Here is a 144,179-nt window from a genome sequence, read left to right as displayed (position 1 = left end):
GTAGCGACCCCCGTCCCCAGCGATGTCGCTGGTGAGATCTGCCTGTGTGACAGCTCACTAGCGACCACTTAGCGATGTACCAGCGATCCTGACCGCGTCATATCGCTGGTCGGGATCGCTGGTACATCGCTAAGTGTGACAGTACCTTTAGACCTTTCTCAGACTGGAGGTATGGGAGAATAGAAGGCAATAGATCCAGTTTTGTATATTCTCTTGGAAAGTGACAAAACACAAATTACCATAAGATAACCAGAGTGGGAAGTGTGAAAAGTCCCTTATAGAAAATGTCCAGCGTCTAGAATGGGCAGAGAACGCCTCGGGCATAGTGCCCAGTTTAATTGCAACAAACTTAGTGTTAAACAACTTAGGATGAATCATAAACCGGGAAAAATCAGATCTTGTGCCATTGTAAGGGAGGTCCAGGGCCATAATCATTGCCGAGAACTCTAGTGTATCTTTCACCAGCATACCTGTGTCTTCTCTCACTGCACCATCAGGGATACAACTGAGGTACTGAAACCTTTCTGCAATTGGTTTAGCAAGAATTGAGACACAGTCCGGTTCAAATGCAACAAGTGAAACTTTACTTGAACAACTTGGCAGCACATTCTTGTCAGTTACAACATCAACAGCAAGTTCCATGCAGTTCTCATTCTGTTCTTTCACTGTACTCAGTTCCACGTCCTCCAGTACATTATGGGGTAATAGCACCTTAGGCGGTACCATGGCTTTCTCCCTATTCAGACTTCCTGTGCTTGGGGATTCTCTGGCCTTTTCACCCTGGTCCTGAGAGCATCGGCCCATGCAACTATCTGCCACATGTTGAACAATCTGCGCCCTGTACTTTCCCGGACCGCTTCCTTTCTCCAGCTATGAACTGCTGCAATCCTGCTGCTTGACACCATACTTCTGTCCTATAGACTCTGAATGGCTAAGCTTCTCTTCTTTAACATTACGTGACTGCTGTGGTGTCCTTGGCCTAGAGCCCATCTGGACTATTTGGGTGCCCGAGCCCTTCTGACTACCAAAAGGAATATTCCTAGCTTATCACACAGCAGCCCCTCCTATTGTTAACCCTTATCTTTCCTATTCTCTAGCTGAAAGCTCTGTACACTTTAATGCCCCCATCTAGTGGCTAATCCAGTAACTACATTTACCCTATACATTATATATAGCAGCACTACAACAATATACACATATATATACAGTTAACAAGGAATGGTAATACACTTTGCAGTGTAGCAGTACCATTATATAGACATGGTAATACACTTAATTGTGTAGCAATATCATTATGTATTAACAAATATACATACACTGATAATATACGGCATTTGGACAAAAGAGAAAGGCAAGGGTATTACCGTAATATATCATACCCCCTACACCAGGAAGACAGAAGATCTTCCTAGAAATTCTCTGGGACGCCGAACAGTAGATGTCCTTCTTGCCAGAAAAGAGACAGAAAGAACTCAGAAACAGAGTAATGGTCTTCAAAGGGAAATCACAGGTTTCCATGAGAGAGGAGGATTCTGGGACTGATGATTGCTTCTATACCAGAGATTCAATGGAGTCAATTCAACTTGAAGCAATTACAACATCAGGTACTGACAGCCTGGAACAGGAGAAGAGATGGGCTAGACAAGAAAATAATATTGTCAGCAATTACAAAGAAGTCATTAGCCTGGTGGACTTTCATAACCAACCAACCTGAAGGAGGATTATGTGTAAATTGTCCCCGTTTATATCAGTCACCACAGATGCAAGCAGCAGTGGCTGGGGGACTCAGGTATAAGATCAGTACATGCAAGGTCCACAGCAAAAGCCATATCCTCCCAGGTCGTCCAACGTCAGTGAGCTTCAGGCAGTCTGGGAAACGCTAAAGAGATGTGGGTCAAGTCTAAGAAACCAACACATCAGAGTCCTGTTAGATAATATAACGCCCACGGCATTCCTCAGACATCAAGGGGGACCAAGACACCACTTTCTACAGGCTATAGCATGGAAGATCGTCCTATGGGCAGAGGAGATGGTGCTATCAGTGGTGCCCCCCAGGTGGATCTGTTCGCTAACAGAAGAAATGCAAATACAGAAAAATTATTTTACCTCAATCAGGAAGACAGGCCGACAGGAATATACGCCTTATCTCAGAAATGGGATATGGACTTGGTGTATGCATTCCTCCCTTTGCCTCTAATTCCAGCAGTGCTAACTAATTATGAAGATACAGGAGGATCAAGCCAAGGTCATCATAATATTACCACTTTGGCCCAGGTTCCCCTTGCTGGAAAGGATGTCCATAGAAGATCCCATCATCCTTCCAGAGAGGCATGATCTACTGGTTCAGGGGCAAATACACCATCCCAATGTGAAGCTCCTACAATTGTCTGCCTGTATCCTGAGCAGCAGATTTTGAGGTCTAAAGGTCTCTCTGACTCTGTCATAACAACTATACAAAAAGATAGGAAACCAGTAACATCGGCAATATACACAAAAATATGGAGAAAATCCTGTGCACAATATCCAGAGGCGACGATATAATTCTCTATGCCTAAAATCTCCAAAATTTTACAGTTCCTCCAAGCAGGATTTGATAAAGGCCTAAGACCCAGCACTTTGAAAGTGCAGATCTCGGCTGAGTGTTTTCATAGACTATCCACTAGCAGGGCATCCATGGTTTGAAAGATTTATTAAAGCCACAGGCAGAATAAGACCCACAGTTAGCGCCTACTTTCCACCATGGGATTTAAATATAGTCCTAAATGGGTTGTGTATACCACCATATGAACCCCTTGAAGATTCAGATATAAAATCTCTCTCTCTTAACACTGCATTTCTGGTTGCCATAACAACAGCCATATGGATTGGGGAAATACAGGTGTTTTCCATCAAAAAAATATTCTCAGGTTAGATCCTGTGTTCCTACCAAAAGTAGTAACATCCATTCATATGAGCCAAGAGGTGGTCTTGCCTTTCTTCTGCCAGGACCATAAAAATAGTCAAGAACAGACATTTCATTCCCTAGACATCAAAAGAGTAGTCCTCCAGTACTTGGAATCCACAAAAGACTGGCAAATAGATCCCAATCTGTTTGTACAGTTTGGGGGAAAAAGATGTTAAAAGTGATGTTTGCAAGATATAGATATGATCAAGCCTGACCTACTTATTAGAAAGAAAGTCTCCTCCAGTCAACATCAGAGTCCATTCTACAAGAGCAGTAGCCACATCTTGGGCAGATCAAGCAGGGGCCTTGATGGACCAAATCTACAGTGCTGCAACATCCAATACAGAAAAACACAGTAAAACAAACGTATAAAAATACTCTTCTGTACAAAAGTAAAGGGCCTGTCACAGTAAGCGATATCGCTAGCAATATCACTATAACGTCACTGATTTTGTGATGTTATAGCGATATCGCTATGTCTGATACTTACCTCCGACCGTCTCCCCCGCTGATTATCACTGATCGCGCGAGAACGTCCTGGGCCGTTTCTTGTCGGGCGCTTCCTGATGGGCTTCCTGTGGCGCCGACGAGCGACGCGTGGACGCGGGCAGGAGGACATCAGGATTGCCTTATCTGACAGGTAAGTAGCGACCCCCGACCCCTGTGATGTCGCTGGTGAGATCTGCCTGTGTGGCAGCTCACTAGGGACCACTTAGCGATGCACCAGCGATCCTGACCGAGTCATATCGCTGGTCGGGATCGCTGGTGACAGTACCTTTACAGTAAACAGCAAGTGCTAGTAAAAAGATAGCAAAACAGGGTATTTGGTTGATACGTTTTTGCAAAAAATGTATACTAAGCCGCTCTACCAAATGTTAAGGTAACCCCATCAGAGCAGTTCCTAACTGATGTATTTACAAACATGAACATGTGTATAGTACCTATATGAGCAGGATTCAGAAAGGTAATGTCCGATGTGGACAAGCTGTAGAAGATGGCTTTTATGTGCATGGCCCACAAAGGAGGGGTGGAAATCTCCCTAATCTTGCAGAAACAAGAAACCAATTGAATACAAACACATGGGCCATGCACACAGTGAACAAGTCTGTAGGACAGTGTTCACACCATCAGAAGACTGCAACACAGAAAAACACAGGACAACAAACATCTAAAAATACTCTGCTGTACAAAAGTAACAGTAAACAGCAAGTGCTAGTAAAAAGATAACAAAACAGGGTATTTGGTTGATACGTTTTTGCAAAAAATGTATACTAAGCCTCTCTACCAAACGTCAAGGTAACTCCATCAGAGCAGTCCCACATTGGACATTACCTGTCTGAATCCTGCTCATATAGGCACTATACACATGTTCAGGTTTTTAAATAATCAGTTAGGGACTGCTCTGATATGGGTTACCTTGACGTTTGGTAGAGCGGCTTAGAATACATTTTTTGCAAAAACCAAATACCCTGTTTTGTTATCTTTTACTAGCACTTGCTGTTTACTGTTACTTTTGTACAGCAGAGTATCAGTATTTTTATGTTAGGTTTACTGTGTTTTTCTGTGTTGCAGTCTTCTGGTGGTGTGAACACTGTCCTACAGACTTGTTCACTGTGTGCATGGCCCATGTGTTTGCATTCAAGTGCTGCAACATGGACAAACCTTTTGGAGACTCTTTATACTGGACATTTTATCTGGCAACAAAATGGCCTTTGAAAGAAAAGTCCTACAAGCAGTAGTTCTGCCCTGAATGTATCCTCTGGTATTCTCCTGATGGTGCTGTCAGGAGGGATGTCCTGAAATGTAGGCATAAGTCCTACCAGTAATAGGTTTTAGAGGCGTCCATCATGACAGCTCCTATTACATTCCCTCCCTTAAATTCCTATCTGATATGTGATGGTAATGCATGTAGAAGGAAAGTAAATAAAATAGAGTTGCATCCATCCTGGTGTTGTACATGAAAAAATCAATGAGGGGAGGTGGAGGGAGGGGCCTTTTAACCTCTTGTGTGTTACTGTCCCTATCAAAGATATGAAGGACGACCTCCTGATGGTGCTGTCATGATATGTTCCTGGAATTCCTATTACCGGTGGGACTAATTCCTACTTTTCCCTTTTTTTTCCCTTCCACTTTGTAGGGGTGAGAGGGTGGCCAACATCTAAATAAAATACATCTAATTCACTTGTAACTGTAACTGGGGCTGGCATATTATCCCCAGTAACAAAGCAAATTTTGCATCAGGCTGCACTATTAGCTAGTCAGGGTCTGTTATGACACAGCAGATCCTTTTTCCTCTCCCCAAGTCCACAGCTGTACAATATCATTCAGCTGCTTAATGAAATGATGTTTTAGAATGTTATTGCTCATATGACTTTAAGTAGACAGCAATTGCTTAAAGGGTAGCTACATTTTTTATTTCAAACAGTAATTATGTTTCTATAGCTCTAACATATTACACAGAAGTATACGAATCAGAGGGGTCACGGACGAACTATAGAAGATCATACACAACAATACATTATTCAACTAATCAAATAATAGGAAGGCCCTGCTTACTATCTGAGGAAATAGAGGGAAAACAAAATAAGCTTTTATCCATCCATTATTTAACACATGGGCAAACATATTTTTAGGTATTGTCTCTCCTCAGTGCAAAGCATGTGATTTCACTTGGCTACATGAGAAGTCTCTGAATGGTCTAAGGGGTAACTTCTCTTTGTGAAGAGTGACATGCAGTGTAAGGAGACTTTTAGGCCATGCAGTTCTCGCATGAAACCCTGAAAAATTCTGGTTTGGCTTCTATCCAAACTCATGAGAAGGCTCGTAAAGGGTCAATGTTGCATATTTAATTAACCAAACGAGCATTACATGCCATATAAGTCTCCTTACACTGGCATGTCTCTCTACACCTTGAGAAATATTACCCAATAGAATCCAGAGGCTTCTTGTGCAGTCAAAATAGATCTCATGCTTTGCACTTATGAGGGGCAACATCCTGAAACATTTGTCTGCAAATTGAGATTCTGGTTTGGTATTTTAAAAGTTTGGTTTTTCTGTGAAACATTGCAATATCTTCAGGGTCAAACATACATGGCTTAGATTATGACCGTGTTTAGACAGCATGTATCAACTGTAAGGTTTCCTTCAAAGATTTTCTTTTGGGTTCAGGTCTGGAGACTGGCTAGGCCACTCCAGGACCTTGAAATGCTTATTATGGAGTCACTCCTTAGTTACCCTGGCTGTGGGTTTCAGGTCACCGTCATGCTGGAAAACCCAGCCACAACTCATCTTCAATGCTCTTACTGAGGGAAGGAGGTTTTTGGCCAAAATCGCGATACATGACCTCATCCATCCTCCCTTCAATACGGTGCAGTCGTCCTGGCCCCTTTGCAGAAAATCACCCCCAAAGTATGATGTTTCCCCCAACATGTTTCACAGTTGGGATGGTGTTCTTAGGATTGTACTCATCTTTCTCTTTCCTAAAAATACAGCAAGTGGAGTTGATACCAAGAAATTCTATTTTGGTCTCATCTGACCACATGACTTTCTCCCATGCCTCCTCTGGATCATCCAGATGGTCATTGACGAACTTCAAATGGGCCTGGACATGTGCTGGCGTGACCAGGGTGACTTTGCATGCCCTGCATGATTTTAATACGTGACAGCATAGTGTGTTACTAGTGGAAATGTTTGAGACTCTCTTCAGGTCATTGTCCAGGCCCTCCCATGTAGTTATTTGCTGGTTCGTGACCTTTCTCAGAATTATCCTTACCCCACAAGGCAAGATCTTGTATGGAGCCCCAGACCAAGGAAGATTGACAGTCATCTTGTGGTTCTTCCATTTTCTAATAATTGTACCAACAGTTGTTGCCTTCTCACCAAGCTGCTTACCTATTTCCTGTAGCCCATCCCAGCCTTGTGCAGGTCTACAATTTTATCCCTGGTGTCCAAACCCGAACAGTAATATGAACTTGCAGGAGAAGTCCGTTTTTGGGGCCTTGTACGGACACTAGGTTTCCGTTTGAATTCACCCATCTCTAGTGCCGAGTAACCATTTCTCATGTTTTATTGCAACTAACTATCATACATTATAATGTGGTAATACATGAAGTAGGCTCTCAGTAGACACTCTGTATTTTAGACAGACTTTATTTTCTTTACTTAATTGTGCCATTCAATAGCAATGTGCTAAGCACAGTCAGCACTTTAAAACATTTTGTGCTATCATTACATTTTGACAGCTGGGTGTTCAATACCTAGATAAGTCAGACAGGTGGGGTCTATGTCATACTCTAACTTGTAAAATCACATCCCCACATATGTTTATTGCCCTAAATATTCTGCATTGTGTCTTAAACTGACATTCCATGGCTTCTTTACATTGCAAACATCATTGCGGACTCAAATCCTTACTTTCAGATATATTCTATATATGTTCTCTATTATGATCTTTATATTATTATTCTAGTACAGATATAGCATCTAATAATTATAATATAACATAAATTGAAAAAAGGATATTGATGTTAATAGTATCATGTATAATCTGGTACATTTAAAGTGGTTTTCCAGGCTTAACATACATTTCTACACTGCCTCTCTCATTGTAGACTTCCAAATAATACATATGATCAGCATTCCCCTTTGTTGCCATATGAAGCAGTCACCAAATGAAATACCATAATTTTTGCCACAAGATAAGCATAAAGCTTTTCCTCGCACTCTTGGTCTTGTTAACAAAAAGAATTGGTGCAGCATTTGTACTTTTTGAATATGTCCATTATTATCGCTCACCTGGTCAAGTGGATTCTGCATACCAGGGGTCTCAAACATGTGGCTCTTGGGCCCCGTACAACCCCTGAAGTTGGATCCTGCGGCTCACGAGCATCGGAGCTCCAGAAACAATTGTCCCGTCTGGGGACCGCCGATGCCAGCGCTTCTTTACAGTTGAATGTCTGTCCTCTGACTTACTTTCACTTGAAGTGTATTGCAGTGCTGTAACCGGCTCTGTGTGCTGAAACCGGAACCGCAATGTCAATATCATTCACCGATCAATCAGACGCTAGCAGCTGCTGTTGGCATGCCCGACGCTGGTGACATATGATGTCACTGACATGCGCTGCCCCGGCTGTGGAGGGGAAGAAGATGCCATTGTTGGAGGGAGCTAGGATAGGTGAGTAGAATCTTCCTTTTTTAATGTGTATTTGAAGAGCTTCAGAATGGGATTCATTACTGCAAGATAGGGACCAGGATGGGGGACTTGACTACAAAATAGGAACCAGTATGGGGGAACTTAACAAGATGAGGACCTGGATGAGGGACATTATTACAAGATGGAGTTCAGGATGGGGTACATTACTACAAAATGGAGACCAGGTTGGGAACATTACTGCAAGATGAGTACCAAGATGGGGACATTATTATAAGATGAGGACCAGGATAGGGGACATTACTGCGAGATAGAGACCAGGATGGTGAACATTAATTCAAGATGGTGACCAAGATCGGGGACATTACCACAAGATGAGTACCAAGATGGGGGACATTACTACAAGATGGGAACCAGGATGAAGGACATTACCACAAGATGGGGGCCAGGATGGTGAACATTATTTCAAGATTGGGACCAGAATTATTTTATGGAGCTAATTGTAAGACAATATTACATATGGGGCCAACTGGGTGACAAACTAGGAAAAAAAGTCAAGTCAAGATAAAGTATGGAAAACTGCTATTACTTGTGACAAACTCACTGGCAAAGTACTGGAGGGGGAGATATGTTTCACTGAGACTATTAGCTTCAGTAATTTGAAACCCAGAAGTTTGCTCCAGCACAATATGTGTTCAGAGGGGTTAATCAGCCATTTTAAAGACTGGGTTTTTGTGGATAACCATAGAGCTGGTGTGAGATTGTGCACCTTATCTTCCCCCCATTGTGTGGCCTGGGGTTTAAATAGCAGGCCTTCTGAGGCATTCAGTGTTCCCGTGGGCCTGGAGAGTGGAACTCCAGTGCTATGTGTCCCGAAATGGAATCTGAACCACTATATTTCAATTTCATGAATGGGCGAATCACTGCAACCACATGGATTGTGCTGTATGTTGTGTTTTTCTTTAGCCCAGAAAGGCCTTGTTTATTTTTGCCTACTTTACACTGGCTTATGCTGCACCCTCAATAAACCAGTGAGAGTCTTAAAGAGACAGTGTACCTGCTTCTACCTCCGTATGCAGCCGACTGAGCCAATTTACCACACAGTGAAAATGTTATCTCGTCCTGCAAAGAAAATTCTTTTTTTTTATGTGTGGCCCATAGACACAGCCAAGTTTTTTTCTTAAATGTTAGCAGTTGTAGGGGCATCACACTTTTGCTTGTGGCACTGTTTGAGGGTGGCTGTTGGGTCAAATTATGGTGGAGGGAATTCATTGTGATCATACCATACTCTTATATGTATTGATGTGGTTACTTTTGGAAGCATCATACTCTATAATGGCCATAAAAGGGGTATTGTGGGTGAAAACAATAAATGTCTTCAAGAAAGATTACTATGTATAGTGGCATGTAAAAGCTTGTACACTCCTGGTCAAAATTACTGTTATTGTGAACAGTTAAGCAAGTTGAAAATTAAATTACCTCTAAAAGGCCTTAAGGTAAACATGACATATTTCCTTTGTATTTTAAAAATATTATTAGGATTTTTCGGATTATAAGACGCACTTTTGTTTCCCCAAATTTTAGGGGAAAGTGGGGTTATGCATCTTATAATCCAAATCTGTGAGCTGCTGTGCTACAGAGTAGGGAATGGGCGCTCTGGTGTGGTGTCAGGGGGCTGGGGTGGGCTGGCTGCGGGCTGCAGAGACAGCGGGTGGTCACGTGCTCCCGCTCATTAGACTCATGTAATATTCACTGCACCCGCTGTCCATCACCTCGGTGCTGAAGCCGCGCCGAGTTGGTAGACAGGGGAGCGGTGCATATTACATGAGCCTTCACTCTCCCCCCCTGCCCCGTCACTATATTCACCTTCCTATGATGGCTCCTGCTTCCAGCATCCCCGTCGCTCTTCCTGTGTCTGTGCTGACATCCTCCTTCTGCGAGGGCGCGCGGCAGCAGCTGCTCATTCAGGCAGTTCATTGTAGCTTCAGGACCTTCCGTCACGTGACCAATAGGACCTGCGGTCACGTGACTCCCAGCTATCATCGGAAGGTGAGTTAAGTGTTTGTTATTTTATAAGGACGGGGGGCCCGTGTGCATGCCAACAGGGGGAATATAGGGATGGGGGGCCATGTGCATGCCAGCACGGGGGCATATCGAGAGAGGGCGGGCCATGTGTGCCAGTAGGGGGGTATATAGAGAGAGGGGGGCCATGTGAGTGCCAGCAGGGGGGTATATAGTGACAGGAAGGGCCATATCCAGGATGGGATGGGGGGCTTTGTGCCAGCACAAGGGGGCAATGCGCCAAGATGGTGGTTATATAGACACCAGGATGAGGGACATATATATGATTTGAAAGACGGACACTGGCATTATAAGACACACCTCCATTTAACATTAAAAAAAATTCTCTTTTTCTTCACCAAATTTGGGGGTGCGTCTTCTAATCAGGTGCGTCTTATAAAGCGGTATTGAAATATTGTAACCGTAAATTACAAAAAGCAAAATGGGCCAAGGAAAAAGTTTGCAAGAACGTCAGATGGGACGGTCTGTAGGAGCGCCATCTATGCGTGGGTATCAATATGCAGATGGGGATCCGATGCTGCTCCAGCCGGGTGCCTTAAAAGAGGAACAATTATAGGAAAGTTGCTGAAAGACCCGGTCTGCAGGGCGCAAAGGACAAGATTCTATTGATGCAAAAAATTCTTTATTTATTAAAGAAAAAATTGAAATTTAAAAGAGTTCACAACGCGTTTCAACAGAATAGATCTGTCTTCCTCAGGTGGCATTTTTTGCATAAATAGAATCTTGTCCTTAAGGCAAAAGTTTGGGCACCCTTGCAGATTTGTGTGTTCAAATGCTATTGTTTGACTAAGGTTTCAGACCTTAGCCTGAGGTTTATGCTTTGTTCACTATCATCGTTAAGAAAGGCCAGATGATGGAATTTTTTCTGATTTATAAAAACCCAGCCTCCTCTAACCTTGTGCCAAAAACAGCAGCCATGGATTCTTCTAAGCATCTGCCTAGCATTCTGAAAAATAAAAATGGTGCAGGCTATAAAAGGATAGAGTTTTCAAGTTGCCCTTTCCTCTGTTCAAAATGTAATTAAGAACTGGCAGTTAACTTGAACTGAATTGCTAGAGAGGCAAATCAGAACCCCCGCTTGACTGCAAAAGACCTTCAGAAAGATTTAGCAGACTTTGGAGTTCTGGTACATTGTTCTACTGTTCAGAGATACCAGATCAAATACGGCCTTCATGGAAGAGTCATCATAAGAAAACTCCTCCTGTGTCCTCACCATAAAATTCAGCATCAGAAGTGTGAAAAGAACATCTAAACAGTCCTGATGCATTTTAGAAATAAGTCCTGTAGTCAATGAGGTCAAAATCAAACTTTTTGGCCACAATAATCAAATATCAAAAGGGCACAGTTTCAGGAAAACAAACATCTCGCCAACCAATAAGCATTGGGGTGGATCAATCATGCTCTTGGGTTGTGTCTCAGCCAATGGCACAGGGAAAATTTCAATGGTATAGGAAGAATGGATTGAATGAAATGACAATACATTCTTGATGCAAACATAACACCATCTGTAAATAAGCTGAAGTTGAAAAAAGGATGGCTATTACAAACGGATAATTATCCTAAACACATGTCAAAATCCACAATAGACTACCTCAAAAGGCGCAAGCTGAAGCTTTTACAATGGCCCTCAAAGTCCTTAATCTGAACATCATTGAAAATCTGTGGCTAGACCTCAATATAGGAGTGCATGCAAGACGACCGAGGAATCTCACACCACTGGAAGAATTTTCCAAGGAACAACGGATGAAAATCCTTCAAACAAGAATTGAAAGGCTCTTATCTGGCTACAAAAAGCATTTACAAGCTGTGATACTTTCAAAAGGGGGTGCTACTAGATACCAACCATGCAGGGTGCCCAAACTTTTGCATCGGCTCATTTCCCTTTTGTAATTTTTAAAACTTGCATAACTGTTAATAATAATAGTAATTTTGACCAGGGGTGCCAAAACGTTTACAAGCCACTGTACATATCCAAATTACAAACAAAGCTAAAAAACCTATCTAGTTCATAAACTGTGGACTTGCTTGTACAGTGCTGCCCCACAGAGGTTGTAGGGAGGTCATTTTTCATTTTTCTTCTTTTATTTATTTCAATATTATGGTAGAATGCATGAATTGCCCAGCAATAATTACACTTAGATACAAGAAACATATAGCATCATTACTTTAATAGCATTCATAATTACTTACAATCTGACTGTGGGAAACACGGCAGCCTCTAGAACATAGTTTGCCATATTTGGGACACAAAACTGTGGCACAAACAGGGGCCATATCAAAGGTTTTGCAGCCACAATTATGGATAGCCAATATGATCGCAATGTATGCATGCAGCTTTATGAACCTGAAGTCAATTAAATTTAAAGTGACAAGCAAGGTTAGAAAGGTCTAGCCTAGCACTTAACAGACATTAACTTTCTCATCCTTCCTATTGCATATTCTTAAAATCATAGTATATAATCTAGGTTATTCTAATCATGATGATGACAATCAGTTCCTAATTTATAAATATGCTTAGCAGATAGTTTCAAAATTTTCACATGAATGACTTCCATAGGTATGTGAATGAATGAATGAATGACTCTCACGTAAGGGAATGAAGAAACTTGATCCCTTTGAATCTACCTGAATTCATAACAAACTGGAAGTAAGATAAAATCAGCTGAAGACAGCGTTTCATCATTTCATGACAAATTATGGTACTGAATAAGGGTACAGTTACACTTAGCGATGCACCAGCGATCCCGACAACGATATGGATCGCTGGTGCATCGCTAAGTGGTCGCTAGTGAGCTGCCACACAGGCAGATCTCACCAGAGACATAGCAGGGGTCCGGGGTCGCTACTTACCTGTCAGACGCGGAGATCCTGACGTCCTCCCGCCCGCGTCCACACGTCGCTCGTCGGCGCCACAGGAAGCCCAGCAGGAAGCTGATGACGAGAAACGGTCCAGGACGTTCTCGCGCGACCAGCGATGACCAGCGGGGGAGCCGGTCGGAGGTAAGTATCAGGCATAGCGATATCGCTAGCAATATTGCTGCTACGTCACAAAATCGGTGACGTTATAGCGATATTGCTAGCGATATTGCTATGTGTAACGGGGGCTTAAGAAAATGTTATTTTCAGGAAGTTATTTTACACTTTAAACTAGTTTGTCTGTGTAGGACATGCAAAACTGAATGACAGCATTGAATGGTTTCTGCTTTATGTAAACTTCTGCTAGGAAAAACAGACCTAACTTTAGAAATTCTTCAGAATAGGGAAAGTCAGAAAGCACGAGCCTATGTTTGAGCCTGATGGAAGGTTGACTGATAGAAGAAGATTCAGAGTCACTAGTTTTCTGGAGAAATTGCATTAAAAAGTACATTTTCCATACATATATTTATTAGGCAACCCACCACTTATTCAAGCCCATAATTACAAGTGTAAGGCTGGTTTCACACTTGCGTTTTTTGCACTGTGTTTTTGCGCAAAAAAAGCATGCATTTTTTTTCCCTATACTTTACATGGGTGCACATACACGCACATATACGCACTTTGTATGCGTTTGTATGCGCATGCGTTTTTTGTAGTGTGCGCGCGGGCGCACAAAATGCATCCTGTTGCATTTTTTTGTGCGTCTGACTTGTCCCAAAAAAACACATGCGTTTTTTTAAAAAAACCATGAGCAAAACCGCAAAAAAACGCATGATGCGTTTTTTATGTGCGTTTGCACTGCGCACGGTGCGCAGCGCAAAAAAACGCAAGTGTGAAAGTAGCCTAAGAGTGCTGTTGCATTTTGAAGCTACTCCGAATTCTCCAACAGAGGAGTCCTGTCTTGTGTAATGTAAGTCACCCACCTGCTAATCTGTACCTACTGTATATACTGGTAGATTGTGTCCCAGATGGTGAATGTGTCCAAGTGGGATCGCTGCCTATTGTGTTGAATGACACACAACAAGTTATCCAACCGAATCTGCAGAATACACTGTGGTGTGGAAGTAGTGTTACAAGGTCAGTGTATACAGGATATAGCATAAGTATATTGTGCACTAAGTTATTTCCGCCATACACGCTATTTGCTATTTTTGCTTTGTTGTGACCTAACAGATATCATATGATCGAATACCATTCTTTTCTTTGTCTCTGGGACTTTTATGTCTACACATTATATTATTAACGTGAAGTGATCAATCACAACCCTCCTGACACAATTGTAGCGCAGAAATTTTCAAATTCGTGTATTTCCCCACTTCTAAATAATTTTTGTAAATACATATTTTTCATCAAAGGGTCTTATCGTGGTGTGATGTCAGAGCTTTGCTGTGCTCTCTGACCAATCCTACTAAAACTACAGAGGGGGCTAGCCTAGTACTGAGACACATAGTACATAACATTCACCAACGTTTTTCTGACTTAAGAACTGTAATGTATTAAACGGTTTCTGACATTAAAATCAGCGGAAAAACTGTGTACCGGTTTCCATGGCCGAGCAGCTGCTTGCAATCCTTGCATCACCAAGCACAATGCCAGGAGTTGGATGGAGTGGTGTGAAGAACTTGCCTTTGAAGCAGTAGAAATGGGTTCTGTGGAGCAACTAATCACACTTCTCTTTCTGCCAGTCTGATGGGCTAGTCTGGCTTTGGTAAATGCCAATTACAGTAGTGTAACTACCCACCCAGAGCGATTGCCACCTTAAACAATATCAAAATACACACCATGTGGTTACAGTTAAATTTGTGGTAGAGCAGGGAGTCATGATCTCCCTGCCTTACCGCTCTCCGTTCTTTAGGCCTTCATTCTATAGAATGGTAGAACCACGCACATATTTGAGAGTGTGAGTGGTGTGATGACCTCAGCACGTCACTCCACCTGTGCCGAGACACTGACTGTGCCGCAGAGCTCATCCGGATCTGGAGTTAGGTAAGTATAAAGCATTTATGCACAACATAAAGAAGGATTTTTCCAGCGTCTCCAGGAGATAAAATAATAATTGCTTTATTGAGAATATAAAATCTTCATACCATCAGGTAAAAACGACATAAAGAGGCGTATGGAGGGGAGCAATTTCCTACGCGTTTCACCCTGAAAGGGCTTAATCATGATTAAGCCCTTTCAGGGTGAAACGCGTAGGAAATTGCTCCCCTCCATACGCCTCTTTATGTCGTTTTTACCTGATGGTATGAAGATTTTATATTCTCAATAAAGCAATTATTATTTTATCTCCTGGAGACGCTGGAAAAATCCTTCTTTATGTTGTGCATGCACTATACACCCGGGTCAGGGTGTTTCCGTGCGTCAGAGGTGTGATCAGGAGTGAAGAGGGGTGAGCTGAATACTTCTTGTTTGTGTATAAAGCATTTATATTTTTATTTTATGAGTCATTATTTCTAGGGGGAGGTGCGGGCATTAAAGTATGTGGGGAGCAACATCATACTGCGTGGAGAATTGAACTGAGGGATTCATCATATTGTGAGGGGGCTGTGAAGGAACCATACTGTGTTAGGCTACTGTGTGTGAAATAATGCTGTGTGGAAACCTGTGGGGCCATCAGAAGTTATTATTACTTTTTAGGTGCACTTAAGGGACAATGTTAACTAGACATTTAAGAGGCATTATAACATTATAGGGACACACTGGAGGGAAAATACTTTATAAGGGTCAATATGTGAAAACTGTTACTTTTTTAGGGCACTTACAGAGGACATTAATATTTTATAGGGAAGAATTTTACCATGCAGTGGGCATAGTGGGGGCATTTTACTTTGTAAAGGGCAATAAGAGGACCTCTATTACCATGCCACACAGCCGATCCAGTAATATGAACAAATGTGGCAGCAGCAGGGTCAGCATTAATGTATCAGTATGATGGGGAATGTATGCAGGTTTGCTAATAGATATGAATATTGATGGATATGTGAGAAGCCAAATGAGTCTATATTGTAAATTCTGCAGATGAGTCGTGTCTGGAAGTATCATGGCGATCTGGGCCACATCAGTAAGACAGGAGCAATGAACGACTCCATTGGAAAGAACAGCAGCTGTATGTCACTGTCTGTAACTATAATCTCTTAATATGATCTACAGAATTGATATCTGTCACTAAGCGGTCACTGTTTGGTGGTAATATAAGTCTTTTGTCTTTGTATAGTGTGTTTTTTTTTCAATTACAGCATGTTCATCTGCTGAGATTGCCCTTTACACGCTATACTGTAGCAAGGGTGCCCAGCACATGGTACCTAGGTTAGGGGCCCACTCAGAAGTGTTTTGACCTCCCACATGCCCCCATGCTGAAACCTTAGCTCTGCCTTTAACCAACTGTAAATGTTGTTGAATTGGGGATAATGATGTGGGGTTGTTTTTCAAGGTATTTACCTTGTGTGTGGGGTAATTACTGTGTGGGGGGAAGATTTACTGTAACAAGACTAGGGGATATTTACTGCGTGGGGGAGATATTTAATGTGAGGGGGGTGTATTTAATGTGTGGTCACACTGCTGACATCACTCACCATCACAAAGAACATTGGTGGTAAGTGCTCCACATTAAATCTGAAGACACAGAAAATGGGGGGAGGATTTACTGTAATAGGGCTGATGGGCATTTACTGCATAGAAGGATAATTGCTGTGTGTGGGGTGGGGTGATTCACAGGCTTTCTGCTGTAAACACAAGGCACTCCAGCGGGTTTAATAATGCTCTGTCCGCATCATGGGGGACACATATCGACCCTCACATATGATCCCCCTCACTGTCTCACAGCAGTGAATGCACTATGAAAATGCAGATGTCTGCAGCCACCTATAGTGACTGCAGACTTTCAGCTTAAACGTGGACGCCCCCTTTAATTAAATGAAGCCCTGCAGCCAATCCTAACAGCATGTAATATACTCACTGTCAGGATTCAGCTCTGCTTGCTGGTTCCAGCAGTCATCACATGGCCACTTCAGTCATACCTATAGTCACATTACAACAAGCTTCTCTTCCTCCTCTCAGTTTTTCACTGAACATTTAATTAGGGAGAGCAGCTCGTCAGCAAGTGACAAAGTGTGCAAATCGCATTTGTGCTTTGGTGGTAGGGAAGGGTCGCCTCCTCTGAATTCTTACCCCAGGTGCCAGAAAACCTAGATACACCTCTGCATTCATATGTACAGGTGCTTCTCACAAAATTAGAATATCATCAAAAAGTTAATTTATTTCAGTTCTTCAATACAGAAAGTGAAACTCATTTATTATATAGAGTCATTACAAACAGAGTGGTCTATTTCAAGTGTTTATTTCTGTTAATGTTGATGTCGATTATGGCTTACAGCCAATGAAGACCGCAAAGTCATTATCTCAGTAAATCAGAATACTTTATAACACCAGCTTGAAAAATTATTTTAAAATCTGAAATATTGGCCTACTGAAATTTATGTTCAGTAAATGCACTCAATACTTGTTCGAGGCTCCATTTACATCAGTTACAGCATCAATGTGGCGTGGCATGGAGGCGATCAGCATGTGGCACTGCTTAGGTGTTATGGAAGCCCAGGATACTTTGATAGCAGCCTTCAGCTCATCTGTATTATAGGGTCTGGTGTCTCTCATCTACCTCTTGACAATGTTAAAGTCAGGCGAGTTTGCTGGCCAATCAAGCACAGTGATACTGTTATTTTTAAACCAGGTATTGGTACTTTTGACAGTGTGGACAGGTGCCAAGTTCCTCTGGAAAATGAAGTTTCCATCTCCAAAAAGCTTGTCGGCAGAGGGAAGCATGAAGTGCTCTAAAATTTCCTGGTAGACAGCTGTTCTGACTTTGGTCTTGATAACACACAGTGGACCTACACCAGCAGATGACATGGCTCCCCAAACCATCACTGTTTGTTGAAACTTCACACTAGACCTATAATAATAATCTTTATTTTTTTATTTATTTATTTTTTATATAGCACTAACATGTTCCGCAGCGCTTTACAGTTTGCACATATTATCATCCTCAAGAAGACCTCAAGCAGCTTGGATTGTGTGCCTCTCCACTCTTCCTCCAGACTCTGGAACCTTGATTTCCAAATGAAACGCAAAATGTACTTTCATCTGAAAACAACACCTTAGAGCACTGAGCAACAGTCCAGTTCTTTTTCTTCTTGGCTTCTAGCGCTGTCTATTGGTGGCTTGACAGAAGTAATGCGACACTTGTAGCCCATGTCCTGGATACATCTGTGTGTGGTGGCTTTTAAAGCAATGACTCCAGCAGCAGTCCACTCCTTGTGAATCTCCCCCAAATTTTTGAATGGCCTTTTCGTAACAATCCTGTCAAGGCTGTGGTTATCCTAGTTGCTTGTGCACCTTTTTCTACCACACTTTTTCCTTCCACTCAACTTTCCATTAATATGCTTGGATGCAGCACTCTGTGACCAGCCATCTTATTTAGCAATTACCTTTTGTGGCTTACCCTCCTTGTGGAGTGTGTCAATGACTGCCTTCTGGACATCTGTCAAGTCAGCAGTCTTCCCCATGATTGTGGAGCCTACTGAAACAGACTAAGGGACATTTTTAAATGCTTAGGAAGCCTTTGACAGTGTTTTTTGTTAGTTATTCTCATTTACTGAGATAATGACTTTTGGGTTTTCATTGGCTGTAAGCCATAATCATCAACATTACCAGAAATAAACACTTGAAATACATCACTCTGTTTGTAATGACTCTATATACATGAATTTCACTTTTTGTAATGAAGAACTTAAATAAATTAACTTTTTGATGATATTCTAATTTTGTGAGAACTACCTGTACTTGAAGATGACGGATCCAACAATAAGATCCGTGAAACTCAGAGCACGGCCTATTCTGATCTGATGTCAAGGATCAGAATAAGATGGCTGTCCGATACCAAATCTTCTGCATAGGAAATACTGTATACTCTGGAATATTTTGTAAATATTTAGCAAATATTTTTGTCTTGCATTTTTGCTTCCCTGACAATAGTCAGGTATTTCTGGTACGTCTAATCCTAATAATTGGAAGCCATTTGGTTTCTTTTGAATGCATTACATATTGAATACAACTGAGTTGTTAGGTTGCGTATGGAAAGCAATTAAAATGTTATATGATATTGTTGTCCGTTGTTATGGAAGGGGGAATACCTTCAACCTTAGAATGTTCTGATTCATTTTCCTATTCAATGGATGCTAAGGTGTGCTCACGGCTTAAAGAGATTCCAATGTGCATTAATGAAATTGGAGATATAGAACAGATCTAAAGGTACAGCAGTGAAAACACATGGGAAACACAATACCAATTCAGAATGTGTTCGTTCACGCCTTTAAATGAAAAATAAAAAAAACATTCAAAGAATTTATGATTTTGGCTGTGAGACATTTAAAGAAACAAATCTGAAAATGATGAATATATCATAAATGCTATCGTAGTGCTAGTACTCATTTGCTACAAACACAGTTTTCATAAAGAATGTCACAACTGCTTTCAGATGAGTGATAAAGAATTTTCAATTGGTGTATTGCTACCACTATCCAGAAAGGCATATATTGCAGGTCACTGACCCGCCTGCAGGATAAAAAGATTAGGAGATCATTCAGCTCATCAACCTTACCATTTTCCTGCATTCTGTTTTTTTCACATCTTCTCTTCTGTATTCCTCTGACTCTGATAACCTTGAAGGTCAGCACGTTGACAAGCATTGCTTATGGGCTCGAATGCATTTAAATTAGGGCAACTTTGTATTTAGTCTGAAAGTGTTCTATCTTTTTGTGCCTTCAGTTCTTATTATAATTATTATTATTTATTTATATAGCGCCATTAATTCCATGGTGCTGTACATGAGAAGGGGGGTTACATACAAAGTTATAGATATCGTTAACAGTAAACACGATTCCACAATAAATTTACAATGACAAACTGGTACAGAGGGGAGTGGACCCTGTCCTTGCGGACTTACATGCTACGGGATAGCGGGGGAAAGACAGAAGGTCGGGGGTGCAGCAGCTCTGGTGGTGATGAGGCGTCAGCTCAGGCAGTGGTGAGGCGGCAGAATGGTTATTGCAGTCTGTAAGCTTTCCTGAAAAGATGGGTTTTCAGGTTCCGTTTGAAGGATCCGAGGGTGGTGGATAATCGGACGTGTTGAGGCATGGCATTCCAGAGGATAGGGGATATTCGGGAGAAATCTTGGAGTCGGTTGTGTGAGGAGAGAATAAGTGTGGAGGAGAGTAGGAGGTCTTGGGAGGATTGAAGAGTACGTGAGGGAAGATATTGGGAGATTAGTTCAGAGATATAGGGAGGGGAAAGGTTGTGGATGGCTTTGTAGGTCAGTGTTAGTAGTTTGAACTGGATTCGTTGGGGAATTGGGAGCCAATGGAGGGATTTGCAGAAGGGAGAGACAGGGGAGTAGTGAGGAGAGAGGTGGATTAGTCGGGCAGCAGAATTGAGGACAGACTGGAGTGGTGCAAGAGAGTTTGCAGGGAGGCCACAGAGGAGGGTGTTGCAGTAGTCAAGGCGGAAGATGATGAGAATAAAAAAAGAGAAGAGCCAGCACTGCCAGTGGTCAGAACGCATAACATGAGGTGCATATGCACATATCTTACTGCATTCAAAATGAGACATTTATCAAAGTATTGATCAATATATTGAGCCACCCCGCCACGCCAAGGCAATCTCATATGGGGGGTCCTACTTCCTACTCTACATTTTTATTTATTCACTGTGCCATTGCGGCCTCCTAAATGTTTTAAAAGCAAGACCATATCAAATGCAATCCATACCTGAAGCATATCTGCATCACTCCCGTGCAGCCAGATGGAGCAGGTGCAGATGAAGGCCAACCAGGTCTGTACACAGACATCTCAGGTTTGACCTCCACACACTGCCTGACCAGCAAACACAGATGAAGGGCAATGCAGGCTCAGACATGGATGCAAAAATAAATAAAGCCTGGGGCAGGGCGGGGCTGCCGTGAGTGTGCACAGCAGCCTAGATCAATCACAATAAACACAGAAAAGATGGCGAACATGACCCAGCGTGCACGGCAACAGTGGTGGTCAGCCACAAAACCAATTTGCAATAAAAAAAGAGAAGAGCCAGCACTGCCAGTGGTCAGAACGCATAACATGAGGTGCATATGCACATATCTTACTGCATTCAAAATGAGACATTTAGCAAAATATTGATCAATATATTGAGCCACCCCGCCACGCCAAGGCAATCTCATATGGGGGGTCCTACTTCCTACTCTACATTTTTATTTATTCACTGTGCCATTGCGGCCTCCTAAATGTTTTAAAAGCAAGACCATATCAAATGCAATCCATACCTGAAGCATATCTGCATCACTCCCGTGCAGCCAGATGTATCCGGGCCAATATCGCCCTTCATCTATGTTTGCTGGTTGGGCAATGTGTGGAGGTCAATCCTGATATGTCTGTGTTCAGACCTGGGTGGCCTTCATCTGCACTTGCTTCATCTGGCTTCATGGGAGCGATCCAGCAATGTTCAGGTACAGATTGCACTTGATGTGGTCATGCTCTTAGGAGGCCGTAATGGCACAGTATTTATTATAAATGTAGAGTAGAACCCCCCACATGAGATTGCCTTGGCGCGGCGGGGTGGCTCAATTGAATTGATCAATTTTTTTGCCAAATATCTCATTTTTGAATACAGCTGGAAATTATGTGCATATGCACTTCAATTTATGCGTTCTAACCTTAAGCAGTGCTGGCTTCCCCCCCTATTTTCTTGTTGTTGGTTTGTGGCTCACCACCACTGCTGCCGTGCACGCTTGGCTATGTCCGCTATAAATTTTTCTGTGTTCATTATGATGGATCTAGGCTGCTGTGCACACACACGGCAGCCCCGCCCTGCCCCAAGCTTTATCTAATTGTGCACCTGTATCCGGGCCAATATCGCCCTTCATCTATGTTTGCTGGTTGGGCAATGTGTGGAGGTCAATCCTAATATGTCTGTGTTCAGACCTGGTTGGCCTTCATCTGCACTTGCTTCATCTGGCTTCATGGGAGCGATCCAGCAATGTTCAGGTACAGATTGCACTTGATGTGGTCATGCTCTTAGGAGGCCGTAATGGCACAGTATTTATTATAAATGTAGAGTAGGACCCCCCACATGAGATTGCCTTGGCGCGGCGGGGTGGCTCAATTGAATTGATCAATTTTTTTGCCAAATATCTCATTTTTGAATACAGCTGGATATTATGTGCATATGCACTTCAATTTATGCGTTCTAACCTTAAGCAGTGCTGGCTTCCCCCCCTATTTTCTGGAAGATGATGAGGGCATGTACAAGAGTTTTAGTAGATTGAGGACTGAGGAAGGGACGGATTCTGGAAATATTTTTGAGTTGGTGGCGACAGGAGGTGGCAAGAGATTGGACGTGCAGTTTGAAGGACAGGGCAGAGTCGAGAGTTACTCCAAGGCAGCGGATTTCAGGTGCGGGAGAGAGCATGATGCCATTTACCATAATAGATAGATCGGGTAGGGAAGATACGTGAGATGCAGGAAAGATAATGAGTTCAGTTTTGTCTACGTTGAGTTTTAGGAAGCGAGAGGTGAAAAAGGAGGATATGGCTGATAGACACTCTGGGATTCTGGACAGCAGAGAGGTGACATCTGGGCCAGAGAGGTAGATCTCAGTGTCATCTGCATACAGGTGGTATTGGAAGCCATGGGACTTTATGCGTTGTCCTAGGCCAAGAGTATAGATGGAAAAAAGTAGGGGCCCCAGGACAGAGCCTTGGGGGACTCCAACAGAGAGGGGGCGGGATGAGGAGGTAGTGTGGGAGTGGGAGACGCTGAATGTGCGGTCAGAAAGGTATGAGGAAATCCAGGATAGGGCAAGGTCTTTGATGCCAAGGGAAGAAAGAATCTGTAGCAGTAGGCAGTGGTCAACTGTGTCAAAGGCAGAGGACAGGTCAAGAAGGAGGAGGATGGAGAATTGTCTGTTAGCCTTGGCTGTGGGTAAGTCATTAGTAATTTTGGTCAGGGCAGTTTCAGCACTATGTATCTCCATGGTAATGTGAGGAGACTGCCAGCACGTAGGATGCAGTAACGGACTGTACACAGATCCAGGAAGATAGGGGTTTATTTTACAACAGAAAACTCCATGCAGGGAGAAAAAGGAGGGATATTATTCTCTAATACAGCGAATGACTATTGGGGATAACTTAAGGCGCAAGAATAAGTAAGGCAGACAGTACAATTAAATACTACTTATTCAGATTGTTTTGCAGTATTATAATGTCAAGGTCAGATTTTAATATCCTACATAGTTTGATGTTGTCAGCAAAGACTGACACTTTACTCTCAATCCCATCCACAAGGTCATTAATAAAGAGGTTAAAAAGAATCACTCCTAGCACAGATCCCTGCGGTACCCGACTGCTGATTATATCCAGTTTAGAGAACGTGCAATTTATGGCTACTCTGTTTCCTGTCATTTAGCCAATTCCTTACCCATCTACATATAGTTAGCCCTAGTCCCTACTTATGGAGCTACAGTGCTATGCGAGCTCCAGCACCAGAGACCATCGGAGAAACAGGCACTGCAGAAGACTGCACCAGGAGGGGGTGAGTATGATGGGGGATGGTGAGCCATGCGAAATTCACCTGTCCCTGTTCCACCGTCGCGCGCCTCTCTGTCTTCCGCATCCTCTGGCTGTGACATTCAGGTCAGAGGGCACGATGGCGTGGTTAGTGCGCACCCTCTGCCTGAACAGTCACTGCGGAGAGCCGGAAGACAGAGTGGTGTGTGGCGGTGGAACGGGGACAGGTGAATATCGCAGATGCCGGGACCCTGAGCCAGCGGTGACACCTGCACCTGGCTCACATAGCACACCGGTGTCCCCGTCTGCTCAGGACACCGGCACCTGACCCCAAGCGACAAGAGGTGAGCATGTCATTTTTTTTTAATCACAGCAGCTGCATCCTATGGGGCCATCAACCTTTATGCAGCGTTACATGGGGTACATATACCTATGGGGCATCTTATGGGGCCATCAACTGTTGTGAACACTTTGGACCTGACTTCTGAGTTTGGGCTCCCTCTGGTGGTTGCTGAAGCTGGTCGGGTGGACAGAAGTCAATCACCTGAAGAGGATGATTGGAGGTCAGGTGTTACAGACGAGGAGAATTTAAGTGAGCAAGTTTCCCTCAGTTGTTGCTGGTGATTTGGTTTATTTGGTTTTCTTCCTGTGGATTTTGAAGTCCGCTTGCCCCTTGCTTGGTCCTGCATCGTTCAGATAAGTTATTTGTTTGCTGGAATCTTTTTGCATTTGATCCAGTTTTTGCCTTTCTCTCCTTTCTGCTTTGCTGTGTGGGTTCAGCATTGTTCCCTGCTAGGAACGGTGCTGGACCCCGTTCCATATGCCACAGCTTATGTCAGTCTGTTCAGTATTGCTAATCCCCTGTTACATTAGCATATTTTGTTTGGCTTCCAGTTCACATCAGAATTCTGATCTAGTGGGGGAGAGGTCATGTGGCCTCAGTATTTTTGCATATCAGACGTGTCGGATTTTTCTTAGGGTTTTTTGCGTGATTGCAAACAGTATCCTTTCCTGTCCTGTTCTATCTAGACAGTTTGGGCCACATTATTTGCTTACTCTATTTTTTGCTTGTATTTGTGCCTCATCTTGTCTCACCGGAAATATATGTTTGGGGGCTATCTATTCCTTTGGCGTGCTACTCCGGGGAAGTTTAGCTTTCCCCTTTCTTGCTTTAGGCTTAGTTAATTCTTTGGCTGTGCCGAGGCATCTAGGGCATCATAGGTACTTCCTATGGCTAATTCTAATTGTGTTGTTAGTTTTAGGGGACTGCAATCAGCTTAGTTACCAACCTTTCTGGTTATCTGGTTGCCTAGCTTATTCCCCGGCTATCCTCCTCGGTGACCTAATCATAACAGAATCACCAGCCTAAACTGTAGATTCTAGGGTACTCTAAAGAAGGAAAAAATTATAAAAAAAAAAAAAAAAAAGTGTCAGTATTTTTTATATATTTTTTTCCTCTTTTTCTCTGGGGGCCGTAGGAGGATTTTTTCTTTAATGGAGACTAAGCAATTGTCCGATAGTGTTGAGCAGCTCACTGCTGAAGTTTGGGGAATTTCTGCCTATCTTGCTCAATCGTCTGCTGTAGAACCAAAAGTCCCTATTCCTGATGTATTTTCTGGGGATCGGTCTAAATTTTTGAACTTTAAGAATAATTGTAAACTGTTTTTTGCCTTGAAACCTAATTCCTCGGGGAACTCGGTGCATCAGGTTAAAATTGCCATCTCCTTGTTGCATGGCGACCCTCAGGACTGGGCTTTTTCTCTGATACATGGTTGATCCTGCCTTTAGCATATGCTTGTCTCAAAGATTAAGCCATGCACGTGTAAGTACACACGGACTGTACAGTGAAACTGCGAATGGCTCATTAAATCAGTTATGGTTCCTTTGATCGCTCTTTTAATTTTGTGGTCTCCTTTCTTCCGGGCACTAAGAATATTAAGGCGGATGCCCTCTCTAGGAGTTTCTTTGTGGATTCTCTTGATGTGACCAAGCCTACTACCATTCTAAATGAGGGTGTGGTTCTTTCCGCTATTTCACCTGATTTGAGACTTGCCCTGGAGGAATTTCAGGAGGACAAACCTGAATGATGCCCTATGGGGAAATTGTATGTCCCTGACCAGTGGAGGAGAAAAGTAATGTCTGAAATTCATTGCTCCGCGTTAGCTGGTCATCCTGGTATTTTTGGTACCAGAGATTTGGTGAGTCGGTCTTTTTGGTGGCCTGCTTTATCTCGTGATGTCAGGAATTTTGTGCAGTCCTGTGGGACTTGTTCTTGGTCCAAACCCTGTTCTCATTCTAGTGGTTTGTTGGTGCTCCTGCCGGCGCCCATGGGGCCATGGACCCATATCTCAATGGATTTTATTTCTGACCTCCCTGTCTCTCAGAGAATGACGGTTATCTGGGTGATCTGTGATAGATTTTCTAAGATGGGCCATCTTGTACCACTCCCGAAGGTGTCATCTTCTTCTGAGTTGGTGCCCTTGTTTTTACAACAGGTGGTTCTTTTGCACAGTATTCCTGAGAACATTGTATCTGACAGAGTAGTCCAGTTTGTTTCCAGATTTTGGAGAGCTTTTTGTTCTAAACTGGAAATTCAGTTGTCTTTCTCCTCTGCGTTTCACCCTCAGACCAATAGGCAGACTGAGAGAACAAATCAGACTTTGGAAACCTATTTGAGATTTTTTATATCTGCTGATCAAGATGATTGGGTCTCATTTTTGCCCTTGGCTGAATTTGCTCTAAATAATAGGGCTAGTTCTGCCACTTTGATGTCTCCTTTTTTCTGCATCTTTGGGTTTCATCCTTTATTTTCTTCAGGGCAGGTGGAGGCTTCGACCTGCCAGGTGTGGATTCTGTGGTAGAGAGAATGCAGCAGATTTGGGATCAAGTAGTGGATAAGTTATCTCACTTTCAGGAGAAGGCCCAACAGTTTGCCAACTGGCATAGGACCATTGGTCCCCGTTTTAAAGTGGGTGACATGGTTTGGTTGTCCTCAAAAAATATTCCTATGAAACTTGCGTCTCCAAAATTCAAGCCAAGGTTCATTGGACCTTATATGATTTTGGAAATCCTTAATCCCGTTTCTTTCCGTTTGGCTCTTCCAGGAACGTTTAAGATTCACAACGTTTTTCATAAATCCTTGTTGAAAAGGTTTGTGGAGCCAGTAGTTCCCATGGCTGCACCCCCTGATCCTTTTTTTGTTAAGGGTAATCTGGAGTATGAGGTAGAGAAGGTATTGGATTCTCGTCTGGCTAGACGGAGACTCCGGTACTTGGTCAAGTGGAAAAGTTATGATCAGGGGGATAATTCTTGGGTGTTTGCTTCTGACATTCATGCCGAGAGTTTGGTTCGTGCCTTCCACCGCGCCCATCCTGATCGGCCTGGTGGCTTGGATGAGGGATCGGTGACCCCTCCTCAAGGGGGGGTAATGTTGTGAACACTTTGGACCTGACTTCTGAGTTTGGGCTCCCTCTGGTGGTTGCTGCGGGTAATGGAGCTGGTCAGGTTGACAGAAGTCAATCACCTGAAGAGGATGATTGGAGGTTAGGTGTTACAGACTGGGATGATTTAAGTGAGCAAGTTCACTTAAGTTGTTGCTGGTGATTTGTTTTTCTTCCTGTGCATTTTGAAGTCCACTTGCCCCTTGCTTGGTCCTGCATCGTTCAGATAAGTTATTTGTTTGCTGGAATCTTTTTGCATTTGATCCAGTTTTTGCCTTTCTCTGCTTTCTGCTTTGCTGTGTGGGCTCAGCATTGCTCCCTGCTAGGACTGGTGCTGGACCCTGTTCCATTTGCCAGAGCTTATGTCAGTCTGGTCAGTATTGCTAATCCCCTGTTATATTAGTATATTTTGTTTTGCTTCCAGTTCACACCAGAATTCTGATCTAGTGGGGGAGAGGTCGTGTGGCCTCAGTGTTTTTGCATATCAGACGTGTTGGATTTTTCTTAGGGTTTTTTGCGTGATTGAGACAGTATCTTTACTGTCCTGTTCTATCTAGACAGTTTGGGCCCCATTATTTGCTTACTCTATTTTCTGCCTGTGTTTGTGCCTCATCTTGTCTCACTCGCAATATATGTTTGGGGGCTATCTATTCCTTTGGGGTTCTACTCCAGGGCAGTTAAGCTTTCCCCTTTCTTGCTTTAGGCTTAGTTAATTCTTTGGCTGTGCCGAGGCGTCTAGGGCATCGTAGGTACGTCCCATGGCTAATTTCAGTTGTGTTGTTAGTTTTAGGGGTCTGCAATCCGCTTAGTTACCAACCTTTCTGGTTATCTGGTTGCCTAGCTTATTCCCCGGCTATCCTCCTCGGTGACCTAATCATAACAATCAACCTTTATGGAGCATCATATGGGGCATATTATTCTATGGAGCATCTTATGGGGCCATCAACCTTTATGGAGCAGCATATGGGGCATATTATTCTATGGAGCATCTCATGGGGCCATCATTAACCTTTGTGCAGCTTTATATGGGGCATATTTTTTGTATGGAGCATCTTATGGGGCCCACCATGAACTTTATGGAGCATTATATGGGGCATATTTTTTATGGAGCATCTTATGGGGCCCATCATGAACTGTATGGAGCATTGTGTGTGGCTCCTGATTCAATATGGATATTCAAAAACATTTAACCTACTGATATCTCAATTAATTTTACTTTTATTGGTATCTATTCTTATTTTTGAAATTTACCAGTAGCTGCTGCATTTCCCACCCTAGGCTTATACTCGAGTCAATAAGTTTTCCCAGTTTTTTGTGGCAAAATTAGGGGCCTCGGCTTGTAATCTGGTCAGCTTATACTCGAGTATACACTGTATGTCAATGCAAGAAAGCGGGCGGCACCGCTATTACCGTACTGAGATCCGTGGCTGGCAGCAGGTGGAGAGCTCACATCCAGGATTCCCGGGTGCTTGACCTCATAGCAAAACGATAGTGGTATCCAAGAGAAAAAGGTCGCACTCTGCGGGATAATGATGAATGTTTATTGACACTGAATTACATGTCACGTCGGGGATGTGAAGGAGAGTGTGTCAAATGGCTGACCATGTCAGCCATTTGACACACTCTCCTTCACATCCCCGACGTGACATGTAATTCAGTATATACTGTATGTATTTATATTGCATTGATAGAGGAAAAGCCGGTAATTCATCTGATGTGTTCTGTAAAATCACTGCAGGAGCTGACAGGATAGAAGAAATGGATTATATACAGTAAATACATATAGAATAGGTAGATATATAGATGTCAGTGACAAATACAATTAGTACAGTGTGTGCAAATTACTGTACAAGTATTTAATTTATTTTTTAATAACCTAAAGAAGACTCCAGAGTGTAGGAGTTGAAGCGCGTTGTCCTGTCATTTTTTATTACCTCAATAAAGCAGATATTTATATACAAGATCTATGAGAATCTCTATATGAGAGCGCCGGCTACATAGTGGGATTTTCCTACCTATATAGTATTTAATTAATAAAAGATTATTTTTCTGAAAAAAATGGTGTAGGTTACCGTGCAATTTTCATAACCAGCAGAGGGAAAGACGTTTTCTGGGGGCAGATGTTTATAGCCTGGGAAGGGAATAATACCCATGGAGCTTCCCAGGCTATTAAAATCAGCTCACAGCTGTATAATTAGCCTTTACTGGCTATTAGAATGGGGGACCCTAATAAAAAATGATGTAGGGTCCCGCTATAATTAATAATCAGCAAAGGCTATGCAGAAAGCTGCAGGCAGATATTAATAGCCTAGGAAGGGGCCATGGATACTGCCCCCCACAGGCTAAAAACATCAGCTCTCAGCCATCCCAGAAAAGGCACATCTCTAAGATGCGCCAATTCTGGCACTTAGCCTCGCTCTTCCCACTTGCTCTGTAGCGGTGGCAAGTGGGGTGATAATTGAGGGGTTGATGTCACATTTGTATTGTCAGGTGACATCAAGCCCTGAGGTTAGTAATGGAGAGGCATCAATAAGATGCCCCCATTACTAACCCCACAGTCACATTGTAAAAAACACAGACACCCAGAAAAAAGTCCTTTAATTGAAAGATTGACACAGACTCCTTTAATATTCTTAATTAAACCATAATTACGACCTCACCCATTCACCTGATGCCCTTGTCATCTGCAAAAGAGGTAAACAAAACAAACAACAGTATTGCTCACCTTTCCGCAGAGATGCTTTTAATCCATTTGTCCCACGACGGTTCCAGCTCTGCTACATCTAGATGGCAGGCTGCATGGATGCATGATGCGTCCATGCAGCCTGTCATCCAGTCAACACACTGAGCATCGTATGCTCAGTGTCTCCCTGTGAATTGCTATTCCCTGTCTGAGGGCAGCGTGAGCGTGAGAAAGTTCTCCAGCTCACGGTGCCATCAGACAGGTCCCAGGAGTTCACAGCCAGTGAACTCACTTCACCTTTCTGATGTCAGTATGAGCACTCTGGGAATCTTCCCCACCTCCACCCTCCTCTATATCACTGGCTCCAGCTAAAGCATGTTCAGTAAGCTTTAAACTCTTCCCCAGATTTGCAATGATCATAAGTGTTGCAAGCTGCACATTTAGATCCATTACCTGGGCTTCCAACATGTAACATGTTGAGATTGATCGCAGACATATTTACCTTCAAACAGCTGTTGAAGGCCTGCATACATCTCACAAGATGCACACCTGGTAGTATTGTCCATGTAGCACATACTAAATGGGGATGATCAATACAGATAAAAGCATAAAAAACAATGGAAAGTTAGTAAGCAGTGATGATCGAAAAGTGAAATATTCAGATTCTGGAAAATAAGCACAAATAACTTCTAATATCCTTGTATTTGTACCAAATAATGAATCCAATGCAAGTCAATGGGAAAGCCGAATATTTTTCTCCTGGACCCAACAAACACGTCTGGGGGCATGGGATAAAAGCTGTAATTCATGGGAAAGAGCTAAAACTAAATGGGAACAGCATGGAGAAGATGTCTGCTTGCCTTTCTGACTCACATATGGTATCTGGGAATAATGTTGTCAGACTATTGCGCCAGTTTTACAGATTTTTAATAAGACCTACCAAACCAAAAATGCTAAGAAATATTATTTCCTTCATAATTACATGTATATAATGCAAAATAAAAATGAAAAAAAGAGACACCTCCCCTTTAGCGTTTTGGCTTTATTTTTTACTTTAACGTTTGTGAGGGCTCTCACTCCTACATTTGGGAGGACCCTCCCTCATGCCAAATAGTTAGCAAAATAGTGGAATACATATTCCGCATCTTGTTACAATGCCAGCTAAAACATGCCCATTTGAATTTTGGGCTTTGCCTGCCACCACCACCATGTCCACTGCCATGTTATTATGCAGCCCTCACTATCAATTAGCAGAGAGCCAGCAGGTGCCGTGAAACCTGAGTTTCGTAAGGGCCCTCAGGTGGCCCTGTATCATACATTTGGGAGAGCTCTCACTCCTATTTTCACGAAGTCCCTCCCTCATGCCAAATAGATAGCCAGATAGTGGAAAACATATTCCCCATCACTTTACAATGCCAGCTAAAACATGACCATTTGCATTTTGGGCTTTGCCTGCCGCCACCACCTCCATGTCCACCGCCAGGTTATTATGCGGCCCTCACTGACAATTAACAGAGGGACAGCAGATGCTGTGAAACCAGGTTTTGTAAGCTCCACAGTTCATTTTTGTCACTGAATCCCAATGGAACAACTGTCATATTGGGTGAAGCCGCTGTAAGGTGAATATAATACAGGAGATGGGGGAGCTGTATGATCAATGTCAGTAAATTGGATTCTGTCACGGTGGGATGTTGGCTAGCTTAGTTAGCTTACACTCTCACGCCACCTGACCATGATGATGTGGGGCATGCATCCCAGGTGGTAATGGAATATGGACACACTGGACCACAGAGGGGGACCTGGGCCTACCCGGACTAGGAAAGGGCAGCGACTGGGGTCTGTGGCAGCTAAGCATGTGGGCAAGGTGGTGACATGCAGTACTAGATGACACTGCACAACTTCAGGTATGAAGAAACATAAAGTTTACTACATAAAATCATCATACAGAACACAAGACATAACAATGCCAGGCTCCCGATTGCAGGAGGTCATCACAGGTTGATGCAGTACATGGTCATCTGGCATGAGCATATCAGAAGAACCTCTCTCTCAGGCCTCAGGCATAGGGCAGGCACAGCAGGAGAACATCTGACACCGACCTCGGACAGATGTCTTTACAGGATGGCCCCAGGGAAGAGGCAGGACATCAGGACACAGGCTAATCATGAACAGCACGGACCCAGGAACACCAACATGGAAGCTCAAGACATCAGCTGGTCAGATCCAGGACACACAGACAGAGCCAACACCACAAAACAAGACTGGAGACTCCCCAGGAACACAGATGAGAAGCCCATCCAGGAACACGAGTGGGACCAACTCTAAAACACCAGCTGGATGACCAGGACCACGGACTGGATATCTGGACACAGGCTGGACATCTAGGACGAAGACAGGACATCTGGACTCTGAACAACTGACACGGCTCCAGGCAGAGAACATCAGGATCCAGGCAGGATATCAGAGACATTGGCATAACATCGAGCAGCGGTCATCAGGCTCCAGGCACCAGACAGTGGTCATCAGGCTCCAGGCACCAGACAGCGGTCGTCAGACTCCGGACATCGGACACGACCTCCGGGCACCAGACAGCGGTCATCAGGCTCCAGACAATGATCGCCAGCCTCCGGACATCAGACACGACCTAGAAAGGAACTCAAGCGGTATGGTGCAAGCACCGCAGGATTGTACCAGAGCTGGATGGAACTAGCACTGCATAATAGGCTGAGCACAGCAGTAGATTCTCAGCAGGAACACCGGACTCCATCTTCAGAAGACAAACACACATTTATTTTCAAGACACAGGTTACAGGAAACTCACAATCCTGGGTACATGGTTCAAGACACAAAAGAACTTCTGGAAAATCACACAGCAGGCATCCACATTTAAGGGCAAGGACTATGGTACCAACACACAGACAGGACAGGTCCAGGGAAAAAGACATCAGCTTTCCTAGAACTGATAACAGGTAGAACAGGAGCTGAAGACCAGGCAGACCAGGAGCAACATGGACCAAACACACATGGCTAGGTTCAGAAACCTAATGAGAAGCTCTGGCCATACTCAACAGAGAAGAGGAACTTTACATAGGAGCTGCTCCTCAGCAACAGGCTGGGGACAAAAATTCAAGCGCACACACTGCCCTTAATAAAAGCAGGGAAGGTGTGGCCGTATGCACCCTAAGCACAGACAGAAACCAGAACAGCATAGCCAGCACAGAAACTGAGACCTAAGGCATCTGGCAGCGGCTGCAAGCTTGGACACATGTGGAAAGTCATGCACCAGCTGCAGAAGACCTCACAACTGGCGGATATCTTCCACAGCGGCAGCCAGGGGCCGCACACGTGGATGGTTATGCAGCGGAGCAAAGACTCTACAACACATGTACAGCTATACAGCAGAGCAGGGAACTGAGCAGCATCCATACAGGTAACAGTCAACAGTATCCCAGCTGGTTAGGGAGAAAGGAGCAAAGGGTAAGAACACAGACATGCAGAGTAATGCCGGGGAAACAAGGCACAAACACACCAGCGCTGCAGATTCTACCAGACACCAAAAGCATTAGAATTAAATTTCAAATACAGTGTATGCAAGCGAGGGCCTGTATTGTTGCCATTCTGTCAGGCCTGAAACCCATGTCAGGCGCATGTATAAGCCTCATTTTACTTGGAAGCAGCCTCCTCAAGGGAAAGAGACAGTAGTGCCATTGACCAATCTGCACAAGTCTATGCATTTTATATTGGTTTAATAAATAGCATATCTTTATCTAGCAGTTGTGTGGCTGGCGCAAAGCCTGCAGAGATACGCAAACATGACTATTTATCTCTAATTTTCATGAGTCTGCTGTTGCTGTGTGTAATAAAGCTGATATCTTAAAAAGATATATTGAATTTGTATATAACAGGGTACTTGTCACAAATAAAGCCAGGAAATATTTTTTTTCATAAGCATAAAGCATTCATTATGAGAAAGGGTGACATTAAGAGACGTGAATGTGGTGGTGTCTACCAAGGCTGTGTTACAGATCAGAAAGTGAATGGATCTTTTTCTAGCTTCCTGTCAAAATGTGGTCAGCATGGTACACCACTGACGAATCCAGACAATTGCCAGGATGTTATGGGTTGGATGGCAGACAAAGGTTCCAGTGTGTTTACAAGCAGCTCCACAAAGTCTTCCACACAGTCAATTCTCAGTAGCTAAGAGTCTGTGCCACTGAATCTTCAACCTGGTCCTCCTTCCTCCCACTATCAATAGTCCCAGAAGCCATATGACCCCAATGCTAGCCTCTCTGAGGAACTGTTTATGTTCCCTTGTAATTTGTCAGACCTCTCAACGTGCATCATTAAAGAGGGTCATGAGGAGGTGGAGTGTAATTATGCCCAAACATCTGAGCACCCACAGCCAGGAGAAGGCATGTTGGGGAGGGTCAGTTCATGTCTGAAGAGGTAGAGGAAAAGCATGACGCACAGTTGCCATCAGGTCAACCTAAAATTGCAACTCAGAAGGAGGATCAGATTGAGGAATTGGAAGATGCCGTGGTCGAAGATGAGGCCACTGATCCAACTTGGCACAGTGGCACACCTAGTGTGCACAGTAGTGCAGACAGTGATTGGTCCATAGCACAAAAACAGGCATTAAGAGGTAGTGATTTGACCAGAGGGAGAACCTCGGTCAACTATTCCACAGAGCCCCCCGCACTCGGCTAGATAATAGGCCAAGGGTGCGTTGTTTCCCTGTATGGCAGTTATTTCTGAAATTCCTTCAGTCAAAACAACAGTAATTTGCATCATCTGCCAAACCAAGCTACGAAGAGGTGAGAACACTGACAACCTGAGCAAAACCAGCATGCAAATGCACATGGCAGCCAAGCACCTCAGTAGCTGGGCAGAATGCCTGGGTACAAAATCTTTGTCTGATGGTTAAACTACTGCCCCTTCCCAATCTGCTGTCCATGAAGCAGATGCTGATGCCTCCTGCCCACAACCTGCAGTTGCACAGACACAAGTCAGCAACCATGACCAGTTCGTTGTCCCAGTGAAGCGTTCACTTGTCCCTGCCACAGACATTTAACAGAAAGCAGAAATATCAACCCACCCACAGGCCAAAACACTAAACACACACATAGCCATATTGGTAGCCCTGGTAATGTTGCTGTTTCGACTTGTGGGAACTGAGTCATTCCGTGACCTCTTGGCGGTGGCAGCCCCACGGTATTCGACTACCATCCGAAACTATTTTTCCCGGTGTGCCGTCAACGCATTACATAAGCAGTCGTGTTACATAATATCAGACTTGCTCTGGCCAATGCAGTCACAGAGAAGGTCTACTTTACCACAGACACGTGGACAAGTTCTTGTGGACAGGGACGCTACATTTACCTTATGGCACACTGGTTGAACCTGGTGGAGTCTGGGACAGAGTCAGAGGTTGGGACATCACACATTTTACCTACACCAAGAATAGCGGTCCCAATTTCCATCAGTGTTTCAGTCTCTTCGTATTACAATTTCTGTCTCTCCTCCTCACTGAAAGCAGCCTCCCCATCACTCCCCAGCTGAGAGGTCTGCAGCACTGCCTTGGCAAAGTGACAGCACACTCTTCTGAAGCTCATCTGTTTAGTTGATAAAGCTCACTATGCAGCAGAGCTGTTGAAGGTGAAAAAGGAACAGACCGATCAGTGGCTCTCCCTACTGAACCTCCAGCCATGCCTGGTTGTGTGCGATAATGGGTGTAACTTGGTTGCGACTTTAAAGTTCGGCAAGCTGGTATACATGTTCCATGCATGGCCCATGTGCTGAACTTGGCTGTACAGCATTTTTTAAAAACATACCCTGACTTGCTGGACCTACTTGCCATGGTACGGCGTGTCAGCGCACCTTTCCAAAGATCATCTCAGGCTTTTCACGGATTAGCTTTGCTGCAGCAGTTCTTTAATTTGCCTTGTCACCAACTGATTTGTGACCTGCCCACGCGCTATAGTTCAATCTTTAATAATAATAATAATAATAATAACAATGATAACTATTATTATTTTATCTCTATAGCATTTTATAGTTTAGAGGGGACTTGTACAGACAAGAAAAGACATTGCAGAATAGCAATAATCACATAAACAACAGATACCAAGAGGAATGAGGGCCCTGCTCGCAATCTTACAATCTATGAGAAAATAGGGGAGACACGAAAGATGGATGGTGACAACTGCTTTCATTGTTCTGACCAGCCATAATGTAAGAAATCGGGTGTTCATGTAAGGCTGCATGAACCGGTTACCAACCAGTATGTGTAAAAGTACATCCACAGAGGGCTATTAAACATGGATCTTGGTTATGAAGAAAATTTTGAATGGACAACACAGGGATAATTAGATAAATGTGTTGAGGAGGTAGGCGGTTCATATGTTGGCAAGGCTTAGTGAGCAGTAGGGAGCAGTGTCTGAATTCCAGCTTCTCAATGACTGTCAGAGTAGCATTCAGCCCCCACACATAATAACTGCCGAGTGGGTTTGGGATTTTTTGAAGTTCTTCAAAATTTTGAGTACTGCACCAAGATGGTGAGCGCTGATGACGTTATTGTCAGCGTAAGCATCCTGCTACTCTACCTATTAAACCATTCGCTTTAGAATCTCAAAGAGGAAGCTTTAAATGCTGAGCAGGTGGCTGTGGAGCAAGATTTTACAGTGGCTGATACCATACAACCCAGGATCACACAATATTCTCAAGACACATTGGGTGATGACGAGGAACAGGAGGAGAAGGATGAAGCGGAACAGGATTTTTTGGTCTGCGCTACAGAAGGGACTCCCAATCCCAGCTTCATCCCTGTCCCGCATGGATGGCCTGAAAAGGAGGAGGAGGTTATGCATTGGGAGAAGGAGAGGATGGTTAGTGTTCTTCCTGGTGAGGACACTGAACTTTTGACCCTTCGTAGTCTGCCACACATGGCAGAGTTCATGTCCAGATGCCTTTCCCAAGACCCTTCCATGAAACACATTTTGTCCAACATGAAATACTGGCTATGCCCCTTTCTTGACCCACAGTAAAAGGAGAAATTTTCTTCTCTCATGTCAGAGGCAGACGTGCCACTTTCAGTGCATGTATGCCAGAGGGCCGTTGTGGAACACTTGTTAAAAAGATTACCCTCAGACAATGCTGCTGGCAGAGGTACTGGCTTTTTTCACCATAAGGATTACAGGGAAGGCCATGCACACCAGGTGCAACTCAGGGGACGTGGAACGTCCACCAACTGACACATTTTCATGAGACCGTTACATCAGCAAGGGCTATTTGTGGGTGTAACTATGACGAGAAGGGAGAAGTTGACAAAGATGCTGAAGGACTACTTAAGTGGCAAAATCAGCATCCTTCCTTATTCTTCAGTGCCCTATAACTATTGGTTGTCCAAGCTACACATTTGGCACGACCTCTACTTCTACACCTTGGATGTGCTGCCATGCCCTGCTGCAAGTATACTGTCTGAGCAGATTTTTAGTTTGGCTGGTACAATCATAACGGATTAGCGCACACGCCTGTCAATGGAAAATGCAGGCAGGCTGACTCTTCTAAAATTGAACAAGAGCTGGATTTCCGGCGACTTTATTAGCCCTACGGGTTAGAGCAACATAATGTAAAAGCAGCCCAAATGTTTTGTTTGACAAGTTGTTTTAACATCCATCCCTTACCATCCAAACCCATTTTGTTCATGAAATCACCTCCCCTTCCTGCTTCTGCAACAAGTACTTAGTGGTCAAGTATGCATACCCCACGTAGCTTATGTTTTGTACTTTGTGAAAACTTGGCACATTGTGCAAAGGTGAAACTTGTACTCCTTTATCGATTCCCTTGCTGACACACTCCAACAGTGGAGTAATGAAAATTATTACCCCTGCAAAATTGTCACATAAGATTATCTGTACCCGGATTGCACCAGTCGCACAACTGCTAGATAAAGGTACGCTATTTTTTTAGAACTATAGAAAATTATGATTTTTTTTTCAATCGTCTTGCTGACACACTCCAAATGTGGAGTAATGAAGATGATTGCCCCTGCTGAATTGTCATGTAAGATTATCTGTACCTGGATTCCGCCAGTCGCACAACTGCTAGATAAAGGTGCGCTATTTTTTTAGAACTATAGAAAATTATGATCTTTTTTTTCAGTCGGCTTGCTGACACACTCCAAATGCAGAGTAATGAAGATGATTGCCCCTGCAAAATTTTCACGTACGATTATCTGTTCCGGTATTGCACCAGTCGCACAACTGCTAGACAAATATTAGGTATTTTAAGTGGAAAATAGCAGAGAGCTGCAGCATGTATTTCCAGTGGTGAGAACACCCAGTTGCCTGTCTTTCACCCACCCTCCCTCCCTCTCTGCTATTAAATCTCTCCCTACTAAATTCCCACCTAACAAATAAAGACAAGTAATCTTGACAGTCTTCATCTCTTAAAAGAGCTTTTTGGAATAAATAACGCTCACTATAGCTTTCTATCACTGCCCATACGCTCCTTTCACTCCTCCTATGCTCAAACTTCGCTCTTCCTACCCTGTTTCTGGCTGCAATGTGCACAACATGGCGCTGGAACCCTTTAAATAGTCCCTATGACGCTGGAAGGCCAGCCAATCAGTTATGCCATACAAATGATGGCGCCGGCATGACTGTGATTTGCAATCCAGCCCAGCATGTTCATTGGCTGCAAATAAAGTGCCAAACATGCTGGGCGGGTCACTCGAATATACCGAGGCGAATACCTAATTACTCGCCAAGTAACAAATAGCCCGAATACCGTACTATTCGTGCAAGTAATGAATAGTGCCTAATGTATTCACTCATCACTACTACTGTTGTAGCTGTTTTCGATCGGACCCAAAGTCAGATATGCCGGATCACCAGTGAGGCTGAATTAAGAGATTAGGCCCTCAAATAACGAGTGCTCCAAGAAAAGCATGCAAACTGGTTGTGAGCAAGTCACTTTTCTGTTTATTCACCCAAGAATGCAGTATTTTGTACCATTTACAGCAATGTAACTCAATGTAACTCATGTATCCCCCATATTACCCAGGTCATGATTACTTTATTTACATGTACCCAAAACATGTTTTTGCAGACTCTTGAAAACATTGCATATGAGATATGAAGTATAACATCCTTGAATCGGAGACTATAAGGCTACAATAATATAAAAACAAATTCTAGCAAAAGAAGGAAAACATTAACCCTTCTAAATCAATTTCCCCTTTTGTAAATGGTATAACCTTTTGCCATAGGGTTAGTTGGTGTCCACAAAGGAGCTGCTGTCTCATAAGTCTAGTGCCCATAAGGGGGCTTCCTACTTTCTTTGCCCATCCACCCTCAGTGTGGACACCCACTTCCCCGTCAACAGTGGTTATCTTGGATCTAAGAAACACTATGGAAGGTTCAGCTAGATTCTTTTTTTACACATATACTATTCAATTGCTTAGGTAATACATATATCAGCACTTTTTACAGCTATATAAAGCAATAAACAAAACAATAAAATCTGCATGCAAGTCTGTACTATATCAGAAATCCATCCCGCTAGGCCACTAAACCAGTTGGCTGGATTTAAAGATGAGAATGTGTTACCCCACCAGAAGTCTCTGTTTTCACTGTGTTGCTTTAACCATTGGTCTCTAACTTCACTTATTTTATCTATACTGGCCCTAACCTGGAGATTGCCAGTGGGGTCAATATAATTGCAACAGGTAGGGCCAATTATTTGACACATTCCTCCTTTTTGTGCTGTCAGGTAAACTAGTACTGTATGTTGGTTAGTAACTATGAATTAATTGTCTCTGTTTTGTGTTAGTCTCATTAAGAACCTCAAAAACCTGGAAAATCTAATCATTCAGGTAGTCGGTAGTTTCCACTAACTTATCCCACATTTGTGTTATGAAGGGGTATATTAACAAACTACTGAATATTTTATTTGTTATCCCCATTTCTACTAAATGTGGTCTACCATTTGGATGGGACTTATTGTCCACAGCCCTTCTATACAAGGTGTGAATTGGGATGGCTGCTGTGTCCATTTTACTATGAGGAACTATGAAAGTAGCTGGTGTTAGTTTGGCAAGAGTGCAAACCCCTCTTATGTCTTGGCTCAACCACCTGTAGGCACGATGTCCACAAACTAAGAATACTCCTTCTGGGAGAACACAAATGTGACCAGGAGTCTGTATACATTGGTATAAATTCAAAAGTCCCAACATACTGTAGTTTTATGGGCGCACCAAGTATTACTCATTTGTAGAGTTGAGCGAAACGAGTCGAAAAAATTCAAAAGTCGCCGACTTTTGGCAAAGTCGGGTTTCATGAAACGAAACCCGACCCTAGGATGAGGTCGGCCACGAGGTCGGCGACTTACGCGCCAAAGTCGCGTTTCAAAAGTTTGTTTTGCGCTCTTTTTCAGCCAATCAGGATCCACGGACACTGTGGGCAACGTGATGACATAGGCACGGGTCACCACCATCTTTCAGAAGGGCATGCAAGTGATTGGCTTGCTTTGGTGGGTGTCACAGGGGGTATAAAAGGGCGTGCACGCCGACCGCCATCTTACTTCTGCCGATCTTAGTATAGGGAGAGGTTGCTGCTGATTCTGTAGGGAGAGCGTTAGGCAGGGAAGAAGACAAAAAAACTGCTTCTGCTGCTAGCGATTTGGCCTGCACAACACACCAGTCACTGTGTGTGCAGTGCAAGGGGAGGCTATATAGTGGTGTATCAGTGGTGTTGGTTGTTGGGCTGCCTTCTAAGGCTTCTTGACATTCCTGCATTGCTGCTTACCCACTGCTCCACAAACTGCTTTTTTAAAAGCAATCCAATCTCCCTTATCCTCTAGTCACTTTTGTCACAGCTGTGCCATCGAGCCTGTCACATAGCGCTCAGATATTCATTGGGCCTCACACAATCCAAAAGTGTCCACTGTCCAAAAGTGTGTAGAGATTCAAAATCTCCCTTATCCTCTAGTCACTTTGGTAACAGCTGTGCCATCGAGCCTGTCACATAGCGCTCAGATATCAGTGGGCCTCACACAATCCAAAAGTGTCCATCCAGTGTCCAAAAGTGTGTGCAGAGATTCAAAATCTCCCTTATCCTCTAGTCACTTTGGTCACAGCTGTGCCATCGAGCCTGTCACATAGCGCTCAGATATCAGTGGGCCTCACACAATCCAAAAGTGTCCATCCAGTGTCCAAAAGTGTGTGCAGAGATTCAAAATCTCCCTTATCCTCTAGTCACTTTGGTCACAGCTGTGCCATCGAGCCTGTCACATAGCGCTCAGATATCAGTGGGCCTCACACAATCCAAAATTGTCCATTGTCCAAAAGTGTGTGCAGAGATTCAAAATCTCCCTTATCCTCTAGTCACTTTGGTCACAGCTGTGCCATCGAGCCTGTCACATAGCTCAGATATCAGTGGGCCTCACAATCCAAAAGTGTCCATCCAGTGTCCAAAAGTGTGTGCAGAGATTCAAAATCTCCCTTATCCTCTAGTCACTTTGGTCACAGCTGTGCCATCGAGCCTGTCACATAGCGCTCAGATATCAGTGGGCCTCACACAATCCAAAAGTGTCCATCCAGTGTCCAAAAGTGTGTGCAGAGATTCAAAATCTCCCTTATCCTCTAGTCACTTTTCTCACAGCTGTGCCATCGAGCCTGTCACATAGCGCTCAGATATTCATTGGGCCTCACACAATCCAAAAGTGTCCAGTGTCCAAAAGTGTGTGCAGAGATTCAAAATCTCCCTTATCCTCTAGTCACTTTGGTCACAGCTGTGCCATCGAGCCTGTCACATAGCGCTCAGATATCAGTGGGCCTCACACAATCCAAAAGTGTCCATCCAGTGTCCAAAAGTGTGTGCAGAGATTCAAAATCTCCCTTATCCTCTAGTCACTTTGGTCACAGCTGTGCCATCGAGCCTGTCACATAGCGCTCAGATATCAGTGGGCCTCACACAATACAAAAGTGTCCATCCAGTGTCCAAAAGTGTGTGCAGAGATTCAAAATCTCCCTTATCCTCTAGTCACTTTGGTCACAGCTGTGCCATCGAGCCTGTCACATAGCGCTCAGATATCAGTGGGCCTCACACAATCCAAAAGTGTCCATCCAGTGTCCAAAAGTGTGTGCAGAGATTCAAAATCTCCCTTATCCTCTAGTCACTTTGGTCACAGCTGTGCCATCGAGCCTGTCACATAGCGCTCAGATATCAGTGGGCCTCACACAATCCAAAAGTGTCCATCCAGTGTCCAAAAGTGTGTGCAGAGATTCAAAATCTCCCTTATCCTCTAGTCACTTTGGTCACAGCTGTGCCATCGAGCCTGTCACATAGCGCTCAGATATCAGTGGGCCTCACACAATCCAAAAGTGTCCAGTGTCCACAAGTGTCTGCAGAAATTCAAAATCTCCCCTGTCCTATAGACACCTTGTACCTTGTTTTACATTACTATATAGTTTGTTGGATTTTGTCTACATTTCTACCAAAAATGAGGAAGGCTAGTGGAAGAGGCCGTGGAATTGGGCGGGGGTTGGCAGCTGGTAATGATGGTGTTGGTGGTGGATCTGATGATAGTGGCAAGAGCAAAATAGGACCGAATGCAGGAGGTGCTGACCCTGCGTCATCGTCTGGCTACATAAGGCCTCGAACGCTTAGTTTTCTAGGAGTTGGCAAACCGCTTTTAAAGCCAGAGCATCAGGAAAAAGTTTTGTCTTACATTGCTGACTCAGCCTCCAGCTCTATCGCCTCCTCTTCTTCAGTTGTAAAAAGTAAAAGCACTGAGTCGTCATTGGAGGCTCATGTTCATGAACCACACCTTTCCTTGTGTCCTTCACCCCAACCAAGATTGAAGGATGACGCAGGCCATACTACTGATTACTCCATGGAGCTGTTTTCACATACCATGCCTGGATTATCAAGTGAAATGGTGAATTACCCAGGCCAAGATGAATCTGACATGGAGTGCACTGATGCACAGCCGCTGATGGATGATTCTGCTGGTACATTCACTCAGAGCACTACATTGTCCTCGCAGTGTACAGAGCCAGATTCTGACCCTGATGAGACTCAGGTGCCCCTTCCCGCACACTATACCACCATACACGGTGACACAGAGGAAGGTGCACATGACATAGAAGAGGAGGTGATGGATGACCCAGTTGTTGACCCAGATTGGCATCCATTGGGGGAAGAGGGTGCTGCTTCCAATAGCTCAGATGAGGAGCATCCACAGCAGACATCGACATCGCAACAGCTGTTATCTGGCAGGCCCGGAGCACTCCAAAGACAGGTTCCAAACATCAAAAGAGTTGCTGGACAGCTTGTCCAGAGGGTCAAAAGATCACAGCGTGCTAGGCCGCAAAATGTCTGCCAAAGTAGGAAGAGTGCAGTGTGGCACTTTTTTGAACAAAATCCTCATGATCAGGCCAAGGTTATCTGTAAGAAGTGTGCAAAGACCTTTAGCCGAGGGAAAAATCTGAAAAATTTGAATACCAGTTGCATGCTTAGACATTTAACCAGCATGCACTTGCAAGCGTGGACACAACACCAAACCTCAAGTGCCACATGTGCAACTGATCACAACGAAGGTAGTCAGCAACGCTACATTGTTTCCCCCACTGTAAGCCCACCGGTTAGCACAGCAGCAAATGTTGAGGTGTCGTTGCAAGACCACAGCAGTCAGGGAATCCCACTGTTATATCAACGAAAGACTGATTCTAGGCCATCAGAAAGAACACCAACTCCATCACCATCATCAACCCTCTCTCAGTCCGCCCTGTCCACCACTACTTCCACCATATGCAGCTCTCAAGTCCAGCTCACCCTCCCAGACACTATGAGTAGGTCAAGAAAGTACTCAGTCTCTCATCCGCGTACACTGGGTTTGAACGCCCACATTGCCAAACTAATCTCGTTTGAGATGATGCCCTTTCGGTTGGTGGAAAGCACAGCTTTCCGCGAACTCATGGCCTATGCAGTACCACGCTATGACCTACCCAGTCACCACTTCTTCTCTCACAAAGCCATCCCAGCCCTCCACCATCATGTGAAAGACTGCATTGTCCATGCACTCAAGCAGTCAGTGAGCGGAAAGGTGCACCTCACAACTGATGCATGGTCCAGTCGGCATGGCCAGGGCCGTTACGTGTCCATCACTGCGCACTGGGTTAATGTGTTGGATGCAGGGTCCACAGGGGACAGCGGTGGTGGGACAGTGCTGCCTAGCCCACGGTATAGGAAACAGTTGGCTGTAGGCGTTCGACCCTCCTCCTCCTCCTCCAGAAGCGAAAGCTCGTCCACAGAGCGCAGTCGTACGAGCACTCCATCTGCAGCTGCCACTGTTGCACATGATGTGTCCCCCTATCGAGCAGCTAGTGGAAAGCGTCAGCAGGCTGTGTTGCAGATGATGTGTTTGGGCGACAGACACACCGCCGAGGTGCTGGCCGAGTACTTGAAGCGACAAACTGAGTCATGGCTGGGCAGTGTACATCTTGAGGCAGGCAAGGTAGTTAGTGATAACGGCCGTAATTTTGTGGCAGCCATAGCCCTTTCAAAACTCAGCCACATAGCTTGCTTGGCTCACACCTTGAACCTGGTGGTGCAGTGCTTCCTCAAAAATTATCCGGAGTTAACAGCCCTGCTCCAGAAGGTGCGAAGACTGTGCGCGCACATCCGCCGGTCGCCTGTACACTCCGTTCGTATGCAGAAGCTGCAGCGATTGCTCCACCTTCCCAACCACCGCCTCATTATCGACATTGCAACAAGGTGGAACTCCACCCTGCACATGGTGGAGCGGCTGTGCGAGCAGAGGCAGGCCATAATGCATTTGTGGGAGGATACACGGCCAGGCACTTTGAGAGCAGACATGGAGTTGACAGGTGTGCAGTGGTCGAAGCTGAAAGACCTTTGTAAAGTCCTTCAGTGTTTTGAGGAATGCACACGGCTGGTAAGCGCAGACGACGCCATCCTAAGCATGAGCATCCCACTTATGCGTCTGCTCATGCAAACTTTGACGCACTTTAAGGAGCAGGCGTCTGCAGCCAATGTTGATGAGGAGGAAGAGGAGGAGGGAATCCTTGATGACATTCAGCCATTGTCTGCTCAGGGACCTCTCCTGGACGAGGTGGAGGAAGAAGAGGAGGAGGAGGATGATGATGGGGATGATTACTTAGGGGAGGAGGATGCATCTCGTGGGGCAAGTGAAAATGTTGGCGTGGCAAGGTCTGGTACAGGGTTTGTGCGTGACTGGAGGGATGTGGATTTGCCAGAAAGTGCTCCTCCACCCAGCACTCGCAGTGCATCATTGACACCGGGAACATTGGCCCACATGTCAGATTATGCCTTGCGGATCCTAAAAAGGGACCCCCGCATTGCCAAAATGATGAACGATGACGACTACTGGTTGGCCAGCATCCTGGATCCACGCTATAAAGGCAAATTACAAAACATCATGCCACAGGAGAACCTTAACCTAATATTGGCTAATAAACAAGCAACTCTGGTAAATCGGTTGCTTGAGGCATTCCCAGCACACAGCAGCGGTGATGGTTCTCACACGAGCCGTACGGGCCGGGGGCAGCTTGGCAGAGGTGTTCGTGGTGGACACAGCAGAAGTGGCGTTGGATACAGGGGTTTCATGACAATGTTGTGGACTGATTTTTCAAATACCGCTCACACAACTGGTAATACTGCATCGATGGAAAGTGACAGGAGACAGCAGTTGTCAACTATGGTTACAAACTACTTTTCCTCCCATATCGATGTTCTCCCACACAGGTCATTCCCCTTTGACTATTGGGCCGCTAAACTGGACACCTGGCCTGAGTTGGCCCAATATGCCTTACAGGAGCTCGCTTGCCCAGCTGCAAGTGTGCTATCGGAAAGAGTCTTCAGTGCAGCTGGATCAATCCTGACAGAAAAAAGGACCCGTCTGTCAACCCAAAATGTGGATGATCTAACCTTCATTAAAATGAACCACGCATGGGTTTCCAAGGATTTTGTCCCACCTTCCCCTGATGACACATAGGGTGACAGAAAAATGGCTTGCTTTGGTCCACCTCTTCCTGGTACTTCACCTATTTCGCCTTTTGCATCAGCTGAATGTCCAACATCAACATATGCCACTTTCTAAAACTCCCTAACTGTGCTGCCTTCCCCCCCATGGCCGGGGTCACCACCTAGCGCACGACACCGTGCGAGTGCCGTTGCCCTGGACAGGTGGGTAGGCCGACTCTTGGGCGCGGGCACTGGCACAGGGTCCCTCATAGTGCAATCAAGTGTCTCTGATGGTGGTGGTGCACACCCGCCGTCAGACACACCGCTGTACTATGAGGGGTCCAGTGCCAGTACCGACGCCCACGAGTGGGCCCCCCTTACTTGGGCAGGGCCCCAGCATTTGCAATCTTTACCTCTCCCTGCTCCTCCGCTGTGTAATCTGGGCCGTCAAATCCATACTGTGCCTGACACCGTCTGAGCCTGCCTCCTGATGTATAGACATATATTTTGAATGTGTACGCTATCCATACATGTTATCCGGGGATACGGTACCCTTTCTAACCTTTGTGCAATCATGTGCAATCCATACTGGGCCTAACACCGTCTGAGCCTGCCTCCTGAGACATATATTTTGAATGTGTACGCTATCCATACATGTTATCCGGGGATACGGTACCCTTTCTAACCTTTGTGCAATCACGTGCAATCCATACTGGGCCTAACACCGTCTGAGCCTGCCTCCTGATGTATAGACATATATTTTGAATGTGTACGCTATCCATACATGTTATCTGGGGATACGGTACCCTTTCTAACCTTTGTGCAATCACGTGCAATCCATACTGGGCCTAACACCGTCTGAGAATGATAGATGGGGCCCACCATACACTGGAACATTCCAAAGGTGGACATCAGACACTGGAGCAGCATTTACAGGGCCCATTATACACTAGAGCATTAGAAATGGGGCCCATTATGTTTGGAGCATTATTTGGACCCATAAGACAGTAGAGCTTCATCCATGGGGACCAACATATACTGTAGCATTATGTGGAGCTCATCATATACTGTTTCAAACATTATATGGGACCAATGATTCTGTATGGAGAAATAGATGGGCCTCGTCATGAGATGTAAAAAGTGAGGTATTTTTCATTGTACTATACCGCTATTTCTCTGCCGTATCGGAGCATGATGAGTTGTGGTATGTGTTAAAGGGGCGCTCTTTCGCCCAGGGCACATGAAAACCTGGAGCCAGCCCTCCCCCCCCACAGTCTGTAGCCAAATAACCCCCATTTTTCAGTGCGTAACTTGTATTATGAAGTTAATTAAGGTTGACAAGCTTAAGTAAGAAGAATTGATGCTTTTGGCATTCAAATGGGCACTGTTGGTGTGTTTCCTGTCCTCCTCTCACTGCCGACTTTTATTCCCCATTGACTTACATTGGGTTTCGTGTTTCGGGACCACCCCGACTTTTCCCTATAATCGGACGATCTTGCTCGACCCGACTTTTGGAAAAGTCGGGTTTCACGAAACGAAACGCGACCCTAAAAAACCAAAAGTCGCTCAACTCTACTCATTTGTTTTCTGTTTCTACCAAATGTACATTTACCCATTTGTTTCCTTACTATTTTATTGATAGCTATTTTACAACCTTTAACACCATCTTAGTACACTGTCTCATTAACCTGGGTTCGATCATGAGTGTATATACAGAAGCAATTTTTGTCCTCACCACAGGTATTTGCTCCAGTGTGTTGAAGACTGAGCCATAGTCCATCATTGGGAACGGGGTCTGAATGAAGGATCTCAATCCTCCTCTTTGTGACCACATTTCCAACTTCTGAATCATACTCTCGCCACCACATTTGTACCTTAGGTCACATTATATTAAACTGGAACCAGGGATTAGTGACCTATCCGACTACAGCCAAAGAGGCAGATACATCATGGGGAACATCTTTTCCCCAAAACTTAGATTGAGTCCAGGTTTCTTTGTGTTTTCAGTATGGTGTTAATACCTTCCATGGCCCCAGAGGTAAGGCTAAGTATGGCATAGTCCTTGCAGATTCTGGGCTGTCTCTACAGATCCAACAGTCCTTTTGTTTTTCTCTTTCTTGTCCTTGATAGAAAAGCATGATAATTAGTTTGTTGTTCCAGTCTATATTTAAAAGTTTATCCAGTGTCTCTGTTGTGCACAATGATCCTGCTACTCCCAGCAAGGTGATTAGTAGAAGACTCAGACCTCACGGTTTCAAAAAGGCAGATTTTAAGGGTCTCAGAAAGAGAATCAGAAGGATCCAAAAATGTCCAGGAAGGATGGGAAATCTTGAAAAATGAGATTCTCAAAGCACAATCATTAACAATTCCAAAAAGAGGGAAGAATACTGTAGCACCTCCATCCCATTCCCGGTCTGCTTCCCGGCCCTCACCTGATGCCTTGAGGCTGCCGCTTCAGCGTGGTGCCCGGTGGGGATGCCGGTCTCCTGGAGCTTCCATCGTGCCTGCTCCGGCTGCTGCTTCCTGGACGCTGCACGTGGCCCGCAGATCTCCAGGCACACCACTAAGGGCGTGCGCACTCCTGGTCTCTTAAAAGGACATCGCTCCATTTTCAAAATAGGTCACTAAGGATATCAGCTTCTTCTCTTCTCTGTCTTCACCAGGAGGATTTCACAGTGGTCCAGTACGCTCTTCGATTTCGTACCCTTTCCTCTGTGTTGTCCTGGAATGACGAGGCATTGGTGGCCGCCTTCTGCGAGGGTCTGTCTGGTAGGATCAAGGACGAACGGGCAGGCCTAGACATTCCTACCTCCTTGGATTATCTGATATCTGATTGATCTCCGGGGAGGCTAGGCGGGAGAGGAGATTTTATCACCTGGCTCCTAGTGCCCAGAGGTCGGTTGTTTCTCAGAACTCTGCTTCTTCCCCATAGCCTATGCAGGTAGACAGAGTGAGCTTGGCCAAGCAGTGCAAGGAGGAGCGCCACTCAGAGGGAAGATGTTTCTACTGTGGCAGTTCTGAGAATTTGATCCACTTTTGTCCAGAGAGGCCGGAAAACTCCAGAGCCTAGGGTCGGTAGCAGAGGCTTCTCTAGGCACTGTTGAGTCAGGTTACCTGGACTCCAGGTCCGCCGGGAATTTCATTCAACAAGCCGTGGTGGATCATTACCGGATTCCTGTCTGACGCCTGTACGGGTGACCTCCGTGAATGGCAAAGCCCTGACCAAACCCTTTCATTTCCAGACTGTACCAGTGGAACTTCGGGTAGGTTTGATACACTCTGAGAGAATCTGTTTTCATGTATTGCCTGGTTTGTCTCATCCCTTGCTCTTAGGTTTTCCCTGGCTTCAAACACACATTCCCGTGTTGAATTGGAGGACCGTCGAGATTCTGCTCTGGGGAGATTCCTGTTATAACAGATGTCTTACTCCAGTCCGTCCAGTCCGCTGTCCTGTGGAACCATCTAGCCTGCGGGGTTTACCATCTTCCTACTGGTCTTTTTCTGATGTCTTCGAAAAAAAGGAAGCAAAAACTTGGCAACCCTTCAGGCCGTATGACTGGTCCATTGATCTGCTCCCTGGGACAACATATCCTCAGGGTCAAATCTATCCTTTATCCCAGGTGGAGACCCAAGCTAAGTCAGAGTACATCAAGGAGGACCTGGCTAGAGGATTCATTCAGAAGTTGTCTTCTCTGGTGGGAGCAGGTTTCTTCTTCATCAAGAAGAAGGAAGGATCTCTACCGCCCTGTATTGATATTAGAGGTTTAAACCAGATCACGGTAAAGAACTGATACCCGTTGACTCTTATTTCAGAGCTATTTGATCGTCTCTGAGGCGCCAAGATCTTCACCAAATTTGATTTCAGAGGTGCCTACAACATGATTCGCACACGCCAGGGAGACGAGTGGAAGACAGCCTTCTACACTCGAGATGGGCACTATGAGTACCGGGTTAATTCCGTTCAGGCTCAGCAACGCTCCTACTGTTTTTCAAAAGTTCGTGAGTGATATTTTTCAGGATTTTCTGTATTCTTGTGTTGAGGACCTGGATGACACCTTGATCTTCTCTCCAGACTTGGCCACACATCGGAGACACGTCCGCCAGGTTCTGCAGAGACTCCGGGAAAACAGGATGTACACCAAGTTTGAGAAGTGTGTCTTCGTGCAACCCTCTCTGTAATTCCTTGGTTACATTATCTCATCCAGTGGTCTGAAGATGGATCCTGAGAAGTTAGCCTCTATCCTCAAAAGTCCTCGCTCGACCAGGCTTAAAGCGATACAACGGTTCCTGGGTGTTTGCTAACTATTATCGTCAATTTATTTCAAATTTCGCATCTCGGGTGGCCCCCATCTCTGCTCTGACCCAAAAAGGCACCAATTCCAAGGATTGGTCTCCTGAAGCGGAGTAGGTGTTAGCATCTCTGAAAAAAGCCTTACCTTCTGTGCCCGTGCTCCATCAGCCAATTGCAGATAAACAGTTCTTCCTCGAAGTGGATACCTCTTCCATAGGCGCAGGAGCGGTTCTTACCCAGAAGACTTCCTCCAGGTGAATGATCACTTGTGGTTTCTTCTCAAAGGTTTTTTTCCACTTCCAAAAGAAATTATTCCATTGGTAGTTACTGGCCATCAAGCTGGCTCTGCAAGAGTGGCGTCAGCTTCTCGAGGTAACAGTTCACCAGGTCGTTATTTTTACTGACCATAAGAATCTCACCTACCTCCAGTCTGCCCAGAGGCTGAACCCTCGCCAGGCCAGGTGGTCTCTGTTCTTTGCTTGATTTAATTTTGTTCTTCATTTTCGCCCTGCTAGCAAGAACATCAAGGCCGACGCTCTCTCTAAGTCTTTTCTGCCTCCCGACTTGGTATAGGAACATCAACATATTATCGAGCCCCCCGAATGGTGTCAGTGGCCTTCATCAATTTGTCTCAGATTCCTCCCGGTAACACAATGGTAGGTAACTCAGATAGGACAGGAGACGAGTTGTTCAGTGGGGCCACTCTTCTAAGTTATCCGGTCACGTCGGGCAAAGGAAGACTATGCAACTCATTTCCCGTTATTACTGGTGGCCTACCATGCGTAAGGATATCTTGGAATATGTCTTGGCTTGCCCCTCCTGTGCCCAAAACAAAACTGTGAAGCATCTTACATACGGACATCTTTTGACGCTTCCCATTCCTTCAGTTCCCTGGCAGCACATAGCTATAGACTTTATTACGGATCTTCCCATTTCTTCTGGCTGCTCCGTTATATGGGTTGTGGTGGACCATTTTTCTAAAATGGCTCACTTCACCCCTCTGTCAGGTCTTCCATCTGCTCCGGAGCTTGCCAACTACTTCATTCAGCATATTTTTCACTTCCATGGGTTTCCTCTCCACATTGTGTCCAACAGGGGTGTCCAGTTCACTTCGAAGTTTTGGAGGGCGATCTGTAAAATTATGAAGGAGGAGCTGGATTTCTCTTCTGCTTATCATCCTCAGTCCAATGGTCAAGTGGAGAGGATCAATCAAATTGTTTCCAGGTTCCTGCATCACTTCATCAACGTGCATCACAATGACTAGTTCTCCTATAACAAACATGTAATTGAGTCTTCTACTAAGTCTCCTTTCCAGATTGTGTTTGGACTCCAACCCGGTATCCCACTTCCTATCTCTGTGTCTTCGGGCATTCCAGCTGCTGACACCTTTACAGAGAATTTTTCTAAAGTGTGGAGAGACACCAAGACCCCTTTAGAGAGAACATCACAGCGAATGAAGAGGCATGCTGATAAGAAGCGCCTAGATGCTCCGACCCTTCAGCCTGGGGATAAAGTGTGGCTCTCCTCTAAGTACATCCACTTGAAGATGCCTTCCTACAAATTGGGTCCTTGCTTCATCGGTCCCTTTGAGGTCTTAAAACAAATTAATGCTGTCTCTTATAAGCTAAAATTGCCTGCTTCTTTATGTGTACCTAACTCATTTCATGTTTCCCTCCTCAAACCAGTTATCTTGAGCTTATTTTAAGGACCCGGGTACCACTCCTGATCCCGTCAGCGAGGAGGATGTCTGTGAGGTAAAAGTTTTTTAAAAAATTTGCAAAAATTTCTACATTTCTGTTTTTTTTCAGTCAAGGCGGGGTGCAGAGTGTACATTAATGAGAAAAAAGATGAACTTTTTTGAATTTACCAAATAACTGCAATGAAACAAAGAGTGAAAAATTTAAAGGGGTCTGAATACTTTCTGTACCCACTGTAATACAGATAACACATGTTATCTTATTACTCTATTATTCAACTCTCATACAGACATAAACAGACATAAAATCACAAAACTCACTGGTGATGTCGGTTCTTGAACAGTGTTTGCAGCCTTTTACCCAGAGATATGAAGAGATCCAGAGAGATTGCAAGCACAAAACAAAAATGTAAGAATAAGGCTCTTTACCTTGCTGTAGCTGGAAATTGTTTTTCCAATCTCTCAGGAAACTTCCACATATAGATTCCGAATAGGCTGGTTACCACGGCCTCATGTTAGGGTGCAAAAACTGTTATAGCTGTTTTCATTCTGACTCAAAATCAGATATGCCGGATCACCAGTGAGGCCGAATTAAGAGATTAGGCCCTCAAATGACGAGCGCTCGGAGAAAAGCATGCACACTGGTTGTGAGCAAGTCACTTTTCTGTTTATTCACCCAAGAAGCAGTATTTTATACCATTTACAGCAATGTAGCTCTGTCACAAAGTCACTGGCCCTGTGTGACACGACCCAACAATCAGTCAGTCACTAAATTGTAAAACAAACAAGGGAACACCGGGGACACAATTACAACAGTGGGCCCTGCGATAGGGAACAGGGAAATAGACACCTCCTGCACTCTGCTGAGGATGTGCCCTGCTCTTAATAGTGTCCCTATACAGGTTCTTTCAACCTGTCGCCAAGCAGGATACCTTAGCCCTCACTTGCCCTGCACTTATCTCTAAGTGTTAGGGGCAGCGGAACGCACCAAATATAAATAATAGGAGGTGCGTTCGCCGCCCGGGGTCCACCGTGTGGTAGATAGGAAGACCACTGCTGACTAATGGCAGACTCGCCAGAAGGCGGAGTACTGCGCTCGGGTTAGCGTCACCCGAGGCACTTAAGACAGGCTTCTGTTAAAGGCACAGAGAAGCCCTAATATAAATTAGGAGTACACGCTGGGCCTATTGACTTCACAGGGCCAGCCAGCGTGTGGCGTCGCAGCCGCGAACGCCAAGAGGTGCTGCTGAGCGCAGAGCGGCAGTAACTGCAGCCGCTTAACGACAGTGCCAGGGGACCGGACACCATCGGAAACTAGTGATAGGCGCGGTAAGCACAGTGGCGCAAAGCTTGCCATGACCTGGTGCTGACTAATACCAACACTCTGTCACCATTCGTAATATCAGAGGGAAGCGGGTTTCAAATAAGTCAATCACCAGACACATGCATCCATCACCTTTCACACACAGCATAATAGTCTACACTAGCGCATGGCCGAGCCTTTTATAGCCATGCGCTTCTGGGACCTTCCAGTACTCTGGGAAGGACCAATCAGATCTGACACAGGACCTGAGCATGTGACCCCTGCTCTCCACTGAGAGGTCATCTTGCGGGCATGCCCAGCAGCACGGCGAGAGGACTTAGCCTCTGGAGCGGTTCCCTGCAGAGCAGGTTGCGCTACCATTGCTGCACCAGAGGTGGCAGCAACATCCAGGCTCACAGAGCGAGTCTGAGCAGGATGCCTGGAACGCCGGAATTGCTGAGCAGGTCCTTGAGCGGTCGGAGGGGAATGGGAGACCGCTGGATGTACGGCTCTGGATTCCTGTTGTGCAGTCCCAGGAATCCGACGCCTAACACTAAGTAGCAAATTGGCATGTGAAGACACTGGTCCCGCTGCTGCACTAATACAACACAAGGTAAGGATAGACAGACAGCAAAAGGAACAGGGTAACACAAACCATACTTAGCTTTCTCTGCTGCAATGCTCTGCACAGCAGAGTAAAGCACCAGACAACAGCATTCAACTGAAGCACCAGCAACCTCCTGTCTTCAGCACGGTTGGTATCCAAAAGGACCTATATAACCAACAGTCGGCTGATGCATCAGGTGACCTTTTAAAAGAAGGTGGGAGTGGTCAGCAATATCAGCAGCAATGTAATTACACCAGCAGCCCCGGTGGGGGGAAACTAATATTAACCCCCAATGGCCTGAAAGGAAAAAAGTTTTAATGTGAGAATCCAATCTGCCACGGATCCAAAAATGGATCGTGACAAGCTCAGTGTAACTCATGAAGCCCCCCCATTTTACCCAGGTCATGATGATTTTATTTACCAAGGAAAACATCAAACTATGCTCGTGTGTCAAACTATGATATTGCGTTTAACTATGCACTTTTCTGCCGCCTCTGCATTTTAATATCGCCTCCGCATGGTTCTGCAGCTTCTCTTAGGCTACTTTCACACATCAGGTTTTCGGCATCAGGCGCGATCCGGCGTTGTGCCGGAGCGCCGGATCCGGCAAATATTTTATAAAACCGGATGTGACGGATCCGTTTTTCTGCCGGATCCATCTTGTTCTTGACAGACAAAACAGGATCCGTCTCATCCGGTTCATCCGTTTTTCGATCCGTTTTTCGACGGATTACGCCGGATCCGGTTTTTAAAAACACCCCTTGTGGCCTTCCGAACGGGATTGGCTACTGGAAAACTATATATAGCGTGTTCCTACAGCCCTTCTTTGACAGGTTGTAGAGGAGAAAGTGCAGGTTGGAGAGAAGAGCAAGTTACTGGCGAAGATGGATGTTGTCATTGGAAATATTTTGAAGAATTTGGCGGATTTTACAGCGGAGGCGAATCGTTTGAGGGTGATTGTTCTGGAGAAGGAGAGAGCGAGACAGCAGCGCATCAGGCATCGTAGACGACGTTTGTGGATCCACCCCATCACAGCCAAGAGAATGACGCGTGGGGTCTATTCTACACTCTGCATGGACCTTCGACGAAACCCGGATACATTTTTTGGATATGTTCGGATGAAAATGGAGAATTTTGATTACTTGGTGGAGCGCATTGCACACCTCATAAGAAAAGCAGACACCTATTGCCGCTTCTCTGTTTCACCCACAGAGCGTCTGATGGTGACTTTAAGGTAAGCCACATTTATTGGATATGCTCGCATCAGAGCACACTTTCACTGCAATCTTGTTGGTGGTAGTTTGTATCTCCAAGTGTTATAGCTGAGTTTTGGTATGTAATGCTGTGATTTAAAACTAATTGATTGTTTTTTAATTCCCCACAGATTTCTTGCAACTGGAGAATCCCTTTCGTCACTGCATTTCCAGTACAGACTCGGGATTTCCACCATATCTGGAATAGTGAAGTACACATGCCATGCACTGTGGGACTCCTTAGCTGAAGAGTTTTTACCAGAGCCCACAACAGAGAGGTGGATTGAAATTGCTGACAAGTTTCAACAGATATGTCAGTTTCCCAACTGCTTGGACGCTGTGGACGGGAAACATATCCGCATTGTAAAGCCAGCCGGATCGGGATCGGAATATTTCAATTACAAGAAATATTTTTCAATTGTCCTCATGGCCATCGCTGACGCGGAATACAAATTTATTGCTGTTGATATTGGGGCCTATGGCCGCTCCAATGACTCTCAAGTTTTCAAACTGTCTGCCATGGGGCGTAAACTGTATGGAAACACCTTCCAGTTCCCACCCCCTAGACAGCTGCCGCAAACATCTGGTCCACCTATGCCATTTGTCTGTGTAGGGGATGAAGCCTTCCAGCTGTCAGAACACCTTTTGAAACCGTACGGTAGCAGAGGATTGTCAAGAACAAAACGCATTTTTAATTACCGCCTCACAAGAGCAAGAAGAATGGTTGAATGTACCTTTGGTATTCTGACAGCCAAATGGCGGGTCCTATTGACTGCGATCAACCTCAAGACAGAAACTGTGGACGAGGTGATCAAAGCTTGCGTGGTACTCCACAATTTTGTTATCTGCAAGGAACCCATTTCCATTGAGGACACCTCTGAAGAAACCACCTTGCAAGATTACCATGACATTACCACTAGAAGTTCTGTGACGGTTTCAGTAATGAGGGACAATTTTGCACTATACTTTATGTCACCTCAAGGCAGAGTACACTGGCAGGATGACAGAGTGTGAAAGATTTGTGCCCTTAACCAAAATTGTGTACCTTCTGTACCAACAGTATATACCTTTGCCAACCAAAGTTGGCTATCTTGTCATGGTCTTACTATTTTTAGCTTTAGGCCACAGGTGTGTACCTGGTTGTGTTTTATGCAAAGTATTTCACCTTTTAACAAAAGTTGTGTACATTGTTAGGAAATCACCAACAATAAACACAACTTTTTAGGTGAAATACTTTGCTTCAAACACAAACAGGAACACAACTGTGGCAAAAAGCTAAAATTTACCCACAGTTATATACCTAGTTTTGAATACCATTTTACCTTTTAAATACCCTGTATTTAACCTTTTTGGCCACAGAAAGAAATGACAGACAACCAGTGTAAAATAATTTAACTTTTATTGAAAAATGTTTTTTTTTTGTAAACTGTTTTTAAATTTTAATAAACTTTTTTAATAAAGCTTTGAAACCATAAAACTGGTCATTTTTATTAAAATACACACATATTATAAATCTGTGTAGTGTGGGGTGGAAATACTGCTGGAGGGGCTGCGGGACACTTCGACACTGGGAGTGTGGAGAGAGGACTGGGATCGTGGTGGGGAAGGAACAGTTAGAGGTGAAGGTGTGGAAAAAGCTACAGAATGGGTGGACATGTGGGAGGCAGAAGAGGTGGTGGGCGGTGGAGTGGAGGGTTGGGCAGGAACTGTAGGAGCAGATGATGTTGATGGCAAGTTGTATGGGGAAGGAGTTTGATATGGGGAAGGTTGCTGGAAGTGGGGAGATGTCTGGTACTGGGGAGGTTGCTGGTACTGGGGAGGTTGCTGGTACTGGGGGGTGGATGGTATGTAATAGGAGGGGGAGGATGGAAAGTGGCTGGAGGGGGTGCAGGTGGAGGAACTACTGTGGTGGGAGGAGGAGGTTGGGAGGTAACGTGCTGGAGAGCACCGTGGCATGAATGCATTACATGCATCTGCTGGGTAGGAGATAGCGTTTCCATGCGCTCCACAACAGACCTGAAAAAGGTGTGGTTTGGCGAAGATCTTGCTTCTGAATGCATGATTTGCAGAAGTGTCTTCACCTCCAGAATGCTGGAGTTGATCTGCTGAAAGCCTGCGGAGATTTGCTCTGACAAGACTTTTAGACAGTTCTGGAAAGATGCATTCAGATGCAAGAACTCTGGCGCATAAGTCTTTTCCTGACCCCTCTGCCGCTGCCGCCCAGTACCCGCAGGTGTACTAGAGGTGGCAGGGGCAGAAGGGTGGGGTAAAGGGAAAGCGATCTCCTCACCAGCAGCTTCATGTAATGTAGGCGGCCACGATGCTCCTGTGCTGGTGGATGGGACAGAGGGGTCGAATGTGTGGGAAGGCTGTGAAGGTGCAGATGTACCGGGGCGGTCGAAGTGTCCCTCGGTGCAGGTCTCCTCAGGGACCGCCTCAGAAGGGTCCAACCGTGCAGGCTCCCGAGTGCTGCTCACCGTGCTGTGGAATAAAGAGAAAAAAAAACAATTAAAATAGTGACATGGTATGGCCCTGGCTGAAAAAAAAAAGTTACATCTAAACATTTTTTTTCACATGTGGTGTGTAATATTTACCTTCTGGTGACCATTGTTTCCCGGAGGAACGACAGGGCTTGTGCGTACTTGTACTTGCTCCTGCGTCCTCCAGATCCACTCGGGGCCCGCATCTCTTTATTGAACTCCTTTTTGAAACGATCCCTCACAGACCGCCACCGCTTCACAATTCTGTCCCCTGAAACGAGAAAGGAGTGGTTAGTATACAACATCAGTGTTTCCCAAACTCCAGTCCTCATGGTCCCCAGGGGTCATGTTTTCAGGATTTCCATAGTAAATGGAAATCCTGAACACATGATCCGTGGGGACCACGAGGACTGGAGTTCGGGAAACACTGGTTTACATCAAGCAACCGGTACTGTATATACTTACGCTCTTTAATCTGGGCCCGAGCATCGAGGTCCTCCCAGCGGTCCACAAGGAGCGAACAGATTTCCTCCCAGAGTCGTCGGGTAACGATCAGGTCAGCGTGGCGGCGGTCAGCCATATTCCAGAGCGGCTCCCTTTCTCTGACGAGATCGATGAGGTGGTCCACATCGATTCCTCCATCCTCACCGTCAGAGTTGGGAGCACGCTGTGAAGGCTGTTAAAGAAAAAGACAAAAATAACATAATTAGGCTCCACAAAAGAAATGAAATAAAAAGTGCAAAAAACCAAAGCAAAAATATTTATACTTACACGCTGGTGACCGCCGCGTTGCTGTCGCCGACGACCCTGGGAGGCACTGCGAGGACCTCTTGGCCAAGCACCAGATTGGGAAGACTAGAGAAGAAAACAAAAAATGTTATGTGTTTGGATGTAGGCATTTGTTTGCTGTGTGTGGTCTGCAGAACATTGTTTTCTATGTGTTGTGTGTAGTGTGATGTTGTGTTTCTGCGTTTGATGCCAAAAACTTACCAATTGTGAGCCCACTCCAGGTGTCTGTCCACCCCTTCCTTCTTCTTCTGGGAGCTCCTCTTCATCTTGTGATTCCTGTTTTGAAATAAAAGGCAATGAATACACATATATTACAGAGATGATGGATTTTGGAAATAAAAACTTACCGTCAAACGCTGACGATGCGAGGGAGGGCTCCCAGAAGAAGATGTGCTGTCCTGTTGATGGCCAGACTCCATGGCTGTGGGTATTGCTGCTGCTGCTGTTGTTGCTGCCAGTGATGCCATTTCTGCTGCTGCTGCTGCATCTCTTGGGCGGCTGTTGAATAAAGAGAAACAAAGGGCCAATGAATATCTTGATATTCCATGGCCCTAGTTTGGAGGAATGGGGGATTTGATAATTACCGTCTCTCATCTGCTGCTGGACTCCCCTCCCGTTGTTCAGCATGCTGCTCCATTTGGGGTGGTGGTGGTGCTGATGGTGATGCTGCAGTGGTCTCCTGCCTTCTCCTGCGCCTGGTTGCTGTCTTGGGTGGCATGTTGGGTGTGGCTGAGGGTCCCACTGTCTTGCTTTTATATATGTGTCTTGTGGGCAGAGCTACTGAGCATGCTCAGACCAAAAAAAACGGATCCAGCCACTTGATCCGGCTTTCGCCGGATCAGGCGCATTGCGGCGCTCATAGGCTTTCATTGTGTGAAAAAGCCGGACGCGCCGGATCCGGCGTGTCTGGCTTTTTCGCCGGAGACAAAAAACGTTACAGTAGCCGTTTTTTCCAGACGCCGGATTGAGACACATTGCCGGATCCGGCGAAAACCGGATGAAACGCATGGCCATCCGGCGCGATCCGGCGCAAATGCAAGTCAATGGGGGGGGAAACCGGATCCGGCATTGCATTTCGCCGGATCCGGTTTTTGTCAAAAGCGCCGGATCGCGCCTGACGGCGAAAACCTGATGTGTGAAAGAGGCCTTAGACTCACTGGAATTTGTAGTACTCCAGATAGCACAGCACAGTAAGTTTTTATTTCCCTGTGTTCATATTTTTCCTTGTGTTGGAATGAGGATCTTTATTTTCGGCTAGGAATAACTAGAATAAAAAAAGAGAAAAATTAACAACTTGTGTTCACTGTAATTTTAAAACCTTGCATATGCAGTATATGAATTAATGCTCATACAGTACACTACCTGATGCATCACTGGTTAAATTTGTACTTACTTGCTTAGGTCACTTCATACAAATGGTTGTCGTTTTACAATCAAAGTTTCTGAGCTCTAAAGTGACACCCTTTCAAAAAGTAAATATAGGGATATGTCTAAAATATTTCAAGTATGTTGGATTCAATTCCAGGTGTGGTGAACTGAGCCTACATAATACAAATGAGGAAGTTGTGCAACATCAAATTCTTTCAACACTAGGACCTCAAAATGTAACTGTACTCAAAGGAAAGCATTTGATGAAGGGAGTGTCAAATATCACAACATTTACGCTGATGATGCAACCCCTCTCACAAGTCAAAATAAAAATTATCAGCTTTAGATTAAAATCAGGCTATTTTGGCCTTAAAGGGTTTAATAGGGTAAAACAAGTTATCACTTATTCACTACATATGTCATAGCTCATTGACAGGTGAGGGTCTATACGCTGGGACCCACACCAATCAGCAGACCAGGAAAATTTTATCATCTTTAGCCAAACCACCACTCCATTCATTCTCTATAACCCCATAGGTAATTAATGGAGCCATGGTTGAGCATGTGCACTCAAAAGCATATTTAGATTGCTTTGGGCCATGGGGAAAATTTGGACTTGGTTCCCCAGCCGGCATATTGATCAGATGCAGGGGCTCCTGTAGCATTGCTAGGTGCTATAATGTATTTCCAAATGTAAAAAAATACAAAAAAAAATACATAAATCTCATAGATAGAGATGAGCGACTTTCCCTTTTTTAGGGTCGAGCCGGGTTCGGACCACCCGACTTTCACAAAAGTCGAGTCGAACGCAATTATCATGAAAAGTCGAAGGCCGACTGAAACACGAAACCCAATGCAAGTCAATGGGGAAGAAAAGTCGGCAGTGAGTCCACGACAGGAAACACACCTACAGTGCCCATTTTAATGCCAAAAATATCAATTCTTATTACTTAAGCTTGTCAACCTTAATTTACTTTATAATAATAGTTAGGCATTGAAAACTGGGGGTTATTTGGCTAAAGTTGTGGGGGGAGGGTAGGGCTGTCTCCAGATTTTCGTGGGTCCAGGGCCAAAGAGTGTCACTGGGCTCCTTTAACACAAGCCACAATTCATGATCCTCTGATACGGCAGAGAAATAGTGGTATAGTACAATGAAAAATACTTCACTTCTTACATCACATGTCTGATATCCATTTTAAATTCTCCAATAGCTCCAAAAACTGACAGTATATTACTCCATACAGTATTATGGCCACCGCACAGTGCGCCATACAGAGTAATGAGGCCCATATATTTCTCCATACAGAATCATTGGTCCCATATAATGTTCGATACAGTATATGATGAGCGCCACATAATGCTACAGTATATGTTGGTCCCCATGGATGAAGCTCCACTGTCTTATGGGCCCAAATAATGCTCCATATATAATGGGCCCCATTTCTAATGCTCCAGTGTATAATGGGCCCTGTTAATGCTGCTCCAGTGTCTGATGTCCACCTTTGGAATGCTCCAGTGTATGGTGGGCCCCATATATCATTCTCCAGAGTATAGTGCTCCCCAAAAATTGCTCCCAACCTTTAAAACAATTAAATAAGTCTCCTCGCTAGGGAATCCCTGTACTCTGGACTCCTCGTCATCCCCATCTTCCATCTCTCTGCACTTGGACTGTTTAGGCAGAGGGCGTACAGACGGGATGTCATCGCGCTCTCTGACCAGAATGTCACTGTCAGGAAATGCGGAAGACATCACAGCGGTGGAGCAGGGAGAGGTAAGTATTTCAAATTTGCAAGTGCTGTGATCCTGAGCAAGCAGGGGGGGCCCACTCGTTGGTGATGGCACTGGCACAGGGCCCCTCATAGTACGGCTGTGGGTCTGATGGCGGGGTCTGATGGCGGGAGGGGGGTCTGATGGTGGGAGGGCCCTCCCACCGGCCGGGACACTTTTGCGTACTATCAGGGGCCCTGTGCCAGTGCCGTCACCCATGAGTATGCCCCCCCACCTGCTCAAGGAACCTGCACTTTCATCTGCACCTTCCTCTTTGTCACCATGTAAGGTGGTATAGTATGCGGGAAGGGGAACCTGAGTTTCATCAGGGTCAGATTCTGGCTGTGTAGAGTGCGAGGGGAATATAGTGGTCTGGGTCAATGTACCAGCAGAATCATCTAGCAGTGGCTGGGCATCAGTGCACTTGTGATGCCCCCAGGAGTACGGTCACCACAGTGGCATTACCTTCCTCCTAGGGAGTGTGATGTCATGCTTGGGAGCAACGAAGGATCTCTCTAGAAGTTAAACCAACACACAACACTGTTCCTGTCATGATTCCAGTGCAGGTTTTTGAGCTGCACACCGGGGGTTAATGTCTGGAGCTCTGTGCAGGTTTTGACCTGCACACTTGGGGTTAATGATTGTGGCCTCTTTCTGGTTCTGGGAGAGCTTCATAAACCTCTGGGTAGCTTCAATCCCTGCCAGTTATACTTTTGCCTTTGGCCTAGTGTGCTGACCCCCGTGTGCTTTTATATTGCTATAGCTTGTTTATATGGTTCTGACCCGATTCTGTTTCCCGTTGTGAGTTTGCCTGTTGATTTTGTACTGCGTTATTATCTGTGTATGACTCATTGCCTGTGATCTGACTACTCTCTGCTCGCCCCTCTTGTACCCTGCAGCTATCTCTGTGTATGACTCATTGGCTACGTCCTGACTATTCTCCCTGTCTATGCCCCTTGGTAACTTTGTCTCGCAGTTACTCTGCTAGGAATTGTCTTGCAGCTCCTAGCTCTGTGGAGTTTAGGCCACGCCTCTAGCAGTCACGTGCTTCAGGTCCTGCGGGTCTGAAGTACACATCTATTCGGTTGCTGCCCGCTCCACAGGTATCTTTGAGCACGCTTTTGCTTTACTCAGGGCACGCGCACTGGCTCAGTGAGCAAGTTCAGTGCGGTGTTTCTGACATCATAACTGGCCTACAGTTTTTTTGTTTTTTTTTCCTCACTTCTGCAGCATGGACCCAATGTGTGCTTTATCTGAGCAGGTGAAAAGCTTCACTCAGTCACTGCAGAAGCTTAGTTTGGAACACCAAGCTCTGGCCCAGTCCCAACGGCGGGTTGAGGACTCAGTTCAGGGGGTACTTTCCGCTGGCTTCCAGCAGGTGGGGAATAGAGATGTCATTTTAGTCCCACCTGAATCCCCGGTTAAATTACCAGATTTGTTTTCTGGTAACAAGGATGATTTCAGGGCATTTAAGGAGGGCTGTAAGCTTTTTTTTTTCTCTGAGACCCCGCTCCTCTGGGGATGAGAAACAGAGGGTGGGGGTGGTGATGTCCCTGCTTAGGGGGTCCCCACAAGCCTGGGCATTCTCACTTTCCTCTTCTGCCCCTGAGAGAATGTCTGTGGATGCATTTTTTGAAGCCTTAGGGCTTATTTATGATGAGCCTGATAGAGTGCGGTTGGCTGAGGACAAAGTAATGAGTGTCTGTCAGGGGGAGCACTCGGCCGAATGGTTCTGTACTGAATTCAGACGTTGGGCAGTGGAGATTTCCTGGAGTGACGCCGCCCTGCGGGGGCTGTTCCACAGAGGCCTGTGTGAACGTCTGAAGGATGCTTTGGCACTTCATCCTCCGCCTGACTCCCTGGAGGATGCCATGGTCCAAGCGGTTCGCATGGATCGCAGGCTGCAGGCTAGAGGCATTATGCAACGGGAAACGCCCTTATTCTTCAGTGGAGATGAGACCCAGACTCTTCCTATGGCTATGGAAGTGAACGCTGTCACCTGTGAGGGAAAGGAAAGAAGACGCCGCCGGGAAAAGCAGTTGTGCTTCTATTGTGGGAAATCTGGACATTGGAAGAAGGACTGCCCCTCCTGTCCATCATCCTCCAAGATGGCGGGAAACGACTAGGTCTGGGTAGTAATCGAGGAGGCTACCCAGACCTTCAGGTACAATTTTCCTCATGTGCAAAAATGGTGCTGCAGGTGGAACTGGAACTTGGTTATGGTCCTGTTCAGACTACTGCTTTGATTGACTGCGGTTCGGCTGTGAACCTGATTGATACCAAGGTTATGACTCTTTATAAGATAGGGACAGTCAGGCGTCACGATCCTGTTAAACTTGTGGCAATTGACTCATCTCCTCTTACCCAAGATGGTATCTGTTGCAGGTCTGAACTTTTTTCTATAAAAGTGGGTTCCACTCATGTGGAGATACTAAGTTGTCTGGTGGTAGATAACTTGCCTGCAGGACTGGTACTGGGGATGCCTTGGCTTCAACGCCATAATCCTACCATTGATTGGGTTACAGGGGAAATCACTCAATGGGGATGCAATAGTAAATGTGGTAACCGGGGACATCTTGTTAACGCTGTTAAATCAGTGTCTGTGTCGTCTGTCGATCTGGAAGGTATTCCGGAGTACCTGAAAGATTTCGAAGACGTTTTTTCCAAAAGTGAGGCTGAGGCGCTGCCCCCACATAGACCCTATGATTGTGCCATTGATTTAGTACCCGGAGCCAAGTTACCTAAGGCTCGATTGTTCAATTTGTCTGGGCCTGAGCGCCAAGCCATGAAGGAGTACATAGCTGAGAGTCTCCGCAAAGGGCATATCAGGCCTTCTGTGTCACCTGTGGCAGCAGGGTTCTTCTTTGTGAAGAAAAAAGATGGTGGTTTGCGGCCGTGCCTCGACTTTCGGGAACTGAACAAGATAACGGTTAGGAACTCTTACCCGCTTCCCCTCATCCCAGACTTATGTAACCAGTTAGCTGGGGCCCAATGGTTCTCCAAGTTGGATCTGCGGGGGGCCTACAATCTGATAAGGGTTCGGGAAGGGGACGAGTGGAAAACGGCATTCCTCACATCAGAAGGACTCTTCGAGAACCTGGTAATGCCATTTGAGTTAACTAATGCACCCGCTATTTTCCAAAATTTCATCAATGTTGTGTTTTCTGATCTGATAGGCCGTTTTGTTATTATTTATTTGGATGATATTTTGGTGTATTCCCCGGACAGTCAATCTCACTTGCAATATCTAAAGACAGTTCTCCAGAGACTCAGGGAGAACCAATTGTTCGCCAAATTGGAAAAATGTTCATTTTTTGTACAGGAGCTGTCTTTTTTGGGGTTGATTGTGTCCTGTGAGGGGTTTCGTACGGATCCTAAGAAGGTGCTGGCGATCGCTGACTGGGTTCAGCCTCGAGATCTCAAGGGGCTCCAGCGCTTCTTAGGATTTGCGAACTATTACCGGAGATTCATTAAAGGTTTCTCACAAGTGGTTAAACCACTCACGGATCTTACCCAGAAGGGAGCTGATGTAAAAAATTGGTCTGTACTCGCTAAGGAATCCTTCTCAGCTATTAAGAAATGTTTTATGTCTGCCCCGGTGTTGGTGCAACCTGACCCGTCCAAACCATTCATTGTGGAGGTGGATGCTTCTGAAGTGGGGGTGGGGGCTGTGCTGTCCCAGGGTCCGGCCACCTTTACCAATCTCAAACCCTGTGCCTTCTTCTCCAAGAAGTTCTCTTCAGCTGAGAAAAACTATGATGTAGGCAATAGAGAACTTCTTGCGGTCAAGCTGGCATTTGAGGAATGGAGGCACTTTTTGGAAGGGGCGACTCACCCTATCACGGTTGTCACAGATCACAAAAATTTGGCATACCTTGAATCTGCTAAGAGGCTTACTCCTAGACAGGCCCGTTGGTCACTTTTTTTTCACGATTTCAGTTCTCAATTACTTTTCGACCGGGATCCAAAAATGTTAAAGCGGATGCCCTGTCCAGAAGTTTTGATCCAGTGTCTCCCCCTGAGCCGCCGTTCTCCATTCTTCCCCCAGGGGTGGTAGTGGCGGGGGTCTCAACTGAGTTGGAGCAAGAAATCCTAAGGGCTCAGGCCCTAGCTCCGGCAACCAGGCCAAGCGATAAACTGTTTGTTCCAGATTCATTGCGGTCTAGACTTCTGCAGGAGTTTCATGATTCTAGGCTGAGTGCTCATCCAGGTATCACGGCCACTAGAGAGGCAGTAACCAGGGGTTTTTGGTGACCTTCATTAAGGTCCGATGTCAAGGAATTTATTTCTGCTTGTGGCATGTGTGCCCGTTCCAAAAGCTCGCATAACCGACCGGCTGGGGAACTCATACCTCTACCGGTTCCTGATAGGCCATGGACTCATCTTTCCATGGATTTTATTACCGGTCTTCCACCTTCCAGGGGCAATACCGTAATCTGGGGGGTGGTGGACAGGTTTTCTAAACAGGCCCATTTCATTCCCTTGGCAGCATTACCTTCAGCAGAAACATTGTCAAGGTTATTTGTGCAGCATGTGGTCCGATTGCATGGGGTACCCCTGAATGTTGTGTCTGACAGAGGTGTGCAGTTTGTGGCCAAATTTTGGAGGGCGTTCTGTATGAAATTGGGCATCTCACTCTCCTTCTCGTCGGCATATCACCCGGAGAGCAATGGTCAGACCGAACGCACCAATCAATCCCTGGAACAAATTCTCAGGTGTCTGACCTCCGCCAGACAGGAGGATTGGTGTGATGCGTTACCGTTGGCTGAATTCGCTTTTAACAACCGGGTGAGTCAGTCCACCAACATGTCCCCATTCCTGATTAACTACGGCTTTAATCCGCATTTTGGGGAGTTTTCTCGGGTGGATTCCGGTTGTCCAGGAGCAGAGGGGTCCGTTCAGCGGTTAAAAAACCTCTGGGCTGAAGTCCGGCGTAATATCTCTCGGGCCCAGGGGAGATACAAATATTTTGCGGACAAAAAGAGAGCCTCGGGAGACATGTTTCAGGTGGGAGAGAAGGTTTGGCTCTCCACACGTAACATCAACTTAAAGGTACCATCAGTGAAGTTGGGACCAAAGTTCATTGGTCCGTACGAGATTATGGAGATAGTCAACCCTGTGGCATATAGGTTGCGTCTCCCCGCCTCCTTAAAAATATCTAATGTGTTCCATAAGTCTCTGTTGAAACCAGCAGGATCTGTCAAAGAGAACTCTGAGACTGTTGTTCCTCCAGTGCTGGTGGAGGGTCAATTGGAGTATGAGGTCGGACATATTGTGGACTCTCGGCGGGTGCGCCGCTCTTTGCAGTACCTGGTCCACTGGAAGGGATATGGACCAGAAGAGCGCTCATGGGTCCCTGCTCGTTCAGTACATGCAGATCGCCTGGTTCAGGCGTTCCATGCCAAGCACCCGGGGAAGCCTGGGGGTCCAGAGGCCCCCCGTTGAGAGGGGGGTACTGTCATGATTCCAGTGCAGGTTTTTGAGCTGCACACCGGGGGTTAATGTCTGGAGCTCTGTGCAGGTTTTGACCTGCACACTTGGGGTTAATGATTGTGGCCTCTTTCTGGTTCTGGGAGAGCTTCATAAACCTCTGGGTAGCTTCAATCCCTGCCAGTTATACTTTTGCCTTTGGCCTAGTGTGCTGACCCCCGTGTGCTTGTATATTGCTATAGCTTGTTTATATGGTTCTGACCCGATTCTGTTTCCCGTTGTGAGTTTGCCTGTTGATTTTGTACTGCGTTATTATCTGTGTATGACTCATTGCCTGTGATCTGACTACTCTCTGCTCGCCCCTCTTGTACCCTGCAGCTATCTCTGTGTATGACTCATTGGCTACGTCCTGACTATTCTCCCTGTCTATGCCCCTTGGTAACTTTGTCTCGCAGTTACTCTGCTAGGAATTGTCTTGCAGCTCCTAGCTCTGTGGAGTTTAGGCCACGCCTCTAGCAGTCACGTGCTTCAGGTCCTGCGGGTCTGAAGTACACATCTATTCGGTTGCTGCCCGCTCCACAGGTATCTTTGAGCACGCTTTCGCTTTACTCAGGGCACGCGCACTGGCTCAGTGAGCAAGTTCAGTGCGGTGTTTCTGACAGTTCCCACTCCAGGCCAGCAGGGAGAGCTCTGAACCTGACTGCTGAGGAGCTGCTCTCTGTGGTCGGGAGGAGGGAAGTTAGGGCAGTCTGTGAAGGGAAGGGGAAGTGTGTGGACGTGAGAAGGGGAGCTGGAGGATGAGCAGAGTTAAGGCTCACTCCTAGCTGGAGCGCATGGTCTGGATTCCGGTCTCCGTGTTTGTAGGGACACTGACGGTCCTGCAGCAGAAACCGGAGGAAGTAGTAGCTGTAAATGCTCTGTTCCCAACTAAGGCTCAGAGGCCCCAGCAGCGACATGTGTGAGCCAGAAGGAAAAGGCTACGGCTGCCTGCCATACGAGAAAGTTCCAAAAGAGAGTCAACAGGGGGAACTTCAGTGAACTCAGTACTGCCAGTACCTCAGATAAGCGCTAGAACGGAGGCCACACTACCTATCTGCAGAGAGATAATTACTAATTTGCTTCCAGGCTGACCAACTCCTTCTCTATCTGTACTCTGGGTCCTGGACGGCACTTACCAAGTACAGGTAAAGGAACTGCACGACTATGTCTGTCATCTTTCTCCTGCGCCTGGCGCACGGCTCTGCTACATCCTGCACTGCACACCATCTACCAACTCTTTCATCTGCCCTGCGACTACGGCCCTACCTGTGCAGGGCTTCTACATCTTAGCTGCACCACAACATCTGTCCCAGAGAAGCGACACTGCAGCGCTGGTCAATCTGATCAGAAACCACAGGTGGGGTCAGGTATCATTCACCTATAAACGTTATTCACCCCTTTGCATGGACCCCCAGGGCCACGGACCGGGTCACCACCACCGAGACACATCCCTCTGAGACACTGGCCCGGTACCGATTAACCCCACTGCCCTGGCTGGCGACCCACACTCCATGTCAGATTCATCTTGAACTGGGGAATTCACGATTTGACTTGATAACCCAGGCATGGTATGTGAGAAAGAGCTACATGGCCTAATGTGAAGTGTGGCCTGCTGCATCATTCAGTTTTGGTGGGGGTGAAGGACACAAGGAAAGGGGTTCTTCCTGACCAGGAGCCAGCACTTGACGACTCAGTGCTTGCATTTTTTGAAACTTCAGAAGAGGAGGGCATATTAGCTGGAGTCTGTTTCGGCAATGTAAGCCAAAACCAGTTCCTGATAATCTGGCTTTAAAAGCGGTTAACCTACTCCCAGAAAAGGTAGCCTTCCAGGCCTTCCGGAGCCAGACCATGACGCAGGCTCAACACCTCCTGCCTTAGCTGCTATTGTGCTTTTGCCACTACCAGCAGATGCACCACCACCATCAGCACCAGCTGGCCCCCCTACATCCGCGGCCTCTTCCACCATACTTCCTCATTTTTTGCAAAATGTACCCAAAATACCACAAGCTATATGGTACGGTAAAACAAGGTACAAGGTGTATATAGCATTGGGGAGAATTTGAATCTCCATAGAGATTTTAGGAGGCTGAACAATTATCTCAGGCCCACTATAGATTACACCTCAATTTAACAGGCTGAAATAGGCTGGTGTATGACAAGGTACAAGGTGTATATAGTATTGGGGAGAATTTGAATCTCCCTAGTGATTTCAGGAGGCTGAACAATTATCTCAGGCCCACTATAGATTACACCTCAATTTAACAGGCTGAAATAGGCTGGTGTATGACAAGGTACAAGGTGTATATAGCATTGGGGAGAATTTGAATCTCCATAGAGATTTTAGGAGGCTGAACAATTATCTCAGGCCCACTATAGATTACACCTTAATTTAACAGGCTGAAATAGGCTGGTGTATGACAAGGTACAAGGTGTATATAGTATTGGGGAGAATTTGAATCTCCCTAGAGATTTCATGAGGCTGAACTATTATCTCAGGCCCACTATAGATTACGCCTCAATTTAACAACAGGCTGAAATTGGCTGGTGTATGACAAGGTACAAGGTGTATATAGTATTGGGGAGAATTTGATTCTCCCTAGAGATTTCATGAGGCTGAACTATTATCTCAGGCCCACTATAGATTACACCTCAATTTAACAGGCTGAAATAGGCTGGTGTATGACAAGGTACAAGGTGTATATAGTATTGGGGAGAATTTGAATCTCCCTGGAGATTTTAGGAGGCTGAACTATTATCTCAGGCCCACTATAGATTACACCTCAATTTAACAGGCTGAAATTGGCTGGTGTATGACAAGGTACAAGGTGTATATAGTATTGGGGAAAATTTGAATCTCCCTAGAGATTTTAGGAGGATGACAATGATGCTCTCAGTCCAAGTATGGCAGCAGGCAGCCTAATAAGCAGGACTGCTGCACACAAAAGTGTGAAAAATGAACACTTGGTAACTGTGCAGAAAAGAGGAAGAAAAGTATTTTTGCTTTTAAAAAAGCAGTTTGCACAGCAGTGTGCAAACAGCAATGCAGCTATCAGGGAGCCTTATAAGGCAGCCTAATAACCAACAGAGCTGATGCACACAAATATAGCCTCCCCTGTCACTGCACACAAAGTGTTGTGTTGTACAGTGAAAATCGCTACCAGCATAAACAGTTTTTTTTTCTTCTTCCCTGCCTAACGCTCTCCCTTATTCAGAATCAGCAGCAGCAACCTCTCCCTCCCTATGCTAAGATCGGCAGAAGTAAGATGTCGGTCGGCGTGCACGCCCTTTTATAGCCCCTGTGACGCCACACAAACAAGCCAATCACTTGCATGCCCTTCTTAAAGATGGTGGTGACCGCTGCCCATGTCATTGCGTTGCCCACAGTGTGCGTCCTCCATCATTGGCTGAAAAAGGGCGCTGGAAGCATCATTTGAAACGCGACTTTGGCGCTCTGGTCGCCGACCTCATGGCCGACCTCACGCTATGGTCGGGTTTCGTTTCATGAAACCCGACTTTAGCGAAAGTCAGCGACTTATGAATTTGACCGACCCGTTTCGCTCAACTCTGCTCATAGATAATGCAGCAATACTGGAAATCAGTCGCCAGAATTTTGCTGCCTCATGATTTAGGCAAAGAGACCCTGAATCCAACAATGTATTACTTAGTTTACTGAGTGCAGCAGTTGTGACAGTTGTGACACAATCAAAGTTCATTGATGTACAATGCACCAGAGCTTAGAAAGCTAACCCTTCCCACATCGGACTATATACAGTGGGAACAGACCCCTTAAAATTTTTCACTCTTTGTTTCATTGCAGCCATTTGGTAAATTCAAAAAAGTTCATTTTTTATCATTAATGTGCACTCTGCACCCCATCTGCCATTCTTCCTTGCAGATCCTCTCCAGTTCCATCAGGTTGGATGGTGAACGTTGGTGGACAGCCATTTTCAGGTCTTTCCAAGGATGCTCAATTGGGTTTAGGTCAGGGCTCTGGCTGGGCAAGTCAAGAATGGCCACAGAGTTGTTCTGAAGCCACTCCTTTTTTATTTTAGGGTGCTTAGGGTCATTGACTTGTTGGAAAGTGAACCTTCGGCCAAGTCTGAGGTCCAGAGCACTCTGGAAGAGGTTTTCATCCAGGATATCTCTGTATTTGGCCACATTCATATTGATTGTGGGCATCCGCTGTATACACAGGGACGTTAAGGACTACCCTGTCACTCGAATAACCATAGAAATGAACTTAGGTTTTGCATGGTTTTAATATGGCTTGAGTGCCGAATAAAGTTTTTTTATCTTCATTTTGGTGTGCCACATCCTCCTTTTTGCTCCTATGCAATGCTGTGCTTTCCAGCCTTTGTGTGCACCCACCTGCTCTGTTGGTTTGGCTCAAACCTATGTGGTTTCATTCTGGATCCCGTGGAAGCTCCTACACTCCTCTCTCCTGCACATAGAAATTAACTGTGGCACTGAGTCCCATGCCATGTGTAGCTAAAATGCTCATCTGCTATAGCACACTATTGACTCATTGCTATTTTGCAATGACAACCACATGGTTCTCCTGCAGACCCCGAGTTGTCATGCCAACCCATCGGCGACCCATGGTTATGTGACATGGGTGCCGATGGGTGGAGATTGTGACTCGCTTATGGCGTGATCACGTTAAATGCCGTTGTCAACGATTGACAGTAGCGTTAACATTTAACTTGTAAAGCAAGCAGTGGATAGAGTACTCCTTAACATGGGCTATCTCTCACCATATTAAGTCCTATTACCTGATTTCTGGTTCAGTATTATGGAACCTGATAGTAACTCCCAAAAATAATATTGATGCTCTCCTCATGAGTCTACCCACATTGGTAGATGAAACGTGTTGGTAGGGAGCTATATAACAATAGCGAAGCCAGGACCACAATTGGTTACTGTCCTTGTTAGGACGGGAGACTTGCATGGGACACGACAGGGTTAACTACAAGCATAGGAACCCCCCCCATTCTGTTTCCCCGCATTCTACTTCATTTAATGGACATGGAACGACTTATACAGGACATCTATGTGTGAGATCGTCCCATTTAATTAATGTGCACTGGTTTGCTGAGCATGTTTTTGGTTTGTACGTATGTGTGGTTAAATATTTGTTGATTGGTGTTATACTCGTTTTTACTAGGTTCATATTAGAAGCTACAGTATGCTTTAATAATTAGATCTATCCTTGCTGCTATTACATATATTTATTGATAGGATTCCATTGCTGCCTTTTTATTCACTTTCACATTTGATAAAACTGGCTACCTTTTTTGCCAATTGGTGTGGATGTGTTGAACTGAATTGGCCTATCTCACTCATTCCTGATGCTTTGAGGGAATCACTTAAATATGTCAAAATATTTACAGCATCTCACTGCAGAGTAATGTTCATATTTACCTACCTGGTTCTCTAATACAGGTGTATTTATATGTTTGTGTGTCATGGTTTTTTATACATTTTATGGTATATTTAATTGATTTAATTAAAAGTTATGCTTTAAATTCCCACGCTTTGCTATATCTACAGTATATCTTGACCAATTGGGAAGTATACTTTTTTCAGCTTTCAATTTGAAAATTGATAATGCTAGACCAACTTTCATGGAATCATAGAATGTTAAAATTGGAAGGGACCTCCAAGGTCATTATGTCAAAATCCCAACCAGATGTTTGGCCAGCTTCCGTTTGAAGACTTTCATTGAAGGAGAACTCACTAATTCTCATGGCAGCCTGCTACACTCATTGATCACACTCACTGTCAAAAAAGTTTTTTCTAATATCTAATCTGTATCTTCTCCCTTTTAGTTTCATTCCATTGCTTCTCATGTTTCCATGTGCAAATGAGAATAAGGATGATCCCTCCACACTGTGATCCCTTCAGATACTTGCTGATAGCTATTAAGTTTCCTCTTAGCCTAACTTAACATTCCCAGATCCCTTGACCATTCCTTATAGGGCATAGTTTGCAGTCTACTCACTATCCTGGTCGCTATTATCTGAACTTGCTCCAATTTTTCAATATCTTTTTTTAAATGTGGTGCCAAGAACTGGACACCATATTCCAGATGAGGTCTGACCAAGGAGGAGCAGAGGGGGATAATTAATTCACATGACTTGGATTCTAAGCTTCCCTTAATACATCCTGGAACTGTTTTTTACTTTTTTGCAGCTGCATCACACTGGTGACTCATGTGCAGTCTGTGATCTATTAGTATACCCAAGTCAAGTGCTGTTGCTTAGTTTTGTTCCTCCCATTCTATAGATGTAAATTTCATTTTTCTTGACCAGATGTAGAATATTGCATTTTTCCCTGTTAAATACCATTCTATTAGTCGCTGCCCAATGTTTCCTATCCCCCCTAGCTTTGCATTGTCTGCAAATTTGATTAGTTTACCTTCTGTTCCTTATTACCAACAGTCAGCAGATGGGTCCTTTGACTTTTTAATTGGTGATGGGAATGGTCACCACCCGAATATACTGACCAGCAGCAAAGCAGCTTCCAGCAAGGAAACTGACATTAACCCTTGCTGGCTCAAAAGGATAAAAGCAAAAAGGTACATTTAAATTATAGCAGAACCAGAGCTGCCATGCATCCAAAAATGATTTGTGACATCATCTTTTTTCATTCTCTGGAAATCAACCCTCTCAAGATGAGTTTCCTGTAGTAGTACTAAGTCAGGTTTAAGTTGTTTTAAGTGGCGTAGAATCATCACACGCTTTTATGGGGGGTGTAGCCTCTTAACACTCCAAGTGATTACTCGTATATTTGTCTCCCACTTGTGCACTATTCTATTACCTTTAGCTTCCTGATCAAAATGTCTCTTTACATTCATTTGCGCCCCCATATATCTAATGAACTGCGTAGAGCTATTTATTTCAAACCTTGAACATATCTGCTTATGAACTAAATAAAAATAACATTTAACACCAACTAACATCAACTTTAAAGGATAGTCAGTGACTTCATGTATTTGCCACCTTTCAAGGTTAAATTTCATAGAGACAGTTACTGTAGATCAATTGACAGAAAAAAAGGCTGCGGTCGGAGTTTTTATTTTTGATACGGTGTGCAACAAGTATTGTTCCATAAATATGGAATGGGTGAACTGGGGGCTGCATGTCCGCTTCTGTCCAATTCTGATGTTCCAGGTGATTGTGCCGCTCTGGTGATGTGAACAGGTCTGCGGGAATATCGGGAGCTCAGAGAGATGCATCTTTAAATGATCAGTGCCAGAACCAGAAGTCTCAATTTTAGATTTAACATTTCGGTCAAACAAGACTAATGCTAGAAAGGGACAGAAAAATATACATAAAAATACACATATGTGTATTTGTCACATAGACCGTCATACAGACATTATATTAATAGAAAGATACAGGAAATATGTAACATACAGGTGCCACTCTGGATGTCATATCTAAATATAAACAATAAATCTAAGTTATATACGTAGAGAAAATAGGTCATAAGAATAAAAAAAAGAGGAGGGGGGTACAAAAATACAGTAGAACCAAGTACTGGGAAAGCAAAGGAGAGAAATAGATGAGACAAACTGACAAAATGCAACACTATATCTGTATAAGAACAAGAAACATAGGTGATATACTGTACATAAAGAAAATACACCATAAAAAAACCTAAATAAAGCGTGAAAAACCTATAGGAAAACCAGGACTTGAGAGAGGAAAAGTAAGCAATCGAGGTAACAGACTTACATACTCAGTGTATCAGTGTACATTTATTAATAGCTAACCTTTTTTTTTTCAACACCTGGCTTCCCCCATTGTCTTTTCCTTCTTCTTTTCATGACCTATTCTCTTTCTGTATATCACCCACTGCCCTTGTTCATGTATAGTGTAAACATGGTGTTGCATTTTGCCAGTCTGTTTCATCTATTTCTTACTTTTGCTCTTGTATAGCTTCGGACCATCTGATTTCATGCTTCCCTTCTTCACTCATTCTTGATTAGGATTTGTGGCTGTACTTATGGCACATACAGTATTCAGTTTCTCACACTTTTCTCTGATTAGAGTTTTTCACTCTCCTTTTCCTCTCCATCCAAACCAGATCTTTATATCCACTTATTCTGACGACTGCTGAATTTGCATTGTAGACATCTATGGCCCTTCTTTTCTACAGGCTGTTTAGCAATATGAACCTCCTTAGTCTTTAAAGCTGCTGTCCTGCAGGTACCATCACTAAACGGCCTGGTAATAACTCCATTTTTGTACTTATACATGCAGTCCCTAGATTACGAACTAGATAGGTACTATAGGTTTCTTTGTAATCTGGAAATTGTATGTAACTTATAACAGAGCTTGGAAAATAAATACCGTATATACTCGTGTATAAGCCGACCCATGAATAAGCCGATCCCGCTAATTTTGCCACAAAAAACTGGGAAAACTTATTGACTCGCGTATAAGCCTAGGGTGGAAAATGCAGCAGCTACTGGTAAATTGCAAAAATAAAAAGATACCGATAAAAGTAAAATTAATTGAGACATCAGTAGGTTAAATGTTTTTGAATATCCATATTGCATCAGGAGCCCCATATAATGCTCCATACAGTTCATGATGGGCCCCATAAGATGCTCCATACAAAATACACCCCATATAATGCTGCACAAAGGTTAATAATGGCCCCATAAGATGCCCCATAGGATAATAATAACATTTTTTTTGTACGATGAATACCACTAAAATGTGACAGAAAGCACAGAATAATCTATGAATAACTAATCTAATCCAGATTTCCAATGCTTGTTGTAAGTTTTACCTACCACTGTAAGGCAACAATAACCATGCTAAACTGTACAGTATGGATGAGTCTTTGAATCCATAAAATGTTTTTGAACGTAAAAATCATTCAAAATGTACTTTATGTACTTATACAATCATAAAGGATTTGCAAAAAGTGCAAACCATTAAAAAATTATAAGACAGGTCATCCATAGACCCATGAAAACTATCAACCGGCAGGCCTCCTTCAAATATTTTAAAACTGTAGTGGTTGTACTCCTACACTCATAAAGGCTTTGCACAAAGTGCAAAGCCAGGAAAAAATTATAAGCAGGGCAATACAGTAATCCTCTTCAGGTGTTGCTTTTTATTCTCCTTCCTCTTGAGGCTTCCACCTGCTTCCTGTATGTCGATTCCAAGGTACCCGACTTCAGGTAATGCCAGAGCCCCGACATATAGAAATGGGCAATAGCCCCCTGTGTCATCTGCAACATTGGCTGCTCAAGTATAGGAGATGAGAACCCCAAGTACAGTACGATACCTTGGGGGTGGTAGTAACCATGTTTTGAACTGCCTCAAGGAGTCTTTCCAAGGTCCATTCATTCTTTAACAAGGGTTCATCATACTCCTTTCATTCTGGAATCACACCCACTACATACCAGCAATGTTGCCCCACCATTTTGAGGAACATGACCCTAGTTCCAGCCATCAGCTCTTGCAACCTTCGAGGCAAGTGTTCCATCTCTACTGCCTAATGGTTGAACAAGTTGTGATGAAGGGTCACAAAATCTTCAGTGGACTGCCTTCTCCGCTGATGGTCGAAAGCAACTACCACCCCCCAGGGATGCCGACTCTTGGTACCTTACAGCCAGCGGGCCCTATAACATTTGTCCAGACCTGGTCCTGGCTCGCCTCCTTTTCTCTTCTGACCAGCCTAGGCCCCACAGTCTGCTCATCAGTTCCTAGAATCCTGGCTCTCCTATCTGCAATCTGCAGGAATCCCAGTGGTAAAGGATACAGCCTGGGTTCAGGCATTGGAGGGTACGGGATAGCAGCTGGATCAGGACCACAGGCTGCTGCCACCTCTGCTGCTGCACCAGCTTCATGTGGCTTCAATATTCCTACCATTACTCCCTCAGGAGTCTTGCATGCTTTTGCTATCTTTGTCTCCTACTTAGCACATTATAATGTATGGATGACTAATTGAATACAGTAAAAAAATTTAACAATTTTTGAAATGTTATAAATCTCAAAAATGTACCCATACCAAGTACTACTGTATGGCTGAGAAATGTAACCCTACAAATTTTTTCTCAGTTTTAGAGATCACAAAAATGCACCGTAGCTAGTAATACTGTATGGCTGAGAAATGTAAGCTTCCACTTTTTTTTTAAGTTTTATAGATCACAGCAAAATGTCCCCCAGACCACGGAATAGTGGATGGATAAGAACTACAATCCAGTCATTTTTTTTAACTTTTTTGTAGTGTTAGATAATATCACAGATATTTGTCCCAGACAACAGAATAGCGTATGGGTGAGATATATAATCCAGATAATTTGTAATGCTTTTTTGGAGTGTTAGAGATCACAGAAATGTACCATAGAATACGTGAAACTGTATGGATGAAAAATTTAAGCAAGTTTTATAGATCATAAGAAATGTACCCCAGACCACGTAATACTGTATGGGTGACAAATTTAAACATTGAAAATTTTTAAACGCTTTTTGGAGTGTTATGCATAAAAAATACAGAACACAGAATAGTGTATGGGTAAGAATTTTAACCCAGGGAAATTTTTTAATGATTTTTTGAAGTGATATATAACACAAATATGTAACACAAATCACATACTGTAATATTGAATGGATCAAAATATATTTAATTTTTTCACCCCCTCAAAAAGCGCTGCAGCTATAAATTTGCCAATGGACTGCACACGTCTAATCCCTTTCTACAGACTGGATTCTGTCACTCTCCCTGCTTCTGCCACTCTTTCTTCCTCCATAGGCTAAATTCAAACTGTATGTGATACAAACAGCAAAGCAAATAATTAGCCCTTAAAAGGGCTGTTAGTATGATGGCTCAGCTTCAGCACCAGTATCAATACTACAGGCCTCTGATTTGTTATACTGTGCATATACAGGAGTAGGCAATCACCCTATCCCTCCAGCACGAAGTGTCACATAGCTGTGCAATTGCATCAGTGTGCTGAGACGGGCAGCGCCTGTTCTTTTATAACCCCTGATGATGTCACACAGCCAGACTGTAATGGCACAACCAAGGTGGCTACGGCATTGCAGTGACTCTCAGGCAATCCTCGTATGCCTATTGGCTGTGTAACAGGTGCCAAAAATGCGAGGCAGGGATTCAAACTTCTCATAGAGCACCACCCATTACTATACGAGTAAAAAGAACATCCGAGCACCGTGATACTTGAGTGATAACCGAGTGTCACCGAGCATGTTCTCTCATCCACAATAACAAGGTATTTGAACAAGCACACATCTCTGGACAGCAAGAGCAAATAGTTGTTATTAGGAGACCTGCTATGAAAGCTGCCGGCTGATGATTTATAACTGTATCTTTCTTCAGATGAGAGGGAGGTGAACAGGTAACTGCTGTGTAAAAATCAATAGATTGGAGATAAGTGATTGAAATGTCAATAGTCACCCTGTCTTTTGAAATGTAACTACTGCATACTATTGGGCTGGTGAAGAGGCTGGGCTCCAAGGAAACGAGTTGTACACAATAAAAGATAAAATCTCTTGCAAAGGATAGCAAATAGAAAAAGCAAATCAATTGCAAACTTGCTAATTTTCATGCTGTCTAACTAATTAAAGTAATTAAAGAACACCTCTTTAAAGGGCCTGTCACACTAAGCGATATCGCTAGCAATATCGCTGTAACGTCACTGGTTTTTGTGACGTAGCAGCGATATTGCTAGTGATATCGCTATGTATGATACTTACCTCTGACCGGCTCCCCCTCTAGTTATCGCTGATCGCGCAAGAACGTCCTGGGCCGTTTCTCATCAGCTTCCTGTGGCACCGACGAGCGACGCGTGGACGCGGGCGGGAGGACGTCTGGATCACCTTGTCTGACAGGTATGTAATGACCCCCGACCTCTGCTATGTCACTGGTGAGATCTGCCTGTGTGGCAGCTCACTAGCGACCACTTAGCGATGCACCAGCGATCCTGACCGCATCATATCGCTGGTCGGGATCGCTGGTGCATCGCTAAGTGTGACAGTACCTTAAGAGTTAGGGCCCCGTCACACATACCGACTCACCAGCGATCCCGACAACGATATCAACGAGTCAGGATCGCTGGTGAGTCGCTACATGATCGCTGGTGAGCTGTCAAACAGACAGCTTCACCAGCGATCAGCACCAGCGACACCAAGCGCGCGGCGTCGCTGTGTACTTTAGTTACCAGCGCGCTGATGCAGGGAGCTGGTAACTAAGGTACACATCGGGTTTCTAAGGAACGTGCATCCCTTAGAAACCCGATGTGTACCTTAGTTACCAGCTCCCTGCATCAGCGCGCTGGTAACTAAGGTACACATCGGGTTTCTAAGTGACGCACGTCCCTTAGATACCCGATGTGTACGTTAGTTACCAGCTGATCGCTGGTCTCCTGCCTGTCACACGCAGCGATGTGTGCTGGCCAGCGGGAGACCAGCGATCAAAGAAATGTCAAGGGCTTTCCAAGAGCCCCCCGGGACATATATGACCTAATAATATGGGCATACAGGTAATAGAAATGTTAAAGTAGTCCTGCCTGTATGCCTCATATTAATGGTCTTGTTGTGGAGAAATGTTATATTCTGCTTTTATAACAGAACTGACATAGCTGACTCTGATGAGAGGGAGGTAAGTATTACAATGAGGACAAGAGTCAGGGATTTCTTCCAGGCACTGCACAGCCTGGAGCCTGGAAGGAATCACTAGCATAAGAAAAGAATGCAACGCTTCTCCACAACAAGACCATTAATATGAGGCACATAGGTAGAACAGGTGTAACATTTCTATTACCTGTATGCCCATATTAATAGGTCATATATGTCCTGGGGGGGTGACAGATTCCACTTAAATGAAAGTCGTCTGAAGCCGTTGAGTTCGGCAGGACCAGCAAACCATCTGATGTGTATGGAGTCATCCCAACTCTAATCAAGCCTTATTCCATTTATCCAAATGGTGTCAATATCACTTCAGAGGGAGTTTAAGAATTTTCAGCCTAAACATCTCATTAACTACTAAAAGTTAACTTTTAATCAATTAGTTTAAAAGAATTAACACACTACAAGAGCTGAGCTCAGAACAAACAACACTTACTCACACAAAATATAATACCAGGGTACAAAAGCTGCTCAATGCTATCAGTATTTTTAGAAGCTTGCACAGACTAAATGCAAAATCAGAGCTCCAAACATAGTAATACTCCAATATGCATACAATAAATTGATAAGGTGCTCAGTAATGCTAGTGCTCAAGAAAATGGTTTGATGTCACTTTACTTCTTTCTCTGTGCACTTAATTCCTGCTGGATCAGAGGACGGGGGTTTCACAGCTAAAGAAAAAGTTCACTTCTACTGTCCCTGTTGTGCTCAGCATAACTCCTGCCCTGACAAGGGCACTACCTAAGTGTATGTCCTATTACCTACAATACCCCACAAAAGGGTTTAAGGTGAAATCAAACCATTTATTAGAGCACTGGTACTTGGATTGAGTCATTTCAATTTCAATGGCCAATCTTTTTGTTTTCAGGGAAGATAACCTCTTCTGTCTCCTCTCTCCCCATTGAAAACACGTAAACACAAATCAAGTGTTCCTGCATATCACATAACCTTTTTCCGAGCCTACTGATTTTGGAAGGTCAGGTTGTTGTGCAAAAGAAGGATTAGGCATTAATTTCAGCATGCTCGATATTTGTTTTCACGGATGGGGTCAATCATCTGCATTTTTTCCCATTAAGAACACATGCACACTTGTTGGAGCTAAGCATCTATATACAGCAAGCAACAGTATACTACATGGACAGCTCCAACAGAAGAAACAGCATCATCTATTCCAAGGCTAACAATCTGGGTTACTTCTTGTATGACTATATATCTCACATGTCACATGCTTGTTTTAGAGCTCTCAGGTATGTTAATTGCAGTATAAACTCTTTTGAAGTTTCCATAACTTCTAGATTTTATGGCATACACACCACGCCATCAAAGCCTCAGACGCAAAATAATAAGACAGTAAAACTTCTCTATTTTTAGATATTGAAAGGAAACCAAATACCATAATCACAATGGTCACTAAAAACAAGAAACTATGCTGTGCTCCCAATATTCAAAGTTCACTATATCTGGGTCATTTGTACTTGCTGATCAATTTATCAGTATATTCTTCTTGTCCGTTACTTAAGGATGACCTGTCACAATTCAGTGCAAATAAATCCTTTATAACTTGTCATCTGTGTAAAAGATCAGCCTGAAATACCATGGTATAATTAAAATCAGCCACTTTATTCTAGATAAGCTATATTTCATGTAAGAAAACCAACATCCCATTGTTTAAAAATCAGGTTGGCTCTTTAGACACTTTCGTCAGTCTGTCACATCAGACTGACGAAGGGCTCAATACCAGTATTGTTCGAAACGTTGTTATTTATGCTATTTGTGCACACCGAGGCTGTTGGAGCAATTTTGAGCTCCACAGGTTAAAAGAGATGTCAGAAAGCTAGAGTAGAGTCAAAATGGATAACTAGATTATTACATGGCGTGGAAGGTCTGCAGAATGAGAGGTCTGAAAAGTTGGGCCTTTTTAGCATGGAATAAAGACACCTCACAGGCGACCTCATTTATATGTACCGGTATATATACTGTACATTTGTAGTCAATACAGAGGACTGACATAATATTTATTCCTTTCAGAAATCTTGCAATCAACCTGGGGACATTTATTAGTTGAGGAGGAAAGACAATTCCTGAAGATATTTAAGAAAGGATTCTTTACAGTTAGAGCAGTAAGACTTTGGAATGCCCTACCACAAGAGGAAGTAATAGCAGACACTCTAACAGCATTTACAAAAGGACTAGATTATTTTCTTAAAACAACTGGTGGAGAAAGGTTGGATTTGATGGAACTACACACATTTTTGGAACCCTTCTGTTAATGTAAGAAAAATCCATAGTTGTCACAGAATTAACTTGAAATTGGCAAAAGTAATTTTCAATTTAAATTTATTGAATAATAACTAATGAAAATCAGTCATTGCTTTTGAATTTTGATTCAACAGAATTTTTTTAAAATTTTTTAAATAACTTAATTTTTTGTTGTATAACCAGTTGAGGCAATCACTGCTAACAAATGATTTCTATAACTCTTAGTAATAATATTTTTATATTAATTCATTAATAACTAATGAAAATCAGTCATTGCTTTTGAATGTTGATTCAACAGAAAAATGTTTAATTTTTTAAAAAACTTCATTTTTTGTTGTACAGCCAGTTGAGACAATCTTGAAGCTATGTTCATAAAGGTTGCCTACAATCTCATAAACCTTAGGCTACGTTCACACGTAGCAGAACTCTCGCGGAAATTACCGCAAGAATTCCGAATTCCATTCCGCGGGAAAATTGCATTTTAAATTCCAGCGATTTTCCAGCGGAAAAACTAGCATTTTGCAAGCGTTATTAGCTTGCAGAATTACTAGTGTTTTCCAAGCGATCTGTAGAATTGCTAGTGTTTTCCAAGCGATCTGTAGCATCGCTTGGAGAACTGATTGACAGGTTAGTCACACTCGTCAAACATAGTGTTTGACGAGTGTGACCACCTTTTTACTATTTAGGCTGCCTATGCGGCATCAATAGTAAAAGGTAGGATGTAAAAAATAATTAAAAAAAAAAAAAATTGTTATTCTTACCTTCCGGCGTCCCGCGCAGCCTTCCCGCCTCTCTCCACGCTCCCAGTAATCCTTTGCGAGAATTACCGCGATGATGTCCGTTCTCGCGGGATCGCGACGTTTTGCTGTCATTCACGATAACGTTGCTCGAATGACCGTGAGACTTCGCGATCCCGTGAGAATGGACGTCATCGCTCGCAAAGGCTTACCGGACTGGGAGCGTGGAGAAAGGCGGGAAGGCTGTGCGGGACGTCGGGAGGTGAGAATAAAAATATTTTTTATTTTAAATTCTATTTTTTTACAGGGATATGGTACCCAGAGCCCGGAGGACAGTCTCCTCTCCTCCGGACCGTGGGTACCATCCGCAAATGTTCTGCTTACTTTTCGCATAGTGTGCACTGCCACATGCGGAAAGTAAGCAGAACAATGCATTCCTATGGGTGCGGGATCGCCGCAATTCTGCGAAATTAATGAGCATGCTGCGTTTTTTACAGCGAAGCGATTCCACCACGGTAAAAACCGCAGCATTAGCACAGCATTGCGGAATCCCATAGGAATGCACGGGATGCTTATTTTTCACGTTTTCGCGGCAAAATTGCGCGGCTAAAACAGCCGCGAAAACGCGAAAAAACCGCCACGTGTGAACTTAGCCTTAAACTTCTGAATAATATGTGCAAATGTAATGGCAAAAACATCAAGTTGTTTGCAGATGGCCTAATAGCCTTTACCTCTAACATGTTTGTCTATAATTTTCTTTCTGATCTCCTGATTCAACTCTTAGCTTTCTTTGGTCCATCTTCAGTGTAGTACACACTATGTTACCAAACAGCACAGTGACTACTTTTCAGACTTCAAAAAGGCAAACAAATTGATAGCAAGATTTTTCTAGGGGTACCATCACTTTTTTGTACATGCCGTTTTGATTACGGTAGCTTGTTTTTATTTAATTTTTCTGTTGAACTTCAATTTAACCCCTTCCGACATGCGCCGTTTATATACGATGCAGTGTAGCTGCTTTCCCACAATTTTACAAATCAAGAAAGTTGCTGAATTAAGAAAAGAGGAACTAAGACTTATATGAATAATTCGCATGTCAGGAATAATTATCTCCAACATTTTTTTAAATTAATCAGCGATCTGTCAGTGTGAAGTTGATGTACCATAATTGGACAATGTAAAAAAAGTTAAAAAAAGTTAATAAAAGTTATAAAAAAAACCCACAAAATAAAGAACAAAAAAATTATTTATGAAAAAAATATATATTTAGTATTGTCGCATCCGGACCCGATCCATAAAACTGTCTCACTAGTTAACCCCTTCAGTAAACACCGTTAAAAAAATAAATAAAAAACGAGGCATAAACTATGATTTATCATCATACTAACGAGCAAAAAGTGGAATAAAATGAAATAAAACGGACCAATGTAAATAAAAATGGTATCTCTGAAAACGTCATCTTGTCCCACAAAAAACAAGCTGCAATACAACTCTGGCAGCAGAACAATAAAAAAGCTATTGCTATCACAATAAAGCAAAAATATTTATTTTTTTTCTATAAAATAGCTTTTAGGGTGTAAAAGCGCCAAAACATAAATAAAAAATATAAATGAGGTATCGCTGCAATGATACTGACCTAAAGAATAAAGGTGCCTTATCAATTTTACCCCATGCGAAATGGCATAAAGCACCCCCCCCCAAAAAAAAAAAATCCTAAACAGCTGGCTTTTGTTCATTATGCCTCCCAAAAATTGGAATAGAAAGATAAAAAAGTAATGTGCCTGAACATGGTACCAATAAAAATGTCAACTTGTCCAGCAAAAAACAAGCTCTCACATGATTGTCTTCCAAAATATGGAAAAATTATAGCTATAAAAATATGGCGATGCAAAAACTTGTTTTTGCAATAAAGTGTCTTTTAGTGTGTGACAGCAGCCAATCAGGAAAACCGGATTTAAATCTGGTATGGCTATAATCGTACCGAACAGAAAAATAAAGTTGTCTAATCACTAATACTGCAAGAGTAACAGCGTTAAAAATAAATAAAACCAATTCTTCACCTGCTGTTAAAATGTTCATTCAGCCTCCCAAAGATCGCAGCAAGGCTCGCTCACATTTATCCTGTGCTCTACACTGAGCGCTTACACTGAGGTTTACGTGGAAATCTCTGAAATATGTGATTCAGACAGAACCCCCGGTGGAAGATTCCCTATAAAGATGCAGATGGAGGCACTGTAGATGCCGTCTGGCCGCCTATAATCCAGAATTGTCTGTCTTTTTAGGTGTAGAAAGTGCGGTCCACCAAAGTTTTGTGCACCTCTGAAAATAAGAACAACGTTGAACAGAGACTAGATGGAGTCCAGAGTAACTCTGCTACCTCATTATAATGAATAGATCCCTCGGGTGTTTCACCTGAATCACGTCATTCGTAGATTTAGGTGTAAACCCCAATGTAAGTGCTCAGTGTAGAGTGCCGGATAAATGTGATACCAAATGTTATGTAAAATGTTTCCAACAAAAGCTGCAACTCAATCCACAAAAAAAGCAAGCCCCGTTCTGCTCTGTCATCTGTTAACGGAAATATATGGGACTTCCCCATTACTGGTAGTACCAACGGCTCAGAAAAAGTGCTAGAGCTCCTCACCCCCTAAAAGAAATTCAGCGAATTCTGCACTCCCAAATCCAAATGTGCCCTAAATTCTGAGAAGCACAGTGTGCCTAAACCACATTTAATGTCCATTTCTGTAGCGATGAAAGCCCACCTAATTTACGGGTACTTGTCTCCAAAAACATGAGCTAGGAACCACAACGTACTGGTGACTACAATGTGCTCGTCACTACAACATCCGGGGTACTACAACATACTGTATTTGGCAGTACAATGGCAGTTTGCAATTTTCGCTCAACATCTACTGCTGCTTGCTTCTGGAAAACATCCATGGTGTCAAAATTGTCACTACACTTGTAAATAAATTCCCAAATGGGTATCAATTCCAGAATGGGGTCTCTTGAGGGGGGATTCTGCTTTAGGGGCTTTTTATAAGGAGTCCGCAAACTATTCTAGCAAAAGCTGCGCTCTAGGAGGCAAATAGCGCTTCGTCATTCCCATGTCTCACCATGTGGCTAAAGAGTACTGTACAGCCACATATGGGTATATCCACATTCAGCAAAAATTATGGGACAAATTTGGTGCCACTTTTATCCATTTCCCACTGTAAAATCAAAATTTTGCCATTAAAAATGTATTATTAAGCATCTGGAATTTCAAGATGCTCACCACACATTTAGATAAATTCCTTGATTTTGCAAAAAGGGGTCACTTGTTGGAGATTTCCACTGTTTAACCCCTTTCTGTCATGTGACGTACTATCCCGTCCATGTGCCCTGGGACTTAATTCCCATCCCAGGGACGGGAATAGTACGTCACAGCAATCAGCGGCGCCCACGTGGTGAGCGCCGCTGATCGCGGCCGGGTGTCAGCTGATTATCACAGCGGACACCCGGCACAATGTGTCAGGGGCAGTTACGGACCACCCTGACATGTTAGCCCCTTGCACTCCGCGATCAAACACGATCGCGATGTACCAGGGGTTAAAGGGAAGCATCGGGAGGGAGGGGTCTCCCTCCGTGCTTCCCTGAGCCACCCACAGCAGCGCAAAGTGCAGCGCTGCTGCGGGGGGCTCCATCCCTGCAGGTCCCCGAATCCAAGATGGTGACGGGGACTTTCGGGGGCCTGCAGGGAGCTGGCTTCCTCATGCCTGCAAAGCGCAGGCAAGGAGGAAGCCTTGTGCAGTGCCTGTGACAGATCGCTGATCTGTCACAGTGATCTGTGATGTGACAGATCAGCGATCTGTCACATGACAGTTTTGTCCCCCCTGGGACAATGTAATAAAGTTAAAAAAAAAAAAATGTAAAAATAATTTTAAAAAAATCGCTAAAGAAATAAAAAAAAAATATTCCCTAATAAATTCAATTTTTGGAAATAAAAAAAACAAAACAATAAAAGTACACATATTTGGTATCGCTGCGTCCGTAACGACCCGCCCTATAAAACTGTCCCATTAGTTAACCCCTTTAGCGAACCCCTTAAAAAATAAAAATAAAAAACGAAGCAAAAAATAAAGATTTATTATCATACCGCCAAACAAAAAGTGCAATAACGAGCGATCAAAAAGGCGCATATAAATATCCATGGTACGGCTGAAAATGTCATCTTGTCCCACAAAATACGAGCTGCCATACAGCATCATCAGCAAAAAAATAAAAAAGTTATAGCTCGTAGAATAAAGCGATGCAAAAATAATTATTTTTTATATAAAATTGTTTTCATTGCATAAAAGCGCCAAAACATAAAAAAAACCTAAATGAGGTATCGCTGTAACTGTACTAACACGAAGAATAAAACGGCTTTATCAATTTTACCGCAGGCAGAACGGTGTAAACGCACCCCCCAGAAGAAATTCATGAAACTCTGGTTTTTGTTCAATCTGCGTCCCAAACATCGGAATAAAAAGCAATCAAAAGATGTCATGTGCCCGAAAATGATACCAATTAAAACGTCAACTCGTCCCACAAAAAATAAGACCTCACATGACTCTGTGGGTCAAAATATGGAAAAATTATAGCTCTCAACATGTGGTGATGCAAAAACTATTTTTACAATAAAAAGCGTCTTTTAGCGTGTGACAGCTGCCAAACATAAAAACCCGCCATAAATAGTAAATCAAACCCCCTGTTATCACCCCCTTAGTTAGGGAAAAATAATAAAATTAAAAGAAAATGTATTTATCTCCATTTTCCCATTAGGGTTAGGGCTAGGGCTAGGGCTAGGGTTAGGGCTAGGGTTGGGGTTAGGGTTAGGGCTAGGGTTAGGGCTAGGGTTAGGGCTAGGGCTAGGGTTAGGGGTGTGTTGGGGTTAGGGTTGGAGTTATAATTGGGGGGTTTCCACTGTTTGGGCACATCAGGTGCTCTCCAAATGCAACATGGCGTCTGATCTCAATTCCAGCCAATTCTGCATTGAAAAAGTCAAATGGTGCTCCTCCCCTTCCAAGCTCTGCCATGTGCCCAAACAGTGTTTTACCCCCACATATAGGGTATCAGCCTACTCAGGACAAATTGGACAACAACTTTTGGGGTCCAATTTCTCCTGTTACCCTTGGGAAAATAAAAAAATTGGGGACTAAATGATCATGTTTGTGGAAAAAAAACGATTTTTTTATTTTCATGCCCAGGCATTATAAACTCCTGTGAAGCCCTTGGGGTTCAAAGTGCTCACTACACATCTAGATAAGTTCCTTAGGGGGTCTAGTTTCCAAAATGATGTCATTTGTGGGGGGTTTCCACTGTTTAGGTACATTAGGGGCTCTCCAAAGGCAACACGACACGCGCAGAGCATTCCATCAAAGTCTGCATTCCAAAACGTCACTACTTCCCTTCCGAGCCCCGACGTGTGCCCACACAGTAGTTTTCTCCCACACATGAGGTATCAGCGTACTCAGGATAAATTGGACAACATCTTTTGGGGTCCAATTTCTCCTGTTACCCTTGGGAAAATAAAAAACATGGGAACTAAAAGATCATGTTTGTTGAAAAAATACGATTTTTTTATTTTCACGCCCGGTCATTATAAACTTCTGTGAAGCAATGGGGGGTTCAAAGTGCTCATCACACATCTAGATATAAGTTCCTTGGGGGGGTCTAGTTTCCAAAATGGGGTCACTTGTGGGGGGGTTTCCACTGTTTAGGTACATCATGGGCTCTCCAAAAGCAACATGACACCCGCAGACCATTCCATCAAAGTCTGCATTCCAAAATGTCACTACTTCCCTTCCGAGGTCCGACATGTGCCCATACAGTAGTTTTCTCCCACATATGGGGTATCAGTGTACTCAGGACAAATTGGACAACAACTTTTGGGGTCCAACTTCTCCTGGTACCCTTGGGAAAATAAAAAAATTGGTGACTAAAAGATCATGTTTGTGGAAAAAATACGATTTTTTTATTTTCACGCCCGGGCGTTATAAACTTCTGTGAAGCACTGGGGGGTTCAAAGTGCTCACCACACATGTAGATAAGTTCCTTGGGGGGTCTAGTTTCCAAAATGGTGTCATTTGTGGGTGGTTTTCACTGTTTTGGTACATCAGGGGTTTTCCAATCGCGACATGGTGTCCAATCTCAATTCCAGCCAAAAAAGTCAAATGGCGCTGCTTCCCTTCTGAGCTCTGCCATGCGCCCAAATAGTGGTTTACCCCCACATGTGGGGTATCAGCGTACTCAGGACAAATTGCACAATAACTTTTAGGGTCCTGTTACCCTTGGGAAAATAAAAATTGGGGGTGAAAAGATCATTTTTGTGGAAAAAATATGATTTTTTAATTGTACCGCTGTGCGTTATAAACTTCTGTGAAGCCCTTGGGGGTTCAAAGTTCTCACCACACATCTAGTTAAGTTCCTTGGGGGGTCTAGTTTCCAAAATGGGGCCACTTGTGGGAGGTTTCCACTGCTTAGGTGCATCAGGGGCTCTCCAAACGTGACATGGCGTCCGATCTGAATTCCAGCCAATTTTACATTGAAAAAGTCAAACGGCGCTCCTTCCTTTCTGAGCTCTGTCATGCACCGAAACAGTGGTTCCCCCACATATCAGGTATCAGCATACTCAGGACAAACTGCACAATAACTTTTACAGTCCACTTTCTCCTGTTATCCTTGGTAAAATAAATAAAATTGAACCTGAATATTTTTTTGTGAAAAAAAGTTAAATGTTCATTTTTTTTAAATATTCAAAAAATTCCTGTGACGCACCTTTAGGGTTAATAAACTTCTTGAATGTGGTTTTGAGCACCTTAAGAGGTGCAGTTTTTAGAATGGTGTCACTTTTGGGTATTTTCTATCATATAGACTCCTCAAAGTGGCTTCAAATGTGATGTGGTCCGTAAAAATAAAATGGTGTTGCAGAAATGAGAAATCGCTGGTCAACTTTTAACCCTTATAACTTCCTAACAAAAAAAATTTTGGTTCCAAAATTATGCTGATGTAAAGTAAACATGTGGGAAATGTTACTTATTAAGTTTTTTGTGTGCCGTATCTCTGTGATTTAAGGGCATAAAAATTCAAAGTTGGAAAATTGCGAAATTTTCAAAATTTTTGCCCAATTTCCATTTTTTTCACAAATAAACGCAAGTTATATGAATGAAATTTTACCAATAGCATGAAGTACAATATGTCACGAGAAAACATTGTCAGAATCACCGGGATCCATGGAAGCGTTTCAGAGTTATTACCTCATAAAGGGAAAGGGACAGTGGTCAGAATTGTAAAAATTGGCCCGGTCATGAACGTGTAAACCACCCTTGGGGGTTAAGGGGTTAAGCACATTAGGGGCTCTCTAAACATGACTTGACACCCACAGAACATTCTATCAAAATATGAGTTCCAAAATGTCACTCCATCCTTTCTAAGCAGTGCCATGCACGCAAACAGTAGTTACCCCCCACATAAGGGGTATCTTCATACTCAGGAGAAATTGCAAAACAATTTATGGGGTCCATTTTCTCCTGTTACCCTTATAAAAATAAACATTTTAGAGCTTAAAAAAATTTTGGTAGGGAAAACAAATTTTTTTTGTTTTCATCGCTCAACTTTGACAACTTCTATGAGGCACTTGGGGCTTCAAGGTATTCACCACATACCAAGATAAGTTCATTGAGGGTTTTAGTTTCTAAAATGGGGTCACTTGTGGGCGGTTTCTACTCTTTAGGCACATCAGGGGCTCTCCAAACTCTAGTGATTCCAGAAAACTTTGCATTCAAAAAGTCAAATGGCGCTTCTACCCTTCTGAGCTCTGCCATTCACCCAAACAGTAGTTTTCCCCCACATATGGAGAAATGGCATACTCAGGACAAATTGAACACCAAATTATGGTGCAGTTTCTCCTGTTACCCTTGTGAAAATGCAAAATTTGTGGCTAAAAATCATTTTTGTGTGAAAAATTAGATTTTATTATTTGCACAGCTCAACATTATAAACTTCTGTGAAGCAGCTCGGCATGGGCCCATTATACTGGAAAGAGCATTATATGGGGTCAACTTTGTATGGAGCAATATATGCAGCCCATTCTGCATGGAGCATTATATGGGGCTCAATATACTATATGGAACAATATATGGGCCATTATTCAGAATGGAGCATTATATGGCATCCATTATTCTGTATGGAGCATTATATGGGGTCCTTTATTCTGTATGGAGCAATATATGGGGCCCATTCTACATGGAGCATTATATGTGGCCCATTTTGCATAGAGCATTATATGGGGTCCATTATTCTGTTTAGAGCATTATATAGGGCCCATTATTCTGTATGGAGCATTATATGGGGCCCATTATTCTGTTTGGAGCATTATATGGGGTCCTTATTCTGTATGGAGCACAATATGGAGCCCATTCTGTATGGATCACTATATGGGGCCCATTCTGTATGGAGTATTATATGGGGCCCATTATTCTGTATTGAGCATTATATGAGGTCCATTATTTTGTATGGAACAATATATGGGGTCCATTATTCAGTATGGAGTATTATACAGGGCTCATTAAAAGCTCTATTAATTGGGCTCCCCATTGCTCGACTTTCCCCTCTCCAGTCCATACTTAATGCAGCAGCCACGGTCATCCATCTGGCTAATCAGTACTCGGACACGTCCGCTCTTCGCCAATCGTTACATTGGCTGCCCATTCATTATAGGATCCACTTCAAAGTACTTGTTCTCACCCTCAAAGTTCTCCACAGTGTGGCACCCCCTACATCTCCTCTCTCATTTCTGTCTATCGGCCTAACTGACCGCTGCACTCCGCAAACGACTTTTGACTAACCTCCGCACTAATCCATACCTCCCACTCCTGACCCCGTGCTGCGCCAATCCTCTGTAATGCTCTACCCCCAAGAAATTAGGACTATCCAAAATTTGCATAGTTTTAGGCGCTCCCTCAAAACACATTTGTTCAGAGCGGTCTATCACGTTCACTAATCAAAGTCATTTTATGTGAAAGTGGGCATGTGTAGCCCATTCACTATCCCCATTTATCCCCCACTCCCTCAAGATGGCTGGACCATCATTGTAAATACACACCTGTACTTTGTATCTCCCCCGCCTCATTTGCTTTAATTATTGCATTGTTAACATTGTTACTTATGACTTGTGTTTTGATACTGTTAAACTGTAAAGCGCTGTGGAATATGTTGGCGCTATATAAATAAAGATTATTATTATTATATGGAGGAATATATGATGCCATTATTCTGAATTTAGCATTATATGGGGTCCATGATTCTGTATGGAGCATTATATGGTTCCCTTTATTCTGTATGGAGCATTATATGGGGCCCATTCTGTGTGGAGTAATTTATGGGGCCCATTATTCTGTATTGATCATTATATGAGGTCTATTATTCTGTATGGAGCAATGTATGAGGTCCATTATTTTGTATGGATCATTATATGGGGTCCATTATTCTATATTGAGCAATATATGGGGTCCATTATTCTACATGGCACATCATATGGTACCCATTATTCTGTATGGAGCATGGTATGGGATCCATTATTCTGTATGGAGCGATATACAGGCCTCATTATACTGTATGGAATAATATATGGGGGTCACTATACTGTATGGAGGACTATGTGTAAAATTTTTGTGAAAAAAGTTAAATGTTCATTTTTTCCTTCCACATTCCATTAATTCCTGTGAAGCACCTGAAGAGTTAATAAACTTCTTGAATGTGGTTTTGAACACCTTGAGGGGTGCAGTTTTTATTTAGAATGGTGTAACTTTTGGGTATTTTCTGTCATATAGACCCCTCAAGGTCTCTTCAAATGTGATATGATCCCTAAAAAAATTAGTTTCATAAATTGTGTTGGAAAAATGAGAAATCGCTGGTCAACTTTTAACCCTTATAACGTCCTGACAAAAAAAGTTATGTTTTAAAACTTGTGCTGATGTAAGGTAGACATGTGGAAAATGTTATATATTAACTATCTTGTGAGACATAACTCTCTGATTTATTGGCATAAAAATGAAAAGTTTGAAAATTACTACAGTTTCCACATTTTTGCCAAATTTCTCATATTTTCACAAATAAACGCAAATCATATTAAACAAATTTCACCACTATCATGAAGTGCAATATGTCACGAATCTCAGAATCAGTGGAAGCGTTCCAGAGTTATGACCTCATAAAGTGACAGTGGTCAGAATTGTAAAAATTGGCCCGGTCAGAAAGGTGAAAAAAAAGGCTTGTGGGTGAAGAGATTAAAAGAAATTTCTATCATTTGTTGATATCTAATAAATTAAATTTACATTGAAAATTACTTTTTTGCTAATTTCAAGTTATTTCTATGTAACTTCATCTAGAGAATGAAATCACAAAGAACCTCTTTCCCCTGGAGACCTGGAGCCATAAAAACACCGCATTCTAAACCAAAGTCAAGGAAAAATGTGATTGCATGATCCATTGTGTTTCATTCTCTGGGTATTGCTTGGAATTGTACGCAAAGCACTAATTCCTTCATTACAGTTGTTCTATAAGATGCGGGTTCAACAGATACTCACAGGAAATTTGTAATATACAGTTTAACAATATTCAAAGTATGGAGGATAGAAATGTGTCTAACCAACCGATCGTACACAGGCACCTGAGCTAGACATTAGATGGAATGCAAGCGACAGGGCAATGAAATCATTGGCTACTTTTCACCCTTGTGTTTTATATTTTTGCATATTAGATAGTGTTAAATATATTTTAATTTGATAAGCTCTTAGGTAAAGGGATGAATTCACGTTATAGCTCAAACAACACTCCTTGTCTATTAATGCGTTTGAGGACAGCTTGAGTCAATCAGAAGGTCTCGGTGGATGTTTGATACACCTCACTGCACTTATAAAAAATGTACATCATCAAGTGTTGCTTTTCCTATTGTGGCTATTGTCATTCAGGTGAATCGGACCCTCCACTGTGCGTGACGTCAAAGTGTCACACCGATTGTGAAAGAATGCCATTATATTCGCCAGTTTTAATTATTGTGGTTTGAAGAAGGATTACATTTTACAATGTTGCAGACTCATTTTTTGGCTGGGCGGAATCACATGGAAAGTCTGTCTGCCTTGCTTTTGAGGCAGCTAATACTAATGTCCATCACTAATGGTTTATTGTGTTTTGCTCTAATTGTATAGAACTGAGACAGTCACTAGTGTATGTCCTTTTACAAAGTTAAAGGATCTATGGTACAAATGGTAGTTTCCATGTCAATACTCAGTCCTTTTTTTATGAAACTGCTCAGCCACTTCATATATTCATCAAATCACTTAAAGGGAATCTGTTACCAGCTTTTTGCTATCTAGTCTGTTAGCAGCATAATGTAGACACACTTACCCTGATTCCAGTGAAGTGTCACTTACTGGGCTGCTTGATGTAGATCTGATAAAATCACAGCTTTATCAGCAGTAGATTATCGCTAGAGGACTTGTAAACCTGCTGCCATTAAGTCCTCCATATTCATGAGCTCTGTATAACCACACCCCCACCACTGTACACAGTGTACACAGAAATCTGCCTATCAGTAAAGAGGGTCAGGGTTATAAATAGCTTAGTATTCAGAGATCTGGTAGATCTGCAGAAGATAAAATAGTTATTTTATCCAAATGACAGCATTTAGCCCAGTAAATGAAACATCACTGGAATCAGCATCTCTACCCCTATATCATGCTGTTCTCAAATAAGGTAACAACAATCTGGTGACAAATTCTCTTTAAAACAAGCAACCCATAACAATAGAGAGTACAAAAATAGATGATAAACTCAAAGCCTGGTGCTTGAGGGTTACCCTGCCACAAAAATGACACTAGCAATGTAAATGACATAAGGTAGGTGGGGACGTTATTGCTGATTTGCAATAGGTCAAAGAAAGTTCAAGTTTTGCTTATATATAAATCTTTTTTGGACTCTTATTTATGGAAATATATTTACCTAAACATACATTTTCTTTATTGCTCTATAGTATACAGAGGTAGAATATATAGTAGGCAGTTCTCTTTGGTCTCTCAGTTCTCAGAACGCCGCTTCATAGGTTGCAGCAGAGAATCTCTGAGAACCACAAGTGATTACATCAAAGCTCCGGGGATTATTATTTTTTAATGATAAATGGGTAAATCAGGGAATATGTGGAGGAGTCTTTATTCAAATAAACTTTTTTTCCTGTGTGTGTATCTTTTTATTTTTAAATATGGGGGTGTGTGATAGGCGCCTCTCCACTAACCCCAGGGCTTGATGCCAGCTGACATTACACATCACAGCACATTTCTGGGGTAGCTAAGATCTGGTCTTATTAGGCTGGGAAATAGCCAATATCCATGGACCTTCCAGCCTATTAATTTCAGCTCTCCGCTTTCTTCTTTGCCTTAGCTGGTTATTAAAAATAGTGGGACCCCATGTCATTTTTTAAGAGTCCCTCCATTTTTAATAACCAGGTAAGCAAAGTAGACAGCTGAGGGCCGTAACTAATAGGCCGGGAAGGTCCATGGATATTGGTATCTTTCCAGCATAAGAAGACCAACTCACAACTTTCCCTTGGATGGTTATTAAAAATAGGGAGGGTATTTTTTTCCATTTATTTATTAACAAGTACAGTAAACTATACATGCAAGGTACTACTCCACCTCCTGGATCAAGATTATTATTATATGTATTTTTATTCTATGTTATTTTTAGTAATTTCCTTATCCACATTTGTTTGCATGGCAATTACCCTGCTCTTATTCTCATATTTCTTCCTTTTGCGGCCCCCTAGATCTTGCTACGACCATTTTACAGCTATTTTACATCACCGAAGTTTGGGGTCCCATTGGCTTCTATGTGGTTTGGGGTCAAGTTCAGTGTAAGTTCTGGTACACGAACTGAACTTTGGACTAAATTTGAGCCAAACCCGACAAACCAGAACTTCCATGGGTCTGCTCATCCTTAGCCATAACTTCATTAATTAAGAATACCTTGTCAAATCTCGAATTCATTTTAATCCAAGTTATGGACATGAAATAAAAAGTGTCAATTCAGCTCACCGCTCCTGTGTTAGAGATAAGTATCCAGGAAACTTCCAGGATAGCTAGTCTGCGGTCTGGGTGTGGTGCCCAGATGATGCACTGGTTTGACTTCCAAGCCAAATAGCTCTAAATGGTCAGTTATGATTAAGGGTTTTTCTACCTGATACACATAGGTATTATGTTTTTTTTAAATATGTGTGCATTCTGCCAATATTTTTTGTTCTATATGATTAAAGCCTAAGCTTTAATCAGCTTTCCTTTGGTGCATCCCCCTTTGGACAACTTAGATGAATCTAACTAGTTTTTCTCCAATTAAAACAATTATTTTTTGCACTTACTGTAAATTGTAATGTAAAACTTCAGGCTGTATGATGTCTTCACAGCCGAAGCTATGTTTACCACCTGCTGAAGTTAGCATCAAGTTAAGTATTTTCTTGTGAAGAAAAGCAAAAAAGCAGAATTTGAAATTGATGTGGATCACAACAAACTATTCACACAGACTCATGAGCGCCACTCTTTAAAGAATGACCCTGCTAAAATTATCCGCACGCATGTTTACCAGGGAAATAAATGAATGAAGAAAACCGGTGACAGGAAGGTAAAAAAGTGACAGCAGCTAAAAACAGTTACAGCAAAACTATTTTTACTTCCGCAGTACTTTTTAGTTAATCTATCTTAATCCGCTACTTATACGGTTGAGTTGTATCAAAACATTTATTTGAACTACATTGTCTGTTTCGTAGAATTGTCAAGCTGTGCCATATATGAGTTGTAGTCTTTTCAAGTGAGAAATCATTACAGGACCCACAGATGAACAGTTTGAACAATATTAGACTTTGCTCGCATTATACTGGAACTTTATGTTTGTTGCACACATCGAGGAGCTCGTCTGGTATTATACCAAAAATTAGACTCCAGCATATTCCAATATACCATACAGTGGACTGGCATTCACAGACTTTCACGTTATTAAAATGTACACTTTTTTCTGCTATGGCCGACTGGAGAGTGTTGCAGGCTGTGCTTTCTTATGCAGGAATTAAAAGCCTGGGAAGGGGCCATGGATATTGGTCCCATTCCAGACTAAAAGCATCAGCTCTCATCTGCTCTAGAAATGGTGCATCCATAAGATGTGCCAAATCTGGCACTTAGCCATGCTTTTCCCACTTGACCTGGTGAGGTGGCAGGTGGGGTGACAGTTTTGAGGGTTAATCTCACTTTTGTATTGTCACCTTGATGTCACCGGACATCAAGCCCTGAGGTTAGTAATGGAGAGACCCCCATTACAAACCCCATAGTGATATTGTATAGAAAAGCACACCGAGAATAAAGTCCTTTATTTGAACAAATGACACAGACTCCTTTCTTGATTTTAAATTAAACCATACTTACATCATCGTTCAGTCCACTGAAGCCAATGTCCCCTGTAAATGAATTAAAATAATAAAACAACCATGTTTTTCTCCTGTCCAATGTGAACAGATAATCCATCATGTCCCACGATGATATTGATGACTTTAGGAGCAGTTACTGATGTGACTGTTCTCAAGGACAGCCGGCTACACATTGACACAGGAAGTAATCGCTCCTGCAGTGTGTAGCACTGAGCTACAATGAGAAAGTTTAGTGGACTTTTCCAGCTGATTACACACTCCTGTCAGTGTGTTGCTGGCTGCCAGGTAGTTGAATCAGCTGATGTGACTGCTCTACAAATAATCTGAATTGTCGTGGGACAGTATGGATTATGAGGGATAGGTGAGGGATATGGTGGTTTACTATTTTTTCTCTTTTGCAGGTGACAGGCAAAAGGGATTAGATGTAAAAGTGAGTATATGGTGTTTTTAATTTTTGATTTTTTTACAGGAGACAAGGGCTTCAGGGAATAGGTGTGAGGTGAATATATACTGTGTTTTTTCTTTTCATTTCAATATTTATTTCAACTTTTTTTTTTTACTTTGAGCACAGGCGCTGGCCAGTGACTACACCCATCAGCCACTACCTGCTCTCGCTGTAATCAGGGACAGCAGGCATCTGCAGATGAGAGTAGCAGTCTCTCATCAGCTGACACCTGTGACCAGCAGTAAGCTTTTTACCATGGGTCACAGTCACAACTACTGGGTCAAGCTGACATCTGACAGCATGATCCTGCAGCTCTCTCACTGATGGTAATGATCTTATCGGTGGTAACGCTACCGCTGATAAAAACCATCGGTGTTTCTCGTGCTGTCACACAGATGACAGCATGGGAAACCCCATAGGAAGTCTGCAAAAATGCACTGTGTGCACAATGGCACCGAAGCCACATGTTCTCTTTTTATACAGAGTGGGACATGTGACTTCAGCAGCCAATGACACTATCCCTAGTGTCTGGACGCTGTGGATGGTTTCTGCACCCTGATTGGCTGCCGGTAACTACACACATTAAGTTAATTAAAAAAAAGGAATAAGAGTCCGCCGCTCCTCTGACCTCTCCCCACATCAAACACATCCCACTACTCATCATACAACACCACTCTCCTAGTCAAAGTCCTAACAAAAGTAATAGTGGAAGCTTGATCATTTTCTGGACTTTGGCCGAATTTTGCCGATTTTGAGGAAAATGCTCAAGAATCCGATCACGAATTTGAATGTGCAAGGTTTGTGCCAACATTGATATTGGCGAACCTTTTCCAAACAAGTTCGCTCATCTCTAGTGGGGAGCATTCATTTTTGTATCATCTTGTTTGAGTACAACTGAAGATTTTGTAAGGAAAGTTATATTATTATTAACCTTACCTTCATGTTATGGATTAAAAACTGTTCTACGAAACTTGGCTTTGTCACAATTTTGGAAATTGTTCTTCTGTTTAATGAGACATTGATTAAAATATTACTTTTCAAAGAGGGTGTGTTTATGCTAAGCAATGTATAAATAGAAGTATGTCTCTTACAATACAATTCTAGAAAACTTAAACACTTATGGCCATGCAACTTAGGGACTATGACAGCTTACTCAGTTTCTTAGTAATAGCCTGCAAATGCATTTTGTACAGATGTCTGAATACAGTATAGAAGAAGAGCATATTTAGGTGTTTTAACTTTATGTACAGTTGTGGCCAAAAGTATTGACACCCCTGCAATTCTGTCAGATAATACTCAGTTTCTTCCTGAAAATGATTGCAAACACAAATTCTTTGGTATTATTATCTTCATTTAATTTGTCTTAAATGAAAAAACACAAAAGAGAATGAAGCAAAAAGTAAAACATTGATCATTTCACACGAAACTCCAAAAATGGGCCAGACAAAAGTATTGGCACCCTCAGCCTAATACTTGGTTGCACAACCTTTAGCCAAAATAACTGCGACCAACTGCTTCCGGTAACCATCAATGAGTTTCTTACAATGCTCTGCTGGAATTTTAGACCATTCTTCTTTGGCAAATTGCTCCAGGTCCCTGATATTTGAAGGGTGCCTTCTCCAAACTGCCATTTTTAGATCTCTCCACAGGTATTCTATGGGATTCAGGTCTGGACTCATTGCTGGCCACCTTAGAAGTCTCCAGTGCTTTCTCTCAAACCATTTTCTAGTGCTTTTTGAAGTGTTTTGGGTCATTGTCCTGCTGGAAGACCCATGACCTCTGAGGGAGACCCAGAATTCTCACACTGGGCCCTACATTATGCTGCAAAATTTGTTGGTAGTCTTCTGACTTCATAATGCCATGCACACAGTCAAGTAGTCCAGTGCCAGAGGCAGCAAAGCAACCCCAAAACATCAGGGAACCTCCGCCATGTGTGACTGTAGGGACCATGTTCTTTTCTTTGAATGCCTCTTTTTTTCTCCTGTAAACTCTATGTTGATGCCTTTGCCCAAAAAGCTCTACTTTTGTCTCATCTGACCAGAGAACATTCTTCCAAAACGTTTTAGGCTTTTTCAGGTAAGTTTTGGCAAACTCCAGCCTGGCTTTTTTTATGTCTCGGGGTAAGAAGTGGGATCTTCCTGGGTCTCCTACCATACAGTCCCTTTTCATTCAGATGCCGACGGATCGTACGGGTTGACACTGTTGTACCCTCGGACTGCAGGGCAGCTTGAACTTGTTTGGATGTTAGTCGAGGTTTTTTATCCAACATCCGCACAATCTTGCGTTGAAATCTCTTGTCAATTTTTCTTTTCCGTCCACATCTAGGGAGGTTAGCCACAGTGCCATGGGCTTTAAACTTCTTGATGACACTGCGCACGGTAGACACAGGAACATTCAGGTCTTTGGAGATGGACTTGTAGCCTTGAGATTGCTCATGCTTCCTCACAATTTGGTTTCTCAAGTCCTCAGACAGTTCTTTGGTCTTCTTTCTTTTCTCCATGCTCAATGTGGTACACACAAGGACACAGGACAGAGGGTGAGTCAACTTTAATCCATGTCAACTGGCTGCAAGTGTGATTTAGTTATTGTCAACACCTGTTAGGTGCCACAGGTAAGTTACAGGTGCTGTTAATTACACAAATTAGAGAAGCATCACATGATTTTTTGGACAGTGCCAATACTTTGTCCACCCTCTTTTTATGTTTGGTGTGGAATTATATCCAATTTGGCTTTAGGACAATTCTTTTTGTGTTTTTTCATTTAAGACAAATTAAATGAAGATAATAATACCAAAGAATTTGTGTTTGCAATCATTTTCAGGAAGAAACTGAGTATTATCTGTCAAAATTGCAAGGGTATGAAGAGGAGGATGAATGAACTCATGGAGATCAACATCCGACACTGCGGAGACACCATCACGTGTTTCTCAACGCAGTGATTCTAGAGCACTGCCCCCATCCCTTATGCAAAACATGCAAAACAGAAGCCGCGGAGACACCATCACGTGTTTCTCAACGCAAGCAATGACCAGCCAGGTCTTTGTCCGGGAAGGAACAACCACGGGAAGGGCAGTCTCCAATGAAGGAAACCACCTATGCCAAAACATGGTATCCATCCACATACAGCTGTTTCGGGGTATTGCCCCTCATCAGTGTGGAGTAGGAAACTGGCTGGTAGGAGCAATGCCTAGTAAAAAGACTATGAAGAGGAGGATGAATGAACTCATGGAGATCAACATCCGACACTGCGGAGACACCATCACGTGTTTCTCAACGCAGTGATTCTAGAGCACTGCCCCCATCCCTTATGGGAAATATGCAAAACATGCAAAACAGAAGCCGCGGAGACACCATCACGTGTTTCTCAACGCAAGCAATGACCAGCCAGGTCTTTGTCCGGGAAGGAACAACCACGGGAAGGGCAGTCTCCAATGAAGGAAACCACCTATGCCAAAACATGGTATCCATCCACATACAGCTGTTTCGGGGTATTGCCCCTCATCAGTGTGGAGTAGGAAACTGGCTGGTAGGAGCAATGCCTAGTAAAAAGACTATGAAGAGGAGGATGAATGAACTCATGGAGATCAACATCCGACACTGCGGAGACACCATCACGTGTTTCTCAACGCAGTGATTCTAGAGCACTGCCCCCATCCCTTATGGGAAATATGCAAAACATGCAAAACAGAAGCCGCGGAGACACCATCACGTGTTTCTCAACGCAAGCAATGACCAGCCAGGTCTTTGTCCGGGAAGGAACAACCACGGGAAGGGCAGTCTCCAATGAAGGAAACCACCTATGCCAAAACATGGTATCCATCCACATACAGCTGTTTCGGGGTATTGCCCCTCATCAGTGTGGAGTAGGAAACTGGCTGGTAGGAGCAATGCCTAGTAAAAAGACTATGAAGAGGAGGATGAATGAACTCATGGAGATCAACATCCGACACTGCGGAGACACCATCACGTGTTTCTCAACGCAGTGATTCTAGAGCACTGCCCCCATCCCTTATGGGAAATATGCAAAACATGCAAAACAGAAGCCGCGGAGACACCATCACGTGTTTCTCAACGCAAGCAATGACCAGCCAGGTCTTTGTCCGGGAAGGAACAACCACGGGAAGGGCAGTCTCCAATGAAGGAAACCACCTATGCCAAAACATGGTATCCATCCACATACAGCTGTTTCGGGGTATTGCCCCTCATCAGTGTGGAGTAGGAAACTGGCTGGTAGGAGCAATGCCTTGTAAAAAGACTATGAAGAGGAGGATGAATGAACTCATGGAGATCAACATCCGACACTGCGGAGACACCATCACGTGTTTCTCAACGCAGTGATTCTAGAGCACTGCCCCCATCCCTTATGGGAAATATGCAAAACATGCAAAACAGAAGCCGCGGAGACACCATCACGTGTTTCTCAACGCAAGCAATGACCAGCCAGGTCTTTGTCCGGGAAGGAACAACCACGGGAAGGGCAGTCTCCAATGAAGGAAACCACCTATGCCAAAACATGGTATCCATAGTCTTTTTACTAGGCATTGCTCCTACCAGCCAGTTTCCTACTCCACACTGATGAGGGGCAATACCCCGAAACAGCTGTATGTGGATGGATACCATGTTTTGGCATAGGTGGTTTCCTTCATTGGAGACTGCCCTTCCCGTGGTTGTTCCTTCCCGGACAAAGACCTGGCTGGTCATTGCCTGCGTTGAGAAACACGTGATGGTGTCTCCGTGGCTTCTGTTTTGCATGTTTTGCATATTTCCCATAAGGGATGGGGGCAGTGCTCTAGAATCACTGCGTTGAGAAACACGTGATGGTGTCTCCGCAGTGTCGGATGTTGATCTCCATGAGTTCATTCATCCTCCTCTTCATAGTCTTTTTACTAGGCATTGCTCCTACCAGCCAGTTTCCTACTCCACACTGATGAGGGGCAATACCCCGAAACAGCTGTATGTGGATGGATACCATGTTTTGGCATAGGTGGTTTCCTTCATTGGAGACTGCCCTTCCCGTGGTTGTTCCTTCCCGGACAAAGACCTGGCTGGTCATTGCTTGCGTTGAGAAACACGTGATGGTGTCTCCGCGGCTTCTGTTTTGCATGTTTTGCATATTTCCCATAAGGGATGGGGGCAGTGCTCTAGAATCACTGCGTTGAGAAACACGTGATGGTGTCTCCGCAGTGTCGGATGTTGATCTCCATGAGTTCATTCATCCTCCTCTTCATAGTCTTTTTACTAGGCATTGCTCCTACCAGCCAGTTTCCTACTCCACACTGATGAGGGGCAATACCCCGAAACAGCTGTATGTGGATGGATACCATGTTTTGGCATAGGTGGTTTCCTTCATTGGAGACTGCCCTTCCCGTGGTTGTTCCTTCCCGGACAAAGACCAGGCTGGTCATTGCTTGCGTTGAGAAACACGTGATGGTGTCTCCGCGGCTTCTGTTTTGCATGTTTTGCATATTTCCCATAAGGGATGGGGGCAGTGCTCTAGAATCACTGCGTTGAGAAACACGTGATGGTGTCTCCGCAGTGTCGGATGTTGATCTCCATGAGTTCATTCATCCTCCTCTTCATAGTCTTTTTACTAGGCATTGCTCCTACCAGCCAGTTTCCTACTCCACACTGATGAGGGGCAATACCCCGAAACAGCTGTATGTGGATGGATACCATGTTTTGGCATAGGTGGTTTCCTTCATTGGAGACTGCCCTTCCCGTGGTTGTTCCTTCCCGGACAAAGACCTGGCTGGTCATTGCTTGCGTTGAGAAACACGTGATGGTGTCTCCGCGGCTTCTGTTTTGCATGTTTTGCATATTTCCCATAAGGGATGGGGGCAGTGCTCTAGAATCACTGCGTTGAGAAACACGTGATGGTGTCTCCGCAGTGTCGGATGTTGATCTCCATGAGTTCATTCATCCTCCTCTTCATAGTCTTTTTACTAGGCATTGCTCCTACCAGCCAGTTTCCTACTCCACACTGATGAGGGGCAATACCCCGAAACAGCTGTATGTGGATGGATACCATGTTTTGGCATAGGTGGTTTCCTTCATTGGAGACTGCCCTTCCCGTGGTTGTTCCTTCCCGGACAAAGACCTGGCTGGTCATTGCTTGCGTTGAGAAACACGTGATGGTGTCTCCGCGGCTTCTGTTTTGCATGTTTTGCATATTTCCCATAAGGGATGGGGGCAGTGCTCTAGAATCACTGCGTTGAGAAACACGTGATGGTGTCTCCGCAGTGTCGGATGTTGATCTCCATGAGTTCATTCATCCTCCTCTTCATAGTCTTTTTACTAGGCATTGCTCCTACCAGCCAGTTTCCTACTCCACACTGATGAGGGGCAATACCCCGAAACAGCTGTATGTGGATGGATACCATGTTTTGGCATAGGTGGTTTCCTTCATTGGAGACTGCCCTTCCCGTGGTTGTTCCTTCCCGGACAAAGACCTGGCTGGTCATTGCTTGCGTTGAGAAACACGTGATGGTGTCTCCGCGGCTTCTGTTTTGCATGTTTTGCATATTTCCCATAAGGGATGGGGGCAGTGCTCTAGAATCACTGCGTTGAGAAACACGTGATGGTGTCTCCGCAGTGTCGGATGTTGATCTCCATGAGTTCATTCATCCTCCTCTTCATAGTCTTTTTACTAGGCATTGCTCCTACCAGCCAGTTTCCTACTCCACACTGATGAGGGGCAATACCCCGAAACAGCTGTATGTGGATGGATACCATGTTTTGGCATAGGTGGTTTCCTTCATTGGAGACTGCCCTTCCCGTGGTTGTTCCTTCCCGGACAAAGACCTGGCTGGTCATTGCTTGCGTTGAGAAACACGTGATGGTGTCTCCGCGGCTTCTGTTTTGCATGTTTTGCATATTTCCCATAAGGGATGGGGGCAGTGCTCTAGAATCACTGCGTTGAGAAACACGTGATGGTGTCTCCGCAGTGTCGGATGTTGATCTCCATGAGTTCATTCATCCTCCTCTTCATAGTCTTTTTACTAGGCATTGCTCCTACCAGCCAGTTTCCTACTCCACACTGATGAGGGGCAATACCCCGAAACAGCTGTATGTGGATGGATACCATGTTTTGGCATAGGTGGTTTCCTTCATTGGAGACTGCCCTTCCCGTGGTTGTTCCTTCCCGGACAAAGACCTGGCTGGTCATTGCTTGCGTTGAGAAACACGTGATGGTGTCTCCGCGGCTTCTGTTTTGCAAAAATTGCAAGGGTGTCAATACTTTTGGCCACAACTGTACGTTATGTCAAACATATAATATAGTTCTAAAATTGAGAAATGTAACAAAGAATGTATAAATGGTGGAGAAAGGTTGAACTTGATGGACCTTAATCTTATTTCAAACTATGTAACATTTTATGTATCAGCTATGGCAGGGAAGGAGGCTGGCTTAGCTTTTGATTTGAGCAGTAAGCAAGCCCCTTTTGAAGACCGTAATGGAAACATGACAATCAGGAAACTTTCTGTTGTGTGGAGCACATGGCTAAAAATGGGGCTACAGAAACCTGGACCAAAGAGGACATATTGTATAATGATCAGGGCATCTGACATAAGTGAAGTATGTTCACAAGTAAGTATAACTTGCTGTTTTAAACATATTGAGCATATTTTTTTTAGATGGACAACCTCTTTAAATCATAACAAAAATATACAATACATGAAGTTTCCAACGGAGGTTTGCTCTTCTGTACTGTATGGTCTATTTAATTTTCACATACAGTATGGAGATATAATGGCAGCTGTATGTTCTCACAATTTAAACAAACCATGAACTGAGTCATATCCCACCTACTTAGACGGCAATCCTTCACGGAATGATCACTCGCAGTCACGTTAAAACATGCACTATTGAAACAAACATGTCATTTCTGTGGATAGAAGAGTTGCCCCGTATGAATGCAGACAAATACATAGCACATAAATATTACAGTGTTCCTATATTAATGAGAAATTGTCCACTTTCAGTAGTTTTACACATAGATTTTTGTGACTTTGATCCTGAATTTTGCTTTGTTGGTACTGACATTGATGTGTCTGTAGTTCTTACATCACCTCTCCCCCGTTGTAAGAAATAGTTTCCTGATTGACCACTGAGTATGTAAGGAAGCCAGGAAGTTTATATGTAACTTTCTACCATCACCACTGATGTGCGGAGCGAGGTGCTGAAACATTCACTCGTTGCTATGACTGGTAACATTGAACAGACCACGTGTAAACATAAAAAGGAGCTGAGTTCTGCTCAGATTTTTTTTTGCTTCTATGAACTTCTAGATAATAAGGATATTCTTATAACAACATACCTGAGAATTTATACATATATTAATTAAAGTTATAAAAAAATAAACAGTTAAAATAATACTGTAATCTATTACTTATTTTCCATTGCCAAAATTCTGCTCTGAACCATATTGTAATATAAAGGGTAAATAATTTAATATTTATCCAGGAGGCATCCATTATGTTGATGGTCCTCTCTTCCCCCTCCAACTCTAGAGCTTCCCTGGCAATATGTTTAGGGAAGGGACATGACTTAATCTTCTTTGTTCCTACGAGAAAAAATTCTCATACTGAATTGCGTAAAAAAGGAGATAAACTCATGTCCCTTTCTAGTCAGAGATGCCGGACCTGCTTTTTTGGTAAGATCTTATGACTAGTGATGAGCGAATTTGTTCGGAAAATGATCACCAAACATAAATTCGGCACGAATATGGCACATTTGGATTTGGGATCGGAAACCCAAGCAACATTTTACCAAATCTGTAAAAATTGATAACATTCGGTAAAAGTGCGGGAAAATATTTGCGCTGCCGCAATAATATTTTCAGCACTTTAGCAAAAGTAATGGTGGTGTATCATGAGTATTTGGCACGTGTTTGATGAGGGGAGGGGGTTTTCAGCACTCAGAAGGTCAGTGTTCTTGTAAGCACAGCACTTTTTTTTTTCCTAACTTTATGTATGCACATTGCAGCTAGCCAATCAGGGAGCAGGAAACACCCACAATGTCATTGGCTGCTGAAATCACATGTCTCTCTCCATATAAATAGCAGATGCCTTGTTTTAGTGCCATTTTGACACTGTGACTGTCACACTGCTCCCCCCTGTGCCCTGTCATACTTACCTGTCCGCGGCATCCCGGCGGGCCTCCGGAGTGGGTGTGCGCCACCCGGTGTCCTTGCTTCCGGTCTCACGGCTGGCTCCGGGGTCCCATCGTGTGCGCGCGCAGCTAAGTCTGCGGCCCCACACATCTCGGGTTCTCTATGTTCCTGGAGGACCCTGACCTGGAAGTGCTGTGCCTTCACCTTACTGCTTTTGTGTTCTCTTTTAGGGCTCACCTGATCTAGTCTTCACCTGCCTCCAGCTGCGTCACCATTCACCTCCTGTAAAGTCCGCTTCTGCTTACCCCTCCATACCGACTGAAGTCCTTTTCTGCGGTCTCTTCTTCCAGCCTCACTACATCCCGCTCTGTCTCCTCTGCTTCTGTCTCCTACTGATCATCCCTTGGGACCAGCCGTCACGGTGATAGTCACCCCTGGGCCTGCCCCTGACGCTCCCTGTATAGAGGGCGGTCCTCACTAGGCTAGCTCACCCGGGGGGTGTTATGATTGGGTCACTGAGGAGGAAAACAAGACCAAGCTAAGCCACAGAAAACCAGAGAGGTTGGTAACTAAGCGGATTGCAGACCCCTGATCCTATCCACACAACTAGCAGTAGCCGTGGAGCGTACCTACGATGATTCTAAACACCTCGACTCAGCCGGAGGACTAAATAAGCCTAAAGCAAGAAAAGGGGAAATCTAAACTGCCCCAGAGCAGACCCCAAAGGAACAGATAGTCCCCAAACATATATTGTCGGTGAGACAAGATGAAAACACAAACACAGGTAGGAAAATAGGCTGAGCAAACGATGGGGCCCACACTAACTAGAAAGGACAGGAAAGGAAAGATACTGTCTGCAATCACGCCAAAAAACCCTGCAAAAATGTCCAACACTTCTGGTAGCAAAAAATACCCTGAAGTCACTAGACTTCTCCCACTATATCAGCACTCTGGCATATTCTGAAAACAGAGCAAAAAGAGGCCAATCTAATAGGGGACAAAAAGCAAACTGGCACAAACAGTAACATAAGGATGGAAATTTAGCACAGCCCCAGCCAGGGCTGGCTGGCCACAAAAAAATGAATAGACCAAACCAAATCAAATGTGAACAATAGCAAAGAAAACTTAGCTTGAGAATGCAGGGACTGAACTGGAAACTAAGACCTCAGGAGGCAGGAAAAATCACCAGCAGGGATAGAGGGAGTCAGCTGTCTTAAATCCAGTCAGAGACTCCAGATGTCCAATCGTCGTCCTCATTATCAGGTGGCAGGTCTCTGTTAATTATATCTGCTTCATTACCTCCTGCAACCACCAGAGGGAGCCAGGAAAGAGAACTCACGACTCCTCTGTCAATACAACCAGCTCCACCACCCTCACCAGCAACCAGAGGTAGACCAGAAAGTGAATTCACAACAGGGGAAGTTCATTGCCATGAATCTGAGGGTTCACTTTACGAGCTTCACAAGTTCTCACAGTAACAGAGCAGATAGGCTGCTCTTGATGCTGCCACTGTTAGCAGCAACATTTTAGCTAGTTAGTTAGGCGGTTGTTATGGAAGTCCAGGTTGCTTTGATAGCAGCCTTCAGCTCGCCTGCATTGTTGTGTCTGGTGTCTCTCATCTTCCGCTGGAGAATACCACCATAGATTCTCTATGGGGTTAAGGTCAGGCGAGTTTACGGGCCAATCAAGCACAGTGATACTGTTGTTTTTAAACCAGTTATTGGTACTTTTAGCAGTGTGGACAGGTGCCAAGTACTGCTGGAGAACTAAATTTCCATCTCCAAAAAGCTTGTCGGCAGTGGGAAGCATGAAATTCTCTAAAATTTCCTGGTAGACGGCTACGCTGACTATGGTTTTGATAAAACACATTGGACTTACACCAGCAGATGACATGGCTCCCGAAACCATCATTGATTGTGGATACTTCACACTAGACCTTGGAAATCAAAGCTCAAGAGTCTGGAGGAAGAGTGAAGAGACAGACAATCCAAGCTGCTTCAGGTCTAGTGTGAAGTTTGTGGCAACCATGGACAACAGAGAGGGAATCATTATCCTCTTCATCTCCTAACTGGTATGTGTCCATCACCTCTTCCTTCTCGTCCTTTTCATGGTCTGTCTCCATTTGTACCTTCTCCATTTGTTCTTCCCACGGCAACCACCTGTGAGATGACATACCTGAACTTAGAGATATTGTTAACCCTAAAGACATCCTCCTCTGCTTCTTCGTCTTCCCCAGGACCACCACCACCACCTCACCCAGACTATTTAACGTGTGGTCCAGCATTTAGATGACAGTAATAGTGATGCTGATGATGGCATTGTCACCGCTAACTATCTTAGCAGCTATTTCAAAAACATGCAGAAGGGGGCAGAAGTTCTTCATCTGTGTCCGCTACGCAAGTGTAGATTGCACCACGTTCACACTGCGATGTGTCAGGCTATGCAAAATGTCATACTGCACCAGGACTCAGTGCTACTGCCACAGTCGCTGCAACATGTGCAGAGTTGAATTCCACGATGTGGTCACTTTGCATATCAATCGGTTAACTGGTACTCTGAAAAATCACTATACCAATTTAAGTAGAATGGTGAAAGTGAACACACAACAACAGTGTTTCATACAGCAGCGCATGCATGCTGGGACAGTGGTGTAGGAATTGCTGTACCATCAGGTTGAGGATGCGAGCCATGCAAAGCAAGTGTGTAAGGTTGGCCCGGCCTAGGGCTGCCACCAGGTTTGCACCATTATCGCACATGACCTTCCCTGGCTCCAGGTTGAGTGTTGGCAGCCATTGCTCAACCTCAGCATGGATAGCTATCCACAACTGATGATCTGTATGACTGCGATCTCCAAGGCATATTAATTTAAACACTGCCTGATTGCGGTGAGCCATGGCTGCGCAGTATAGAAGTGCCTCTGCAGTGTTGCAATGTCTGTTTCATTAAGGCAGAGGTTGAGGGCAGAGGTGGAGGCCCTAAAGGAGATGGAGGAGGCAGAAGTACTGGAGGAAGGATTAGATGTAGAGGTTTCTTCCACAAGCCCCGAGGATTTCAAGACTTGGTGTCTAGTGACACAATGCTGTCTAGTGCTTTAAGTCTCCATCCCCTGTGGTGTAGTAGTTTAGTTCTCCAACTCAAGCTGTTTAGTAGTTTAGTTCTACAGCCCCTGTTGTCTAGTAGTTTAGTTCTCCATGTTCTGGTGTGTATTTGTTTAGTTCTGCAATCATAGCTGTTTAGTAGTTTAGTTCTCCAACCCCTGTTGTCTATTAGTTTAGTTATCCATCTTATGGTGTGTAGTGGTTTATTTTTCCATCCCCAAGTGCCCTGCGAGCCTTGGAGATTGCAAAACTTGTGGAGCAGTCCCTTCCCCACTTGCCCCTACATCCACCAGAGTTACCCAATGCCCAGTCATCTATCTCTAATTCCTCAGTCCTGCTTGCTCATCCAGGTGTCATTTTTGAAATGCACCCTGGCAGACATAGAATTTTTCAGGGAACAGGTGATGTTGTCTGCGACTTGTTGCTGTAGCGCAGGCACATCTTTCTTACAGAAGTAATGGTGACTGGGCAATTGGTACTGGGGTACTGCGACGGACATCAGCTTTTGGAAACCGTCTGTAGCCATAAGGTGTAAAGGCTGCATTTCCGTGGCCAACAGGTTGGAGTGGCCTTGCAATAATCACAGAGATCACAGACCATGAGTCATACAGAAACAAGCACTGTGATCTTAGTAGCGAATAGCTCTCAGCTGGCCCCTATCGTCGAGACAATGACACGATTGGGCCACGAATCATCAGAGGAGGCCGCAGGCTGTTCACAATAGTTAGTTCTCTGAAAAGTAATAGTGAGCGTATGGCTTATCCACGTCCAGATTACAACGCATGGAATATGTATATGTCCCCCTCTACGATCACTGCTAATTCCACGATAACCCTACACTACTCACTGCCATCAACAATCCCGTTTTTAACCCAATAAATAAATGCAGGCTGATTGGATTCCATTCTTCTTTTGAGGTTCACACCATCAGGGTGTTCCATCCCCTCTCCCTCAGAGTAGCAGTCATATACCGGCTCCCAGGCTCACCCACCCACTTTCTTGACCACTTTTATGCGTTGCGGCCACAGTTCATGTTACCAGAATTGACAACCCTTTTTCTGGGAGACTTCAACAGCTCCACCTCCCCAACTGCATCCCAGCTTCTATCTCTAGCCAATTCTCAAAGCCATTCACAACTTTCAAACTCTGAGACACACAAAGACGGTAACACCCTTGATCTGGACTTTGTCCAGTTCAGTTCAATCTCCTACCTAGATGACTCACTTCTTAACCTTTGTCCCCCGTGAAACTAGGAGTATAACTACAATTTAGGCTAGTTTCACACTAGCGTTTATTCCACGCAGCTCACGGCGCCGCTAAGCCCCGCCCCCTGCCGGCTCCCTGCCCGCCCCATCCGGTCATTGCCGCCTACTATCGCATATGGATGCTTGCAATCTGCGCACCCTATCTTTAGCATAGGGTGCGCAGATCGTGCACTGGCCGTGCGCTAGTAGGATTTTGGCGTGCGCTGCGCACTTTTGAAGGTGCGCCGAGCGCGCCGAAATGCAACATGCTGCGTTCGGCGTACACAGGCGCACCTTCAAAAGTGCGCAGCGCACGCCAAAATCCTACTAGCGCACGGCCAGCGCATGATCTGCGCACCCTATGCTAAAGATAGGGTGCGCAGATCGCAAGCGTCCATGTGCGATAGTAGGCGGCGATGACCGGAAGGGGCGGGCAGGGAGCCGACAGGGGGCGGGGCTTAGCAGCACCGTGCGCTGCGTGGAATAAACGCTAGTGTGAAACTAGCCTTAGACATTTTTAGGTGCTACCTAAAAACACATCTGTTTAGGGCAGCCTATTATGTTACCTAATCAAAGTCCTTTTTATATATGCATAGCTTATTCTCTACTTCTCTAAACATAATTCACCATCAAATTCAACTGTACCGAAAAGGCTCATGCAGCCTTTATCTACCCCCTTTTTCCTCCCTCCTCCTCCTCCTTTGCTGAGCTACTCAGCTACATGCCTCTGGGTTTACAACAAGTGTGATCTACTTCCTCATCCTATCTGTTCTCCCACTCCTTGCCCTGAAAGTCACCCTCTTCCTTTTCCTTCCTTGACAGCACAGTACAGTCCACGGGTGCCTCAAATATCTGAGTCTTGTCACAAATGGATCACCTTCACCCAACGGGGTTAACGTCAATACATGTGTGGGGGCTGTCTATTCCTTTGGGGTCAGCTCTGGGGCAGTTTTAGATTTTCCCTTTTCTTGCTTTAGGCTTATTTAGTCCTCCAGCTGTGACGAGGCGTCTAGAATCATCGTAGGTACGCTCCACGGCTGCTGTTAGTTGTGTGGTTAGGATCAGGGGTCTGCAATCCACGTAGTTACCAACCTCTCTACTTCTCTAAACATAATTCACCATCAAATTCAACAGTACCCAAAAGGCTCATGCAGCCTTTATCTACCCCCCATTTCCTCAAGATGGTAGTACCATCATTGTAAATTAGCACCTGTAATTGGTGTCACCCCCACCTCATTGTAAATGGTAAGCAATGAAGAGCAGGGTTGTCATTATTTTTGCTTTAATTGTTTGATTATCTTAAAATTGGTAACTTTGGACTGTTTTATATGAACTGCTGACTCATAAAGCTATGCGCAATGTGTTTGTAATATATAAACAAAGTTTATTGTTATTAGTAGATTAAAGATGTAAAATTCAAACTGTTAACTGTGCCATTTGTTGGAGTAAAGAATCTTTTATGTGAGCACAACTTCACAAATGAGGGTTTGCTGCTGTGCCGACACAGGGTGGAGTAGGGAGAACTCGACAAGCTGCTGGACTCTGACAGAGGCGCAGACGGGGATGTTACGGTGGATTGAGAAAGATGGGGTGTGCTTCGAATGTAAGATCAGTCAAAAACAGCAGCCATGTCCAATTCCATATCAGCTGACAGGCCATCAATCACCTCAACAGTAGGGGGTAAACAAATGGAGGTTCTTCGGCCGCAGACCTGTGTAACAACACTTGCCACTGTGAGGGAGGAGGAAAAATCAATAGATGCAATTGATGAGGTGGACTTTGGTTGGCGAAACCCACTAGTCTGCATTTTACACAATGACATTCCCAGATTAACGCGTGTTGATCACACATGTGCCAAGTCATGCATGTAGTACTGAAATTATTTCATTTTTTTACTCCCTAGATTGTTTTTAAAAAAGTTGACAGATATCATGATTTTTTTAGATTTTTTCCAACTGCAGAATCATGAACAATGCTGTCCACTGCCAGAGTTGGGCCTCAGGATGCATTGGTTGTTGTAGTTGCATAACTCTGTGTCTATGTAACCTCTGTGGTGCAGTGACCGCTGTGACAGCTCAGGGCACTCTATGGGTCATGCACACAGGCATATCCATTGTGGTAATGGACATAGGATGGTAAATGACCATTATGTATCCCAGCATGGGTGGCCCTGGGATGGAAGCTTGAATGTGTGTTAATCAGCAGAGGTACTGCTGAGGTTTTTGTTACAGTGTATCAGTGAGAGCTTCCAGGTGGCTGGTGAAATGGGTGGAACCAGTCACTTACAAACCCACCCAGGGGCGTGTGTCTAAAACGCCCATAGTAAAACTGTATATGTGTGTATGGCTGGGTGTCTGAAATAGGACCTGTGATGAGGTCACAGCCATGTGATCCGTATCTCACCGGTGGGCGTGGCTACAGACCATTTAAGGTGACCAGGGTAGGTCACATGAGAGAGTGCCTGGATCTGATTGGTCTGAGTGGAAGGTCCCGGGAGGCCGACGTGCTGGAAGAGGTGCTGCCTTCCTGAAGAGCACATGCGGAGGCCGCTGACCCGGGGAGGCCTCTGTATATTGGCCTGTGTGTGTGGAACAGTCCCCAGGAGGGAACGGACATCCTGAATGAGAAGCAGCTAAGAGGTAATCCCGGACAGGGGGATTTAACTGTGAGGCTGATTGCTGGACATTGCACAACCTGTGTGACCACAGGGATAAGAGAGTGGAGCTCTATCATGAACTTTCTGTTGCTGGATATAAGCCTGTTGCAGTATATGGCTTATGCTGATTAATAAACCGCATGGACTGTTTATGTTGAAAAACCCGTGCCGGATCTGGTTAATCGGCTGCCAAGCGAGTGTCCCCAGCATGAATAACAAGCGTTACCTTACACCTCCTCATCTTCCTCCTCCTCTGCTGAGCTACTCAGCTACATGCCTCTGGGTTTACAACAAGTGTGATCTACTTCCTCATCTTATCTGTTCTCCCACTCCTCGCCCTGAAAGTCACCCTCATCCTTTTTCTTCCTTGACAGCACAGTACAGTCCATGGGTGCCTCAAATATCTGAGTCTTGTCACAAATGGATCACCTTCACCCAACGGGGTTAACGTCTGTTGAAGAGGGTTTGGTTTAAGCTCGGACTAAACTTTGTCCGGCCATAGATCTAAGTCAGAAAAAAATTTGGCCATCGGTGCAGATGATTTGCTCCTCTTGACTATGTGAATATTTAGAATACACTTCCTTTGCCCATGGCATGCAATGTGTGAAGAGATATGTAGACCCAGTCATCTGTGGTTCCCAACAGTCAGTTGGGTGCTTGGAGAGTTGTGATGTGGGGGAAAAAAGGTTAATTAGGGTGCCACCACTGAGGAATGTACTGTGTATGATGCTAAGGTGGATGAAGAGGAGCAGAGGCCACTTGATGCATCTACTGGAACACATGTTCTTTCTGGCCCTCATCTACAAAACGTACCGTTTTATGGTTGCCAAAGAAAGGTTGCTGAGTTGCCCGTCCAGTAACAGAAGTTGTAAAGATCCTGTGCAAATTCTGACTGCAGCAAAACAAACCACTTCTCCTCCCTCATATCTTATCTGTTGTGAACTCATTTTCTGGTCTGCCTCTGGTTTCTGGTGAGGGAGCTGGTTGTGCTGACAGAGGAGTTGCGAGTTCTCTTTCTGGGCTCCCACTGGTGGTGGCAGGAGGTAGTGAAGCTGATCTAATTAACAGAGACCTGCCACCTGATAATGAGGAAGAGGAGTGGACATCTGGAGTCTCAGACTGGATTTAAGACAGCCAACTCCCTTTTCCCATGCTGGTGATTTTTTCCTGCCTCCTGAGGTCTTAGTTTGCAGCTCAGTTCCTGCCTTCTCAAGCTAAGTCATCTTTGCTAATGTTCACATTTGATTTGGTTTGGTCTACTCAGTTTTTTGTGTGGTCAGCCAGCCCCGTCTGGGGCTATGCTGAATTTCCACTCTTATGTTACTGTATGTGCCAGTTTTCTTTTGTCCTTTATTAGATTGGCCTCTTTTTGCTCTGTTCTCAGAATATGCCAGAGTGCTGATATAGTGGGAGAAGTCTAGTGACTTCAGGGTATTTTTTGCTATTAGAAGTGTTGGACATTTTTTGCAGGGTTTTTGGCGTGATTGCAGACAGTATCTTTCCTTTCTTGTCCTTTCTAGCTAGTGTGGGCCCCATCGTTTGCTCAGTCTATTTTCCTACCTGTGTTCGTGTTTTCATCTTGATTCACCGTCAATACATGTGTGGGGGCTGTCTATTCCTTTGGGGTCAGCTCTGGGGCAGTTTTAGATTTTCCCTTTACTTGCTTTAGGCTTATTTAGTCCTCCGGCTGTGACGAGGTGTCTAGAATCATCGTAAGTACGCTCCACGGCTGCTGTTAGTTGTGTGGTTAGGATCAGGGGTCTGCAATCTACGTACTTACCAACCTCTCTGGTTTTCTGTGACTTGGCTTGGTCTTGTTTTCCTCCTCGGTGACCCATTCATAACACATATCTGTCTCAAAAGCCTAAACAGCTATTCAGTACTTTCAGTTCTTTCGTGCATCCACAGGTTCCCCCTCCCTCTCCTTTCATCTCAGCTGAATATTTTACCTCACCACCTGTGAACTTGACACAATAAGGCTAGTTTCACATTAGCGTTTATGGCTGCAGCGTCGGGCTGCGCACGGCCGCCGCTAAGCCCCGCCCCCTGCCGCGCCTCCGCCAGTAGCTCCGCCTATGGATGCATGACGCTGCATGTGTCCTGCGTCCCCTATCTTTATCACTGGGGACGCAGGCCGTGCGCAGTATGCATTTGGCGGCGCATGCGTCATTTTGACAGTGCACCGAGCGCAACCAAATTGCAACAGGTTGCGTTTGGTGCTGGTCGGCGCACCGTCAAAAGGACGCAGGCGCCGCCTAAACGCATACTGCGCACGGCTTGCGTCCTCAGTGATAAAGACGGAGCTACCGGCGGAGGTGCGTCAGGGGGCGGGGCTTAGCAGCGGCCGTGCGCAGCCCGACGCTGCGGCCGTAAATGCTAATGTGAAACCGGCCTAACATCCCATGTCCTTCCAAACTTCAAGTCTTCACAAGCATAACCCACCTCTTCAATCTGTCACTAACAACTGGTGTCTTCCATCCTGATTGAAACATACCCGATCACACCCATCCTCAAAAAGCCCAACGTTGACCCCATCCTCTGGGTCTACCTATCACCCCATATCATTTCTCCCCTATGCCACTGTAAAAGGGAGAGATTAGTTGGATGCAGTGAAGAGCCGGAGGCAGAGAAGGGATTAACAGGGTTTACTGAACAGGATATTTTACAAGGAATACTCCACGCAGGGAGACAAGATCAGTAACGGCAACAACGGGAATTGCTCACAAACACAATGCTTGAGAAAAAGGTATACAAAAAAGGTAACTTATTGCTTGCAGTTCTTGTTGGAGAAAGGCTGGAATATCTCCCGACAGTGTTGCAGATCGTGGGCAATGTCTCTGGCTCTGTTACGTAGGAGTGAAAAACACCGTCTCCCAATGGTAGTGATGTATCCAGTCCCACTTGGCTTGAGTGCGCTGGAACGTAGAAACAGACCTTTATGTAGATTCCTCGGGAATGGCGCCAAACATGAACCGTGGGCACACTCGCAGACCCCGGCAGCTTGCGGTCCTCCTCTGGAGTAGTCTCTAAGTATGGAGCAAGTCAGCTTATTTGTAACTGTGGACGGGAAGGAACTGTCCAGCAAGAAAGGTTCCGAAGAAAGCTCGGAAGTGACACAGTCAAGCCAAGTCCCCACTGTTGCCGCGCTCAGTCCTTTTTTATCTCCCCCGCACCCTCTGCTGTCCAGTGCAAAGGTCCTCCCCTCCCAGAAAAACCTTCCCCCCGACAACAGTGGTTACAGCCCCGATGGTTCCAGCCCCAAAGTGCACCAGGAACTGCTTCTTTGTCTCAGCTCATCTTCTTACACCAATAAACTACTGGAACAACATGTCCATTTTGAACTGTCCTCCCACCTCTCCTCTAGCTCCCTCTTTGACCGCGTACAATCTGACTTCAGCTTGCACCATGCCACTGAAACTGCCCCACTGTACAAGAGGAAAAGACATGGTATACAGTTGTGGCCAAAAGTATTGACACCCCTGCAATTTTGTCAGATAATACTCAGTTTCTTCCTGAAAATGATTGCAAACACAAATTCTTTGGTATTATTATCTTCATTTAATTTGTCTTAAGTGAAATGGGCCAGACAAAAGTATTGGCACCCTCAGCCTAATACTTGGTTGCACAACCTTTAGCCAAAATAACTGCGACCAACCGCTTCCGGTAACCATCAATGAGTTTCTTACAATGCTCTGCTGGAATTTTAGACCATTCTTCTTTGGCAAACTGCTCCAGGTCCCTGATATTAGAAGGATGCCTTCTCCAAACTGCCATTTTTAGATCTCTCCACAGGTGTTCTATGGGATTCAGGTCTGGACTCATTGCTGGCCACCTTAGAAGTCTCAAGTGCTTTCTCTCAAACCATTTTCTAGTGCTTTTTGAAGTGTGTTTTGGGTCATTGTCCTGCTGGAAGACCCTTGACCTCTGAGGGAGACCCAGCTTTCTCACACTGGGCCCTACATTATGCTGCAAAATTTGTTGGTAGTCTTCAGACTTCATAATGCCATGCACACGGTCAAGCAGTCCAGTGCCAGAGGCAGCAAAGCAACCCCAAAACATCAGGGAACCTCAGCCATGTTTGACTGTAGGGACCATGTTTTTTTCTTTGAATGCCTCTTTTTTTCTCCTGTAAACTCTATGTTGATGCCTTTGCCCAAAAAGCTCTACTTTTGTCTCATCTGACCAGAGAACATTCTTCCAAAACGTTTTAGGTTTTTTCAGGTAAGTTTTGGCAAACTCCAGCCAGGCTTTTTTATGTCTCGGGGTAAGAAGTGGGGTCTTCCTGGGTCTCCTACCATACAGTCCCTTTTCATTCAGATACCGACGGATCGTACGGGTTGAAACTGTTGTACCCTCGGACTGCAGGGCAGCTTGAACTTGTTTGGATGTTAGTCGAGGTTCTTTATCCAACATCCGCACAATCTTGCGTTGAAATCTCTTGTCAATTTTTCTTTTCCGTCCACATCTAGGGAGGTTAGCCACAGTGCCATGGGCTTTAAACTTCTTGATGACACTGCGCACGGTAGACACAGGAACATTCAGGTCTTTGGAGATGGACTTGTAGCCTTGAGATTGCTCATGCTTCCTCACAATTTGGTTTCTCAAGTCCTCAGACAGTTCTTTGGTCTTCTTTCTTTTCTCCATGCTCAATGTGGTACACACAAGGAAACAGGACAGAGGTTGAGTCAACTTTAATCCATGTCAACTGGCTGCAAGTGTGATTTAGTTATTGCCAACACCTGTTAGGTGCCACAGGTAAGTTACAGGTGCTGTTAATTACACAAGTTAGAGAAGCATCACATGATTTTTCGAACAGCGCCAATACTTTTGTCCACCCTCTTTTTTATGTTTGGTGTGGAATTATATCCAATTTGGCTTTAGGACAATTCTTTTTGTGTTTTTTCATTTAAGACAAATTAAGTGAAGATAATAATACCAAAGAATTTGTGTTTGCAATCATTTTCAGGAAGAAACTGAGTATTATCTGACAAAATTGCAGGGGTGTCAATACTTTTGGCCACAACTGTAGATGGTGGTCACCAAAAAAATTATCATAATTTTATTTGAGTATACAAAGAAGCCAAAAGATTATAAAAACATTTAAAACCATAGAAAGCTCACCGAAAGTGGAGATATACTGCCTCTTTAAAAATAGGTGGTGAGTCCAGCGAAAAATAAGATGTCAAATGGAGAGTCCTTCAGATAAAGCTGAGAGCACAAACACAATACAATAAATATATATACTCAATAAATAATAACTGACTGAACTGTTAGTAACAGCAAAGCCATTGCCACTAGGTATGTCACCAAAAAGGGAGGATCCACACAATACCTATTATACATGCACAGTAGGTAAACCAAAATTATATAGAGGGCATGGCAGCTCAATATTGGAGATGCACTATTTTGCTGCTTTGGCACGAGGTGGGGGACACTAGAAAGGAGATGTATTGCCTCTTGTAAAAAGGTATTGATCTCATCCAAAAACAGGGTGGCAGATGGACAGTCATTCAGATAATGCAAGAACACAATATAAAATATATGATCAATACATAATGGCTGACTTCACTGTAAATTGCATATCAAATACCCTCATATATAACTTGCCATCAAGATGAAAAACCTGCAGCAAATGCACATGGAAGAAACAAGCAATGATAAGAGCAAGCAATGATAAAATTCCACTGAATCTGCCCTGACTAAAGTCACCAACGACCTACTAACCGCCAAATGAAAGCGACATGAGTTTGTCCTCCTCCTTGTCCTGGACCTGGCATCTGTCTTTGACACAGTGCCCATTCCTTCTTACTACAGACTTTCTGATCTGTTGACATTACTGATTTGGCCCTTTGTTGGATCTCCTCATACCTAACAGAAAGGACATTCATTGTCTCCCACTCAGACACCACCTCCTCACCTTGCCCCCTGTGTGTCAGTGTCCACCAAGGTTCAGTTATAGGACCAGGATCTATGCTTAGAGGGCACACTCGTGCGCTACCTCCCTCTTAAAGGGACTGCCCGCATCAACCTAAGGTATTCCCAACCTATAACTGGGCGACACCTTCTATTTAAGGCTTTTTCTCCAATATGGAGGTGCCTGAGTTACGTTGTTAGTTTGCCTTGCATGCTTGCTGTTGTCAGGCTCCCTTGGTCCATCTGTCTGCTTGTCTTCCCTATACCCATCTGCAATTACCTGTCTGTGCCTGTCTAATCTTACCTGTCTATGCTCTTCTGTCAATCAGCCAGTCCAGATCGCACCTGTCAGCACCCATCTGTCTAACACCCGGTCCTGCCCACACCTGCCAGTGCTTTTCTGTTCCTCAGCCAGTCCCATCTGCACCCATGTTTCCAGAGTCACTACAGTGCCAGCCTGCATTTTTCATCCCTCCCTTGGGCCTTAGCAGCATACCCACTGTAGGGGATCAGCTGCCACATTCTGTAGGCCAGCCATGGAGTAGCACTTGGTGTCATCTCTTTCTACCTCCTTAGGTCGTAGTTTTTGCCTGCTGCCACTTGTCTGAGTAAGGATTTGGTAGGCCACCTAGTTACGCCCCTTCCAGGCTTTCAGAGGCATACGGAACACTGATTCCACCACCTTGCCCGTCACAGTCTCCATCTGCTGGGTTGGCTGTAGTGGAAGAGGTGTCCGTCCCCACTATTACTAATTCTAGTTTATTGCAATTGATGATACTTTGTTGGTGTCTGCCACTAATTTTTGTAAATGGCTAGACTCCTGGTTGGGTCTGCTTCATGCGTGTTACCTGTAGGAGTAGGTCTCCACTTCCTTGGTCTCAACTACCCATGTCACTATCCTTAAATTTTTCTGACAATGGTAGTCTACAAAACTGTTAAAGGAGGTAGAGGTGTTTCATGTGGTATCAGGGCTCCCAACAAAGGGGCCCTACACTGATCCCTCAAACACCTCATCTTATTGTGACATTCAATTGAAAGCTGTAAATGCTATCCCAAAGTCTGATACCTCATGCCTGGCTGATTGCTGCAGTGCCATGATAAAATCTGTGGGTGAATTGAGGCCACTTTCCTGGTGTCTGCCTCTCATTTGATGTGTTTTGCCAGCATTTGAGGCTGTTATAAGGTGTTGTGCATACGTTTGTTTTTGCCTCCCAGTGACTGTAATGGTGTTCGGTAATGTTCGGCGAATATTCGACAAATTAATAGGCGAATATTGCAAATTCGATTAGCGTAATCTGAACTGAACATTGAAATATTTGCTCATCTCTACTTATGACGTCAAAGAAATAGACAGCCATATTTACCAACACCAGGTCACCATACCAATGTTCTACAGGATGGAGCAGACCCCTAGATAAAGGTGGAGGCTGAAGAAGTGCAAAATACTTATGAGATGATCGCACAACTTCCATTCATGGAGAGGGTGGTTGTCATGCAGCTGCAATGCAGGCTAGTTTGTGCTCTACTTGTTGGTAACAGAGGAGAGGAGGGATTGCACACTCCCAGGGCAGGCCTGCACTGCAGCAGCCAAGGTTACCACCAGGTGGCAGCAAAAATGTCAAAAACCGGGTCAGCAACAAGCAGTCATATGAAGTACCAGAGGTTACAGCAAGCACGTAGTCAGAAATAAGCCAATAGGTCAAAACCAGATGGGCACGCGGTAACGGGGGGAAAATGGAAGGGTTATCAGACAAGCCAGGGGATCATAAACCAGAGCAAGCTAAACAGTACCAAAACAGAGGACAGATCTCAGGTCAGGGAACAAGCCTGGTCATACACACAACAGTGGGAATACATACAGAGAAACATGATTACTAACCGAGTAACCTAGGTCAGCTGCTCTAGCCGAGGGACCGGAACTATCACCGACGCCGGTCCTAGGTCATCTGTCAACTAAATAGCCGCCCTAACACCAGAGAGAGGTAGATACAATTAACCCCTGTCTGACCAGGATGGGATAAAGACAAAACCCCATCCTGGATCATGACAGTTGTCACCTAGTATTATAAGACATTTTTGTGCGCAATGTCTTATCACCTTGCAAAAAAGGCTGGTCCGAGGACAAAATCTGTTTCTATTCCAAATCTGTTATTTTAACTTTACATCAACAGTTTTGGGTGTATTCACATGTTTGCTATACCTATAAAAGTGGGTTAATCTTGTATTTTGGGTATGTGGTAGAAGTGAGGTTTGTACTGTAAGTGCCTTGTGCCTTGTGCCTTATTAAAACCTTTCTTAAAATTACTTTTAAGACAACCTAATTTCCTACAGCCAATATATCAGCCTAAATTGTGGAGACGCACCTAAAAGTCAATATATAAACCAAAACAAAAAACAGTGCGGGTGGGGGTGCTATGCAATATCTCTCAAATATTTCAAACTTTATTAATAAAGCCCCAAACAGGGCTATCATTACTATGCAGGTCTGCATACAATTATTTTTCATTGATAATGCATATGCACCCACTGCGGAGTATACTATGACGGATGCATGGGTACATTGTTATACCCCTTCATTAAGCTACTCTGCTTTGTACAGAAACATCTTTTCTTTCTGAATATATTTTTCATATTAAGAAAGTTTAAAATATTTGTGAGACACTGTGTAGCACCTCAATTTTTTGCTTTGGTTTATTTATTAAAATTACTTTTGAATAATAACATGCAGAAGGGGTGTGGTTTGCAGGGGAAGGGAGCGGACCTGTTTACCAGGAGCTCCTGTTAATCCCCTATTTAAGCTTGCAAAAGCTTACTAAAAGCGGAACTTTGGATTCAAAAACTTGCTAGAACATGCCTGGAGTGAAGAACGATAGAGAAATTCCGGATCCAATGAAGATCAACTCTATTTATGGACTAAAAAGCACTCTAAAAAGATCTGAGGTAGGCCTCCCTTCTGAAGCAAAACAACTGAAGCCGCGGCTTGGAGTTCCAGCGTCCGGCCAGGAGAGGGGGAAGGAGATGACTCGGCACAATCAATGGATTCCCCGGACTGAAGATGTGAAAAGGATTATGCTGACAGCGGCTCCAGCACCTGAGGAGTCAAGTCAGCAGCAGCGTCGGGAGACCGCAGGGAGCCGCAAAGCAGGAAGACCGCGGGACAAAGAAGAATCCTCCCCGAGGTCGGTGCTGGTCCAGAGCGGAGGTAAGCCCAATGTAGGGCGGGAAGCAACTGGCTGGAGGACAGTGGGGCCCGCGGCGGGCCATAAGAAAGCAGCGGTGCCGGCGTGAGAAGGAAGACGCCAGCGTGATTCAGCATCTATCAAGCCGGCGGCTGCAGGAGCAGGACGGGACCCTGGAAAAGCGGCGGTGACTCATCTGGCGGCTGCGGGAGCAGCCAGGAGATTAGAAGACCCGGCGGGAGATCCATCGTCAGAAGCAGTGGCAGAAATGACAGCGGCGGCTGCCGGTGGGAAGAAGAGAGGCCGCGGGGTTGCCGTGGCAATGGAGAAGCTGGAGAACGCAGCGGTGATGTCTGTCGGGGCTTTGCTGAGTGGAAGTGACGGCGCAGGGTGAGGAGAGAACGGAGGAAGCAGAGCAGTGACAGCAGCGGTGAGGTCATCGGAGAAGGAGGAGGCCGTGGCCCTGATTTCCAAAGTGGCCCTGGCAGTGATTGAAGGGAGGACCCGGGAGTCTGGCGGTGAAGCTACAGAGATCAGCACGACATTGACAGAGGTTGGTGTCGGACGCTGGGAGATGTCAGATGACATGGGTCAGAAGCTGGTGCTTCACACAGTGGGAGGTGAAGCGATATGTAAAAACCGCTATTAAACTATAATGGGGTGGAACCTTCTACTGAATCTTGTATACCCTCAGCTCGTCAAAATAATAAAAGGGGCAATTCACATGCGCTCTCTACTTCCAGCAGATCTATTTTTCAACCGGAGGGATGTGGAGCCTCACTTGAGGAAGGGACACCCTGCCAGGAACCTGAGCCCGGGAGACAAGGTGACCTTTACCAGACATGAAGGTCTCAGAAGCTGGTTCACCATGAACATCAGGTGAATCCCAGAGGATCTTACTCAGACCTGCAGGCAGAGACCACCTACTGCCCCCATGTGCCAAGATGTACCAAAGGTACAGAAAGCCACAAGTTTCACCCCACAGGCAGAAGAGTATCTAAAGACTGCCCGTGCGCTCCTTTCCCAAGCTTCCAGAACCCCAGGAGGGGATCAGCATTAGGCTGGTTTCACATTTGCGTTTTTTTGCGCTGGAAAAAAACGCATACGTGCGCATGCGTTTTTTCCCCTATATTTAACATGGGTGCGCATACCTGCGCGCTGGCATGCGCACGTATGCGATTTTCATGCGCTGCGTTTTTTTGGGGTGTGCGTTTGTATTTTACAGACGCAGCATGTTGCATTTTTTGGTCCTGCAAAAAAGCGCATGCGCACGTATGCGCACGTTTTGCGCTAAAAATGGCCATTATAGCCTATGGATGCGCATATGTGCGCACTGGCATGCGCATGTATGCGTTTTTTTAGCGCTGCGTTTTTTTGGTGGTGTCCACTTGTTGTACTAGTTATAATCTTCTAAAGTCAAAAAAAAAAAAGTCTATATAAAGGAGGTGCCTGCCAAAACTCTGCAACTACTACACTGACAGATTGGAGAGCAGACAGTCAACAAGGAACCCATCTTCTATCAGCAAAGAATGTGAGTATATTACATTATATGCCTGTCCTTTTAAATTATGTATGTACTAATGATTTTTATTATTTTTACATGCAGTATGTCTTCAGAATCCGAGTATTCCCCATCGCGGCAGGAATTGGCGCAAGCAGACCTTGAGGTGATTATTTTCGTGCATCTGGTAAGTATATCTGCTGCTTCTCCAAATCTCTTACGTTTTTTTCAACTTTTTTAAGACATCGTCATCATCATCTTCTGCGGACGGGACTAGTGAGGGCGAAGAGCAGGAGCAGCGAAGCCAAGTCCCGGTGGTGATACGGAATGTATGTATCAAATGATTTGTAATGTTCTTTATTTTTTATCTTCTATTTTTACTCTTTTTTATGTTTCTTTTTTTTGTAACTTTTTATTCAATTTAAATTTGATTATTCTAATGAATGTGTTTTGTCTAGGTTCCACAACGGGATGAAGACGTCTACCTGGATAATGAGCAGCTCATCAGCCTGGTCCAGGAGCGTTCGCCGTTGTGGGACAGCCGTGACCGGATGTACAAGGACATTGTGGTGACCCGGCGGCTATGGAATGAGGTGGCCGCAGCGTTGATGGATGGCCGGGACAGCGCCACAGCATCCTCTAAAAAGGCGTTTAGTGAGTATTTCCCTGCTCTGTATTGTGCCGCAGTGACTGTTGTCCTTGATGGCACTGTTGGGTTTCGTGCTAGGCATATTCTAGCAGGAAACCCAACAGTGTCATCGGGGTCTACAGTGACTGCTTTGAGTATTGTATTGCTACATTGTGCCGCAGGGACTGTTGTCCTTGACGGCACTGTTGGGTTTCGTGCTAGGTGTATTCTAGCAGGAAACCCAACAGTGTCATCGGGGTCTACAGTGACTGCTTTGAGTATTGTATTGCTACATTGTGCCGCAGTGACTGTTGTCCTTGACGGCACTGTTGGGTTTCGTGCTAGGTATATTCTAGCAGGAAACCCAACAGTGTCATCGGGCTCTACAGTGACTGCTTTGAGTATTGTATTGCTATATTGTGCCGCAGTGACTGTTGTCCTTGACGGCACTGTTTTTTTTTTACCAACAGTGGACAAAGTCCGAACACGTTGGCGTTCGATCAAGGACCGCTTCAACAGTGATGTTCGTGCTGAGGGCCAGGTTCGCAGTGGATCTGCGTCAAGGACCAGAACTAGATACCGTCACTATCACGCGTTGCAGTTCCTAAGACCGGTCCTTGCCACGAGATCGTAAGTATTATAAATTTTGGGTTTTTATTTTTATTAATCTGTGTTTTTCTAATCCACAGCTGATGCTTCTTGTAAAGGCATGGTAGTAATGATTTTCCTTTCTTCCACAGCACCTGGAGCAGCACCCTGCAACCTGGCCCTGGAGCGGTCCTTCCTCGGACGTCCTCTGACCCGTCCCAGCCATCCGACAGCCAGGAAGCACCTTGCAGGTCAGCCACACTCACAGCTGGTGACCAGGAAGCTGGGCCATCAGGTGTTCCCCTGTCCCAGGTCTCTGCCACTGGTTATGCGGGCACTACCCGCCAGCGGCAGAGGGCCTTGGACAGGAATGTCTTGCCCGAGTTTATGCATTTGAGCGAGGCCTTTAATTCCAGCCTCAAGTCACTGTCCGACAGAGTTGAAAGCGGTTTTGCACTCATGGAACGTGGTTTTAACCACTTTGAACACCGCTTCAATTCTGTAGAACAGCGCCTTGACCGTCTGGAGGCCGACCTCAACAGACCAGCACACCATTTTTTTAGTAAGATTGAAAAGGGCATGGCGGAACACCTTAGTCCTGAGCAACAGCTGAATGTGCTGCAGGCCTGCAACAATGCTTTCTTGCAGGCTATGCAGCATAATCGGTACGGTCAGCAGTCAGTGGTGTCATTTCCACCTGTGCCACCATTGACTCGCTTCACCTCACTACCGACTTGTGCTGCATACCACTGCACGGACACCTCTATTCAAAGCCAGGACACCCACCGTTACACCACCACAAGTCTGAGTGAGGCTGGTCACTTCACCGACACCACCATGGCAAGCGCTGCTCCTGTCTGGAGCACCACCGCCACTCCCATGCATGCGTGGAGCTCAGCCACCACTAGGCAAACATGGAACAGCCCTGCCGCTACAACAACATGTAGTAGCCCTGCCACCACCACTCCGCAAACCTGGACCATCACTGCCGCCACCAGTCCTCCTGCAAGGACGAGCACTGCCAACGAAGAGCAGCAGCAGCAGCCACCTCAGCAGCAGCAGCCACCTCAGCAGCAGCCACCTCAGCAGCAGCAGCCACCTCAGCAGCAGCAGCCACCAAAAGCAGCAGCAGCAACCACCTCAGCAGCAGCCACCTCAGCAGCAGCAGCAGCCACCTCAGCAGCAGCCGCCACCTCAGCAGCAGCAGCAGCCACCTCAGCAGCAGCCACACCAGCAGACGGGGGACCTACACTCAATATTTGCCCCTAGTTCAAGGCGAAATCTATCAAGGCGGGCATTGGGCCAAAGTCGGTCCAGGCACACAAGCCTACGGCGACATGCCATTACAACTAATGTACCTGAACAGATTTCCTCTCCTCCAAGTGTTCCTTGTTTAATTCCCTTAACTGGACTACCTTCCCCCACAAGTTTTGTTGCCCCTTCCCCTCAAACACCGTCTTCAACTGCAAGTGTTGCATATTCCCTGCACACCCCCAAATTGAAACCATCTGCCCCCAAACGCCGGAAAAAATAATTTTTTGGTTTATTTTTGTGATTAAAAATAAATTTACATTTGTGGTTCACCATTACAAAGTTTCATTAATGTTGTTTGCGCCGCTCACACACACTGATGGGTAAATACATGTTAAAAACCAACCCAAGGCCTAGTATAGTCATATGTGAAATAACACGGACTAGTATAGTCATACCAAGGCCTAGTGTAATAACTCGAGTTTTACCAACTTGGATCTGGTTTCATGAAAAACAAACTGTTGAAACTTGTCAAGTTTCACCAGTTTGTTTTTCGTGAAACAAGATCCTAGTTGGTAAAAATCGAGTAGGCCTTGGTATGACTATACTAGGCCGTGGTATTTCACATATGACTATACTAGTAGGCCCAAGGCCTACTATACTCATATTTGAAATACCACGGCCTAGTATAGTCATTCCAAGGCCTAGTGTAATAACTTGTAAGTTGGAATTGAGCAGATTACATTCATCCACTCAATGCTGACTTGTATTCCCCATGGACTTTCATTGGGGTTGGGTTTCAACTAGTTGGACAATTTTCTCTTGAAAAAAATTGGTTTCCTGATTCATGGCCTGCAGCTTTGCTCGTTCCAATATATTTCACGCAGACTAGCAATGCTGCATTTTAACTCATATGTGTATTTACCTGCCCAGGTGTGTGAACATCAAAAAATTCAGTTATACATGGGAAGTTTTTTATTTAATTGGAGTTTAAAAAATATAGTGCACTCAGTAATGGTATCAAATAAGGTTTTTTATTACCATAAACAAACAAAAACATTACACCATTTCATCTTGCCAGTGCACCCGTCCTACATCAGAAATAAAGTAGGCCGCAAATTGGTCCCTCATTTGGCCAACTTGAACGGATGACCTGAGAGTGTGCTGAGTGAATTCAGGCAATGGGTTAGGAGCATCATCGTCCAGTTCAAAGGTCTGGTGCTCTTTAGCCATCACAAAGTTATGTAGAACCACACAGGCCTTCACCACCTCCTCGACTGTTTCAAGTTTAAGATTAATGGCCGTGCCCAGAATTCGCCATCTGGAGACAAGAATCCCAAAAGCACACTCGACAGTTCTTCTGGCCCTGGTCAGCCTGTAATTAAATATTTTTTTGGTGTGGTCCAAGTCCCGGCTGGAGTAGGGTTTCAGTAAGTTTCCGCACATTTGAAAAGCCTCATCGCCAACCATTACAAAGGGCAGTGGCGGAGCTTCGGTGTGAGGAAGAGGCCGTGGCATAGGGAAATTAAATTGGTTGCCATACAACCTCCGGCCCATGTCTGAGTTTTTAAAAGCCTGTGAGTCATTACCACGGCCAAATGCTCCAATGTCCACTGCTACAAACATACATCCGGCATCCGCAATGGCCATGAGTACTATTGAAAAGTACTTTTTGTAATTATAGTACTCAGATCCCGTTCTTTGGGGTTTGATGATCCGTATGTGTTTACCATCAACAGCTCCCAAACAGTTGGGAAAATTGCATACTGTCCAGAATTCGTCAGCAATTTCCATCCACTTTTCAGCGGTGGGCAGGGGCATAAATTCTGGACAAAGAACATTCCAGAGAGCCCGGCAGGTGTCAGCAACAATTCCAGACAAGGTAGAGATTCCAATACGGTACTGGAAGTGTAGTGAAGATAGGGTTTCTCCAGTCGCCAGGAATCTGTGAACAGACAAAGAAGTAAAATTAATATTTATGTATATTATTTTAAAAAACTATAAAATAAAATATTAGTACATTCACGAAAACTAATTACCCAAGGTTTTGAATACTAAATTTAAAAAAAAAACATCAGACTGCACCCCTTGGTTTTTAAAACATCCCGTAATGTCACCAGTAGCCGTTCCTCAGGAGGAATCGCACGACGGAGCTGTGTGTCCTGTCTCCGGATGGATTGTTGGACACGAGCAAGCAAATCCATGAAACTTTCGTGGGACATCCGGATATAATCTGTAAATTTCTCCGGGTTTGACTGGAGCTCGCTGTAGAGGGTGTGGTATGCCCCACGGCTCTCCCGGAGTTCAACAATCGGATGTATCCACATACGCCGCCGTCTTCGCTGCCTCTCTCTCTTCCTTTGTTCATGGCAAGCAACTGCATACGCCTGAGCCATCGCGATGTCCAAATCCAAGTTGAAGTGAAAACTCTTCCTGCGTAGATCCATGGTCACGAGAAGAATCAAGCAAATGTGAAGAATACTGTAGACAGGGTCTATATATTAACATACCACACCCACAATGAAGTCCCATTGGTCTTGTGTGTTGTTGAATGGTTGTTTTTTCTTTTTTGTGGGGTTTTTCCAAAATCTGTAAAAAAACGCAAACGCACAAAAAACGCATACAAACGCACAAAAACGCTGCGTTTTTTTCCTGCATGCGCATAAAAATGCTTGAAAAAAACGCAGCGTTTGTATGCATTTGTATGCGTTTTTTCAATGCGTTTTTTTGCGGGAAAAATGTGCTGCAAAAAAAAGCAAGTGTGAAACTAGCCTTAGTTACCTGTACTAGTAATTCTCATTACCCAGGAGGGTTTATTTGCACCATTGTGCCTTTTGTTCTATTTTTTGACCATCATGGTTCAGTTTTATTTTCCCAGTGTTGCCCTGTTTTGGTTGGCAGCCTTCCTATTAAACTAAGCGATCATAAACTTGGAGTGATCCAAAAACTTTTGTTTGTAAATAGTTGCACCTCTTTAGGTGCCCTCTCTTGGTTTTACATATAGACACTTTGCGAAGATTAAGTCTACCTCATTTGGAGCATGACTCCAATCAAAGGACACTGCAAGAGATCCCGGCTGGGAGTGGTGTCCAGCACTTACAAGAATTATTGAAAAGTTTTAATGTGAAGTATTTGATAATGATGTGTTTTATAAGAGTATTGGTAACAAAGAAATGGCTTTTTTATAGAATTAGGAATGTTTTGATACAGAGATGAAAGATTTGAAAAAAGAGTTGAAAATGTATATGGTGCATCACGGTTATCACTCAGAGTTGAGAGAAAGTAGAAAATGTGCACTAGAGAGAGAAAAGAAATGTGTACTAGAGATGGAAAGATGAAGAATACTGAAGTGATAGAGAGTAACAGATAATAGCACTTTGAATTAAGTAAAAATTGCACTTTTGACTTAGAATTTTAGATAGTTAATTAATAATTGTTGGTAACGTTCAAGAATGAGTGCCTCTCACATTGGGAAGTTTAGTATAAGAAATGTTTATTCAGCATTATAAAAATTTGCATGTTCCTGTACTGTCAACTTTGTTTGCTTTGCAGCCTGCGGACATGCTGTGTTTAACGGGGGGGTATGTGGCGCCCCTGAAGCTCAGTCGCCACAGAGGTCCTGCACCTTCTCCTAAGGTGTGATGCCCCACCATCCAGGTAAGTTGGGGGCTTCTGACCATGCTCCAACACTCGCACCCCACACAATAGAGTAGTTCAGCAAAACTACATTGCGGCTCCTTGCTTAGAGAGAAGCAGAGCACCTTTGGTGGTTCCCTGCTTGGAGGAGTTCAGAATATATATATGAGCGGGATGGTTTAGGATTACAGGTCAGTCTGACAGGAGGTCAGTGAGAGAGGAAGCCACTCGGGAGGAGTGGGGATCACTGGAGCAGGGATGGAGGAAGCAGTGCTGCAGCTGCCTCAGTGATCTGAGCCAGCTGGCACGGGAAAGGAAAGAAGGAGAAGGACATTGAACTGAAGCCTGAGCTTCCATAGAAGGGAAAAGACAAGTACGGAACGTAGGAGTAAAAGGGAACACAGAGGACGTGGGTTAGAGGAAGAACCCTGCCTAGAAGTTCTAAGCGCAAGGCCGGGGCCCGGTCCCCGAGGTTGTATGGACACTAATGGTTCTGCAGCAGACACCGGTGGAGTAGTGGGCTGTAAATGCACTACTCCCATCTAAGACTTGAGGGCACAACAGCAACACGGATAGAGAGCCGCAACTTAGGAGTAGAGAGTCCCCGAAGCAGGCTACAGCTGTCTGCCGTGCAAGTAGAGTTCTTGGGAACATCTGTCAGGAGGAACTCCAGTGTAACACAGTACTAGGAGATCTTCACACTTAAGGCGCTATAGAGGAAAAGGCACATAAGTTGGCGGAGTGTGGAAGGGAGCATTCCATCTTGCCTGGAGGTTGACTGAGTCCCTGACCCGGAGGACACGGCACAGAAGCGGGCTCTACAAACTGTGAGTAAAGCTTGGGAACTACATGGTGTCCTCCATTCCTTCCTGCGTCCGTCCGCCTGGCACTGCTACATCCCCTGCACCGGACACTACACCATCTTAGTGTCTCCACATCTACACTGCCCTGGGACAACAGCCCTGCCTGTGGAGGGCTATACCATCCTTGCTGCACCACACCATCTGTCCCAGAGGATCTGTCTGCAGCGTCGGCTTAACACTTCCCTTGCCGAACACCACAGGTGGCGTCACAAACTATTCATTTAATAACCAAAACCAATCCAAACAAGTTATGCCTCAAATCCCAAAAAAATTATATAAATGATCCCTTCAAAATATAATACCATAATACCAAAAGAGAAACAACGAAGGAACAAATAGATCCAAGAATAATTTTATTAATACAAAACACCATAAAAAGCATATCATAATAGCACAATCCAACACAATAAGACATACAATACATGGAGGGTGGTGAATACCTAACCCTAATCAGTTACATATACACACTGTAGCTGTGACTAACTGAAAACTGTAAAAGGCCACATATCCCAAACCGTTAGGCAGTCATTAATATATATATATGGAACAATGCTCCTACCATATGTAACACAGCAGGAGCATCATCCCTGATTTGGACCAACAACAATTCTGTTAACACAATGATCTAATCACTGGCTCACTATTTCAAAAATGCATGTGTCAATAAATAGATGATAGCATAATAGGTGGCTATCTAATATAGCCAGAGCCAATAAATTGTCAGTGTATAGCCCATTTACCTGCAATCATATTGCCGTCTGGTAAGCTGGATAGACAGCCTGTAACGCACCCCATCAGGAGGTAGGTAAGCATGGGATCTCAATCCTTTAAATACCCCCACTAGTGTCTCCAATCGCTGGCAGCTGTGTTCGGCGCGTCCCCGCCATGTTGTGACGCGGCGAGGCTGGCGGCGCTCAGGACGCACGACACACGGCAGCACAGTCCGGTCATGTGACCGGGTATGTTGCCGGGCAACGCAACGCCCACAAGAGCGCCGGCCACCACACCGCAGCACAGCGCATGTGCGGTACGCGCTCAAGCCTACAATGCTGGAGAATGTGGGTTGTACATCTATATATAATAAAGTTACTTCCACATGAGTACTAATTGCCTAATACCCTATTTAACAGTCATCAGGTAACAAAAGACAAAAGAAGGGGGGGTTACCATGAATATTCCAAATATACAGATAAATGTTAATTAGTAGAAGGGCCAAAAATAATGAGCAATAGAATATGTAATAACCCATAAACAACTACCAGTACATAAAACTTATAATTGTAAGGGGGCAACTCTCATATCTCATATATTGGGGAGCCCATAATACCACAAATCTACCAACCAATAACCCCACACATATCAACCCCCAGATTATAAAATTAGGTATGTATGGGATCACAGATACAGATAAAATATATAGTTGTTAGAACCTTCATAAACCAACATATAAGTTCCCAATATGTCATAAGGCCCACCCATTAATATTTGAGAAAGACATTTTTAAACAAACGTACAAAGATCTTCAATATATGCAATTATTCCATTAATTTTATGTCAAGAATTTTTTCTCATTTTCCTTTTTTCTTTTGTTCTTTAATGTCTGTTAGTCCAAATAATAAGAAGACATAGGTTGGCTTTAATGGATATTCCTCACGGGTACTCTCCACAGTAGGTGTCCATAGGCCAGAATATTCCTAAATCAATATTTCTAGGGAGACAATAGATGATAAGTAAATAATCAAACATATGAGGGAGGATAAGAGATCCAAATGTGCCAATAATGCCAGTTAAAACCATAAAAAACACACAATAAAATAAAATTTGCGCTTACTATAAGAAGGGCTTGAAGCTCAATGCTTCATTCAGACCTCTAGGGGCACAAGTCTCTAGCATCACAATCCACTTAGTTTCTTTTTTAAGTAGTTCTTTTTTATAATCTCCTCCACGTATCCCTAACTGTACTCTATCTATACCTTTTACCTTAAGCCACTTCGGATTACTATTATGGCATGCTCGAAAATGCCTGGGTATAGTTTTCAAACTACTCTCATCTTGCGTAGTCGCTGCGTTATTGATATCCCCAGTGGCGGATTATAATGAGGTCAATTTGGGCAGTTGCCCCGGGCCCAGTGGGGTTAAGGGGCCCACAGCCCAGGCCAGTAAATTGCCCCATTATAATCCGCCACCGCGCAGGGCCGGATTATAGGCAGGGCAGGCGGGGCTTCAGCCCCGGGGCCCCCACCACAAGAGCTTCTAAGGGGGCCCCCACCACATTCCTGCTGGCTGCTGCAATGGCACTCCATCTTCTCCCCACCTAAAAGTGAGTGACCGTGGAGGCGGCATTATGTGCTCTGCTACCAGCATCTACAAGTAGCGTGAACGCTGATGCTGCTGGTAGCGTGCAAAGGCTTGTGATGAGATCACAGGAGGTAAGGTGTCAGGGCCCCCGATCATGTGACCCCTGACTCCTCCCCTCCTGTGACCTCATCACAGGTCCTGTGCGCACAGCACTGAGAGCAGCCATGTATGTGGAGTGCGGCTCTGCGGATGGAGGTCGGTGCTGGAGGCCCCATTATTCTCTATGTGGAGTGTGGCTCTGTGGGTGGAGGTCGGTGCTGGAGGCTCCATTATTCTCTATGTGGAGTGGGGCTCTGCGGGTGGAGGTCGGTGCTGGAGGCCCCATTATTCTCTATGTGGAGTGCGGCTCTGCGGGTGGAGGTCGGTGCTGGAGGCTCCATTATTCTCTATGTGGAGTGTGGCTCTGCGGGTGGAGGTCGGTGCTGGAGGCTCCATTATTCTCTATGTGGAGTGGGGCTCTGCGGGTGGAGGTCGGTACTGGAGGCTCCATTATTCTCTATGTGGAGTGCGGCTCTGCGGGTGGAGGTCGGTGCTGGAGGCTCCATTATTCTCTATGTGGAGTGGGGCTCTGCGGGTGGAGGTCGGTGCTGGAGGCCCCATTATTCTCTATGTGGAGTGCGGGTGGAGGTCGGTGCTGGAGGCTCCATTATTCTCTATGTGGAGTGTGGCTCTGCGGGTGGAGGTCGGTGCTGGAGGCCCCATTATTCTCTATGTGGAGTGTGGCTCTGCGGGTGGAGGTCGGTGCTGGAGGCTCCATTATTCTCTCTGTGGAGTGCGGCTCTGCGGGTGGAGGTCGGTGCTGGAGGCTCCATTATTCTCTATGTGGAGTGTGGCTCTGCGGGTGGAGGTCGGTACTGGAGGCTCCATTATTCTCTATGTGGAGTGGGGCTCTGCGGGTGGAGGTCGGTGCTGGAGGCTCCATTATTCTCTATGTGGAGTGGGGCTCTGCGGGTGGAGGTCGGTACTGGAGGCTCCATTATTCTCTATGTGGAGTGCGGCTCTGCGGGTGGAGGTTGGTGCTGGAGGCTCCATTATTCTCTATGTGGAGTGCGGCTCTGCGGGTGGAGGTCGGTGCTGGAGGCCCCATTATTCTCTATGTGGAGTGCGGCTCTGCGGGTGGAGGTCGGTGCTGGAGGCTCCATTATTCTCTATGTGGAGTGTGGCTCTGCGGGTGGAGGTCAGTGCTGGAGGCTCCATTATTCTCTATGTGGAGTGTGGCTCTGCGGGTGGAGGTCGGTGCTGGAGGCTCCATTATTCTCTATGTGGAGTGCGGCTCTGCGGGTGGAGGTCGGTGCTGGAGGCCCCATTTTTCTCTATGTGGAGTGCGGCTCTGCGGGTGGAGGTCGGTGCTGGAGGCTCCATTATTCTCTATGTGGAGTGTGGCTCTGCGGGTGGAGGTCGGTGCTGGAGGCTCCATTATTCTCTATGTGGAGTGCGGCTCTGCGGGTGGAGGTCAGTGCTGGAGGCTCCATTATTCTCTATGTGGAGTGTGGCTCTGCGGGTGGAGGTCGGTGCTGGAGGCTCCATTATTCTCTATGTGGAGTGCGGGTGGAGGTCGGTGCTGGAAGCCCCATTATTCTCTATGTGGAGTGTGGCTCTGCGGGTGGAGGTCGGTGCTGGAGGCCCCATTATTCTCTATGTGGAGTGCGGCTCTGCGGGTGGAGGTCGGTGCTGGAGGCCCCATTATTCTCTATGTGGAGTGTGGCTCTGCGGGTGGAGGTCGGTGCTGGAGGCCCCATTATTCTCTATGTGGAGTGCGGCTCTGCGGGTGGAGGTCGGTGCTGGAGGCTCCATTATTCTCTATGTGGAGTGTGGCTCTGCGGATGGAGGTCGGTGCTGGAGGCCCCATTATTCTCTATGTGGAGTGTGGCTCTGCGGGTGGAGGTCGGTGCTGGAGGCTCCATTATTCTCTATGTGGAGTGCGGCTCTGCGGGTGGAGGTCGGTGCTGGAGGCCCCATTATTCTCTATGTGGAGTGCGGCTCTGCGGGTGGAGGTCGGTGCTGGAGGCTCCATTATTCTCTATGTGGAGTGCGGCTCTGCGGGTGGAGGTCGGTGCTGGAGGCTCCATTATTCTCTATGTGGAGTGTGGCTCTGCGGGTGGAGGTCGGTGCTGGAGGCCCCATTATTCTCTGTGTGGAGTGTGGCTCTGCGGGTGGAGGTCGGTGCTGGAGGCTCCATTATTCTCTATGTGGAGTGTGGCTCTGCGGGTGGAGGTCGGTGCTGGAGGCTCCATTATTCTCTATGTGGAGTGCGGCTCTGCGGGTGGAGGTCGGTGCTGGAGGCCCCATTATTCTCTATGTGGAGTGCGGCTCTGCGGGTGGAGGTCGGTGCTGGAGGCTCCATTATTCTCTATGTGGAGTGTGGCTCTGTGGGTGGAGGTCGGTGCTGGAGGCTCCATTATTCTCTATGTGGAGTGTGGCTCTGCGGGTGGAGGTCGGTGCCGGAGGCCCCATTATTCTCTATGTGGAGTGCGGCTCTGCGGGTGGAGGTCAGTGCTGGAGGCTCCATTATTCTCTATGTGGAGTGTGGCTCTGCGGGTGGAGGTCGGTGCTGGAGGCTCCATTATTCTCTATGTGGAGTGTGGCTCTGCGGGTGGAGGTCGGTGCTGGAGGCTCCATTATTCTCTATGTGGAGTGCGGCTCTGCGGGTGGAGGTTGCTGCTGGAGGCTCCATTATTCTCTATGTGGAGTGTGGCTCTGCGGGTGGAGGTGGTGCTGGAGGCTCCATTATTCTCTATGTGGAGTGCGGCTCTGCGGGTGGAGGTCGGTGCTGGAGGCCCCATTATTCTCTATGTGGAGTGTGGCTCTGCGGGTGGAGGTCGGTGCTGGAGGCTCCATTATTCTCTATGTGGAGTGCGGCTCTGCGGGTGGAGGTCGGTGCTGGAGGCTCCATTATTCTCTATGTGGAGTGCGGCTCTGCGGGTGGAGGTCGGTGCTGGAGGCTCCATTATTCTCTATGTGGAGTGCGGCTCTGCGGGTGGAGGTCGGTGCTGGAGGCTCCATTATTCTATATGTGGAGTGCGGCTCTGCGGGTGCAGGTCGGTGCTGGAGGCTCCATTATTCTCTATGTGGAGTGTGGCTCTGCGGGTGGAGGTCGGTGCTGGAGGCTCCATTATTCTCTATGTGGAGTGTGGCTCTGAGGATGGAGGTCGGTGCTGGAGGCTCCATTATTCTCTATGTAGAGTGTGGCTCTACGATTCGTGACCCCCGTCACGTGACGAGGGGGGCCCACAGAGTCTGAACTGCCCCGGGCCCTGGCTACCCTTAATCCACCCCTGGATATCCCTCACATGTTCAAGAACTCTCGTCTTGAGTTGCCTAGTCGTCATTCCTACGTAAATGAGCTTACACGGACAGTAGGCATAATACACTACCATTTCTGTAGTACACGTAATGTGATGTGTAATGGTGTACGTTTTTGTTTTGTCACTATTATCAAACACAAAAGCTCTATCTACATATTTACATGCTGAGCAATGACCACATTGAAAACTCCCCCATTTCGGATCAACATTCTCCGAAAAAAATGATTTTTTAGGTGCCACATAGTGGCTACGTGTCAGCAGATCTTTTAAATTCTTGGATCGCCTCCACGTGACGCTAGGATTAGCTGGTAAAAATTTACATAGATCCTCATCTGCCCTAAGGATTGGCCAGTGTTTTCTTAACACAGCCATGATGTCTGTCCATCTTGAGTTAAAAGTTGTAATTAGACGCACTGGTTGCTCTGCTGTTTTTACCTTAGGTTTTTGAATCAATAATTGGTTCCTAGGCGTATGTTGCGCTCTCCTAAATCCGGTCCTAATCATTTTATGATTGTATCCTCGTTGTTTTAAACTAGAAGTCAGGGTTTGGGCCTGTTTTTGGAACTTTTCGTTATCAGAGCAGATACGTTTCATACGCAAAAATTGACCCACCGGTATCGCCCTAACTGTCTGTGGGTGATGTGCTGAGGTGGCGTGTAAGAGAGAGTTTGTGGCCGTAACTTTCCGAAATACATCCGTTGTAATAAAATTGGTCTCATCGATCTCCAACATCACCTCAAGAAACTCAATCCTCTTTTTACTGTATTTAAAGGTTAGTTTAATATTGAGTTGATTATCATTCAATTTCTCTATAAATGAATTTAGTGATGTTTCGGGGCCCTGCCATATAAACAGTATATCGTCGATATATCGAGACCATGAGATCACGGCAGCAAAGTCCTCCATATTGTAGACAGTCTCTCTTTCCCACAGCCCCAGGAACAAATTAGGATACGAGGGCGCACAAGTCGCCCCCATAGCTGTGCCCTGGAGCTGCAGGAAAAACCTGTCTTTAAAAGTAAAAAAATTGTGATGTGAAGGACTTGAAGCTCAGTGTTAAAGATTTGTTAAAAAAACGCACTAAACTCTGGTGGAACAAAGTAACCTTGGAGAATTATCTTCAAAAAGATATTCTCCCTAGAGGATTGAGGATTCAAATTTACCCTACATTGGAAATAAGTGATTCCATTTTTACGAATAAATGGGAAGAGACGCTTACTAAATGCTCTAGAACATTATTAGAGCTACTTATTGGCTCTGACCGCAAGGCTTTGGAAACAATAGAGGGGGAGATAGATACTGTTAGAAATAAAATTCAACTCGCGCTCACATCGGAGGACTGTGTTAAATTTGATAAAGAATTAGAGATTGATCTTAACAAGTGGGAGAAAGAAATTCAGGCAATAAAAATACGCAAGTTTCAGAGGGATTTACAAGACTATTCAACGAATAAAGTGTATAAGTGGCAATATAGTAGGCCACAATTCAAATCAGTGTCACGTTCTTCATCAATTGCTTCAAGTATCACTGAAGAACAACAATGTGGAGAATCTTTTTTAGGAAAACGGAGTGGGGTAGGAGAGGGAATCAGTGGCGAACAGCCTCCCCACAAATCCATGACTCCATTCCCTCCGGTACGCACACGAAATTATCACAAGAGACAGGTCAAAAAGAATCGATAAGTTTAAAGGTAATTAATTTATCTGATATTGTCTTATCTCCTACACAAATTAAAGTATTGGAGAGGGGGCTTACTTTCTCTCCATCTGTCAAATTTGACTATTTTACCATGGTCAAGGATATTGAGCTTTTTGCGAGGAAATTAGCTTTTAAAAAATATTTCTCTAATCAATCCAAAAATATCTTTCCAACCAATTTAGAGCAACAAGCTTTGGCCGATTTGGAAGCATTACTTGCAGAACAAAATGACATGGATGATATACGTTTTCCTACGTATCTGCACGCCAGATCACAACATTTCCCCCCTTCAGGTATTTCTGCTAATATTGATATCTTTATTAAACTGGTTAAGAATGATTTATTATTGATACCGGAAAATAGAGCATCATTTAATCTAACATCTGCAGAAAATAAGGCTATTTTTGAACTTAAAAAGATGAGAGATGTTGTTATCAAGCCAGCTGATAAGGGGGGCAATGTTGTGATCTGGCCATGCACTATGTATGAACATGAGGCCTTTAAGCAACTAAATAATAGACAGTGTTACAAAAAACTAGATTCTAATCCATTGGTAATATATAAGAAGAAGTTGGATGATATCCTACGGAGGGCACTACATGAGGGTATTATTACAGGCAAAATGGTGGAAGGACTTACCACTATAGCACCAGTAGTTCCAACGTTTTACCTTACACCAAAGATTCATAAAGACATGCATGACCCACCGGGTCGACCTATCGTCTCAGGGATAGGTGGCCTTAATGAGAGAGTTTGTAGGTTCATTGATTTCTATTTACAACGATGCGTAGAGACCCTGCCTTCATATATTAGAGATACAACTGATATATTGACACGACTCAACAATGTACAACTTGAACATGACATGTTCTTAGTGACATGTGATGTAGAGTCGTTGTATACGTCGATATGCCATGAGCATGGGATCGCGGCATCAAGGTCCTTCCTACACATGACGGATTTGGATAATGATTTAGTTAATTTTATATTGGAATTATTGAATTATAGTCTGACACACAATTTTTTTACTTTTAAAGACAGGTTTTTCCTGCAGCTCCAGGGCACAGCTATGGGGGTGACTTGTGCGCCCTCGTATCCTAATTTGTTCCTCGGGCTGTGGGAAAGAGAGACTGTCTACAATATGGAGGACTTTGCTGCCGTGATCTCATGGTCTCGATATATCGACGATATACTGTTTATATGGCAGGGCCCCGAAACATCACTAAATTCATTTATAGAGAAATTGAATGATAATCAACTCAATATTAAACTAACCTTTAAATACAGTAAAAAGAGGATTGAGTTTCTTGATGTGATGTTGGAGATCGATGAGACCAATTTTATTACAACGGATGTATTTCGGAAAGTTACGGCCACAAACTCTCTCTTACACGCCACCTCAGCACATCACCCACAGACGGTTAGGGCGATACCGGTGGGTCAATTTTTGCGTATGAAACGTATCTGCTCTGATAACGAAAAGTTCCAAAAACAGGCCCAAACCCTGACTTCTAGTTTAAAACAACGAGGATACAATCATAAAATGATTAGGACCGGATTTAGGAGAGCGCAACATACGCCTAGGAACCAATTATTGATTCAAAAACCTAAGGTAAAAACAGCAGAGCAACCAGTGCGTCTAATTACAACTTTTAACTCAAGATGGACAGACATCATGGCTGTGTTAAGAAAACACTGGCCAATCCTTAGGGCAGATGAGGATCTATGTAAATTTTTACCAGCTAATCCTAGCGTCACGTGGAGGCGATCCAAGAATTTAAAAGTTCTGCTGACACGTAGCCACTATGTGGCACCTAAAAAATCATTTTTTTCGGAGAATGTTGGTCCGAAATGGGGGAGTTTTCAATGTGGTCATTTCTCAGCATGTAAATATGTAGATAGAGCTTTTGTGTTTGATAATAGTGACAAAACAAAAACGTACACCATTACACATCACATTACGTGTACTACAGAAATGGTAGTGTATTATGCCTACTGTCCGTGTAAGCTCATTTACGTAGGAATGACAACTAGGCAACTCAAGACGAGAGTTCTTGAACATGTGAGGGATATCAATAACGCAGCGACTACGCAAGATGAGAGTAGTTTGAAAACTATACCCAGGCATTTTCGAGCATGCCATAATAGTAATCCGAAGTGGCTTAAGGTAAAAGGTATAGATAGAGTACAGTTAGGGATACATGGAGGAGATTATAAAAAAGAACTACTTAAAAAAGAAACTAAGTGGATTGTGATGCTAGAGACTTGTGCCCCTAGAGGTCTGAATGAAGCATTGAGCTTCAAGCCCTTCTTATAGTAAGCACAAATTTTATTTTATTGTGTGTTTTTTATGGTTTTAACTGGCATTATTGGCACATTTGGATCTCTTATCCTCCCTCATATGTTTTATTATTTACTTATCATCTATTGTCTCCCTAGAAATATTGATTTAGGAATATTCTGGCCTATGGACACCTACTGTGGAGAGTACCCGTGAGGAATATCCATTAAAGCCAACCTATGTCTTCTTATTATTTGGACTAACAGACATTAAAGAACAAAAGAAAAAAGGAAAATGAGAAAAAATTCTTGACATAAAATTAATGGAATAATTGCATATATTGAAGATCTTTGTACGTTTGTTTAAAAATGTCTTTCTCAAATATTAATGGGTGGGCCTTATGACATATTGGGAACTTATATGTTGGTTTATGAAGGTTCTAACAACTATATATTTTATCTGTATCTGTGATCCCATACATACCTAATTTTATAATCTGGGGGTTGATATGTGTGGGGTTATTGGTTGGTAGATTTGTGGTATTATGGGCTCCCCAATATATGAGATATGAGAGTTGACCCCTTACAATTATAAGTTTTATGTACTGGTAGTTGTTTATGGGTTATTACATATTCTATTCGCTCATTATTTTTGGCCCTTCTACTAATTAACATTTATCTGTATATTTGGAATATTCATGGTAACCCCCCCTTCTTTTGTCTTTTGTTACCTGATGACTGTTAAATAGGGTATTAGGCAATTAGTACTCATGTGGAAGTAACTTTATTATATATAGATGTACAACCCACATTCTCCAGCATTGTAGGCTTGAGCGCTTACCGCGCATGCGCTGTGCTGTGGTGTGGTGGCCGGCGCTCTTGTGGGCGTTGCGTTGCCCGGCAACATACCCGGTCACATGACCGGACTGTGCTGCCGTGTGACGTGCGTCCTGAGCGCCGCCAGCCGCGCCGCGTCACAACATGGCGGGGACGCGCCGAACACAGCTGCCAGCGATTGGAGACACTAGTGGGGGTATTTAAAGGATTGAGATCCCATGCTTACCTACCTCCTGATGGGGTGCGTTACAGGCTGTCTATCCAGCTTACCAGACGGCAATATGATTGCAGGTAAATGGGCTATACACTGACAATTTATTGGCTCTGGCTATATTAGATAGCCACCTATTATGCTATCATCTATTTATTGACACATGCATTTTTGAAATAGTGAGCCAGTGATTAGATCATTGTGTTAACAGAATTGTTGTTGGTCCAAATCAGGGATGATGCTCCTGCTGTGTTACATATGGTAGGAGCATTGTTCCATATATATATATTAATGACTGCCTAACGGTTTGGGATATGTGGCCTTTTACAGTTTTCAGTTAGTCACAGCTATATGTAACTGATTAGGGTTAGGTATTCACCACCCTCCATGTATTGTATGTCTTATTGTGTTGGATTGTGCTATTATGATATGCTTTTTAATAGGTGTTTTGTATTAATAAAATTATTCTTGGATCTATTTGTTCCTTCGTTGTTTCTCTTTTGGTATTATTCATTTAATAACATTCACATCTTCCTATTTACTTGGGCGCCAGGGGCCACGGTCCGGGTCACCGCCACTGTGACACATCCAACTGATACCGGCCCGGTACCGAGTACCCCACAGCCCTGAGAGGGCGTCCCATAAACTCTACATTTAAATGTCAATGTAAAATATTACTGTTATTTTTAAAATTTCAATAAAGTTATTTGGAAAATGAATAATAACATACAGTATTGCTATAACAATCAGTTTACCCTTTTCTTTGCTGGCAGCTCTTAAATAGTCTGCAAATACTTTGCCTTAACTTTCATTCTTTTCCTTCCTTCACTAAAGTCTCATTCAGACATCCATGTAAATTAGTTTGTGATAAGACCACAATAGACGGGACTGGCAACACCTCTCCCAACCAGAGCATGACAACTTTGTGTATTTCTATGAGGCTGTCACACTCGAGTCGGGAAATCAGAGTGTGGTCCATGCTCAGACCGAAATGCATGGAAGTCTGAATAAGCCCTAACTCTGACACCATATATCTGGAAATTATGCCTCATCTTAGCCTAGATTCATACTTGAAAATGAAGTTCCATCTTTTTGTTCTGTCATGAAAACAAAAAGTGGAATAACTTCCAAAATAGTATTGGTCTTAAGACAGACACTAATGTTGCAAGATGTACCCCATTGACTGTTTGGATGTGCTGCTTGAGTAATCATGATGGAATTTGCAATGTGAACCTAGCTTAACCTATTCCATCCTCTTTCTGTCTTGGGTTTACTGTGACAGAGAGGAGCCAGAAGACCGGAGCATCTAATTTCCCCTACTCCTGCACTGATTAGAATCAATTCACCTTCATATTAAATGGTGTAAGTTTCTTTTAGCAGTGCAGGGGTTAATCTGCTCTGTTGAGGGCTCTTGGAGCATTTAGGCTCTCAGCTGTGCACTGTTAGCCACTCCCACTACTATATAATCTAGGGCCTGGCTAGCACTCATTGTCAGAGTTAGATTATGCTGGAGGTTGTTATTGGAGAAGGCATTTGGTGGCTTTATCTGTGACTGTTGCTAGATTTTGAGTGTGTGATAATTCTCTTTCTTCTCCTATTTTGGTTTAATCCCATCCTTCACTCCCCTGTGTTTTGTCTCTGTTGTTTATGTGTGTATATTTGTATGATTGGTATTTTCCTTTATCCCTGATCGTATTACCTTGTTAGTCTGGTTGGTGTATTATGGTACACTACTACTCCTTTATTCCCTTGGTGGGGAACGGGTACAGACTGAAGGCAGATTCAGAAGATAAGGCAAGGTACATGGCCTTGGTGTCTTCACCATCAGAACAAATCCAGGAAACAGTGCAAGCTAGGGCAACCCTAGCATTAGGGACAGAGAAGGAGCCCCTGATCCTAGGAGACTTGAAAACAGAGTCATGACAGTTTCTTTCTAAAAATGTAGGAAGGACTGTGGTGATTCTGTCTCGCTCCTGCCATAAAAGTCTATTTCTATGTCCACAAGAAATTTTATAGGAGTTATTGATTTCTCTATAGATGATAGGATTATTAATGTACATGTATCACATTAGGAAATCTCCATGGCCATGAGTAAAGTACAGGTGAGTTGATGGGTTCCACTACAAGATGCTGGACACCTACAATGAGTAAAGCTGGTACATACGTTACTTTAATATTCACAAGAAGTCTGTAATTAAAGCTAGGTTGAACGGCTTGAGATTATTGTCTTGGCATTGATGTCCATGAGTCCGTGGGAACCAGACAACACCCCAGTGTTAGTTGCAAAACTAGATCAGCTCCTTTGATTTTCTGTACCTGGGAAAGTTCACGCGAACATCTCTGATATTTCTAAATATAAAATACCCAGGACGCATTC

Source organism: Dendrobates tinctorius, unplaced genomic scaffold (genome assembly GCF_039654945.1).
Source record: "Dendrobates tinctorius isolate UK_male_01 unplaced genomic scaffold, ASM3965494v1 ptg000011l, whole genome shotgun sequence".
NCBI lineage: Eukaryota > Metazoa > Chordata > Amphibia > Anura > Dendrobatidae > Dendrobates > Dendrobates tinctorius.
The sequence above is the reverse complement of the archived record's forward strand: the minus strand, read 5'-3'. Positions refer to the sequence as shown.